The sequence below is a fragment of the Oncorhynchus mykiss genome, chromosome 19, assembly GCF_057628025.1.
Source record: "Oncorhynchus mykiss isolate SJ-2025 chromosome 19, ASM5762802v1, whole genome shotgun sequence".
In the NCBI taxonomy this organism is placed as follows: domain Eukaryota; kingdom Metazoa; phylum Chordata; class Actinopteri; order Salmoniformes; family Salmonidae; genus Oncorhynchus; species Oncorhynchus mykiss.
The window spans coordinates 55,282,926-55,427,104 of NC_143040.1; the positions used below are offsets into that span (position 1 = coordinate 55,282,926).

The 144,179-nt window shown below is 42.0% G+C and overlaps 3 protein-coding genes and 1 pseudogene across 10 annotated transcripts in view; 1 reads left to right on the top strand and 3 right to left on the bottom strand.

Moving 5' to 3' along the window:
- Window positions 1-13,875: 13,875 nt before the first annotated feature.
- On the bottom strand, window positions 13,876-15,044 carry LOC149975243 (uncharacterized; annotated as a pseudogene).
- A 7,844-nt stretch (window positions 15,045-22,888) lies between these two features.
- Window positions 22,889-102,110, bottom strand: LOC110498005 (low density lipoprotein receptor adapter protein 1-B). 7 transcript variants are annotated; one of them, XM_090211395.1, is made up of 11 exons: window positions 99,604-102,110; window positions 61,646-61,788; window positions 60,433-60,545; window positions 59,058-59,172; window positions 58,633-58,705; window positions 39,739-39,804; window positions 38,607-38,702; window positions 32,482-32,615; window positions 31,874-31,908; window positions 25,231-25,262; window positions 22,889-24,318 (listed from the first exon to the last, which is right to left on the bottom strand). In XM_090211395.1, exons 1-11 carry the CDS (start codon window positions 99,878-99,880, stop codon window positions 24,272-24,274), a joined length of 1,131 nt encoding a protein of 376 aa, XP_090067521.1. In that variant the 5' UTR covers window positions 99,881-102,110; the 3' UTR covers window positions 22,889-24,271. The 7 variants fall into 7 exon arrangements, with proteins under 7 accessions (XP_090067521.1, XP_090067523.1, XP_090067522.1 ...); XM_090211397.1 differs by lacking the exon at window positions 39,739-39,804 and adding an exon at window positions 24,697-24,740 and having other exon boundaries at window positions 99,604-99,957; XM_090211396.1 differs by lacking the exon at window positions 25,231-25,262 and adding an exon at window positions 94,702-94,847 and having other exon boundaries at window positions 99,604-99,883.
- A 2,976-nt stretch (window positions 102,111-105,086) lies between these two features.
- LOC110498006 (macoilin-1) lies at window positions 105,087-133,633 on the bottom strand. Its single transcript, XM_021574534.3, has 11 exons — window positions 133,228-133,633; window positions 129,413-129,554; window positions 128,455-128,581; window positions 122,732-122,858; window positions 121,949-122,127; window positions 121,331-121,838; window positions 109,328-109,486; window positions 108,114-108,296; window positions 107,915-108,035; window positions 107,301-107,475; window positions 105,087-107,165 (listed from the first exon to the last, which is right to left on the bottom strand). Exons 1-11 carry the CDS (start codon window positions 133,305-133,307, stop codon window positions 106,963-106,965), a joined length of 2,004 nt encoding a protein of 667 aa, XP_021430209.3. The 5' UTR covers window positions 133,308-133,633; the 3' UTR covers window positions 105,087-106,962.
- Window positions 133,634-141,769: 8,136 nt separating this feature from the next.
- Window positions 141,770-144,179, top strand: part of rhd (Rh blood group, D antigen) — a 3,960-nt gene continuing 1,550 nt past the window's right edge. Inside the window, exons 1-5 of one of the 2 annotated variants that reach the window (XM_021573120.3) lie at window positions 141,770-142,568; window positions 143,196-143,382; window positions 143,652-143,802; window positions 143,887-144,034; window positions 144,146-144,179. The exon at window positions 144,146-144,179 is cut by the window's right edge and continues 145 nt beyond it. In XM_021573120.3, the coding sequence (XP_021428795.3) occupies window positions 142,418-142,568; window positions 143,196-143,382; window positions 143,652-143,802; window positions 143,887-144,034; window positions 144,146-144,179 (671 nt within the window). In that variant the 5' untranslated portion in view covers window positions 141,770-142,417. 2 annotated transcript variants of the gene reach the window in all.

The window sequence follows — 144,179 nt, forward strand, 5'->3', positions numbered from 1 at the left end:
TATGGTTATATAAACCTCCCTATGGTTATATAGACCTCCCTATGGTTATCTAGATCTCACTCTAGTTATATAGATCTCCCTATGGTTATCTAGATCTCCCTATAGTTATCTAGATCTCCCTATGGTTATCTAGATCTCCCTATTGTTTTCTAGATCTCACTCTGGTTAAACTCCCTGAAACATCCTCTGAGAGATGTTTTCATTCGATCAAGGAATCCAGACAACACAAGGCTAATTTGGGAGGCCTATCTGACGCAAGGCGATGGCAATGACGTCAGAGCAGGATCAAAAGATTACTCAAGACCTTTGTGCGGCAGAATTCTCAACATATCTGGAGTATTAAAACTCGTTAGCTCTGACAGCAGAAAGAACAATGTAATTGATAAACAAAGTTGGTCTGTGCATACACACACCAAGAAACGTCTTATTCACCATTGATCATCTTAAATATAGAATTTTCCTTGAAAGTTTTTTTTTTTTTTTTACTGATTAGTGTATCCTTTCTCTTATCACCTACTTTTATTAGTGAGCATTCTAGAGAGGAGAAAGCAAATACGATTTAGGCAAGTCTTGTTAAGTTTATGGACTCACCTTTAAGAGGGACTTGACTCATGTGTATAGACTGGATGTATCTCTGAAGAAGGGCTAAACAGGCCTCTCCCATGTCAGCAATAACATCACTGAGTGGTACAGTGGAGCGTCTCACACACCAGCAGGCCATGAAGCACCTGGGAGAGTCACACCTGTCCACGTACTTCCCAACATTCTGAGCTGGGGGGCAACAATACTCAACAGACTTGATGCAGGGTGACTTTAAAAGGTGATGAACATTGTTAGGGTTTTTTGAGGGGTTTAAATACGTTTTATTTTATGAGTATCCTTGTTTATGAAAGACCTTTCTATGAAATGCCTGCCACCTCCAACTTGCCCTGAAAGTTGCCACTAGGGTGCCCAGGCCTAATCAAAGATTTGATCACAAGCTCCATATGTTGGTTCTAAACTTTGACCCCTTTAATTTAGTCCCATCTGACACCATCACTAGTTTCCAGCTTGACAGAAGGGCTTCTACCAAAGAGGAAGAGGCGAAGCGAGAGGGATTACTCCATCAAAATGTGTCTACGATAAGCAGACTAAAAGCAGACTGATAAGCATACCGATAAGCAGACTGCCTGCCCTCCCGCATTTGGGACCACAACTCCCATTGTTAGGGCGGAGACTAACCTAACGTAGCAGGCGTAAAGGAAACGCTTGCCCGGAGTTCCAACATCCGATTTTCAGTGGAAAATTAAGCTACGGTTGACGATAGCGCAATGGTTGAATTCATGTTGTTTCCAGGTGATTTCAATGAAACTAAGTTGAACCAACGTGGAATAGACGTTGAATTAACGTCTGTGCCCAGTGGGCCATACCCCTGAAAACCGGATGCATCTGCTAAGGGTGGGAGGAGACTAGTCCATCTCGTCTTTATATACAGTATCTCTGCTTCTACGGACTCATCTTCTTCACCGTGTGTGAGTCCACCCTTCCCACCCCATGTACTGTGTATCACAGACACAGACAGAAGTATTGTTGACATGCTGTATGAAGAGACTATAATGTGGAGATTCTCAATGGGCCTAACAACCTCCTCCACATCCCCATGAAGGGGACATCGCTGTGGTGAATGAGGTCATGTGTTTTAGGGCTGATTAAAAAAGCACTGCCTTAAATACCTAAATCTTCCATTTTCTTTGATAGGATGGAATGATAAAGGCCCAATTTGTTCCACATGTTTTCCATTTCGCCTTTCCCTGCCTCTTGTCCCGTGGGAAGGCTGCAGTATGGTGGTCTGTATACAACCGTTTGAAGTTGGTTTATGGGAAACATGCTAAGAGAAAAACTATAATTAGATTTCAGAGCACATTCCTAAGGGATGGGTGAACATAATGCTCAATGAAGAGCATGACAGATAAATGTGTACATACATTTTCCTCCATTATCATTATGTGGTTTCTAGAAATGCTACATATAAATATGATTTGAGATTATATTATTATGTTTTCAGGAAATGGTTTGAGAGTCTCAAGGGGAATTTAAATATAATTTCATTGTAGAAAATGTGTTCATGATACTTCTTTGCTTTCAATGTATTTCTATCACATTCTATGGTTGTCTTATAGCCTATATCCATTATTAAACAATCTTGTTAATTGTGAATATAGAGGAATAGAGAAATCTTAATATTTTAATATAATAATATCTTAATATTAGGAGGATGGGCTCATTGAAATTGCTTGAATGGAATGAAATGTGGTTTCCAGTCATTACAAAGAGCCTGTCCTCCTATAGCTCCTCCCACCAGCCTCCGCTGGTTTGTACAGTATCTCATGAATTACTCCAGCTCTGTTACGACTCATCATCTTCTGTGTCAGATTAGCCATTACTGAACTGTGACTGTTGACACATCAAACAGCCTTCCGCTACTCCCCACCTTCCTATCGCACACACACACAGACCTAGACCAACACACACACACAAAAACACTGAGGTAGCACACACTTATGCACGGCGCACGCACACACACGCACGTACTCATGCACACACACACTCTGAGGTAGCACACACAGACTAAGGTAGCACACAGTAATTCCAGCTGTACCCGTTGCGGTGCAGACAGTCCTCCCTGCAGGTGATTAACCTTGGCTGTGGGGGAGAGGCAGACTGTAATGACAGGCATAGCCCAGCAATGTGTACATGGGTTATAGAAGGAGGGAGCTGACTGATAACTAATACAATGGCAGGGTTTTGTCTTTCTCTCTCTCCTCACTTCCACCTTTAATGAGAAAGACGGGAGCAGAACTCAGCTTCCATTTCTCCAATAAACTGTGATTCATGTCAGGGACAAGAGCAGGCTTCAGGCAGAGAGGGAGGAGAGAGAAAAGAAAATGAGGGAGGGAGAACGAAAGGAATGAGAAGGAGAGGGCCAATTTGATTGATTAACACAGACATATGGATGTTCGGAGGACAAACTTGGTGTTCTGCTGCATTACCCAAAGCACTTCTCACAAAAGTTTCTGTGCTGAAGGTTCAAATCAAATCAAATCAAATGTATTTATATAGCCCTTCTTACATCAGCTGATATCTCAAAGTACTGTACAGAAACCCAGCCTAAAACCCCAAACAGCAAGCAATGTAGGTGTAGAAGCACGGTGGCTAGGAAAAACTCCCTAGAAAGGTCAAAACCTAGGAAGAAACCTAGAGAGGAACCAGGCTATGAGGGGTGGCCAGTCCTCTTCTGGCTGTGCCGGGTGGATATTATAACAGAACATGGCCAAGATGTTCAAATGTCCATAAATTACCAGCATGGTCAAATAATAATAATCACAGTAGTTGTCGAGGGTGCAGCAAGTCAGCACCTCAGGAGTAAATGTCAGTTGGCTTTTCATAGCCGATCATCAAGAGTATCTCTACCACTCCTGCTGTCTCTAGAGAGTTGAAAACACACGTCCGGTGAACAGGCCAGTGTTCCATAGCCGCAGGCAGAACAGTTGAAACTGGAGCAGCAGCACGGCCAGGTGGACTGGGGACAGCAAGGAGTCATCATGCCAAGTAGTTCTGAGGCATGGTCCTAGGGCTCAGGTCCTCCGAGAGAGAGAAAAAGAGAAAGAGAATTAGAGAGAGCATACTTAAATTCACACGGGACACCGGATAAGACAGAAGTACTCCAGATATGACAGACTGACCCTAGCCCTCCGACACATAAACTACATAAATACTGGAGGCTGAGACAGGAGGGGTCAGGAGACACTGTGGCCCCATCTGAAACAATGTGAACCCATGTGTCCTTAAGACTGCTGGTACTGATAGCTCATTGCAATCGATAGGCATCCGTCGACTCAGTAACGGATGATGATCATCTCCCTGGATGATTTCCTTTGAACTGGGTCCATGTCTGTTTTTAGTGTACCAGTACTACATCCCACAATGGCACACAGGAATAGCTTCTTTCTCATTCACCTACTTACTTGCAGAGTTGGGTATTTTACTGTCCGCATTGGATTTGGCAACTCTAAACTTTCAGTTATGTTGAGATTCATAGTCAGGACCAAACATAACCAATACAGTGCTCAAATATATATTTTAAAGTTGCTTGAAGTTCATTCTCAAAAAAAGTTATTGAATGAAGTGTACCTTAAGAACTTTTCACTATGGCACACCGTTTGCTCTATGTTGCCAATGTAAATAAAATCATAATGGCATTCCTGTTTCAATAATATTCACACATTTAGGGCTAATGTACTGTAAAGCATTTTTGTTATGTTGCCAAGTTGTGGTCCAACCATGCGGTTTCAGTTCTGCTTTGATGGATTATCTGCTTGACTTTCTCTGTGAGCCAACACATCCTGATGTCATAGTATACAGTGCCTTGCGAAAGTATTCGGCCCCCTTGAACTTTGTGACCTTTTGCCACATTTCAGGCTTCAAACATAAAGATATAAAACTGCTTTTTTTGTGAAGAATCAACAACAAGTGGGACACAATCATGAAGTGGAACGACATTTATTGGATATTTCAAACTTTTTTAACAAATCAAAAACTGAAAATTTGGGCGTGCAAAATTATTCAGCCCCCTTAAGTTAATACTTTGTAGCGCCACCCTTTGCTGCGATTACAGCTGTAAGTCGCTTGGGGTATGTCTCTATCAGTTTTGCACATCGAGAGACTGAATTTTTTTCCCATTCCTCCTTGCAAAACAGCTCGAGCTCAGTGAGGTTGGATGGAGAGCATTTGTGAACAGCAGTTTTCAGTTCTTTCCACAGATTCTCGATTGGATTCAGGTCTGGACTTTGACTTGGCCATTCTAACACCTGGATATGTTTATTTTTGAACCATTCCATTGTAGATTTTGCTTTATGTTTTGGATCATTGTCTTGTTGGAAGACAAATCTCCGTCCCAGTCTCAGGTCTTTTGCAGACTCCATCAGGTTTTCTTCCAGAATGGTCCTGTATTTGGCTCCATCCATCTTCCCTGTCCCTGCTGAAGAAAAGCAGGCCCAAACCATGATGCTGCCACCACCATGTTTGACAGTGGGGATGGTGTGTTCAGGGTGATGAGCTGTGTTGCTTTTACGCCAAACATAACATTTTGCATTGTTGCCAAAAAGTTCAATTTTGGTTTCATCTGACCAGAGCACCTTCTTCCACATGTTTGGTGTGTCTCCCAGGTGGCTTGTGGCAAACTTTAAACAACACTTTTTATGGATATCTTTAAGAAATGGCTTTCTTCTTGCCACTCTTCCATAAAGGCCAGATTTGTGCAATATACGACTGATTGTTGTCCTATGGACAGAGTCTCCCACCTCAGCTGTAGATCTCTGCAGTTCATCCAGAGTGATCATGGGCCTCTTGGCTGCATCTCTGATCAGTCTTCTCCTTGTATGAGCTGAAAGTTTAGAGGGACGGCCAGGTCTTGGTAGATTTGCAGTGGTCTGATACTCCTTCCATTTCAATATTATCGCTTGCACAGTGCTCCTTGGGATGTTTAAAGCTTGGGAAATATTTTTGTATCCAAATCCGGCATTAAACTTCTTCACAACAGTATCTCGGACCTGCCTGGTGTGTTCCTTGTTCTTCATGATGCTCTCTGCGCTTTTAACGGACCTCTGAGACTATCACAGTGCAGGTGCATTTATACGGAGACTTGATTACACACAGGTGGATTGTATTTATCCTCACTAGTCATTTAGGTCAACATTGGATCATTCAGAGATCCTCACTGAACTTCTGGAGAGAGTTTGCTGCACTGAAAGTAAAGGGGCTGAATCATTTTGCACGCCCAATTTTTCAGTTTTTGATTTGTTAAAACAGTTTTAAATACCCAATAAATGTTGTTCCACTTTATGATTGTGTCCCACTTGTTGTTGATTCTTCACAAAAAAAAATACAGTTTTATATCTTTATGTTTGAAGCCTGAAATGTGGCAAAAGGTCGCAAAGTTCAAGGGGGCCGAATACTTTCGCAAGGCACTGTATATACAGTGGGATTGATCAATCATCCATGCAAGGAGGCCAACAGCATCAAAATATAATATTATTTATATGGCCAACAGTTCTCTGCAACCTTGCCATATATGAACTGGTGTCTTTGGATCAAAGTCCCTTGGGAGATATACTCTTTAAAATAACTCAGCTGTCAGAGGTTTCTGATATGACTTGGTGACATTTTCATCCAGTATTCAGATGGGCCTGATCAAGCTTAGGGCCCAGCTGGGGCTTCTGGGGGGATAGGTAGCTTTTTTTAAGACTGTAAGAACTTAACGTTCCACTTCGATCTTGTGGTGGTAACCCACACATTTTATAATGCTGAAAAATGATGTTCGCTAAACAGATTTGTTTGGGATTGTTGATTTGCTCTCCTCGTAGGACAAAAACCAGGGGATGGGACTTGTTTCGTGAGGTTTAGTCCAATGATAATATCAGGCAAATGCAAAGAGATGTTATTCTAAGTTGTACATTTTGCAGAGCCAAAAGAAACTTAAAATGAAAAGCAATGATTTTAGGGTGTGGGACTCTTTACTTTTACTTTGGTACTTGCAAAAAATATTAAAAGCTTTATCAATGTCATCATGTTTATATTCCATGTATAAAATAAACAAGTAATTGCTTAGTGAGGGCTAGCATGGTTCAACTATTATGCACATGGTTACACAATTTCTATAATGAGGAATATGGTTAATGCTTAGGTTACTTCTGGATGGTTAATCAAATAAAAATGATTTAACATTTTCAAATAAAGTATGTTAGTTTTTCTCCTTTTCTCACATTAGTTTTTGAGGTCAAATACTACTGTACATCAAATGATTTTCTTCCACAATTCCAACCATGTAATTGAGAGGGATGAACTCAAGTTTAGTATTCATATCCACATATAGGTACTTCCTAGACATTAGCACCAGTGAGCCACATCTCCTCAGTCACTGACTGCACTTACATATGGTATTCTGACTGGGCTATACATTTATCATTTACAACAGGGTTTCAGGCAACTGCTGTTATTGTAGAGTTTAGAAACCAGTGCTAGAAACGTGCTGAGATTCACAATGTCACAGAAATCAATACCCGAACATAACAGAACCCTACAAATTGGCTTTTATCTCACTTAATTCCCACACTAGATTGTGTTTACAGCTGTCTCTCCAACACGAGCATCAATACAGGGCCAATCCCTATCTGCATCACATCGCAGCACAGAATAGGCTAGATCAGGGGTACTCAACTCTTATCCTACAAGGTCTAGAGCCTGCTCGTTTTCTGTTCTACCTGATAAATAATTTCACCCACCTGGTGTTCCAGGTCTAAATCAGTCCCTGATTAGAGGGGAACAATAAAAAATGCAGCGGAATTGGGTGACTGGGGTGTTTGAAAATGTTTTGGGCCTTCCTCTGACACCACCTAGTATATACAGTGCCTTGTGAAAGTATTCGGCCCCCTTGAACTTTGCGACCTTTTGCCACATTTCAGGCTTCAAACATAAAGATATAAAACTGTATTTTTTTGTGAAGAATCAACAACAAGTGGGACACAATCATGAAGTGGAACGACATTTATTGGATATTTCAAACTTTTTTAACAAATCAAAAACTGAAAAATTGGGCGTGCAAAATTATTCAGCCCCTTTACTTTCAGTGCAGCAAACTCTCTCCAGAAGTTCAGTGAGGATCTCTGAATGATCCAATGTTGACCTAAATGACTAATGATGATAAATACAATCCACATGTGTGTAATCAAGTCTCCGTATAAATGCACCTGCACTGTGATAGTCTCAGAGGTCCGTTAAAAGCGCAGAGAGCATCATGAAGAACAAGGAACACACCAGGCAGGTCCGAGATACTGTTGTGAAGAAGTTTAAAGCCGGATTTGGATACAAAAAGATTTCCCAAGCTTTAAACATCCCAAGGAGCACTGTGCAAGCGATAATATTGAAATGGAAGGAGTATCAGACCACTGCAAATCTACCAAGACCTGGCCGTCCCTCTAAACTTTCAGCTCATACAAGGAGAAGACTGATCAGAGATGCAGCCAAGAGGCCCATGATCACTATGGATGAACTGCAGAGATCTACAGCTGAGGTGGGAGACTCTGTCCATAGGACAACAATCAGTCGTATATTGCACAAATCTGGCCTTTATGGAAGAGTGGCAAGAAGAAAGCCATTTCTTAAAGATATCCATAAAAAGTGTTGTTTAAAGTTTGCCACAAGCCACCTGGGAGACACACCAAACATGTGGAAGAAGGTGCTCTGGTCAGATGAAACCATAATTGAACTTTTTGGCAACAATGCAAAACGTTATGTTTGGCGTAAAAGCAACACAGCTGAACACACCATCCCCACTGTCAAACATGGTGGTGGCAGCATCATGGTTTGGGCCTGCTTTTCTTCAGCAGGGACAGGGAAGATGGTTAAAATTGATGGGAAGATGGATGGAGCCAAATACAGGACCATTCTGGAAGAAAACCTGATGGAGTCTGCAAAAGACCTGAGACTGGGACGGAGATTTGTCTTCCAACAAGACAATGATCCAAAACATAAAGCAAAATCTACAATGGAATGGTTCAAAAATAAACATATCCAGGTGTTAGAATGGCCAAGTCAAAGTCCAGACCTGAATCCAATCGAGACTCTGTGGAAAGAACTGAAAACTGCTGTTCACAAATGCTCTCCATCCAACCTCACTGAGCTCGAGCTGTTTTGCAAGGAGGAATGGGAACAAAATGTCAGTCTCTCGATGTGCAAAACTGATAGAGACACACCCCAAGCGACTTACAGCTGTAATCGCAGCAAAAGGTGGCGCTACAAAGTATCAACTTAAGGGGGCTGAATAATTTTGCACGCCCAATTTTTCAGTTTTTGATTTGTTAAAAAAGTTTGAAATATCCAATAAATGTCGTTCCACTTCATGATTGTGTCCCACTTGTTGTTGATTCTTCACAAAATATATACAGTTTTATATCTTTATGTTTGAAGCCTGAAATGTGGCAAAAGGTCGCAAAGTTCAAGGGGGCCGAATACTTTCGCAAGGCACTGTACTGCAGGTCCTGGGTGGCACGCATACGCATTACCCTCTGTAGCGTCTTACGGTCCGATGCCAAGCAGTGGCCATACCAGGAGGTGATGCAAGCAATAAGGATGCTCTCGATGGTGCATCTGTGTAAGTTTTTGAGGATCTGGGGACCCATGCCAAATCTTTTCTTGGTGATGTGGACATGAAGGAACTTAAAACTCTCGACCCGCTCCACTACAGCCCCGTCAATGTGAATAGAGGCATGTTTGTCCTTCCTTTTCCTGTAGTCCATGATCAGCTCCTTTGCCTTGCTTACGTTGAGGGAGAAGTTGATGTCCTGGCACCACACTTCCAGGTCTCTAACCTCCTCCCTATAGGCTATCTCATCATTGTCGGTGATCAGGCTTGCCATTGTTGTGTCATCAGCAAACTTAATGATGGTGTTGGAGTTGTGCTTGGCCACACTGTCATAGGTGAACAAGGAGTACAAGAGGGGACTAAGCAAGCACCCCTGGGGGGCCCCCGTAATGAGGATCAGCATGGCAGATGTGTTGTTGCCTACCCTTACCACCTCTGGGCGGCCCGTCAGGAAGACCAGGATCCAGTTCTTGAGGGAGATGTTTAGTCCCAGGGTCCTTAGTTTAGTGAATAGCTTTGTGGGCACTAATGTGTTGAACGCTGAGCTGTAGTCAATAAATAGCATTCTCACATAGGTGTTCCTTTTGTCCAGGTGGGAAAGGGCAGTGTGGAGTGCGACTGAGATTGCGTCATCTGTGGATCTGTTGGGGCGGTATGTGAATTGGAGTGGATCTAGGGTTTCCAGGATGATGGTGTTGATGTGAGCCATGACCAGCCTTTCAAAGCACTTCATGGCTACCGACCTGAGTGCTACGGGGCAGTAATCATTTAGGCAGGTTACCTTCGCTTTCCTTGGCACAGGGACTATGGTGGTCTGCTTGAAACATGTTGGTATTACAGACTCGGTCAGTTGGTCCACGCATGCTCTGAGTACACGTCCTGGTAATCCGTCTGGCCCAGGCCACACAGACAGCTTCTGGATGGCTGGCTAGAGACAGACTATCAGAATATGTGTGGAGACGGGCTTACTTTAACTGCCTGCATTATTTCATGGAAGGAGGACATAATGACAGGGCCTACACGGGCTCACTCCTACCGCTCAAATAAATAGCTACACATACAACATTATAGTATACAATAAACGTTAGGAGAAACACCAAAAATGTACACAGACACAAGGCGAAACAAGCTGATGGTATGCCAGAGGCAACCACCCACAAACATAATTATAATCCAACTTTTGGGACTGAGACATTTTACCGGATTCTATAGAGATCCATTACAATACCAAATATTGTCACCACTTCGAAAGCAAACAAACAAACTCAAATGTTACATCAGCGCCTACTGTTCAGTGCTTCTCTACAATTATAAGCATCAACAGGCTTGTTCACAGAGAGACCTCTAGAGGTTTGTGGGCTGTACAGGACTATAAATGTTATACAAGTTAAAGGACTCTGGGCTTATATAACATAATAAATGACCCTCTTCCTTTCCTCCACATTGAACTGACACTTGGCATTTTAGACCATTTCACAGACCAAGTGTGATATCTGCAGCGAAGGCACCTGAACCACATTAACTGTAGCTACAACACGGTTTTAAAAAGGCGTTTCATTCCATTAGGAAGTTCTGGGAAGCAGTACAATGTCACCTGTAAGGCCGAAGGCAGGTGCTCACAAGTCACTGATTCAATCATCTTTAGGCAAGGTTGGCATACATAATTCAGGTGAAATTACTACCCTTTCCCTGAAAATACTCTCAATAAGTATGTCAAGGAGAACTGCTCACCTCCTGTGAATGGTGCTGGGAACCAGAGGGAGGAGTGTCATTAAAATGCCTGGGAAGGAGTCAGATAAGAGGTATCAAAGGTCACTGAACCAGTAGAAAAAAGCATGATATGAAAACTGTCACGTAAAGCCTAGAAAGGCTAGAGACTCATCAAAATTAAGCATAACATGGCCTCAGACAAAATTACCTTAAATTCTGACTAATGCTAATAAACAAATGACAGACCATCTGAGGCAGCAAGTGAAGAGCATGTCTGGACATGTACATATCATATCACACCAGAAATGCGATGGATCAAAAAAGTGATTACTGAAAACAAAAGAAAAACAAACAATGACTGCAATCTCTGGGCTTCAAGCCACACATATTAAATATTGATGCAAATGAATACATTTCAGATAAAAGATCCTTTGTTGCTTGGATTTACAGAACCAGACTTCTCTTGAAGATCTGTGGGACCTTGGCAAAGCACCGGGAGTTCATGTAGTTCTGATCTGAGGGGGACCTGCCTCTGCCTGCCGTTGAGGCTTGGTGCCTGGTCAGCCACATGGTTCATCAGGTTCAGCAGCTTGGTCATCACCCCTGGAGACAAACCTAACCTACCTACCTACACACACATTACAGGCTGAACAAGTTCAAATAAAATGAATAAGAATAAGATGCAGGACAGAAAGAAAGAATATACAATATCAATGGCATGAAAAACCTGGGAATTATCATTCCATTTGAGAGTCATTATGAGTGTCGTTCAGAAAGCGTGAATAAGTGGCTTTGGATAAAACCGTATGCTAAGTGGCTTATATACCATTACTTAATAATACTAATACTTATCAAACTACTATTATTATGATTATATATTATATTAAGCTCGTGTCCATTATCAGGGATGCAATAATTGTATTCGAGATAAAAATGGAAATTATCAACGTAGAAAAATCACATCTGAAACAAGTCTGCTCTAACACGTGGGAAACTCACCAAAAACCATGTGATGTCATAGCTCGCTGAGAAATGGAAATCCAAGAGAGCTTCCTATTGTTACATGTGCGCCACCTGAGGAGGAAGGGCTTGTGGTAATGGCTGGAGCGGAATTAGTGGAATGGTATCAAACACATCAAACACATGTGTTTGATACCATTCCATTTGCGCCGTTCCAGCCATTATTATGAGCCGTCCTCCCCTCAGCAGCCTCCACTGATGTGCGCATGTACTGGTATATGGCGATGGCTTAAGCACTGCACAGATTTGAAAGCAGCTTTAAGATCCCTAGGTAGGTTAGGATTCAAGTTTATTAATACTGGTATGAATTAAAGAGATTGAACAGGATCTTAAGCACTTACACATGTTTTACATATTGTATGAATTGGAATTTGTGACATGTACAAACTGCAAGAGATTTTTTTGCAGGACATAACATATGAAATGGATGATGCTGTACACCAATCCTCCGTGGTTGGCTTATGAGCCCTACTTTCAGAATTACTGCCTGAAGTTATACAAAACCTTTATAACGCATCTTTAAGTCTCACTCCAGACTGGGAGTTCACACACAACCCTGCAGGTCATTACAGCCAACCACGGAGGATTCACGACAACATAAGATAAGGACTTGGTAAACGGATAAACGCTACAAGGATTGTGTGTGTGTGGACTGGGGGGGGGGGGGGGGGAATAAATACAGACTTCAAGAGGAGAATGAGAGGCAAGGCAACAATCAAGAAATAGAGTATATCCTGCTTCCTTATAAGACCTCAGATATGACCTGACAGAGTTGAATAAGTTATGCTATATTGATGCTTTCACCCTTCCAGTCATGTGAAAGCATTGATTAAATAATGATGCATTTGTGAAGTGTTTGAGTGGGAAAATAACCAAACTGGCTGTCTACATTCAGAGTAGAATTTCAGAGAAATAAACCAGTCTCTGGAAATAACACTTGTCAGGTATGAAATGATCAAATTGCTCCCTCTAGAGGAAATAGAGAACTTCACAAGGACTCTTTAAAATGTTCCCTCCTGAAGATTCTTCTCTGGAGAAGATTCAAGCACAGACCTGGTCTCGGATCCTTTCTGCTCAGGCGGCGTTGAGGGTTTGCTGCTGTTGCTCTGTTGCACGCTGGGAACCACCAGTACTGACCTCACCTGGACACGGCAGAAGGTCTTAGAGCAATATGAACAGTGAAAACCACACATGCAGTCACAACCAAATCTTAACAGTTGATACAGGCAAAACAAATAAATAAATATGCATATGGACACAAAATACAGGAAACTTGTTTGTTAATGATGAAATATAGTTAGTTATATCTCACAGCTACATTAAGAGAAACAATATATTTGCATATTACAATGTGTCAGCTTTAGGGGTGTGAACATTTAAACCAAATTGGAATCCTTAACATTAAGAAAAATCCCCAAAGGAAAAACTATACAGCATTCCATTGCGGATAGTTAGGCCTAGTGCACGATTCGGCCTGGTTGCCAACTGCCTATACTGTGTCCCTCCTCTTCTCTCAGTCCCTGGCTAGCTCTCTATGAAAGACGCAAGTGTTCTTGGAAGTATGGCAACTAATCAGTCTCCTCCGTTCCAAAATACTGCATCTTAGGAGTCAATTCCTAGCAGAAGATGTATTTTCTTTCCACTAACAAACTTTCAAGAACTTTCTTTTAAGAGAGAGTGGTCTGCGTCCTGTTTGATTGACAGTTCTGGTAGCCTAGTAATGGACGTTAGACCTGCTTCAGAAGCGGCATTCAGAGACACTTTCAAGGGTATACGACTGCGGTAGATATAACATTATTGCCCGGCCCTAGCGGTCATATATACGTAATAGGACCATTGTTCTGCATTATGAATTGAAGTGGAATTTTATGATTTTACGTTTTAAAGGAAAACCAATTTAAAAATGGCTGTTTTAACGTTAAGCATAATTGTCCATTTGTCACATCTCTGGTCAGCTTAAGGACCTCTTACCTGGACTTGGAGAGGCTATGGAATGAATGAAGCCCCCCTTCCTCCTCCACCTCCAAGCCCTCATCTGCACCCTCCACTGGGACTAGAGGTGCCCCATATAACCCATAAGAAACAACCTCCAGAGTGAATGATTCGATCGGCTGGCAAACCACAGCCTGGCACTCATTAGGCTCAGGGAAACCTGGGGGATACGGTGGCTCCCCCTCCTCTGACGCAGCCACCTGCGGCCTCTGCAATCCTTCCCTTGACCAAAGGGCTGTACGAGATGTGGGGCTGCAGGGGCGTCACAACTTGCGACACATCCTTCCCTGCCCTCAGTGCTTATAGGTAGGACATGGAGAAATAACCCTCATCGCTTACTCTCTCCTCTTCCTCCTGTTGGTTTATCTTTTCCTTTCCCTCTTTTTCTTTCTCCTTCTCCCACCATCTTGTCTCCTTTTCCATCCTCCCCCTCTCCCACCTCATCATTTCCCTACCCTGTGTTGGACTGAGCCAAGAGAGGCTTAGTTTGCTGTTGTCTCCGTCACTGGGGTTACGGACACTGTCCTTGTCGTAAAAGCTGTTACAGCTTTCGACGAAGGCTTCAATGCCCTCATTAAATCCCCCTGTCGCTGTCAATGTGGCTCAGGCACACATCAACCACGTCAAAGTCAAAAACAGGCCTCAGTGTCATTAGATGCTGGGCTGCTTGGAGCCGCAACACCACCCTGTCTAGTGCCTGCTTCTCCTTCTTGCCCACTCTGGACATGATCAAAGTTTGACACACATACAGATTCTGGTGTACCTTTAACTTTATCTTTCACTGTATTTTCCACACTAGATGGAACTTCTTGGGTGTCAGTAGCAGGGGAGACAGTGACTTTATCTGGAAGGGGGTTGTATGAATCTACATCACAAGCCAGGTCTGGGGAGATTGTCTTTGGACTACAGGGCTTTTTGTAAGGAGTCTTGTTCCTGTCATCAATTCAGGAGCCATCTAATTGCCTCTTGTGACTTCTAGGAGTTTTGTTGTTCACAATCTCTATTTTCAAGTTGCAGAATGTCTGAATTGCGTGACTGGTTAGTGCTGCTAGGACTAACCCTACCACTTTTGCAAGTTATCATTCTGGAATACACAGAGTGGTCTCAAGTGGCCAAAAGTACAATTATCATTTACTTTATTCATGGTTTCTCCCTACTAAGCCTATGAAACCAAGCATGCCATGACAATGAAAATGATCCAGAATCACGCAAGGATCCACATTTTAATGTTATTTTTCTAAAGATTGAAATAAGAAAATCTAACATGAAACTAGCTTTACCTCTGTGCCGAACCAAGCCATATACCTACCAGCTCTTTAAAAAGTTGGGTAAACAATACTTTCCTGTGGATATTTTTGTCTCAAATTTAGAGCAGGACAAACAGTACAGCGACCGATAGAGTTTGCATGTAATTTTATTCAACACTCTGACTTGTAAGGAACATTTACACAGGTTCGCACACAAATGTCTCAGGCTGTATATACAGTGCATTCGGAAAATATTCAGACCAGCCCCTTCCCTTTTTCCACATTTTATTACTTTACAGCCTTATTCTAAAATTGATTAAATACATTTTTTCCTCATCAATCTACACATAATACCCCAAGATGACAAATTCAAAACAGGTTTTTTGAATTCTTTGCAAATTCATAAAAAAAACAAAAAACATAAGTATTCAGACCCTTTGCTATGAGACTTGAAATTGAGCTCAGCGCATCCTGTTTCCTCAATTGATTGGACATGATTTGGAAAGGCACACACCTGTCTATTTAAGGTCCCACAGTTGACAGTGCATGTCAGAGAAAAAAAACAAGCCATGAGGTCGAAGGAATTGTCTGTAAAGCTCCGAGACAGGATTGTGTCGAATGCACAGATCTAGGTAAGGGTACCAAAAAATGTCTACAGCATTGAAGGTCTCCAAGAACACAGTGACCTTTATCATTCTTAAATGGAATTAGTTTGGAACCACCAAGACTCTTCCTAGAGCTTGGTGGTTCCAGGACCTCGGCCAGGCACCACTCCAACACCATCATTAAGTTTGCTGATGACACAACAGTGGTAGGCCTGATCACTGACAATGATGAGACAGCCTATAGGGAGTAGGTCAGAGACCTGACCTTGTGGTGCAAGGACAAGAACCTCTCCCTCAACGTGATCAAGACAAATGTGATGGTTGTGGACTACAGGAAAAGGAGGACCGAACACGCCCCCATTCTCATCGACGGGGCTGTAGTGGAGCAGGTTGAGATCTTCAAGTTCCTTGGTGTCCACATCCCCAACAAACTAACACGGTCCAAGCACACCAAGACAGTCGTGAAAAGGGTATGACAAAACCTATTCCCCCTCAGGACACTGAAAAGATTGGGCACGGGTCTTCAGATCCTCAAACGGTTTTACAGCTGCATCATCAAGAGCATCCTGATGGGTTGCATCACTGCCTGGTATGGCAACTGCTCGACCACAAGGCACTACAGAGGGTAGTGCGTACGGACCAGCACATCACCGGGGCCAAGCTTTCTGCCATCCAGGACCTCTATACCAGGCGGTGTCAGAGGAAGGCCCTAAAAATTGTCAAAGACTCCATCCACCCTAGTCAAAGACTGTTCTAACTATAAGATTTCACCTTCCTTATAACTGTATACATCTTTGTATGTTTAATGTTAGAGAACATTTGCATATTTTCTAAAGGTCTCTCTTGATCAAATTGTCTGCCCTTTTAGATGTGCATGTCACAGAGCTCTAGCTTGGCTTCCTGAACTCATTAGGAACTCACCGTTCATCTCATATTAATATTGTCCATATTTGACAAACAAAGTGTTTTCTGTTTAAAGTCCATGAATTATTTTAGATTAATGGCTATGAATCGATCTCTGAACCATGATTAAGTCACTTTCTCCTGCTGCGCTATTATGTAATGATTGCAGTCATGTGCTTTGTCAGTGGCTGTGATGTTGAGTTCAGCCAGGAGTTGATGGACAGTCAGAAGAGTGAATGAAATGGTAGGAGGAACATCCCAGCTTCAAGTGGTTTCAGATTTCACATCATAAAAATATACTATTGTGTCCGTGGGAACCAGGGCTATCGCCCAATGCAAGCCATTTCGATCTACGGTATCCACAGATCAATTTATAAATGAAAATGTCGGTCGGAACCGGTACCAGAACCACACAGGTCCCCTTACATCTAAGAGGTCTTAACTAACAGGGTTTTAGTTTTTTACAAACGTTGATGGGAAAATGAGAGAAATGCTAACGTTTGTGGGCTAGCATAAAGCGGCTTGTCTGATGTTACTAGCTAGCTAGCTAACACATTTGCACTTATTTGCTTCCCTCCCCCATATCATATTTAAAGTATTTACCATTACAAAGAAGCACTGACCTGTATGGGTTTGTACAACTTGTTGGACTGTGTGAGTGAAGTGTCAAATTTAGCTTATGTTCATAAACCATTTCTATTTTGGATAAACCACCAATGGCACGGCAAAAGCTTGGCACCTTCATTTTACATTTGCACGCATGAAACTAGAGGTCAGTGAGTTCATATGACGTCTTCACATTATGGATTTAGCCAGATCTCCGAAGATCTACAATCAGAAATAGGCAAAGATGCATTCAAATATATCTTGCTACAAAATCCAAAATGTCATAATGACCAATCAAATATAACATACTGGTGCCAAACAATGTGATCCTATGACCAACAATGCCATGAACAATACTAATAGGTACCATCTATGACCAATATCCCAGATAATTGGCACAGTTCATAGTGTAAGTCTTCCGAGCTTTGTGGCCACTATTTAGTGAATACATATTACTCAAAAATTCAATGTGTTGGTGTCAGAAATTAGTTTCCATGAGAGTGACATAATCAGAGGTGCATGTGGAGGCACAAAAGGGTTTGAAGTTGAGGCAGGGGACTCGCTTCCCAAATGAGAGTAAGTATAATGATAGTGTGGCAATAACATAGTGTGTTCACTTTCAAAGTTGACTTCAATTCCACCTTTTGGAGCAAATTCACTGCATTGTCCTCAGTCTTGAAGTGCATTCAATGTGCTTCAACTACCAACACCTCTCAAGGCCTCACACTACAGTGGAGCAACATTGGGGTGATAGAGGGCCACAAAATTGTGAACCACTATAAAAAAAGTATTTTGAAAATACAAAATACCATTCTCTGAAGTATCTTGTTACAAATTAAATTGTGATTTTTCCAGGCCTTTGAAATACAAATGACTAATGTAAATCCTCAAAAGTAATTGAAATACGCATTTTAAATACATGTAACAGAAATACTGCCCATCTCTGCCTACAGTGACCTAAACAAACAAGACCTAACATTATTATCCTCATATAACATGAATTTATATTAATGTTTAATATCAATGGCATTAATTACTTGAAAATAACCACAGAGATAGCTATTATTTGATGACGGAGCAGAGCAGTGTGTATTATATACAGGACCAGTCAAAAGTTTGGACACACCTACTCCTTCAAGGGTTTTTCTTTATTTTTACTATTTTCTACATTGTAAAATAGTAGTGAAGACATCAAAACTATGAAATAACACATTTGGAATCATGTAGTAACCAAAAATATATTTTACATTTGAGATTCTTCAAAGTATTCACTTGATGACAGCTTTCAACACTCTTGGCATTCTCTCAACCAGCTTCACCTGGAATGCTTTTCCAACAGTCTTGAAGGAGTACCCACATATGCTGAGCACTTGTTGGCTGCTTTTCCTTCACTCTGCCGTCCAACTCATCCCAAACCATCTCAATTGGGTTGAGGTCGGGTGATCGTGGAGGCCAGGTATTTTGATGTAGCACTCCATCACTCTCCTTCTTGGTCAAATTGCCCGTACACAGCCTGGAGGTGTGTTGGGTCATTGTCCTGTTGAAAAACAAATGATAGTCCCACTAAGAGCAAACCAGATGGGATGGCTTATCGCTGCAGAATGCTGTGGTAGTCATGTTGGTTAAGTTTTCCTTGAATTTGAAATAAATCACTGTCACCAGCAATCGACCCCCACACCTTCTCCTCCATGCTTCATGGTGGGAACCACACATGCAGAGATTATCCGTTCACCTACTCTGCGTCTCACATAGACGAGGCGGTTGGAAACAAAAATCTCCAGTGGTCTAACGTCCATTGCCCGTGTTTCTTGGCCCAAGCAAGTCTCTTTTTATGATTGGTGTCCTTTTGTGGTTTCTTTGCAGCAATTCAACCATGAAGGCCTGATTCACGCAGTCTCCTCTAAACAGTTGATGTTGAGATGTGTCTGTTACATTTATTTGGGGTGTAATCTGAAGCTGGTAACTCTAATGAACTTACCCTCTGAGGCAGAGGTAACTCTGGATATTCCTTTCCCGTGGCGGTCCTCAGGAGAGCCAGTTATCATAGCTCTTGATGGTTTTTGCGAGTGAACTTTTAAAATTTTCCGCATTGACTGACCTCCATGAAAGAAATTCCACAAATTCACTTTTAACAAGGCACACCTGTTAATTGAAATGCATTCCAGGGGACTACCTCATGAAGCTGGTTGAGAGAATGCCAAGAGTGTGCAAAGCTGTCATCAAGGCAAAGAGTGGATACTTTGAAGAATCTCAAATATAAAATTATTTGTTTTGTTGAACACTTTTTTGGTTACTACATGATTCCATATGTGTTATTTTTTGTTTTGATGTCTTCACTATTACTATTCTTCTAATGTAGAAAATAGTACAAATAAAGAAAAACAGTGGAATGAGTAGGTGTCCAAACTTTTGACTGGTACAGTGTGTGTGTATATATATATATATACAGTCTATCACAAAAGTGAGTACACCCCTCACATTTTTGTAAATATTTGAGTATATCTTTTCATGTGACAACACTGAAGGAATGACACTTTGCTACAATGTAAAGTAGTGAGTGTACAGCTTGTATAACAGTGTAAATTTGCTGTCCCCTCAAAATAACTCAACACACAGCCATTATTGTCTAAACCGCTGGCAACAAAAGTGAGTACACCCCTATTCGAAAATGTCCAAATTGGGCCCATTTAGCCATTTTCCCTCCCCGGTGCCATGTGACTCGTTAGTGTTACAAGGTCTCAGGTGTGAATGGGGAGCAGGTGTGTTAAATTTGGTGTCATCGCTCTCACACTCCCTCATACTGACTGGTCACTGGAAGTTCAACATGGCACCTCATGGCAAAGAACTCCCTGAGGATCTGAAAAAAATTATTGTTGCTCTACATAAAGATGGCCTGGGCTATAAGAAGATTGCCAAGACCCTGAAACTGAGCTGCAGCACGGTGGCCAAGACCATACAGCGGTTTAACTGGACAGGTTCCACTCAGAACAGGCCGATCAAAGAAGTTGAGTGCATGTGCTCAGCGTCATATCCAGAGGTTGTCTTTGGGAAATAGACGTATGAGTGCTGCCAGCATTGCTGCAGAGGTTGAAGGGGTGGGGGGGTCAGCCTGTCAGTGCTCAGACCATACGCCGTACACTACATCAAATTGGTCTGCATGGCTGTCGTCACAGAAGGAAGCCTCTTCTAAAGATGATGCACAAGAAAGCCCGCAAACAGTTTGCTGAAGACAAGCAGACTAAGGACATGGATTACTGGAACCATGTCCTGTGGTCTGATGAGACCAAGATAAACTTATTTGGTTCAGATGGTGTCAAGCGTGTGTGGCGGCAACCAGGTGAGGAGTACAAAGACAAGTGTGTCTTGCCTACAGTCAAGCATGGTGGTGGGAGTGTCATGGTCTGGGGCTGCATGAGTGCTGCCGGCACTGGGGAGATACAATTCATTGAGGGAACCATGAATGCCAACATGTACTGCGACATACTGAAGCAGAGCATGATCCCCTCCCTGCGGAGACTGGGCCCCAGGGCAGTATTCCAACATGACAATGACCCCAAACACACCTAAACTCTATTGAACATCTGTGGGGCATCCTCAAACGGAAGGTGGAGGAGTGCAAGGTCTCTAACATCCACCAGCTTCGTGATGTCGTCATGGAGGAGTGGAAGAGGACTCCAGTGGCAACCTGTGAAGCTCTGGTGAACTCCATGCCCAAGAGGGTTAAGTCAGTGCTGGACAATGATGGTGGCCACACAAAATATTGACACTTTGGGCCCAATTTGGACATTTTCACTTAGGGGTGTACTCACTTTTGTTGCCAGCGGTTTAGACATTAATGGCTGTGTTGAGTTAATTTTAGGGGACAGCAAATTTACACTGTTATACAAGCTGTACACTCACTACTTTACATTGTAGCAAAGTGTCATTTCTTCAGTGTTGTCACATGAAAAGATATACTCATATTTACAAAAATGTGAGGGGTGTACTCACTTTTGTGATATATATATATATATATATAGTTGAAGTTGGAAGTTTACATACACATTAGCCAAATACATTTAAACTCAGTTTTTCACAATTCCTGACATGTAATCCTAGTAAAAATTCCCTGTCTTAGGTCAGTTAGGATCACCACTTTATTTTAAGAATGTGAAATGTCAGAATAATAGCTTTTATTTCTTTCATCACATTTCCAGTGGTTCAGAAGTTTACATACTCAATTAGTATTTGGTAGCATTGCCTTTAAATTATATAACTTTGGTCAAACATTTCCGGTAACCTTCCACAAGCTTCCCACAATAAGTTTGGTGAATTTTGGCCCATTCCTCCTGACAGAGCTGGTGTAACTGAGTAAGGTTTGTAGGCCTCCTTGCTCGCACATGCTTTTTCAGTTGTGCTCACAATTTTTCTATGGGATTGAGGTCAGGGTTTTGTGATGGCCACTCCAATACCTTGACTTTGTTGTCCTTAAGCCATTTTGCCACAACTTTGGAAGTATGCTTGGGGTCATTGTCCTGACTGATGTCTTGAGATGTTGCAGGTAGCCTAATGGTTAGAGTGTTGGACTTGCAGTTATCCACATAATTTTCCTTCCTCATGATGCCATCTATTTTGTGACGTGCACCAGTCCCAGCCTGCAGCAAAGCACCCCCAAAACATGATGCTGCCACCCCCGTGCTTCACGGTTGGGATGGTGTTCTTCGGCTTGCAAGCATCCCCCTTTTCCCTCCAAATATAACGATGGTCATTACGGCCAAACAGTTCTATTTTTGTTTCATTAGACCAGAGGACATTTCTCCAAAAAGTACGATCTTTGACCCCATGTGCAGTTGCAAAGCGGCTTTTTTATGGCGGTTTTGGAGCAGTGGCTTCTTCCTTGCTGAGCGGCCTTTCAGGTTATGTCAATATAGGACTCGTTTTACTGTGGATATAGATACTTTTGTACCTGCTTCCTCCAGCATCTTCACAAGGTCCTTTGCTGTTGTTCTGGGATTGATTTGCACTTTTCGCATCGAATTATGTTCATCTCTAGGAGACCGAACACGCCTCCTTCCTGAGCGCTATGACGGCTGTGTCGTCCCATGGTGTTTATATTTGCGTACTATTGTTCGTACAGATGAACGTGGCACCTTCAGGTGTTTGGAAATTGCTCCCTAGGATGAACCAGACTTGTGGAGGTCTACAATTTTTCTTCTGAGGTCTTGACTGATTTCTTTTGATTTTCCCCATGATGTCAAGCAGAGGCACTGCGTTAGAAGGTAGGCCTTGAAATACATCCACAGGTACACCTCCAATTGACTCAAATGATGTCAATTAGCCTATCAGAAGCTTCTAAAGCCATGACATAATTTTCTGGAATTTTCCAAGCTGTTTAAAGGCACAGTCAGCTTTGTGTATGTAAACTTCTGACCCACTGGAATTGTGATACAGTGAATTAATCTGTCTGTAAACAATTGTTGGAAAAAGGACTTGTGTCATGCACAAAGTAGATGTCCTAACCGACTTGCCAAAACTATAGTACATTTCTTTTTAATTTGTGGAGTGGTTGAAAAACAAGTTTTAATGACTCCAACCTAAGTGTATGAACACTTCCGACTGTATATAAATAAAATACAATAGCCTCACACTGATGCATACATTTTATTGAATTCAGAGGTAACATAATACCAGAAATTATAAAAATGTATTTCAAACTGTATCAAAAATGTCAGCGATATTAACACGGAGACTTGAACTTAACTCAAACCCTCATATGATATCTTCAAAATGAAATCTCCAAACTGTCAAGTAAACTATCAAAATGAGCACAAACCAGATTAGACAATATTACAGTGGTACATGTAAGAGCTAGATGGTTATTATAATAACAATCAATGACATGAAAGTATGTGCTTTGTAGAGGGATGAGTGGAGAGTGCAAAAATAGATTTTGCAATAGAATAAAAATAAGATTCTTTATACAAACACAACCCACATATTATGTATGCAAGTAACGCAGGAGGCCGGTGAAACCTTAATTGGGGAGGACAGGCTCATAGTAATGGCTAGAAGGGAATACATGGAATTGAAAACACATCAAACACACGGTTTCCATGTGTTTGATACCGTTCCATTCACTCCATTCCAGCCATTATGCGCCATCCTCCCCTCAGCAGCCTCCTGTGGCAAGTACATTTTGTTAAAGCCCGTTTGCCCAATTATTAGAGCCATTGAGCTCAGAGGTGATGGTCACCCTCACTCTTTATTCTTATATTTGGCATCATGGGCGAAGTTCACTCCAGCTGGTGGCTTTGACTACATCACCAGTAAGTTTCCCCTCTGAGTGAGTTACTCCTCCATCCACTTCTATTAACAAAATGAACATAACTGTGGCATTCACCCAGACTCAAACACTGACCATGGATGTGTTGACCTTAAATATACACATTATTTTCTGCCTCTAACGCTTAAATGTACCTTCACCAAATGCTCAATAAGTGATAAATTATAGCTCCGTTTGTGTCAGATTATGTATACTGTACATTACCCACACATACATACAGTAAAAACCTACCAGTCAGTAGAGACAGAGGCTAAATGAATAATGGGGTATTGAATGTAGCAATCACCAGATGACTGGATGTTTAAAATTAAATTAAAACAAAATGGTTGTATTGCTTTGGTCTTAGTTCTGGAGGCTCTAGACCCCAGTAGGTCCCTCCTGGTTGGTCAGTTAGACACGCTAACAGTCACATCCCTCAAGATGGCAAGACTGAGTGGACTTTCAGGGCGAATCATGTACAAACTCCACTAGGCCTGCTATTATTTCACAGACATCTCACAGTCACTGCCTCTCTACTGCTTTCACCCACATCCCTATCGCTTTCCTTCTCCATCTTTCGCTCTCCCCCTAGGTGCCTTGCTTCCGCAGTGGCTCCACCCTTAGAACCCTAACATATAGTCTTTTCCGGCGTCCTTTTTGTCCCAGTTAGCTGGGGACAGGCACTCTTCAGTGTTGAAGTCCTGAGGGTTTACCCCAATGTCCAGGACCTGGGGGTTATTGCGAGACTCAGCGAGTCTGGAGGGGAAGAAAAGACATTTCACTTATCACATTCATAAGGCAAAATATACCAAATATCAGATGGGATGTGAAAACTCAATACATTGAAATTAACAGACGTGGTAGCTTTAACATTTAAAAGCATTTAAATGACAAATGTGTGTATTGACATGATAGGAAAGATACTATACAAAAATGTGTCAAACTTGAGTAAGCAACTATAAAGACAGTGTGTTGGTCTCGAGTTACAGTATCCAGACCTAAACTGTAGAGGCATGTCTTTTTAAATGATCAAATAGTGAGGTATGGTTATCTAAGTACTTCACACAGCTACAACTCTCAGGCCTGACTCTCAACACCACTTCACTGCTACGACAGCAACACCACTTGGCTCACCATGTCATTTCTCATTCAGTGATGTTGCAATAACGGCAAAATGGCTGTAGATGTGAAGCAGAATAACACACAAATCCAAGACCATGTGGGCATGGACAAAATGAGAATAAATGACAACAATCAACATGTTAGCGGAGAACCCTGCCGTTCATACACAGCACAGCCTTCCCAAACTCTGTGCACTTTGCTGGTGTAATGTTGGAACCTGTAGTCCAAATTTACATCAGACGGGTAACTTCTCTGTCTTGGTTTGAGCCATACGTTTGCTCAGCGTGGTCTCAACATAAGGGAAGTCAATAGGACAGGGTTCTGAGCCATGGTAATGGGATGCTCCTATGGGGACATATGCAACTACAGGCGTTTGTAATGGCAGAATGCTACAGATCCACATCCATGCTCAGACAGATGGGCTGGGTACGGTGAGGATGGAGAGTGACAAAGGGGTCACAGTTGTGGTGAGGGTGGTGAATGGAGTGGGGGTGACTGGGGGAAGTGAGGGTGGGACACTGCACATCCAATGGATGACATCATTACCTGAGTATGATTCAAAGCTATCCAGACTGCGGCTGAGGGGTGCAAAGGAAATGTCAATTGTCAGACAGCTGTTTTACTATTCCCCTATATTTGTATTATGAAGTACACCAGAGCATTCCCAATGAACTTAAAAGTTGCATTAACTTCCTGCAGCCAGAAGATGGCACTGTAATCCTTCTTGAGTTACAGCGATCTTAGTGAGGTCAGTGTCAGTGTTGAGAGTTCCGACTCCTGGGCACAAACTTCCTTCATATCGATGTTTAAAGGAATTTACAAGGAGAGAAGGTTTAGGTGCCCATACAGCTAAACTAAATCACTCACACAGAGAATGAATGCAAGAAATGTCAACTCTGTCTCTTATTTTATAACTCACTAGTAAAAAAACGAAATAACAGGGATGGAGGATTGTCACTAAAACTGTTATTTGCTTCAGAAGAAGTCCCGAAGGAGGAAAACCATTCAGTCTAAAATGACAGGCATCCCTGCACTTCCAGAGTTCTGCTACCCCATTATACCACCCACAGCAAGTTGAGGGAGAAAAGCCCATCTGCCAATAAACTGCCTTTTACTAAGAGTTATTTCCTGAAACTCAGAGGAAAAGTCTGATCTCATTTCACCCCCTTCCCAGAGGTAAAATAAAGGAAAGAACAAGCATTAGCAACAACAACATACCCCTGACTGTCATTATGCAGGGAGTTTATAAACAACCCAGTCAAGAGAATGACTAAAGTCTCACAGACAGAAGCTTCTTTTCTGTCATCGCTGGTTTTGGTCTTTTTAGAAAGTCTATACTCAAAGTGCTCTTAGGAGCTTGTTGAAAATCTCCAGTTGCCACTTCAAAGTCTCCTCAAGTAACTAAAAACGATCCATACTCATATCATATATTGGCTACAGGCAGACAAGGAAAGCAAGTACTGACATCAGTCAGTTACTGAGATCAGTCATGTTTGGTCAGTCCAAGTGACAGTGAATCAGTTCAGCAGCCCTCATATGGAGATACAGAGTGACAGAACTTCCTCTCACTCTTCACCACAGCTCAACACCCACTACTTCAATAATAAGAGTGCAGCTCTGCAATCAGCGCTCTCTGATAGATAAAAGGCTTGAACCGGGGGGACTCATTTATCAATGGTGTGTGCGTAACAAAAATACTCTAAACCTTGGGTGTGCCAGTTTTCCTGCATAGTTGGTATTTATCCATTTTGAACATGGGAAAGTGTGTGTATCAAACAACAGCTCTCACCATGCATACACACAACTTCTAATGGTTGATCAATTGTATTGCAAGCAAATAACGTAATAAAACAGATACCTTTGCCATTGGTAAGGAGATCACAGCATAATGTTTTTGACTTAAGGCCTAAATCATACTATATTTTCTGACATGACTAGCTTATTCCCGCTAGACAACAAATATTAGGCTACCATTTATCCATTAATAATTCAATAGCCAATAAAGCCTGGAAGTATATAGACCAGTAGCCTATTTAAAATATTTGATAGTACGGGTAGGCTACAGTATTGCTGTGGGATAGGAGTGCGACGTCATACCCCATTTAATATTAGAGCCTATACCAAGGCAGGAGATAGAAACCCAATCATCTATTGATTAACAAAATATTGAACAACAATTTGACTTTTGCATAGAAGTGTGGGCTGTAGCATTTACATTTAAATAGTTTGAATAGACAATCAATCTTGCAGAATGCGCGGCCAGTGGTTGGCACTCGCTATAGTCGGCATGCATTTTTAGTTTGAAAAAGTCACTGCAAAATATAAAAAAATATTCTACCCACACCTTTTCAGAAATGTGATAAAATTTGCCATTGCACTTTCTTTTCGAAACAGACATGTCCCAGTTCCAAAATGTCCAAATAGTACAGCAAATGAGGGTGGTTTTGTTACTATGAAAGATTAACGGAAGGCATTTTCCCGACAGGGTTGTATCGCAACAGTTCGATAAATCCCCATAATTTGGAATTTACACTAGAATCTCCACTTAAGACAGAATTTAGTAAGAAATGTACACATGGTTGATAAATAAGGCCCCAAGTCCTCTGCCTACTAAATTTCCCTCAATTAAAGCAATCTCTGGTCAGACTGCCCATCACTACTCCACAGAGTCCCCTGTGGAGAAGTGATGGGCACAGCAGCATAGATTAACGGCCTAGTGAGTAATTACTGTGTGTGCAGACAAATAATTATCTGATAACAGCACTAGAATGGTCTCAATGCTTGATTACCGCCCCTCTGAAGCACACTGTCCCTACCGCCAGACAAAGACTGATAAACAGAGGAGAGGCCACCGTCACTTTCAAATGAAACAAAATGAAAAAAGCCCAGGGGGAAATGAAAGCACTGATAAGACTGGAATTAGACTATCTTAGTGGTAACATAAAAAATACATATTGGGAATTGTGATTCAGCATCCCTAAAGACCTCATCAGGACATGTCATTGAAACAAGATGGACTCCTTTGAGCTCTGCAGGAGGTGGGTTAGTTTAAAATGAGCCCTTGAGCAGGGCTGGGCAGTAACTGATTACAAAACAATCTGTAAATGTAATCAGTTACATTACCAGCCACAATGTTGTAATCAGATTAAAGATACTTTAAAAAAAACTAGATGATTACTTCTTGGATAACATTTACATTTAGAAATTATGTTTGTGACAAAATACATGATGACATCTTTCTGTTATCTCAATGAAATGAATCATTGAAAAAAGGTGCAAGTTTTAGTTTGTTCCACCTCAGAGAGTCAGAGACCGCTATGATGACACACCAAATGCATTTGATAGATCATTTTTGTGTTCTTCTAATGCCTCTTAAAATGAATATTCCACCCAAAAACAATATTTTGGGAAAATGTTTTGCATGTCAGCAATCAAGTTAAGATATATTACCTTCAAAATACAGAAATACCACCGGTATGATGCATTTTCAATCATATGATGCAAAATGCATCATACTGGCTGTATTTCTGTATTTTGAAAGTAATATATCTTGATAACTTAATTGCTGACATGCAAAACATTTTGGGACTATATCAACAATGGACTAATGAAACAAATACCAAAAGATAATTTTGGGGTGGAATTTTATTTTAAGGGGAAAGTAATCCAACTGTAACTAATCAGATTACATTACTGAGTTTGGGTAATCCAGAAGTTACATTACTGATTACAATTTTGGACAGGTAACTACAATAGTAACTAACGGATTACACTTAAAAAGTAACCTACCGAACCCTGCCTTTGAGGAATTCCAGTCTGTACAAGAACACAGAGAATACACTGAAGGATGTGTCCAGTTAACCTTGAACCTGCTAGTTGTAAGACCGAAAATCAATGCTCTGTGTATTTATCCCGCAACCACTGCCATTGAAGCTTGCAGAATACATTCTATCCAAAGTCCTCACTTAAAAACCTATTGTTAAATCACTGCTTGTGGGGCCTGGCCAGTAGAAAGGCAGGCTGAGAAAGCAGAAGATGAAGTTTCTTGGATATAAGTGAAGCGAGTGCCCAGCGGCGAGCCAGCAGGTGGGAATGGCAGTGTTTATAAGACAAGCCTTAACCTTTATGGGATAGGGGGCAGTATTTTCACTTTGGATGAATAGCATGCCCAGAGTGAACTGCCTCCTACTCTGTCCCAGATGCTAATATATGCATATTATTATTAGTAATGGATAGAAAACACTCTGAAGTTTCTAAAACTGTTTGAATGATGTCTGTGAGTATAACAGAACTAATATGGCAGGCGAAAACCTGAGAAAAATCCAACCAGGAAGTGGGACATCTGAGGTTTGTAGTTTTTCAAAGCTTGGCCTACCAAATTCACATTGAGATATGGATAAATTTGCACTTCCTATGGCTTCCACTAGATGTCAACCGTCTTTAGAAACTTGAATGAGGATTATACTATAAAGGAGGGGCTCATGAGACCCTGGCCTGGCAGAGTGCTTTGGTCTCATGACGCACGCTCCCGACAGAGTTACCTCTCGTTCCAGTGCTTTCTTCAGACATAGGAATTCTCCGGTTGGAACATTATTGATGTTTTATGTTAAAAACATCCTAAAGATTGATTCCATATATCGTTTGACATGTTTCTAAAGGACTGTAATGGAACTTTTCGAGTTTTTGTCTGGATGAAGTACCTGCGCCTCATGAAGATGGATTACTGGGCTGAATACGCTAACAACAAGTGGCTATTTCGACAAAAATGACGGACCATTTGGAACTTTATGGAACAAATCAGTCATTTATTGTCGACCTGGGATTCCTGGGAGTGCCTTCTGATGAAGATCAAAGGTACAGTGCCTTGCGAAAGTATTCGGCCCCCCTTGAACTTTGCAACCTTTTGCCAAATTTCAGGCTTCAAACATAAAGATATAAAACTTTATTTTTTTGTGAAGAATCAACAACAAGTGGGACACAATCATGAAGTGGAACAACATTTATTGGATATTTCAAACTTTTTTAACAAATCAAAAACTGAAAAATTGGGCGTGCAAAATTATTCAGCCCCCTTAAGTTAATACTTTGTAGCGCCACCTTTTGCTGCGATTACAGCTGTAAGTCGCTTGGGGTATGTCTCTATCAGTTTTGCACATCGAGAGACTGAAATTTTTTCCCATTCCTCCTTGCAAAACAGCTCGAGCTCAGTGAGGTTGGATTGAGAGCATTTGTGAACAGCAGTTTTCAGTTCTTTCCACAGATTCTCGATTGGATTCAGGTCTGGACTTTGACTTGGCCATTCTAACACCTGGATATGTTTATTTGTGAACCATTCCATTGTAGATTTTGCTTTATGTTTTGGATCATTGTCTTGTTGGAAGACAAATCTCCGTCCCAGTCTCAGGTCTTTTGCAGACTCCATCACGTTTTCTTCCAGAATGGTCCTGTATTTGGCTCCATCCATCTTCCCATCAATTTTAACCATCTTCCCTGTCCCTGCTGAAGAAAAGCAGGCCCAAACCATGATGCTGCCACCACCATGTTTGACAGTGAGGATGGTGTGTTCAGCTGTGTTGCTTTTACGCCAAACATAACGTTTTGCATTGTTGCAAAAAAGTTCAATTTTGGTTTCATCTGACCAGAGCACCTTCTTCCACATGTTTGGTGTGTCTCCCAGGTGGCTTGTGGCAAACTTTAAACGACACTTTTTATGGATATCTTTAAGAAATGGCTTTCTTCTTGCCACTCTTCCATAAAGGCCAGATTTGTGCAATATACAACTGATTGTTGTCCTATGGATAGAGTCTCCCACCTCAGCTGTAGATCTCTGCAGTTCATCCAGAGTGATCATGGGCCTCTTGGCTGCATCTCTGATCAGTCTTCTCCTTGTATGAGCTGAAGGTTTAGAGGGACGGCCAGGTCTTGGTAGATTTGCAGATGTCTGATACTCCTTCCATTTCAATATTATCGCTTGCACAGTTCTCCTTGGGATGTTTAAAGCTTGGGAAATCTTTTTGTATCCAAATCCGGCTTTAAACTTCTTCACAACAGTATCTCGGACCTGCCTGGTGTGCTTCTTGTTCTTCATGATGCTCTCTGCGCTTTTAATGGACCTCAGACTATCACAGTGCAGGTGCATTTATACGGAGACTTGATTACACACAGGTGGATTGTATTTATCATCATTAGTCATTTAGGTCAACATTGGATCATTCAGAGATCCTCACTGAACTTCTGGAGAGAGTTTGCTGCACTGAAAGTAAAGGGGCTGAATAATTTTGCACGCCCAATTTTTCAGTTTTTGATTTGTTAAAAAAGTTTGAAATATCCATTAAATGTCGTTCCACATCATGATTGTGTCCCACTTGTTGTTGATTCTTCACAAAAAAATACAGTTTTATATCTTTATGTTTGAAGCCTGAAATGTGGCAAAAGGTCGCAAAGTTCAAGGGGGCCGAATACTTTCGCAAGGCACTGTAAGTGAATATTTATGGTGTTGTTTATAACTTTTTTGTCTCCAAAATGGTGAATATTCCTCTGGCTGTTTTGGGTTCTAAGCGCCGTTCTCAGATTATGCTTTTTCCGTAAAGTTTTTTTGAAATCTGACACAGCGGTTGCATTAAGGAGAAGTCTATCTTTAATTCTGTGAATAACACTTGTATCTTTTATCAATGTTTATTATGAGTATTTCTGCACAATCACAGGATGTTTTGGAATCAAAACATTACTGCACGTAAGGTGCCAATGTAAACTGAGATTTTTGGATATAAATATGCACAGTATCGAAAAAAACATACATGTATTGTGTAACATGATGTCCTATGAGTGTCATCTGATGAAGATCATCAAAGGTTAGTCATTCATTTTATGACTCCTATCTTTGGCTGGAAAAATGTCTGTTTTTTCGACTTGGCTATGACCGAACATAATCATATGTGGTGCTTTCGGTGTAAAGCATTTTTGAAATCGGAAACGATGGGTAGATTAACAAGATGTTTATCTTTAATTTGCTGTATTGGACTTGTTAATGTGTGAAAATTACATATTTCTAAAAAATATTTTTGAATTTCGCGTGCTGCCTTTTCAGCGGAATTTTGTCGAGGGGTTCCCGCTAGAAAGGTTAACCACCGGCTATTGTGTGTGTGTGGTAATGCAGAGGGACTGGACAGGGCACAGTAAAATCACACACCTTGAGAAAGCTTCATCCAGACCATCCTCAAGCTCCTGCCAGACAAAAACACACATATAGACAAGGTCAGGGAAAGAAGACCATATCAAAATAATTGAAATACTGTTTAAAAAAATAGATTTGTTTCAGAAAGGTTTACAGTAGGTAAACTACAGGAAGTGATGGCATCATGAATGGCTCTTTTGCCTTTACAACTATAAATGGAACGTTTGGATTCTGAGCAGCTAAAGGAAACACACACCTCTATCCAAACGTTCCCTGTAATATAAGTATATGATTGCAGAATAACAGCTCCACACCCTCCCCTGCTATGGGGACCATCTGATAAGTCTTGTTCTATTCAATGCACCATTGTCCTGAGCTAAACTCAACCCATAATCTTACTCTATAATAAAGACACTGCCTTTGAATCAAGTATGTATGCTAGGAGCTACTGTCAATACTGTATTATTTCAATCTTACCCTTACAGTATACTGGTAGCCATTCTATGTCCATTTGATGTAACCATACAGCTCTCCAAGCCTTCATTCTCTCATCCATAAAGCATCGCCCCTCTTATTAAGCATGTGTAGCTACAGTGGTTCTATTCTAGCCCCCATTCTCTTACCCATACAGTATTGTTGTTCTCTGTGGTGTGGTTGTGCGTCATGAATGGGTCTGGTTCGCTCTCCTTTGTCCCCGAGCGCAGCAGCGCCACGTTTGCTCCCTCTGCCAAGTCTAGAAGGTTCCCTGTGGCCACTTCTGTAACACAGAGAAAACAAACATACTAGATTAATCTCAGAGGGAAGAACCGTACTTTCAATATCAACAGCATTGCAGGACTTCTGTACAGACATCTATTACATATCTTATTGTCACATACCGGCACCAAAACCCCACGCACAATTATGACCATCATGTGAAAACATAACAGCAACATGAATCATGCAGACAAAGGCCATTATGGGAATCATTACGACCATTACGACCCTCATAATGTGTGTCATCAACATGGAAGGTTTGGGGCGGCAGGTAGCCTAGTGGTTAGAGCATCGGGCCAGTAACCGAAAGGCTGCTAACTCGAATCCCTGAGCTGACAAAGTACAAATCTGTCGTTCTGCCCCTGAACAAGGCAGTTTAACTCACTGTACCTAGGCCGTCACTGTAAATAAGAATTAGAGGTTGACCGATTAATCGGAATGGCCGATTAATTAGGGCCGATTTCAAGTTTTCATAACAATCAGTAATCTGCATTTTTGGACACCGATCATGGCCGATTACATTGTACTCCACGAGGAGACTGCGTGGCAGGCTGACTACCTGTTATGCGAGTGCAGCAAGGAGCCATGGTAAGGTGCTAGCTAGCATTAAACTTATCTTATAAAAAACAATCAATCTTCACATAATCACTAGTTAAATACACATGGTTGATGATATTACTAGTTTATCTAGCTTGCCCTGCATTGCATATACTCGATGCGGTGCACGTTAATTTATCATTGAATCATAGCCTACTTCACCAAACGGGTGATTTAACAAGCTCATTCACGAAAAAAGCACTGTCATTGCACCAATGTGTACCTAACCATAAACACAACGCCTTTCTTAAAATCAATACATAAGTATATATTTTTTAAACCTGCATATTTAGTTAATATTGCCTGCTAACATTAACTTCTTTTAACTAGGGAAATTGTGTCATTTCTCTTGCGTTCTGTGCAACAGAGTCAGGGTATATGCAGCCGTTTGGGCCACCTGACTCGTTGCGAACTGTGAAGACTATTTCTTCCTAACAAAGACAGCCAACTTCGCCAAACGGGGGATGATTTAACAAAAGCGCATTTGCGAAAAGAGCATAATCGTTGCATTATTATTAAAATCAATACATAGAAGTATTTATTTTTAAACTAGCATATTTAGTTAAAAGATATTCATGTTAGCAGGCAATATTAAACTGGGGAAATTGTCACTTCTCTTGCGTTCATTGCACGCAGAGTCAGGGTATATGCAACAGTTTGGGCCGCCTGGCTCGTTGCTAACTAATTTGCCAGAATTTTACGTAATTATGACATAACATTGAAGGTTGTGCAATGTAACAGGAATATTTAGACTCATGGATGCCACCCGTTAGATAAAATACGGAGCGGTTCCGTATTTCACTGAAAGAATAAACGTTTTATTTTCGAAATGATAGTTTCCGGATTTGACCATATGAATGACCTTAAGCTCGGATTTCAATGTGTTATTATGTTATAATTAAGTCTATGATTTTATATTCGATAGAGCAGTCTGACTGAGCAGTGGTAGGCAGCATTCATTCAAACAGCACTTTCGTGCGCTGTTTATGACTTCAAGCCTATCAACTCCCGGGATTAGGCTGGTGTAACCGATGTGAAATCGGAAATCGGAAATGGCTAGCTAGTTAGCGGGGTGCGCTCTAATAGCGTTTCAAACTTCACTTGCTCTGAGACTTGGAGTAGTTGTTCCCCTTGCTCTGCAAGGGCCGCGGCTTTTGTGGAGCGATGGGTAACGATGCTTCGAGGATGCCTGTTGTTGATGTGTTCCTGGTTCGAGCCCAGGGACGGAAGCTATACTTTTACACTGCAAAATACTAAACTGCCTATAAGAACATCCAATAGTCAAAGGTATATGAAATACAAATGGTAGAGAGAGAAATAGTCCTATAATTCCTATAAACCTCAACCTAAAACTTCTTACCTGGGAATATTGAAGACTCATGTTAAAAGGAACCACCAGCTTTCATATGTTCTCATGTTCTAGGCAAGGAACTTAAACGTTAGCTTTTTTACATGGCACATATTGCACTTTTACTTTCTTCTCCAACACTTTTTTTTGCATTATTTAAACCAAATTGAACATGTTTCATTATTTATTTGAGGATAAATTGATTTGATTGATTTATTATATTAAGTTAAAATAAAAGTGTTCATTCAGTATTGTTGTAATTGTCATTATTACAAATAAATAAATAAATAAATAAATGTTTTTTTAAAAATGGTTGATTAATCGGTATTGGCTTTTTTTGGTCCTTTTTTTTGGTAGGCATTGAAAAATCATAATCAGTCGGCCTCTAATAAGAATTTGTTCCCAACTGACTTGCCTTGTTAAATAAAGGTTAAATAAAAAAATATATAAAAACATGCCCGTCTGTTGTTTGTCACTTATTGTCTTATTGATAAGTGGGCACGGAATAATCCCCCGACACACACACCTCACCATGATGACTGTGCTGTAAGGGGATTGTCTCCAATGACTGCTGTGGACGCAACTGTTTAATAGGGTTGGGAATCGTGTGTGTGTGTGTGTGTGTGTGTCTGCGCCATGTGTGCTTATTGATTCCCTGGTCAGACAGACGGTGTCAGTCCCCTGAGAAGAGAAGGTCAAATCTCAGTAGGTTCTCCAAATCTGTCTCAAAGTTGTACTTGGGTCTATTAATAACCTCATATACTTCCTCCTCTTTTCTCTGCATAAGAGGAGGCCCCCAAAAGAGGAAGGCTCATAAATGATCAACTCAGCCATTGCAGCAGTTCCCCTCCACTGGTTCCCTCCATCCACGACCTCTGACATTTACTGCATCTTCCCTATCACTAAGAAAGCCATTATTAGCAGGTGATTATTCATTGTATCGGTCTGTCTGGGATGGTGAAGGATGCAGAGGGGAACCACAGCACTGTTCATCACCACATTGGGTCTGGGGCTGTGTGCGGGGGGCTTAGGTTGAGAGTGGGATGGGTGTGGGGGCTTGGAACGGGTCTGGGCACCGTCTGGCAGTCTGGCCACAGGGAGTGAGTGGCAGATTGAGTCAGGAATATAATTTTAAAGGCCTCTCAGGAACTACATCTCCAAGTAGAGGACACAGGAGCATGTGCCCACACCCGCGCACACACACCAGTTTGTGTGGCAAGCAGAAAACTGGCAGAGAGGGAAGATGGGAGGTAAGTATCATGTCTCCTGAATAAAGCTGAATAGTCTCCAGCAACACTCCTTCCTGAGGTGAATAGGAGGAGGTAAATACTTACTGTAAGCACTTTGCGTCTCAGTCAAAACAACTTCCTTATGGGTCTAACCCACACATCCCTCTATGGGACTATGAATCATAGCTCAAGGACAGCCAAAAGATGAAAGGGACAGGGCTGCAATCCCCTTACACCAAGCCTCTCTGTTACAAAAATACAATTTCTGGGTCAAGGGTTTTGCTCTCCTTTCTAGAGATGATCTATAAACCACTGAACCCAAACGGGCCTGATCCTATTGTAATCGCGAGCTGATCCAGTCCCATCACATGTTAACAGTATCAGATGAGATTTAGATGGATCCCACTCTGGCAGGCTGGGGTCCACCTGGCCAGACTAAGGGGACGCATGGCCAAGCAGATGTTTTAAGTCTGCTCTCTCTGTCACGCCCTGGCCTTAGAGAGGCTTATATTCTCCATTTTGGTTAGGTCAGGGTGTGACTAGGGTGGACCTTCTAGTTTCTTTATTTCTAAGTTTTCTGTTTCTATGTTTTGGCCGGGTATGGTTCTCAATCAGGGACAGCTGTCTATCGCGGTCTCTGATTGGGAATCATACTTAGGCAGCCGATTTTTCCACCTTAGTTGTGGGTAGTTGACTTTGTTAGTGGCCTGTATAGCCCTAGGAAGCTGCACGGTCGTGTTTGTTGCTTCTTGTTTTTGTTGGCGACATTCATAATAAAAAGAAATGTACGCTCACCACGCTGCGCCTTGGTACGGTCATTTCCCTGACGACGATCACGACAGAACTACCCACCACAAACGGACCAAGCGGCGTGGCCGGGAGGAGCAGCCTTTTCTGGAGGAATGGACATGGGAGGAGATCTTGGAAGGCAAGGGACCCTGGGCAAAGGCGGGAGAGTATCGGCATCCAAGGGAGGAGATAGAGGCGGCGAAAGCAGAGTGGCGACAATAAGAGGAGTTGGCACGAAGCCTCCAGCGATGATCCATGGCCCGGAGCCTCCAGCGATGATCCATGGCCCGGAGCCTCCAGCGATGATCCATGGCCCGGAGCCTCCAGCGATGATCCATGGCCCGGAGCCTCCAGCGATGATCCATGGCCCGGAGCCTCCAGCGATGATCCATGGCCCGGAGCCTCCAGCGATGATCCATGGCACGGAGCCTCCAGCGATGATCCATGGCACGGAGCCTCCAGCGACAGGGTCCATGGCACGGAGCCTCCAGCGACAGGGTCCATGGCACGGAGCCTGCAGCGACAGGATCCATGGCACGGAGCCTGCAGCGACAGGATCCATGGCACGGAGCCTGCAGCGACAGGATCCATGGCACGGAGCCTGCAGCGACAGAATCCATGGCACGGAGCCTCCTGCAGCGACAGGATCCATGGCACGGAGCCTCCTGCAGCGACAGGATCCATGGCACGGAGCCTCCTGCAGCGACAGGATCCATGGCACGGAGCCTCCTGCAGCGACAGGATCCATGGCACGGAGCCTCCTGCAGCGACAGGATCCATGGCACGGAGCATCCTGCAGCGACAGGATCCATGGCACGGAGCCTCCTGCAGCGACAGGATCCATGGCACGGAGCCTCCTGCAGCGACAGGATCCATGGCACAGAGCCTCCTGCAGCAAGGGTCCCCAGTCCGGGGCCTGCAGCGAGGTTCCCCAGTACAGAGGCGCCACCAAAGTGGGGGGAGCCAGAGGTGGAGCGGGGTCTTCGTCCCGCACCAGAGCCGTCACCGAAGTAAATGCTCACCCGGACCCTCCCCTATAGAGTCAGGTTTTGCGGCCGGAGACCGCATCTTCGGGGTGGGGTACTGTCACGCCCTGGCCATAGAGGCTTTTATTCTCTATTTTGGTTAGGCCAGGGTGTGACTAGGGTGACTAGCTTCTTTATTTCTATGTTTTCTCTTTCTGTTTTGGCCCGGTATGGTTCTCAATCAGGGATAGCTGTCTATCGTTGTCTCTGATTGGGAATCATACTTGGGCAGCCTGTTTTTCCACCTTAGTTGTTGGTAGTTGACTTTGTTAGTGGCCTGTATAGCCCTAGTAAGCTTCATGTTCGTTTGGTTGTTTCTTGTTTTTGTTGGCGATATTCACAATAAAAAGAAATGTACGCTCACAGCGCTGCACCTTGGTCCGGTCATTTCCCTGACACTCTCTGCGTCACACAGTGACTGACCCCTGTGATCCCCTCACAGGGGAGGGAGGGTGAGCGTCATCCTCTCTCACGCTCTGGATCAGGACTGCAGCACTTCAGTGCCTAAAACTGCACAGGCCTCACCAGCAGGATTTGAGGAAACGGTCACAGAGACTAGAATCTCTCTGCTTACAGAATTCTACAGAAGAGGAAGCTAATAGCCACAAAGAATGTAGATCCCTCACGCTTTTCAAACAAACAGTGTTTCCTGCTGTTTGGACTTCTCACGTGTCCATGGCAGAAGTCACTGATCTCCTTAACATTCCACAGTGCAAAATATATTTGAAAAACAAATAGCTCAAATAAGAGAGACAAGATCCAGAGAAAAACAGATCACCATTACTTCCTACTGAAGTGTTGATCATGTCTACGTGAGTATCTTCAGGAGAATTAAGACTGTAACCAGCGTGAAGGAAGGATGGTGGATAGAGCTGTAGACAGAGGAGGCTTATCAAGCACCAGATTGACATAGTCACCTGCCCTGGGCTATATGAATAGCCTGCCCATTAAATATCATCCCATCCCTGAGGCCCTCAGGCTGAGACTTCAGGCCGGTGACTCACCTCCTCCCTTCAGACTGCCCAGTCTGGACGAGCTCTCCGACTGGCTACTACTTGCTCCTTCCCCATCTGACCCAGACTTCGCATGTTTCTCCTTCTCTGTGGGGGAGAGAGAGAGAGGGGGGGGGGGCGTCAGCAAAATACAGGAGAACATTTACATCTAGCTGATCATGTTTGTGATGTCTGTAAATCATAGTTGATCATTCTCAGCAGATATCAGGCACTTGACCAAACACTCTAATACTGTATTTAGACAAGATGCCACAAAGACCACAAGCTCTGTAGTAGCTACACTTACACATGTCAGTCAGTAGCCACTGGCAAGGAGTTTTAAATAGGGCAGAACCAAACACTGGTCATGTCTGTAGCTTCAGGACCCAGTCAGTCAGGCAGGCAGTTCCTCCTTTGCCTTAATAAGGAGCATCTGGGTCACATGGATAAGGCCTGTCTCCTCTCCTAACATTCTCACCTGCTGGGAGCAGGGCTTATGCTGAGCATAGACCCAAAGAGCTTTCCTGGGATTTCCTGGATAATCTGAATGTTTTTCTCTGAATTTCAGTCTCAGTCTACACAGTACGGTTTATATACCAAGAGAAGCATCTCTACAGGATGTATAGTCCTATAAAATGCACACACAAACATACACATGTATGGACACAGTGCATTCGGAAAGTATTCAGACCCCTTGAATTTATCCAAATTTTGATACGTTACAGCATCAATCTAAAATTAATTAAATTGTTGTTTTTCTCATCAATCTACACACAATATCCCGTAACAAAGCAAAAACAGGTTTTTAGAAATGTTTGCAAATGTATTAAAAGTTAAAAAACTGAAATACAGTGCCTTGCAAACGTATTCACCCCCCTTGGCGTTTTTCCTATTTTGTTGCATTACAACCTGTAATTTAAATGGATTTTTATTTGTATTTCATGTAATGGACATACACAAAATTGTCCAAATTGGTCAAGTGAAATTAAAAAAATAACTTGTTTCAGAAAATAAAAAAATAAAAAAACAATGAAAAGTGGTAAGATCTGGTGCAACCAATTACCTTCAGAAGTCACATAATTAGTTAAATAAAGTCCACCTGTGTGCAATATAAGTGTTACATGATCTCAATATATATACACACCTGTTCTGAAAGGCCCCAGAGTCTGCAACACCACTAAGCAAGGGGCACCATGAAGACCAAGGAGCTCTCCAAACAGGTCAGGGACAAAGTTGTGGAGAAGTACAGATTAGGGTCGGGTTATAAAAAAATATCAGAAACTTTGAACATTCCACAGAGCACCATTAAATCCATTATTAAAAAATGGAAAGAATATGGCACCACAACAAACCTGCAAAGAGAGTTCCGCCCACCAAAACTCACAGACCAGGCAAGGAGGGCATTAACCAGAGAGGAAACTAAGAGACCAAAGATAACCCTGAAGGAGCTGCAACGCTCCACAGCGGAGATTGGAGTATCTGTCCATAGGACCACTTTAAACCGTACACTACACAGAGCTAGGATTTATGGAAGAGTAGCCAGAAAAAAAGCCAAAATCCTTCACACTTTTCAAACAAACAGTGTTTCCTGCTGTTGGACTTCTCACGTGTCCATGGCAGAAGTCACTGATCTCCTTAACATTCCACAGTGCAAAATATATTTGAAAAACAAATAGCTCAAATAAGAGAGACAAGATCCAGAGAAAAACAGATCACCATTACTTCCTACTGAAGTGTTGATAATGTCTACGTGAGTATCTTCAGGAGATTAAAGACTGTAACCAGCGTGAGGGAAGGATGGTGGATAGAGCTGTAGACAGAGGAGGCTTATCAAGCACCAGATTGACATAGTCACCTGCCCTGGGCTATATGAATAGCCTGCCCATTAAATATCATCCCATCCCTGAGGGCCTCAGGGATGGGATGATTGCTTAAAGAAAAAAAATAAGCAAACACGTTTGGTGTTTGCCAAAAGGCATGTGGGAGATCTCCCAAACATATAGATGAAGGTACTCTGGTCAGATGAGACTAAAATTGAGCTTTTGGCCATCAAGGAAAATGCTGTCTGGTGCAAACTCAACACCTCTCATTACCCTGAGAACACCATCCCCAGCATGGAAGCATGGTGGTGGCAGCATCATGCTGTGGGGATGTTTTTCCATTGGCAGGGACTGGGAAACTGGTCAGAATTTAAGTAATGATGGATGGCGCTAAATACAGGCAAATTCTTGAGGGAAACCTGTTTCAGTCTTCCAGAGATTTGAGACTGGGACAGAGGTTCACCTTCCAGCAGGACAATGACCCTAAGCGTACTGCTAAAGCAACACTCAAGTGGTTTAAGGGGAATCATTTAAATGTCTTGGAATGGCCTAGTCAAAGCCCAGACCTCAATCCAACTGAGAATCCGTAGTATGACTTAACGATTGCTGTACACCAGCAGGAACTCATCCAGCTTGAAGGAGCTGGAGCAGTTTGCCTTGAAGAATGGGCAAAAATCCCAGCGGATAGATGTGCCAAGCTTATAGAGACATATCCCAAAAGACTTGCTGCAAAAGGTGGCTCTACTTTTTTTTTGGGGGGGGGGGGGGGGTGAATAGTTATGCACGCTCAAGTTCTGTTTTTTTGTCTTTCTTTCACAATAAAAAAATATTTTGCATCTTCAAAGTGGTAGGCATGTTAAGTAAATCAAATGATACAAACCCCCCAAAAATAGATTTTAATTCCGGGTTGTAAGGCAACAAAATAGGAAAATCCTAAGGGGCATGAATACTTTCGCAAGGCACTTTATCACATTTACATAAGTATTTCAGACCATTTACAGCGATTACAAATAAAATCAAATCTATTTATATAGCCCTTCGTACATCAGCTGATATCTCAAAGTGCTGTACAGAAACCCAGCCTAAAACCCCAAACAGCAAGCAATGCAGGTGTAGAAGCAGTCTTCTTGGGTATGATGCTACAAGCTGGGCACACCTGTATTTGGTGAGTTTCTCCCATTCTTCTCTGCAGATCCTCTCAAGCTCTGTCAGGTTGGATGGGAAGCGTCGCTGCACAGCTATTTAAGTCTCTCCAGACATGTTAGATGGGTTCAAGTCTGGGCTCCTACTGGGCCACTCAAGGACATTCAGAGACTTGTCTCGAAGCCACTCTTGGGTTGTCTTGGCTGTGTGATCAGGCTCATTGTCCTGTTGGAAGGTGAACCTTGACCCCAGTCTGAGGTCCTGAGCACTCTGGAGCATGTTTTCATCAAGGATCTCTCTGTACTTTGCTCCGTTCATCTTTCCCTCGATCCTGACTAGTCTCCCAGTCCCTGTTGCTGAAAAACATCCCCACAGCAGGATGCTGCCATCACCATGCTTCACTGTAAGGATGGTGCCAGGTTTCCTCCAGACATAACGCTTGGCATTCAGGCCAAAAAGTTCAATCTTGGTTTCATCAGACCATCTTGTTTCTCATGGTCTGAGAGTCCTTTAGGTGCCGTTTGGCAAATTCCAAGTGGGCGGTCATTTGCCTTTTACCGAGTGGCTTATATAAAGTCCTGATTGGTAGAGTGCTGCAGAGATGGTTGTCCTTCCGGAAGGTTCTCCCAGAGAAATGTACTTCTGTTTTTTATTTGTAATAAAATGTGCAAAATTTTCCAAATCCTATTTTCGCTTTGTCATTATGGGGAATTGTGTGTGTGTAGATTGATGAGGGGAAAAGATTATCTAATCAATTTTAGAATAAGGCTGTAACATACCAAATGTGTAAAAAGGGAAGGGGTCTGAATACTTTCTGAATGCACCGAACATATCCACTATGGGTATGCATTGCATGCATGTCTCCATTCCCCTATGATAAATGGTGAGTTATTTTCTTGACGCACAAACACATACTTGTTATGCACTCTAGAAAACTAAAACACAGTATCTGAGCAGGCTTGGTCATTCTTAAAAGGCCTGGCTGCTGACCTACTGTACCTAATGCTTCCATTACCGTCAGTGGAGATTAAAAGCACATCTCAGCCTGTCCCTCAAGGGCATTGGTTACATTAAAGCCTTTTTAGGATTCCTTAGCCATCGTCCAGCTGAAGCATAAAAAAAACATAGCCCCCCCTTCTGTGAATCCCATTCTCCAGGAGAGCCAAGGTGTCTGAGTGGTGACTGGGTTCTAAACCATTCCCTGGGTGACTGCACGCTTATTTCCACTGAACTGGATAGACCCCAGATAGGGTGTGAGAGAGAGTGTCAAGCATTGAAACAATTCAAAATAATATTGAGAGGCAAAATCAAAGCTATGTGTTTACTGTAAAATACACTTCAAATCACTATTTCTCATGCAGAGAGATGAGAGCTTATAAAGATTTGGGTCAGGGATGCAGTTTACAGAAATATGGCGGGGTGGGGGTGCAATGATGTTCAGCAAAGAGACAACCACCCTGATGTTCCTACCCACAATCCTCTAGGGCCATGTAACTCATGGAGCAGTCTCAAAGCTTTTTAGAACTAAAAACTATCTCCTTCTGCCACAAGAGAACACAACTACTTCCTTTGATATCTCCCCAAAGCCCCACTCCTTTCTACTCCTCTCCCTCATCAGCCACATTGTGTAGAACAAGACAAGACACAGCCCAGCACATCAGAGGGGTTAGCACTCCTGATGGCTTGGAGTCTGAGCAAACTCTGACAAGGGACAAGGGGGGTGAGATTGAGAGGACGAGGAGAGAGCGCAAGGGGAGAAAAGTCTGCACTCCTAATTTGCAGCTTTAATATTCATTTTTGAAATGCAGAGTGGAACACAGAAGCGGGGAAACTAAACAGTCCTCTGCTGCCTTGATCTCTGAAAAATAATGAAATAAAATGGAAATGCATCCAAATTAAAACACTATCAAAAGGCTCTGTGGTAAACACAACCTTCTCCTGTCCAAAACCACTAAAAAGGGGGGAGTAAATGAAAGGCTAGGGGGTGTAAAGGGATGAATAATTAACCTCTTCTTCACTCTCTGAGACAGGATCAACTGCACAGGCACCCAGCTGTCACAGACAGGACTGAACTGCCATTGTCACATACTCCCCCCCTCCCTCACCCCCTCATCTCGGACAGTGACAAACAGAATGAGGGGTTTAGACAAGAAAAACAGGAACTTCACAAGGATCTAGGTAGATGTTTGAGCGGGATGGAGTTCTACATCCACTCCCACTAAAACCTGCAGCTTTTCATACCACACCTGTCCACTCCCGCTGGTTTTCAGTTATTAGACTAGATATAGTTTCAAGGGAGCAGAGTTGGAGAGAGAGCAGACGCTTGCACTTTCTCTTGAACTAAGTTTTGCAAATACGTAGCCTATCTTTTAGGAGTGGGAAAATTTGTAGGCAAAGACAATTAAGTGGGTAATAAATATTTATTGAAAAGGAAAAATGTGCAACGCTCACTCACCATGGTCCGCACGTTGCAATTTTTTGATAGCACCTCAACTCACGTTGGTTGAGTGCCCTCTACTTCTCTGCATTATCAATATTTATTTACAGACACTGTAGTAAACTACAACCTAATCATATTTAAGTTCATTTCCTTGGAAAGATAACTGCCACATGATTCTCAGTCCATGCATATGCAGCCTACTCTATTTCATTGAGACCACACATTTAGCCTAATGTAGGACGCACTTGATCTCGCACGCCAAACTACTGTAGGAGAGGTAGGCTACTGAAATTGAAGAAGCAAATTCTGAGTGTGTGTGAATAATGCGTCAAAGGCTACAAACGCATTCAAAGCATTAAAACGACCGTTTCCAAAAAATATGAGGGACAAAAGTAAAATGTCATCCCAAAGTTGTCTGACCACCCGAAAATGCAGAGCGAGCCCGCAATGATCTCTGTCGGGACCCGCAGGTCTATGCAGCCCTCTAGATCCAGTTGCCAGACTAGATACACAGTCCCAAAATACATTTTGAAACAAAATATAACTGTATGCTTGTTGCAACTGAATCTTGATAAGATTAATCATTTTATAATCAAACAAGAAGAATGGACCTCTGATTCTAAGGCACTATGTTCAGAAGACAACATAGTAAGAGAGGGCGTGCTATATGGAGGTGTGAATAGGGCTGTGGCGGTCAAGAAATTGTCAGCTGGTAATTGTCTCTCAAAAATATCTGCCAGTCTCACAGTAATTGATCGTTAATTAATATATATATTATATATTATATCATAGACTTAATTATAATATTACACAGAAATATGAGTCTTAGGTCATTAATATGGTCAAATCCGGAAACGATCATTTCGAAAACATTGCACAACCTTCAATGTTATGTGATAATTATGTAAAATTCTGGCAAATTAATTACGGTCTTTGTTAGGAAGAAATGGTCTTCACACATTTCGCAATGAGTCAGGCGGCCCAAACTTCTGCATATACCCTGACTCTGCTTGCACAGAGTGACAATTTCCCTAGTTAAAAGAAATTAATGTTAGCAGGCAATATTAACTAAATATGCAGGTTTAAAAATATATACTTGTGTATTGATTTTAAGAAAGGCGTTGGTGTTTATGGTTAGGTACACATTGGTGCAACAACAGTGCTTTTTTCGTGAATGCGCTTGTTAAGTCACCCGTTTGGCGAAATAGGCTGTGATTCAATGACAAATTAACAGGCACCGCATCGATTATACGCAACGCAGGTCAAGTTAGATAAACTAGTAATATCAACCATGTGTATTTAACTAGTGATTATGTGAAGATTGATTGTTTTTTATAAGATAAGTTTAATGCTAGCTAGCACCTTACCATGGCTCCTTGCTGCAGTCGCATAACAGGTAGTCAGCCTGCCACGCAGTCTCCTTGTGGAGTGCAATGTAATCGGCCTTAATCGGTGTCCCAAAATGCCGATTACTGATTGCTATGAAAACTTGAAATCGGCCCTAATTAATTTGGCCACTCCGATTAATCAGTCGACCTCAACACTAGTTCCTTTGTGACTTGTTTCAGGAAACTAGGCAACCTTCACGCTAGCCATGATTAGCTGAGATAATGAGTGTGCTGGACATGCCAACAGATGAGTTCAGATTGGTCTGCCATTTAGCATGCTTCTGTCTATAACATGAGCTGGTCAGTATGTGTAGGTAATCCTTTCTAACACGGCTTTATTGAAAGATATCATGTTGTAGAACTGCATAAGAGTTGCTCTCCATTTTCTGGAGGACCGAGTTTTGAAATCAGTGGAATTAGAGTATGATAGCTAAGGAGATGGAGAAAAGTCTGCCGTTTGATTGCAAATACGCAGACGGAGTCAAAACGAGAACACACAGAAGGCTGTTATATAACTTCTTCGGGATAGGGGGCAGTATTCGGAAGTTCGGATGACTGAGGTGCCCAAAGTAAACTGCCTATTACTCAGGCCCAGATGCTAGGATATGCATATAATTGGTAGTTTTGAATAGAAAACACTCAGAAGTTTCTAAAACTGTTAAAATAATGTCCGAGTATAACAGAACCTATATGACAGGCTTAAACCCAAGGAGAATCCATACGGATTTTTTGTTTTTGAGGTGTCTGCCCATTCAAATGCTTGTTTATGGGAAAATAAAAGGAATACCTCCCAGATTGCAGTTCCTAGGGCTTCCACTAGATGTCAGTCTTTAGAAAGAGTTTCAGGCTTGTTTTTTGAAAAATGAGCTAGAATTTGTAGTTTTTCTAGGTGGTTCTCATTTTGACTGATGTCTTGTGGCGTGCGTGGATGAGGGCACACGGTAATGAACATACTGTTCTCCATCTTAAATTGTATAGTTTATTTACATATTAGGGTACCTGAGGATTGATTAGAAATGTTGTTTGACTTGTTTGGATGAAGTCTATTGCAATCCCAAGGGTCCCAGCTACATAACAAATGGTTGTTTTGTTTGATAAAATCCTTCTTTATATCCCAAAAAGTCAGTTTAGTTGGCGTGCTTGATTCAGTAATCCACCTGTTCCCCTTGTTCAAAATGCATACAAAGGAATCCCAAAAGTGTACAGTTAGCTAGCTAACGTCAGCTGGCTGGCTCGCTAGCTAACATTACGTGTATGATTTGTGTAGTTATATTATTTGTATATCAGAGACATTTGCATTGCTAGTTATAGCCTAATGTTAGCTAGCTAACATTGAACCTGGTTGGTTAGCTTCTTGCAGATTCATGTAGGGTAGTAACATTATGAGTTGGAATTATGGATCACTATTTAGCTAGCTAGCTACATGTCTAAACAAAAGACATGTAACAAGTAACCGTTTCAATAGTACGTTCAAGATGTCACTGGACAACTGTCGACAGACGTAGCTGGTAAAGTCGCTCTGGCTATCTACTCCGATTTCAGAGCACTCTCGTTTGAGTGTGCTAGAGCGCAGAATAACTGATGAATTTACTAACACTCAACACCCCTTGAATATGACCGTGTCAGTAAACGTTGGCAAAAAAGCGTAATTAAATTGTTGCCAGCAGCACAGTTGCAGTCACCAATGCTCTGGATAACATAAAAATAGCCTAACCAGCTCTGCTAGGGCAAGTAAAATGGTCAGAGTGAGCTGTTCTCTGTAAGTAGTTAGTAAGCTAGCCAACATTAGCCAGTTAGCGTGGGTGCTTGACTGCTGTTAGGGCAGAATGCTCGGATCAACCCTACTCCCCGGCCAGAGCGTCCAGTGTGCGCTCTGAACGCTTCGAAAACTAAATGCTCTGAATTTACCAACGAACAATCTGACAAGTTTATGAATGCCCAGAGCACACTCTGGCACTCCAGATTAAATGTACGTACACACCCGTAGTATAAACCAGCCTTTAGTCTTGAAATCTTTGGTTGTTTAGTACATGGCCTCATGTGAATCCTTGTAGAGATGGGTGAGGCTAAGGCTTTAGAGGGTGTGAACGATGCTGAATGGATGTAGACAAAGAGCCCTCCAGTAGGTGTACCAAAACATTCAATGGCCATTTTCTCAAAAGTGAGGTTACATGTTTATCAACTTTCAAAGCAGAATTACTTTCCCATTGTTCTTCAACTGTAGTGTATGATTATAACATTTTCTAGCTCAGAGTCTCTACTTTTATCCAATATAAAAACAATTTCAAATTTTGCCAAAGACCAAATCGAGCAGGTTGGTCACATTTAGCAGACAAGATTTGCTTAGAATTCCATATTTTATAGTATGAAGAATACAATTGAAAATAGCTGAATAAAATATAAAGGATATTTTCTCCAAAAGATTTGAGGGAGTGAGCACATGCGGCTATTCTGTGTTAACGGTTAACAAAGAAACAGGTCTTCCTATATGCTTTATTTAGAGTTATTTATGCAACTTCAGCCCAACATTTGCATTTTTAATACATTCTATGTCTGCATGATGCGACACTAATGACAATTTGAAAAAAGTTGCAGGAAAGGCATGAGCGCTGCATGTTATTTGCGCAGGCTGGACACATTTCATCAGTCTCTCATTCACAATTTGACAAGCACAAGATAATGGCCTCGAATTTGCGTTCCCTTTGTGTGGCAGTTAGGCTCTACACCTGTTGTAAAGCGGATTCATAATCTTAATTTTAAGAATTTATTTTGCCACTTTCGTTGCGATACAAACCTTATCAAAACATATAGGCCTATGGGCTAGGCTAGTGTACATGAAAATTAGCATGCACCTGTCTCGAAACGGGCAGGGGGGAAAAATCCATGTCATCTCTCACAAAGCGACTTATGCTGAAACTACACTTCCAAAACCTATCGCTCGTTCACCCATCAGCAGACTTGTATCTGGGACACCAACACCAACTGCTGGTGGGGGGGGGTCCCGAGAAACAAAGGGGGGGGAATACAGGCCCAGACCCATTATGAGCCTCTACATGCAACACTGTACGAGGCTGCCCGATCAGGAATCAAATCAAATCTTGTAAACTTTCCCATGAGAACAAAGAGGAGCGGACAAGCCCCTCGACAGGGATAACTTTAGACTGCACCTTGAGATATCACTGAGGTGTCCCACACAGGCTTTCCACCACCCACAAAAAAATGGTAACGTGTTCCGGTAGGATAACATTACGCAAGCAATTGGTAGAGTAGCTGGTCCCCTTGGGTACCAATGCCAGCAACAGTCAGTCCAGCCACAATCAGTAAGAATTCAAATTGCCCTTGATAACAGATGAGGTAGTAGTCACTCAGATTGCAACACATGGAAGGGAATCTCCAAAACACTCTTCTGATCATTAACACACATGCCGCTAATAAATAGAACCCTCCATTCAGGAGGAAAGTTATTAGAATTCATGTACCATGATCACACCAAGTAAGACTGGTTCAGTTGTTATAGAGTACTTCCGCCGTGAGGTTAGTTCCTCTGTGAATAATGTCGCTATGAAATAAACTCCTTCATACCCATCGCCACTACAATGGTTGTGGCAAAACATCTACAGGCCCCCTCTTGGCATATGGCTTGAGGTCAGCACAGATTCTTACTGACACACTGTTATTTTTTTATTTTTTTGAATTTTACCCCTTTTTCTCCCCAATTTCGTGGTATCCAATTGTTGTAGTAGCTACTATCTTGTCTCATTGCTACAACTCCCGTACGGGCTCGAGAGAGACGAAGGCTGAATGTCATGCGTCCTCCGATACACAACCCAACCAGCCGTACTGCTTCTTAACACAGCTGCGCATCCAACCCGGAAGCCAGCCGCACCAATGTGTCGGAGGCTACACCGTGCACCTGGCAACCTTGGCTAGCGCGCACTGCGCCCGGCCCGCCACAGGAGTCGCTGGTGCGCGATGAGACAAGGAGATCCCTACCGACCAATCCCTCCCTAACCCGGACGACGCTAGGCCACCCGGTCGCGGCCGGTTACGACAGAGCCTGGGCGCGAACCCAGCGATTCTGATGGCACAGCTGGCGTTGCAGTACAGCGCCCTTAACCACTGATGTATATAGAATATAGTCCAACTAGATGATTAAGGTGTGGTAAATATATAGTTTGTATATTTTTTGTTTGTGTTTTTATACATTTTTATTTCATTTTCTTTGAGTGATAGCGTTACAAACAAGTTCCCCATACGACCACCAGTTAGTGCCACAACGACGCTCATTTGGGGAAGAAATGTAATGATGTATTTTGTGAGTGTTGTGTGTTATTAACTTCTTCGATATAGGGGGCGCTCTTTTAATTTTTGGATAAAAAAACTTTCCCGTTTTAAACAAGATATTTTGTCACGAAAAGATGCTCGACTATGCATATAATAAGAAAACACTCTGACGTTTCCAAAACTGCAAAGATATTATCTGTGAGTGACAAAGAACTGATGCTACAGGCGAAACCAAGATGCAATTTCAAACAGGAAATGCCCCAGATTTTGAATGTGCTGTGTTCCAATGTCTCCTTATATGGCTGTGAATGCGCAAGGAATGAGCCTACACTTTGTGTCGTTTCCCCAAGGTGTCTGCAGCATTGTGACGTATTTGTAGGCATATCATTAGAAGATTGACCATAAGAGACTACATTTACCAGGTGCTCGCTTGGTGTCCTCCGTTGCAATTATTGCGTAATCTCCAGCTGCGTGCATTTTTCCATTTGCTTCAGAGGAGAAACTCAATGCCACGAATGACTTATCATCGAATAGATATGTGAAAAACACCTTGAGGATTGATTCTAAACAACGTTTGCCATGTTTCTGTCGATATTATGGAGTTAATTTGGAAAAAAGTTCGGCGTTGTAATGACTGAATTTTCTGGGTTTTTTCTTAGCCAAACGTGATGAACAAAACGGAGCGATTTCTCCTACACAAATAATATTTTTGGAAAAACGGAACATTTGCTATCTAACTGAGAGTCTCCTCATTGAAAACATCCGAAGTTCTTCAAAGGTAAATTATTTTATTTGAATGCTTTTCTTGTTTTTGTGAAAATGTTGCCTGCTGAATGCTAGGCTTAATGCTATGCTAGCTATCAATACTCTTACACAAATGCTTGTGTAGCTATGGTTGAAAAGCATATTTTGAAAATCTGAGATGACAGTGTTGTTAACAAAAGGCTAAGCTTGTGAGCCAATATATTTATTTCATTTCATTTGCGATTTTCATGAATAGTTAACGTTGCGTTATGCTAATGAGCTTGAGGCTATGATTACGCTCCCGGATACGGGATTGCTCGACGCAAGAAGTTAACGTATGTCTAAGTTACTGCCTAGATCCACCAGCCTGGACAACCAGACGACGGGTCTGGAAAGAAGATCCACAACCATGGCCATTCTTGTAGTGGTCTGCTGCTTGCAGAAATCCTACCAGGTTGCAACTTGCCAAATCCTTCCAAGGAGGGGGACTGTCATGACTGTCCAGTAAAGATCCAAATAGGTCAGATCAGCTTCGCAATAAATTACTTTGGCCAGACACCCTTTCACCTACAGGTGGGAGAAGGGAGCTGGTGGGGGGTTGACAGCTCACACCCTGTAGTAAATTAAGGACAAGAAAATGCAGCCATCTCCCTCTCCAAATTCACACAGGAATGTACCTTTGTTTCACAGAAAAGTTCCCACCGAAACTCTAACACATTCTAAAGTGAATACTGTAACAACATTTCTATCATAGAAGTGGGGAATGGTCAGAGGCGATCTAAAGAATGTCATTTTGGTTATTAATTTGAGATGTCATTAAAAATGTTAAAGGAAATATTGTAACTTGAAAAGTACACACACTATGTGTGAAGTGTCCATCCTCTACGTTGTGCATGAAATATGAAAAATGATTAAAGTGTTTTTGTTAAGAGAGGAATGTGATTTTAGAAACTATAAAAGGAAATTGTTTCTATAACTTTGAACAAGTATGTAGCCCCCTGAGTGAGGTCAGAGAGCGTGTCAGCCTGGTGAAACCGCTCCTTTTGAATGAACTGTATAAAGTGATGGGATAAGAATTAACATCAGACCAGAAAGACATTGAGCTACAGCTCACATTTAAAGTGGTTGGAACTCTTAATCTCAACACGAGGTAGAGACGATAGTCACCTCCTGGACAATCACTGGTACGGCTGATTAGCTGTTCTAAGTATCAAGAAAAGTAAAATAAAGTGGGACCATTCTACTACTCTTCTCAAATCACTGTAGTACGCTACTCTCATCACCCCACAGAGAATCATTGACACGGCTGTCTAGCCTATCTTCAAAGAATAATCTTCCAGAGCGAGTGGAAGTAGAGTGAGCTCTGTAGTTCTGTTCAGGACTACACGACAGGTCGCCGGATGCCGGGCGATTGCAAAGGAGAGCAACAGTCAGCCCCTCCAGGATTCTGTGATTGCATAATTCAATGCAAAACCAACCAATCAGCGCATATTATGCTAGAGTGAGCTAATTTTGACCAATCAAGGTGAGTGGCATTTTACTCAAACTTGTACTCCGCTAACCTTGACTTTAGTAGGGTGGTCGGCACTCTACTCTCCCCAGTCTGTCTATGGAGACGCTGCTCAAAGCACGGAGTGCAATTTGTCAGCTTTGCTGTTTTAAACTCTCTAAAACTTATGGTACCACAACCAATGACTCCGCAGTGGAGCAACTGATATGGAGGAGGATGAAATGGACGATTACATTAAGATATAGGCCTAGATGAGCTAGGCCCTTGGTCAATCTGCAATTAAGACATATTATATCTCAAGTTCATCTTCCATGAAAACACTTAGAGACAAAGTGCTCTTTTGGGCTGTTTCTTTTTTTGAATAAACACAGCTCTTTCTGAACAAAACGAGAGGTGGGGGGTGACCAAGGGCCTAGCTCATCTAGGTCTATATCTTTATGTAATCGTCCATTTCATCCTCCTCCATATCAGTTGCACATATAGTGTGTGTACTTATGTTGAAACTCTGAGCTAGCTTCCACACCTTTTTTGTTAAAAAAAATACCTATTTGTTCAGGAAAATAAACACTTTAAATGTTTCTAATTGTTTTTGTGTTATGTATTATGCTTAAAATTGTCCTAAAACTGAGCACATATTACATTTTATTGCTTTATATGAAAAGAAAAAGCATCGCAAAATGTATCCCAGAATTTCAGAAAAAAGCTGCCGCAAAATCAAGCATTTTTGGAACCAGAAATTACAAAAAATGTGGCAAATTCCTGGTGGGACTGAACAGTAAGAGACGGGTGGGGACCCCTTTTGGACAATCAGGGCCTTACAAGCGTGTCGCAAAAAGGCCCAACAACCTTTCTTCCAAGAAGGCCTGGTTCTGACAGAAATACATGAAAAACAAAGACATTTACATGTAAATACATTCATGTGTTCTTACTCCAAATGTGTGGCAGTTTGTGTGCAAAGAAAATGATTACTGTGAGAGTAGTTTCTAAATGTACCAAAGTATTTTGTCTCTAATTAAACCAATTTGTGTAGTACTGAATCATAAGTAAGGCTGGGGTTTTTGCAGAGGCAGGAGGTTACAACTGTTCAGAATTATATGATAAAGGTTATGATTAATAAGTTGACTGTTTATAGATGTGATAAGTTAAGACCTTTAGAGTTTAATTCGGGAGATGGTAACTCTTTAACTTCTTGGCGCACCCATCCCTTTATTTGGATCATGTTCGTCAAATTCAAATTAAATTACTTCAAATATTTAATTTTCATGAAATCACAAGTGCAATATAGCAAAACACAGCGTAGCTTGTTGTTAACCCACCTGGTGTGTCAGATTTCAAAAAAGCTTTACAGAAAAAGCTATCCAAGCGTTTATGTTAGGACATCTCTCTCAGCAGACAAAACATTACAAACAGCTAGCAGCAAAGTAGATGGTCACAAAAGTCAGAAAAGTCTGAATTGCTTACCTTTGATGATCTTCGGATGTTTGCACTCGCGAGACTTCCAGTTACACAATAAATGTTCCTTTTGTTCGATAAAGATTATTTTTATATCCAAAATACCTCCATTTGGTTGGTGCGTCTTGTTCAGAAATCCACAGGCTCGAGCGGTCACGACGGGGCAGACGAAAATTCCAAAAAGTATCCGTAAAGTTCGTAGAAACATGTCAAACGTTTTTTATAAATCAATCCTCAGGTTGTTTTTACAATAAATTATTGATAATATTTCAACCGGACCATAGCTTTTTCAATAGGAGAGAGAGAGAAAATGTCTGCTCCAAGCTGTTGACACGATGTGATCGTTCTCGCTAACATTTCAGAATAAAAGCCTGAAACTATGTCTAAAGACTGTTCACAGCATGTGGAAGCCATAGAGAAAGGAATCTGGTTGATATCCTTTTAAATAGATGGAAGGCATGCAATGGAACTGAGGTTTGAGGAAAAACAGCACTTCCTGGTTGGATTTTCCCCAGGTTTTCACCTGCAATATCAGTTCTGTTATACTCACAGACAATATTTTGACAGTTTTTGAAACTTTACAGTGTTTTCTATCCTAATCTGACAATTAAATGCATATTCTAGATTCTGGGCCTGAGAAATAGGTAGTTTCATTTGGATATGTTTTTCATCCAAACATCAAAATACTGCCCCCTACACTCAAGAGGTTAAAGAACTGCTCTCGTGGTGCCCCAATTCATAATGAGTTAATTGTTACCCGATTAACTATTTTAAAAAGATAAAAGATAAAAAAGAAAATCGGGTACCAATTAAACATACAGTGGCAAGAGAAAGTATGTGAACCCTTTAGAATTACCTGGATTTCTGTATAAATTGGTCATAAAATTTGATCTGATCTTCATCTAAGTCACAACAATAGACAAACACAGTCTCCTTAAACTAATAACACACAAACAATTCTACATTTTCATGTCTATTGAACACACCGTGTAAACATTCACAGTGTAATGTGGAAAAAGTATGTGAACCCTTGGATTTAAGAACTGCTTGATCCTCCTTTGGCAGCAATAACCTCAACCAAACATTTTCTGTAGTTGCGGTTCAAACCTGCACAACCGTCAGGAGGAATTATGGACCATTCATCTTTACAAAACTGTTTCAGTTCAGGAGGAATTATGGACCATTCATCTTTACAAAACTGTTTCAGTTCAGGAGGAATTATGGACCATTCATCTTTACAAAACTGTTTCAGTTCAGCAATATTCTTAGGATGTCTGGAGTGATCCGCTCTCGAGGTCATGCCATAGCATTTTAAAAATCGGGTTGAGGTCAGGACTCTGACTGGGCCACTCCAGACTGTATATTTTCTTCTGTTGAAGCCATTCTGTTGTTGATTTACTTCTGTGTTTTGGGTCATTGTCCTGTTGCATCACCCAACTTCTGTTGAGCTTCAATTGGCGGACAAATAGCCTTAATTAATTATTCCGTCGATGATAGAAAGCTTTCCAGGCCCTGAGGCAGCTCCAAACCATGACGTTACTACCATACCATACTTTACAGTTGGGATGAGGTTGATGTTGGTATGCTGTGCTTTTTTTCTCCATACATAGTGTTGTGTGTTCCTTCCAAACAACTCAACTGTAGCTTCATCAGTCCACAGAATATTTTGCAGAAGAGCTGTGGAACAGGTGCTCTTTTTCCAGGTGCTCTTAGCGAACTTCAGACGTGCAGCAATGTTTTTTTGGACAGCAGTGGCTTCTTCCGTGGTGTCCTCCCATGAACACCATTCTTGTTTAGTGTTTTACGTATCGTAGACCCGTCAACAGAGATGTTAGCATGTTCCAGAGATTTCTGATAGCATTTAGCTGACACTAGAGTTCTTCATAACCTCATAAAAGCACTCCGCACTGTGCTCTTGCAATCATCTTTGCAGGACGGCCACTCCTAGGGAGAGTAGCAATGGTGCTGAACTTTCTCCATTTACAGACAATTGGTCCTACCGTGGACTGATGAACATCATGGCTTTTAGAGATACATTTCTAACCCTTTCCAGCTTAATGCAAGTCAACAATTCTTAATCTTAGGTCTTCTGAGATTTCTTTTGTTCGAGGCATGGTACACATCAGGTAATGCTTCTTGTGAATAGCAAACTCACATTTTGTGAGTGTTTTTTGGAGGGCAGGGCAGCTCTAACCAACATCTACAGTGTCATCTTATTGATTAGACTCCAGGTTAGCTGACTCCTGACTCCAATTAGCTTTTGGAAAAGTCATTAGCCTAGGGGTTCACATACTTATTCCAACCTACACTGTGAATGTTTAAATGCTGTATTCAATATAGACAAGAAAAATACAAACATTTTGTGTTACTAGTTTAAGCATACTGTGTTTGTCTATTGTGGTGACTAAGATGAAGAACAGATGAAATGTTATGATAAATGTATGCAGAAAACCAGGTAATTCCAAAGGGTTCACATACTTTTTCTTGCCACTGTAGTTAGTTGATTAGATAACCGTCATCAGATGAATGAAAGTAAAGTCACGCCGGTGTGGCGGTAATACAGTGGTGAAGAGGGAGAAATACTGACACATGTAGAGAATACCCCCAGGAGTTCTCATTTACATAGAAGTCATTCATGCAGTAAATGACATACATGTTCTGCTGATCTGTGAAAACCATGCATGGGTGTTTGACACCTTCCTAAAACAGCACTTTCAATGTGCACACACACACACACACGTTTAGCCTGGTACATGCTCAAAGTCAAAAATACTTATATTAAACAACATACCTAGTAAATAATTGATGTACTAGAAACAAATATTTCCACTCGGTTTGAAGGAGTAGGCCTCACTATCTCATTGGTGACTTCCATCTCTCCCACTTCTGCCTCATGTTCTCACAGCCCACAGTGAAAACACAGGAAACAGGGCAGATTGACTCAAACCAACCTAGGCTACGACTCGCTGAACTCCTGTCATTAAACATAACAAATCAAATTTGTCACATACGCAGAATACAACCTTACAAGCCCTTAACCAACAATGCAGTTAAGAAAAATAGCTAAAGAAAATAAGAAATAAAAGTAACAAATAATTAAAGAGCAGCAGAAAATAACAACAGCGAGGCTATATACAGGGGGTACCGGTACAGAGTCAATGTCCACGAGCACTGGTTAGTTGAGGTAAGATGTACATGTAAGGGGGGAGGGGGCAATGCAAATAGTTTGGGTAGCCATTTAACTAGATGTTCAGGAGTCTTATGGCTTGGGGGTAGAAGCTGTTTAGAAGCCTCTTGGATCTAGACTTGGCGATCCGGTACTGCTTGCCATGCGGTAGCAGAGAGAACAGTCTATGACTAGGGTGGCTGGAGTCTTTGACAATTTTTTGGGGCCTTCCTCTGACAGCCCCCAGTATAGAGGTCATGGATGGCAGGAAGCTTGGCCCCAGTGATGTACTGGGCGGTAGCACTACCCTCTGTAGTGCCTTGCGGTTGGAGGCTGAGCAGTTGCCATACCAGGCAGTGATGCAACTCATCAGGATGCTCTCGATGGTGCAGCTGTAGAAAGTTGAGGATCTGAGGACCTTTTCAAATCTTTTCAGTCTTCTGAAGGGCAATAGGTTTTGTCGTGCCCACTTCACCACTGTTTGTGTGCTTGAACCATTTTAGTTTGTTGGTGATGTGGACACCAAGGAGCTCTAAATCTGCTCCACTACAGCCCGTCGATGAGAATGGGGGTATGCTCGGTCCTCCTTTTCCTGTAGTCCACAATCATATCCTTTGTCTTGATCAGGAGAGGTTGTTGTTTATGCGCCACACGGTCAGGTCTCCGACCTCCTCCCTATAGGCTGTCTCGTCGTTGATCAAGCCTACCACTGTTGTGTCATCTGCAAACTTAATGTTGGTGTTGGAGTCGTGCCTGGCCGTGCAGTCATGAGTGAACTGGCAGTAGAAGAGGGGACTGAGCATGCACCCAAGGGGCCCCAGTGTTGAGGATCAGCGTGGCCGATGTGTTGTTACCTACCCTTACCACCTGGGGACGGCCCGTCAGGAAGTCCAGGATCCAGTTGCAGAGGGAGGTGTTTAGTCCCAGGGTCCTTAGCTTAGTGATGAGCTTTGAGGGCACTATGGTGTTGAAAGCTGAACTGTAGTCAATGAATAGCATTCTCACATAGGTGTTCCTTTTGTCCAGGTGTGAAAGGGCAGTGTGGAGTGCAATAGAGATCGTATCATCTGTGGATCTGTTAGGGCGGTATGCAAATCGGAGTGGGTTTCTGGGATAATGGTGCTGATGTGAGCCATGACCAGCCTTTCAAAGCATTTCATGGCTACAGACGTGAGTGCTACGGGTCTGTAGTCATTTAGGCAGGTTACCTTAGTGTTCTTGGGCACAGGGACTATGGTGGTGTGCTTGAACCATGTTGGTATTACAGACTCAGACAGAGAGAGGTTGAAAATGTCAGTGAAGACCCTTGCCAGTACACATCCTGGTTATCCGTCTGGCCCTGCTGCCTTGTGAATGTTGACCCGTTTAAAAGGTCTTCAATGCCATCGGAAGAATCCCGGAACATATTCCAGTCTGTGCTAGCAAAACAGTCCTGTTATTTAGCATCTACTTCATCTGACCACTTTTTATTGACCGAGTCACTGGTGCTTCCTGCTTTAATTTTTTATTGTAAGCAGGAATCAGGAGGTTAGAATTATGGTCAGATTTGCCAAATGGAGGGCGAGGGAGAGCTTTGTACGCGTCTCTGTGTGTGGAGTAAAGGTGGTTGAGAGTTTTTTCCCTCTGGTTGCACATTTAACATAACAGCCTTTAACCAGAGTAATCTGCCCTTAATATAGTGGGTTTACTGAACTAAGCCAGGTTCTCATTTCTGGCCTGGTTGTGCCAACAGAGGCAATGTTTTAATCAAATGTGGACCTTCCTGTTGGGGAGATAACTATTTCACACGCCTCTGAGTGGTCAGGGCCACGTACTATGTGGCAATTAATGTTGCCACATAGTACAGGAGCTATGGTGGGATTGAGAAACTCCACTTGATTGTCTCTCATGCAGCTGTTGCAGAGAATAGCTACATGCATTGCATGTGAACAGGAGAGAATGAAATGTGTACTGAAAGAGAAGGGGCAACATGGTGAAAGAATGAAAGAGTAGGGGGGAAGGAAAGGGAGAGAGGAGGATAAGAACGGTTACGCTCAAAGAATATCAGTCAGCCGTCACACTTCTCTAGTCGTCCGGGGTGACCATGCCTACCTTCTTTGGCAGCCTGCCAGAACTCAAACGCCACTCTGAAGGCCTGGGCCACTGTTAACGTCACTGCCTGGGCCTGGGGGGGGAAGAGAGAGAGAGAGAGGCAGGGGGAAATAAACACAATAAGTATGACAAACAAGATGTTGGCTAAGTGTTTTAAGAGGGGGGAAGAAAATCCATTGATGACGGATGCGAGCAGAACTAGGGCCTACTTGACGAAGGAACATTAACCTAGGTGTCGTTCCCTACTGTGCAGTCCAACTTCTCCTTTTCATTACAAGTTGTTTCATGCAGCTGGGAGGAAGTGTGGCCTTTGGACCAGAGCTCAATTAACAAGGGGAAGGAAAGAGGGAGTGGCACAATCATTCACAACCCCCCCTTGGAGGGAGACTATTTGAAAGAGGGCCCACAGGCACGCACGGACTCACCACCTTCCTCTTGGTGCAGAGGTAGGCGTGGCACTCCAGAGTTTCGTTCTGTTGGCTCTGGGCGATGTAGGCAAACACTTTGTCGTGCATCTTGTCTGCTGTGCAGTAGGATATCCTGAGGCGGGGATCACAGAGAGACAAACTAGTTTGAATAAAAACCAAAAAATCTAAGAGTCACCGCGGATCAGACAAGGCTATCACACAACTTCATCTTCACTGAGCCTTTAAGCACACTACAATCAGATTTAGACCCTTAAATCTTTAATTTCCACATCAAATAAACCCAACACATTCCAGACAGATTCCGCCCACACACTATAGCGTGCGGGTGGAGAGCCACTCAAAAGATCCAGGCGAAGAGTTTTAACTTGAGGACATTATCTGTAGTTGATCCACAGCGTACCACGGCTCCATCCGTGTCAGCCATAAAGACTGATGCCTGCTGTGTCCGCCCAGCCCACCTGGGCCTGTGGTGTTTTAGCATTATTGGATTGGACCTGGACTCTTAACTACAGTTCTGCTCTTTCTCTAACGCTGGCCCCTGGAACATGCTCTGTTCTGCAGATGTTCAGAGAAATGACATCATTGGTGATATCGTCACCCCAAGACCTGATTGACAGGTGGTTTGGCCAGTCGGATGGGGACCAAGAGAAGAGGGATGACGGGCATAATGAATGACCATCTGCCCTCCCTGTTCTTTTCCACACCAGTACACTGCTGCTCAAACTGTCAACATCACTGCAGAGATCAAATGTCTAGTTTACTAGTAACTCAGTGATATAAAAATGCAACGTGTAAAGAATTCTCCTATAAAAGCCGAATAGTTGGATAGTTAGTGCTTCAGTATGATGGAGAGTTGAGCGATGTAGTTGTGATTCTGCCAACCCCTCTGTCACTGAGAGCGTAATCCAAGTTCTGGCCTTGAGACCCAGTTAAAACTCCACTTCTCATAAATGTGGAATGTTAGACAAGTGATTGAAGTTTGACCTAAGCAGTTACAAGTCACACTCTGTTTTTGAAAGGAGAAATTGAGGGTGTGTGTTGTGCTTGCGCACGTGTGCTATCGTGTGTGCCCATTTGTCAGTATTCACACCCCAGGTGAGGGCTCAGACACACAGATGTTGTAGAGGCCTCTTGAGGGACAGGAGATCGCCGCAAATCCCAACACTTTTAGGCTCAACGTGATAGATGAGATGGTCTTGGAAGGGAAGGGAGATTCTGGTGGGGGAAAAAAACTAGTTTTTTTGCAAGTAAAAAAAATTCTGAACTTGGCCTGACAGAATTTCACATTTCAGCTGCTCACAACCAGAGCATGAGTATATCTTCTTCTCTGTCAGTGAAAAGCAGAGAGAGAGAGAGAAACATGAGCACTAACCTGTATATGGAGATGTTCTCAATCAGCTGGTTAGAGGCGTAGTCGTAGAGAATGATTCCTCGAGGGGACACCTTTAATGTCACTTTCTGGAGTTTCTTGCCACTGGCTTTGGCCTAGAAAGACAGACAATATTAAATATTTAAAATCAACTCATGCAATCACAAACATTTGAGACACTTGCCAGTGTGCAAATCTGTGCTAAAGGTACATATCTAGATTGTCTATTTACATTTCTGCTACCTCCTCCAGTGCTGACACAGAACTTGTCCAAACCTTGACAACAGCAGGCATTAATCAAACCTACACGCCCTAGTCTAAACACACTTCCCTCAGAGAAACAAAACACATGATTCAGAAAACCCTGGGGGACGATAACAGCTTTCTAGTTACAATGAATCATTATACTGGAGAAACAGATCTATTAGACAACTTCATACTATAGTCTGAAGGGATGCATCCAGACCCCTCAGCTGCTAATGATATCCCTAACACACAGAGTCAAGACAAGCAGCTTGTTAGAGTTCTATAACACACAAACACCACTCAGGTGCTTAACAATGTCGACAGAGAGCCTTGGGCAGAGCAATCAACAACAGAGCTTGTTTACACCCGGAAAGGAGAAGGACAGCAGTAGAAAGACTCAAGGCAGTCATCTAAGCCATTCTCTAAAATCCTGCTTTCAACCAGTCAATACAATAAGTATTGGGTCCAAAACAACACTACCTAGTGTATTAACTGTCAGGACCTTGTTAGTCTGGTCAGGGTGGCGACAGAGAGCAGAGTGAGTCACCTATGAGACTCTGTCCTGTGTGCCCTGGGCCTGATCAGCGTTCCCTAATTCAATTAGCGTGGAGCTGACAGATTTATTAACAATAAGCCTTTCTCTTACTGTAGAATAACCCTGGCCAAAGCAACACACAGATGCATCAGTACTAATTGCATCTGGTTCAAATGAAGGCTACAACTTAATGGGAAAATAAATGGGACTGTTATATACTGTGGTGGTACGGGTATTAAAATATAAGGAGTAGATCACAATCCACTGTATGTTTGGGAAAATTGTCAAAAGGGCCTTTAAAGGTCAGGGAATCTATATAGAATGGAGTTTGCATTTTGAGGGGTTGGTGTGCACAACTCCTTGGGAGAGGATGAGTGGGAGTATCGAAGGTCAAGTGTGTGTGTGTGTGTGTGTGTGTGTGTGTGTGTTGCTGACCGTGGCAACAATCCTCTTGACGGCGGCTGCGGAGAGCTCCTCTCCTTTGGGCTGCTCCACCAGCGTGACGCCCAGGTACTTGAGCTGGAACACCATGCCCTCCAGCAGGGTCTCCCGTGTGTCTGTCCAGTTCTCTGGCAGCTCTATGGAGAGGAAAGAGGACACAGGTGAGAAGAGACAGGTACAGGGGACATACAGGTGACAGGTCAGACTGATGGCCCAGCGTTCTTCCATCTAGAAACAGACGATAGGCATATTTCTGACATTAGTTTATGATTACTTTAGGTCATTTAATTTGCTTCACCAGTTTCTGTGTAACATCCTCCAAGGCCATTGAACTGTACTCTGGTTGTGTGTGACCATTCCTTAGATTGGGGGGGGGGGGGGGTAAAGGAGCAGACTTTCTCAGACCAAGGTTTATCATACTAACCACGTTTCCATCCTCAGTTTATATGCGAGTAAAGTCATACCAATTTTATAAATGCCGACAGAATTTGTTCGTTTGACATGGTGGGATCTTTTAGTGTCGGTAAAATGAATTATGAGATAAATGTTAGTGAAAACACCTTTATGCGCAAATATTGATATAATAACCATCATATCGCAATGATATGGTGTGCGGTCCTCCCACTCGGGAAACCATGTTGTTTATTAGGCTACAGAATAAATAAGTTATGTTCTTATACAACAGGTGGTTTGGAATTCCCATTTTTAGAGCCTATCCTTACCAAGCAATGCACTACCACAACTAGCCTTAGCACCTGTAACTCGTCATGGATGATTTTAAAGTTACTTTAGATTTGTTTTATCCACTAACATTTGAAGAATGGTGCCAACAAGAAGGAAGAAATGAAACAAGAAGAAGAGCAAGTGGACCAGAAACCTGAGCCTAACATTAACATTAGACATGCAGAAATCAGTAGGGCAGTGAAGTTTTTTCTGGAATGGCTGTCAGAAAAGGGGATTAACTGGTAACCCGTTGTATAAAAGCAATAAAACACCAGAGTCCATGTCAAAACACCCTCGTGCATTATTGCTGAAATGAACTCCACAGGGTGGTGAAAGTGCACTGTGATGAGCGTGATGCTCCTTTCCAATAAATAGAGGGTCTTATTCTGTTGACATGATAATCTAATAAAAATATTCTCGCTCTTATACATAATAATCTTATCATGTAAACTAGCCTACCCACACTATCTGCGAGCTGTTGGCTACAGCGCACATGCCAAGACTGGAGTAGGCACATTTTAGGGCCAGTATACCAGTATCGCAATATTTTTTTTATGGCAAATATGAAAACACGAAGCAGACCACACTCTTTGGTCCTTTAAAAACCTGCTGTATGTTAAATATTATGTGCTATAGACTTGAAATAAATAAAATGTGACTCTGGATGACAACACTGTGGATTTTCAACATTAAGGCTGTTTTTATAAATAAGTAAAACCTGCTTTGTGTTTTGTTTCCTTGCCATGATGCTAACAGACCAAGCACATTGGCTATTTAACGCAACAGCTTTTGTGATAAAACTATTGGTAGAGTTGAAAATGCGATGGAAACACTTATGGAACATTCGAGTTTTATTCTGTACATGATAACTTAAGCGAAAAAGTACATTGTGTGCACTAGTCGTCATGCACTGATCTGTATCCGCAACAAGTCAATTTGGTGGAATCACCACTGTTGGGAAAATGCACATATTTTCTTAATGCAGATTCTTGAATATTTATATGTTCAAGAATGCATGAAAATCTGTCACCAATTCAATGGAAACCTAGCTTCAGCCTTTGGACAGTCACCTTAAAATGTGAAAATCTGCCAAACCAGGCATCTATCCAGCAGGACAAACGTTGGTACATGCAGGGAAGGGATTGGCACATCAAGAGCTTTTGTGTCTGCTCTATTAAAAACGTTATCAAAACAGTAAGAATCAGATACATTTTGTCAGAATGCTGCTCTCCCTACATAACCGTTCCTTCAAAAAGTTCATTTGAAATTCTATTAGTGTTCCTTGTTATTGTAGGTTCCCCTCCGGCCTATGAAACAATGACATTCAATTAATCTAATATTGTAATATTATGAGATGAATAGGAGCCCTGCCATTTCATTTCTTGAGCCTTTTAACTCCAGAATACGCTGTGAGCAGCTCAAGGGCTCTCTCCCTCGATCTCTGTATAAGGCCAGATTGACTAAATGCCTCAGGCTTAGGACAGAACAACAGTTAGAGCTGAGCAAAGCAGAGGACTACTATTACCTATAGCCAACTACCCCTCTCACATGAGACCTCAGTCTCAGCCAAGGCCATGAGGGATCACTGCATATATTAAGTTATTCAATTCTTGTACCTCAGCTCCTAGAGTGTGCGGCTCTCCTTTAATTTCAGGGATCACTGCAATAGAGGAACACAAACGAATATGCACAGACATGCACACAATCCTCTACATAGCTGCGATTGACATATCAGGCTTCTTATTCAGAGTGCCTTAAGCACCATGTTTAAATACACTGACTTAATGATTTGTGTTACAGGCTTAGATCTGAAAGGCTGGCCAGTACACTGAAATAGCCTAATTCATGTTTCAGAGACAAAAGACGAATGACAAAGGTTGTTTTGGACTGTTTTCATTATAAAAACAAATGTTTAATCTTCATACTGCACTTCCTTCCTGAAAACAGAAAACAGAAAAAAGGTCTGTATCAAAAAAGAAAATGGTAGAAACTTACACTCGATAGTGACACAGGAATTTGGAAGGGAAGAGATGACATACACACAGCTAGGATTACAACAGCTAGGATCTCCAAGGACTGGGATGCTCCCCCACACACACCCTCCAACACTTCAAACCTTTTATTGACTCGTTGCTCTTAAGAGGAGCATTCACAAGCATCAGGGTGCTCATTTCTGTTAGACCACCATGAGACATGGCCACCTGCCCCCTTGCCACTGCTCATTTCTTGGGAGGTCTCTGGTGGTCAGTGATATATGTTGACCTCAGGGTCATCTAGATGGAAGATCCTGTCTTCACAGCAGCCGTGGTCTTACAGAGACATTTAGCCAAATGCAACGGTTACTACTGTAGGTTAAAATCATGCTGGGAGCATCAAAGGTAAACCCATGGATTGGATTCCATGTAGGCTATTCTTCACTGCAAAAGGTTCAGATTCTTATGCTTTCACCCTATGGAGCCACAGTCATATTCTACCAATGTAAAATGCCTGAGGTCTAGCTTGCTACTTTGCTTGCGTTTCAGAAACAAAATCAAAAACAAAAAACACAGGCTTTGTCCATTCCAACCTCCTCAATCCATCCATCCTTCTCCATTTTATACTAAGTAGTACTGTGCACCTCCCATAGTCTTTTCTTGACTTGGTGACTGTGAAGAAACCTCTGGTGGCATATGCATGGGTGTCCAAGCTGTGTGCTAGTAGCTTCTTAGGGCTGAGTTCCCGCTAACGGGATCGATACGACAACAGCCAGTGAAAGTGCAGGGCGCCAAATTCAAAACAACAGAAATCCCATAATTAAAATTCCTCAAACATAGAAGTATTTCACACCATTTTAAAGATACACTTCTTGTTAATCCCACCACAGTGTCCGATTTCAAATAGGCTTTACGGAGAAAGCACCACGAACGATTATGTTAGGTCAAAGCCAAGTCACAGAAAAACACAGCTATTTTTCCAGCCAAAGAGTCACAAAAATCAGAAATAGCGATATAATTAATCCCTAACTTTTGATGATCATCAGATGACACTCATGTTACACAATACATTTATGTTTTGTTCAATAAAGTTCATATTTATATCAAAAAATCTCAGTATACATTGGTGCATTGTTCAGTAGTTCCAAAAACATCCAATGATTTTGCAGAGAGCCATATCAATTTACAGAAATTCTCATAATAAATGTTGATGAAAATACAAGTGTTATGCATAGAACTCTTTGTGGCACCTGACCACACAACTGAACAGTAGCACAGGTGTGACAAAACTAGGGCCTGTAGGACCTGCCTTGTTGATAGTGTTGTTAAAAAGGCAGATCAGCGCTTAGCTACTGTTGAATCAATATGTTTTGACCATGACAGTTTACAAACCAGGGTTACTCCAAGCAGTTCAGTCACCTCAACCTGCTCAACTTCCAAATTATTTATTACCACATTTAGTTGAGGTTTAGGGTCCCAAATACAATGCTTTTAGTTTGAAATATTTACAGTGCATTCGGAAAGTACTCAGACCCCTTCCCTTTCTCCACATTTTGTTACAGCCTTATTCTAAAATGGATTAAATGCACATGGTTTCCTCCTCAATCTACACACAATATCCATAATGACAACGCGAAAACAAGTAAAAAAATATTTTGCAAATTTAAAAAAACAAATATCTTATTTACATAAGAATTCAGACCCTTTGCTATGAGACTTGAAATTGAGCTCAGGTGCATCCTGCTTCCATTGATCATCCTTAAGATGTTTCTACAACTTGACTGGAGTCCACTTGTGGTAAATTCAATTGATTGGACATGATTTGGAAAGGCACACACCTGTCTATATAAAGTCCCACAGTTGACAGTGAAAAAACCAAGCCATGGGGTCAAAGGAGTTCCGAGACAGGATTGTGTCAAGGCACAGATCTGGCGAAGGGTGCCAAAAAAATTCTGCAGCATTACCGGTCCCCAAGAACACAGTGGCCTCCATCATTCTTAAATGGAAGAAGTTTGGAACCACCAAGACTCTTCCTAGAGCTGGCTGCCCAGCCAAACTGAATAAACAGGGGAGAAGCGCCTTGGTCAGGGAGGTTGACCAAGAACCCGATGGTCACTCTGACAGCGCTCCTCTGTGGAGATGGGAGAACCTTCCAGAAGGACAACCAGCTCTGCAGCACTCCACCAACCAGGCCTTTATGGTAGAGTGGCCAGACGGAAGCCAGTCCTCAGTAAAATGCACAACATCCAGCTTGGAGTTTGCCAAAGTCACCTAAAAGGACTCAGACCATGAGAAAAAATATTTTCTGGTTTGATGAAACCAAGATTGAACTCTTTGGCCTGAATGCCAAGCATCACATCTGGAGGAAACCTGGCACCTTCACTACGGTGAAGCATGGTGTTGGCAGCATCATGCTGTGGGGATGTTTTTCCAGTGGCAGGGACTGGGAGACTAGGATCGAGGGAAAGATGAATGGAACAAAGTACAGAGTGAACCTTGATGAAAACATGCTCCAGAGCGCTCAGGACGTTAGACTGGGGGGGGAAGGTTCGCCTTCCAACAGGACAACGACCCTAGGCACACAGCCAAGACAACACAGGAGTGGCTTCGGGACAAGTCTCTGAAGTGGCCCAGCCAAAGCCCAGAATTGAACCCGATCGAACATCTCTGGAGAGACCGGAAAATAGCTGTGCGGCAACACTCCCCATGCAAGCTTGAGAAGAATGGAAGAAACTCCCCAAATACAGATGTGCCAAGCTTATAGCATCATACCCAAAACAAGGCTGTAATCGCTGCCAAAAGGTGCTTCAACAAAATACTGAGTAAGGGGTCTGAAAACTTATGTAATTATGATTATTTTTATTTGTAATAAAATTGCAAAAACGCCCCAAAAAACAGTTTTTGGTTTGTCATTATGGGTTATTGTGTGATGAGGAAAAAACTATTTAATCAATTTTAGAGTTAGGCTGTAACATAACAAAATGTGTAAAAGGTCAAGGGTTCTGAATACTTTCCGAATGCACTAGAACTTATTCCTTGCCACCCATTCTGAAACTAACTGCATTTCTTTGTTAAGTGTTGCAGTGATTTCACTCGCTGTAGTAGCTGACGTGTATAGTGTTGAGTCATCCGCATGCATAGACACACTGGCTTTACTCAAGGCCAGTGGCATGTCATTAGTAAAGATTGAAAAAAAAAGTAAGGGGGCTAGACAGCTGCCCTGGGGCATTCCTGATTCTACCTGGACTATGCTGGAGAGGCTTCCATTAAAATAATGCCCTCTGTATTCTGTTAGACAGGTAACTCTTTATCCACAATACAGCAGGGGGTGTAAAGCCATAACACATAGGTTTTTCCAGCAGCAGACTACATCAAAAGCCACACTGAAGTCTAACAAAACAGCTCCCACAATCTTTTCATCCCCAATTTCTCTCAGCCAATCAATCATTTGTGGAAGTGCCGTGCTTGTTGAATGTCCTTCCCTAGAAGCGTGCTGAAAGTCTTTTCAATTTGTTTACATTAAAATAGCATTATACCTTGATCGGACCACAAAGGTCTTAAAAGCTATAGTACCCGAAAGGGCATCAAGCCGTCTGAAATTACAAGCATCTGCATACATTAGACACTTTACTTTTCCCTCCAGGGGCATTTCCTCCATTCTTTTATCTCAACACACGTGTACTGCGTGGTTCACTGAGACCAATCCCTACTAGAGGCTGTGGGGTTGACAACAGTTCACTCTAAATACAGAGGCTCAGTGTAATCCTTTCTCCTTGTCCCCTCCCCCCTCCCGCTCTCTCAGAACCATAAATATACATGGCTGTGCTCTTTCGCTTCTTCCGTCCCTCCCCTCGCTCTTCCCTCACACTCTCTCCTTACTTCTTAAAGAAAACCACAGGAGTGGCTGAGATAAGCAGGGCAAGAGATAATATACTCCAGCAAAATTATATACCATATACATTTTCATGCTATTTTCATGCCCAAAAGCAATTTAGTGATGGAGGGAGGGCCAATTCTCCACATGCCAATTACTCCTGAAATAGTTACATTAAAGTACATTCACCCTTTGAAGCCAAACTCAAATGTCTATAAGAGAGGGGTAGCCTATTCTAAGAGTGCTGCTTCGTATGGATAATAATCCATTTCCATATTGTAACAGAGCGCCACATTCTCATTCTTCTCTTCTTGCTGCCCAGGAGAGGTTATTAGCTCACACTTCAAAGGCTGCCTATGCTGGCTGGACCACATCGCTGCCTGTAACTGAGTGCTGGACGCTGGAACACTGCTGCACACACGGCCCAGGCCGTTTGGCAGCGACAGAGGACCACAGCTGCTCCCAGAACAGGGGGCGGGGCGTGAGTATGGTCGACCCAGCCCGTGATCTTCAAAGCCAAGCCTGGATAATGAAATGGTAGAGGTGTGTGTGTGTGTGTGTGTGGAGGCGACTCTGGAGGGCACTGGAGGGACAGGTGTCTACTTCTGCTGCCATGGGACGACATTAAGAACAGACCATCTCACACCAAACCCAGCTTCTGCACAGTGCACACAAATTAATTGACCAAAGCATGTTCACTCCGCATGGTGAAATGGGCAGAGTGGAGGAAAACCCAGTGAACAGGCAAAACAAACACACACACACACACACACACACACACGTGTGGACTGAAATTGAATCAAGGCCAAAGTAGGGAAAAAGAAAAGAGATTCCCCTAAAGTGGCCCACATACAGTGGGGCAAAAAAGTATTTAGTCAGCCACCAATTGTGCAAGTTCTCCCACTTAAAAAGATGAGAGGCCTGTAATTTTCATCATATGTACACTTCAACTATGACAGACAAAATGAGAAAAAAAAATCCAGAAAAATCACATTGTAGGATTTTTTATGAATTTATTTGCAAATTATGGTGGAAAATAAGTGTTTGGTCAATAACAAAAGTTTCTGAATACTTTGTTATATACCCTTTGTTGGCAATGACAGAGGTCAAACGTTTTCTGTAAGTCTTCACAAGGTTTTCACACACTGTTGCTAGTATTTTGGCCCATTCCTCCATGCAGGTCTCCTCTAGAGCAGTGATGTTTTGGGGCTGTTGCTGGGCAACACAGACTTTCAACTCCCTCCAAAGATTTTCTATGGGGCTGAGATCTGGAGACTGGCTAGGCCACTCCAGGACCTTGAAATGCTTCTTACGAAGCCACTCCTTCGTTGCCTGGGCAGTGTGTTTGGGATCATTGTCATGCTGAAAGACCCAGCCACGTTTCATCTTCAATGCCCTTGCTGATGGAAGGAGGTTTTCACTCAAAATCTCACGATACATGGCCCCATTCATTCTTTCCTTTACACGGATCAGTCGTCCTGGTCCCTTTGCAGAAAAACAGCCCCAAAGCATGATGTTTCCACCCCCATGCTTCACAGTAGGTATGGTGTTCTTTGGATGCAACTCAGCATTCTTTGTCCCCCAAACACAACGAGTTGAGTTTTTACCAAAAAGTTATATTTTGGTTTCATCTGACCATATTACATTCTCCCAATCTTCTTCTGGATCATCCAAATGCTCTCTAGCAAACTTCAGACAGGCTTGGACATGTATTTGCTTAAGCAGGGGGACACGTCTGGCACTGCAGGATTTGAGTCCCTGGCGGCGTAGTGTGTTACTGATGGTAGGCTTTGTTACTTTGGTCCCAGCTCTCTGCAGGTCATTCACTAGGTCCTCTCGTGTGGTTCTGGGATTTTTGCTCACCGTTCTTGTGATCATTTTGACCCCACGGGGTGAGATCTTGCGTGGAGCCCCAGATCGAGGGAGATTATCAGTGGTCTTGTATGTCTTCCATTTCCTAATAATTGCTCCCACAGTTGATTTCTTCAAACCAAGCTGCTTACCTATTGCAGGTCCAGTCTTCCCAGCCTGGTGCAGGTCTACAATTTTGTTTCTGGTGTCCTTTGACAGCTCTTTGGTCTTGGCCATAGTGGAGTTTGGAGTGTGACTGTTTGAGGTTGTGGACAGGTGTCTTTTATACTGATAACAAGTTCAAACAGGTGCCATTAATACAGGTAACGAGTGGAGGACAGATGAGTCTCTTAAAGAAGAAGTTACAGGTCTGTGAGAGCCAAAAATCTTGCTTGTTTGTAGGTGAGCAAATACTTATTTTCCACCATAATTTGCAAATAAATTCATTAAAAATCCTACAATGTGATTTCCTGGATTTTTTTCCTCATTTTGTCTGTCATAGTTGAAGTGTACCTATGATGAAAATTACAGGCCTCTCTCATCTTTTTAAGTGGGAGAACATGCACAATTGGTGGCTGACTAAATACTTTTTTGCCCCACTGTACATTCCTGTAGGTATATTTCTGTTTGAGGTAATACAACATATGCCCCTCTATAAATAAAAGACAAGCCCCCTTTTAAAAATCCCATTATGAGGCACCACCATCATGAATTAACAATGAGACAGTTACAGGAATACAGAATCCCCTTTAATGTATAGACATTCTCCAAACAGTAGACTATACACCACAGTCAGTCTGTCATAGCTGTGAGAAGTGTGATCCAATTCCAGTGTCTTCAGTCACAGCAGATAGAATGGTGCTTCCCTCAGAGCTGTGGCAGTGAGAGGTGTCAGACTAATCCTGCAGAGAGACAGAGAGCAGTCTGCTCCACAGCCCTCTAATCAAACAAGCTGTGAGGAGCCCACTGACACACTGCCGTGCTGATACACCACCACCAGTCCTCTGCTTCTCCTCTCCTCCTCGATCAGACCAGTCTTAACACATCAGTCACGAAGGGAGGGAGGGAGGGGGGGGAAACAAATAAACCCTACTACCTTCCTCCTCCCTTCTTTCTCTCCATCCGTCAGTGTTCTACCTCATCTGAACCCAGAATAGTTTCAGGGGACTGTGCCTAGTGAAAATGACCTTATTTGGCCCCCACTGTCTTGTTGTGTCTTATGGTGAAGTGGAGCTTGTCTGGTAGCTGTATCGTGGGAAGATGGCAGCAGTGAGATAAAACCAGTGATCGGCTCTGAATATCAAACAGATGTGCCAGCGGCTACAAACTGTCTCCTAGACTACTGGTAGGCAAGAGTGTTAGCCGGTAATTGATTGACAGTGAATGGACATTCTGCCCATCTGAGGTCTCTCAGTACTAGTGGGAAGCAGGGTTCATTTGGTCAAAAATAACTCCCTATTTTTCCTGACTAAAACTATGACAATAAGGAGACACCTTTGAAAAAAATGATAACTATTACAAATGACTTTTAATTTTAGTCTATGAAATTTTTACAAAACAAGAACATTCGACATGAAGCTCCTTTTCATCGGTTTAGTCCAATCAATCCATACAAACCTCTTTTTGTCAGAATTGAAAATGTTCAGTTCTGTGGTTGATTGAGCTGAACTGCCCAGCTCTCCCACACAGCTCCCAGGCGGTCACTTCCGTCACTCGTCAGGACACTTGACTTGTACCTAACCTCAACTAGAAACAATGTTTAACCTTCTCTTACTTTCATCTAGGCTATCTTTTCTTTGATTACGTCAGAATCTCTATTTTCCCATGTGCACTGTTATTCATTCAGCTGTGTCGCTGCTCTGGCAACGTGGTCCGCAAATGCGAGTTGTGGCTGCTTTTTATCATATGGGGAAAATAAATGAATATTAGGAGTACAGTAATACTTCTGGCATTTTTGTAAAGCTCAAATTCTCCCCTTTTCAAGGAAACCACTGTTATTCAAAGAACACCCTCTTACCTGTCTAACAGAATACACTCTTTATCCACAATATAGCAGGGGGTGTAAAGCCATAACACATAGTCTGCTGCTGGAAGAACATATGATCGATAATGTCAAAAGTCACACTGAAGTCTAAGAAAACCGCTCCCACAATGCTTTTATCAATTTCTCTCAGAAAATCTGTAATTTGTGTAAATGCCGTGCTTGTTGAATATCCTTCTGTATAAGTGTGCTGAAAGTCTGTCAAATATCATTGTATCTGGTAAAACACAGTTAAGAACATTAAGAACATAAAGCCTCAATTATATTAACTCTTGAAAAAATAAAAAAATATTTTATTTAGTATGGGACAGACTATCAACCTCTCCTGGTACAATGAGCAGTGGAGATGCCAACATTTCTGATCAGGGGGATTGGAATCAAAGGGACTGCAGGCCTGACACCATGGAGAGGAGAGACAGAGGGTAAGCAGATACTGCAGGGTGCTGTGCCAAGAGGAAGTGAGGCTGGAGATTAAGAGGTGGGGAGACAGAGGGTCACATCAGATCACTGATGTCTCCACCATCAACAACCGCAGTTACCGCAGATAGAGGACAGGAATCCAGCCCGCTCATCTAAGTATAGGCTACCCTCTGCCCTGGAACTAAAGACAAGAGGGGGACTGGGAGGGTGAAAGACAGTGAGGGAAAGACAGACAAGGAGAGAGAGAACAAATGAGAGTCAAACAGAGCAAGACGAAATAAAGAGGTGCACACACACTCTCAACCAGAAGGAGACATCCCACAGCCAGTCTGACAGGCCATTACACGTTATTCAGATATGTGGGACATGCAACAGTCTTTAATCACCGTGGAAACAGGCAGCAACTCTCAGAGAATGCAGCCCGAGCAGACAGCGATAGGGAGGCTCAGAGCGACTGAAGGAGAAAGGCATTCAATGATACCGACTATGAAAACACAAATCATGGCTGTGCATTTCCACCTTGTGACAGCCTAGGGTGTTCATGGTTTCTAGCCATGGTGTTAAGAATCTCAAGACAGGCTATTCACTAGTTGACAAGGGAATGCTGATGGCCCCTTAATAGCATCAACAAAAGGAAAGACACAAACAAACCCACCCCTCTCAGAGATCCACCTATTTTACACAACACCATATAGGCTGTGGTGATAAGCCAGATCAGGTTGCCAGGTCTTCAGTGAGTGGAGTAAAGTGGTAGCTGACGTGGGCTAACCCACTCACCTTACACATGGGCAGAAAAAAGGCACTTACTGTCTCTCAAGTACTCCCTCTCTAGTATCATCGCAACGGCAGCCCAAATCAAGTCACTGTAAAGCCACACAGACATGAGAAACTAAAACTATTAAGAAATGAGTTACTAAGTCAGTCAGTTACACAACAAGAATTTGTTCTTAACTGACTTGCCTAGCTAAATAAAAATAAAAAAATGTTTTAATATATATAAATATATATATTTTTTAATGTAGCGGTAAAAAAAAAAAATAATAATAATAATAATAATAGGTGGGTAAACTGATTGCCGGTCACGCTGAAAAAGGTAATGCTTCCTATACTTAATGCATTTCCTGCAAAGGGTGAGTAAACAGTTGGGCAAATTAAAAAAGGTGGGAAAAATGGTGTTACCCTCCACTACACCACTGCTCTCTAACCTTTGGCCTTCCTCCTTCCACTGGCAGGCTGAATGACTTGTGCCTGAGCCAGTGGGAGGGAAGGGGTCTGCTGCTCTACTCTGCTGTGCTGTTCTACTCTGCTGCTCCAGGTTACATACAAACACAAACAAGACTTTCAGGTCAATTAACAAGCCCCGCAGCTCCAGAAAGTCAAGCCTGCTGTATCAAAAGTTTTGCCTTTGTAGAGCCTGAACAAGTTTCCGACAGTTGAGCGCTCCCTGCATGGGTTTGGTGTTGAGCAGAGCTGAATGCTGCCTGCCTGGCTAAATGAATGAGCCTGCAAATAGCTCCTGGTCCATGAAGTAACTAAGCACTCTGATCCCCAGCAGAATGCAGGCCTGTCAAAGAGGCATTGTTTAGACTAGAGCAGGCCCAACGCTCCGCTCTGCCCACCTGCATATGACCTACTGTACTCCCACCACATACAAAAAGAGTAGGGATTCATTTTCAACGGTCCTCTAATTCTTGCACTCATATGCACGTAAACTCTCTTTCGGTCATATAGCCACACAGAACTTCAATTGTCGGCTGGTGGGGAGTAAATGTCATGGCTTGCACTGGGATGTGCATATTGAAGATGGCAGTGGCCCAGTCAGCAGTGTGGCTGTTAACCAGGGACAGAGTTAACACACAACTAGCCACCCTGTGTATGTGTGAGCCCCATTGATCTGTGAGTACAGTAGGGAATCTGGGACGGACACACACAACCTACCCACCAGGTCTGACAGTGACTATCTTTATGAGTGTGTGCACATGTATTTGCCAACATGTGGACACTTTCAAACACAAACAAGAGGTGATCCAGGGAGAACAGCCTTCGCGTCAGTGACAGAATGGACTGTGCTGTTTGGGGACAGAATTCAGTTTGGAAGCACACAGCCTAAAAACAAACAGGACTGAGATGTGTATTGATCTCATAGTCTGTTACAACAATGCTAGAGATATACAGTGCCTTGCGAAAGTATTCGGCCCCCTTGAACTTTGCGACCTTTTGCCACATTTCAGGCTTCAAACATAAAGATATAAAACTATTTTTTTGTGAAGAATCAACAACAAGTGGGACACAATCATGAAGTGGAACGACATTTATTGGATATTCCAAACTTTTTTAACAAATCAAAAACTGAAAAATTGGGCGTGCAAAATTATTCAGTCCCTTTACTTTCAGTGCAGCAAACTCTCTCCAGAAGTTCAGTGAGGATCTCTGAATGATCCAATGTTGACCTAAATGACTAATGATGATAAATACAATCCACCTGTGTGTAATCAAGTCTCCGTATAAATGCACCTGCACTGTGATAGTCTCAGAGGTCCGTTAAAAGCGCAGAGAGCATCATGAAGAACAAGGAACACACCAGGCAGGTCCGAGATACTGTTGTGAAGAAGTTTAAAGCCGGATTTGGATACAAAAAGATTTCCCAAGCTTTAAACATCCCAAGGAGAACTGTGCAAGCGATAATATTGAAATGGAAGGAGTATCAGACCACTGCAAATCTACCAAGACCTGGCCGTCCCTCTAAACTTTCAGCTCATACAAGGAGAATACTGATCAGAGATGCAGCCAAGAGGCCCATGATCACTCTGGATGAACTGCAGAGATCTACAGCTGAGGTGGGAGACTCTGTCCATAGGACAACAATCAGTCGTATATTGCACAAATCTGGCCTTTATGGAAGAGTGGCAAGAAGAAAGCCATTTCTTAAAGATATCCATAAAAAGTGTCGGTTAAAGTTTGCCACAAGCCACCTGGGAGACACCAAACATGTGGAAGAAGGTGCTCTGGTCAGATGAAACCAAAATTGAACTTTTTGGCAACAATGCAAAACGTTATGTTTGGCGTAAAAGCAACACCCTAAACACACCATCCCCACTGTCAAACATGGTGATGACAGCATCATGGTTTGGGCCTGCTTTTCTTCAGCAGGGACAGGGAAGATGGTTAAAATTGATGGGTAGATGGATGGAGCCAAATACAGGACCATTCTGGAAGAAAACCTGATGGAGTCTGCAAAAGACCTGAGACTGTTACGGAGATTTGTCTTCCAACAAGACAATGATCCAAAACAAAGCAAAATCTACAATGGAATGGTTCAAAAATAAACATATCCAGGTGTTAGAATGGCCAAGTCAAAGTCCAGACCTGAATCCAATCGAGAATCTGTGGAAAGAACTGAAAACTGCTGTTCACAAATGCTCTCCATCCAACCTCACTGAGCTCGAGCTGTTTTGCAAGGAGGAATGGGAAAAAATTTCAGTCTCTCGATGTGCAAAACTGATAGACATACCCCAAGCGACTTACAGCTGTAATCGCAGCAAAAGGTGGCGCTACAAAGTATTAACTTAAGGGGGCTGAATAATTTTGCACGCCCAATTTCTCAGTTTTTGATTTGTTAAAAAAGTTTGAAATATCCAATAAATGTCGTTCCACTTCATGATTGTGTCCCACTTGTTGTTAATTCATCACAAAAAAATACAGTTTTATATCTTTATGTTTGAAGCCTGAAATGTGGCAAAAGGTCGCAAAGTTCAAGGGGGCCGAATACTTTCGCAAGGCACTGTAGCTCCATGTCCACCAATCACTGTGCTGAACTCCAGAGTAGTGCTGTCGGACAGAGCAGAGTCTAATTTAAGGGCTCATCTGACCTATCTCTCCCCTCACCTCCTAGTGAAGAGTCATCTGATTCCAATCAGGGTACTTAGTGCTCATTGAGTAACCTGCAGACTCAGACCTGGAGAGAGCTCTGGGGAGCAGGAGAGATTCACTCGTGGTGAGATTCACTTCACTTGTTTTCACAGGTAAAAAGAGTGATTTAAACCACAGGAGATACATGATTTACTTCACATACAGTATGCTTGGCACAGTAGTGAGTAAGAACTCCTGTATGTCACATTATGCATTTAAACCCACTCAACCCTGTCTTGCGCCTACTAGCCTATGTGCAGAGCAGTGCCTGACACCAACTCCAGCTCCTCCCAGAGACAGAGAAGTGGCTGCTGTGGAGGCAGTGGACTGAAAGGAGGCTTTGTGAGACAGGCTGGGGGACAGTATGGAAAGGTTGATGAGGCCAGTGGAGACTGGAGAGTAAGGAGGTGTGCAGCTGTGACAGACTTCTTCTGCCTGGTACAGAGTGGTACACACTATTGCTGCTGCCTTCAACTCAGCTACTGAGGGGAGAGTTGAGATGTTTACATTTCGTCAGAGGCTTAGAGCAATATTATACACTTTCACATATAAAACATGGACCAATGTACTCTATAGTACATGTCAAGTGTTTACTTTACAGCTGGAATATTCTCCAAGTCTGTCCAAGCAATTAAGAAAAGTGCACAGTGCACTTCTATGAGGACCAGACCTGCCGTAATTAGAATTAAATAAATGCACACAATTTAAAATGAGCAAAGAAATACAAAAATAATGACTAAAATTAATACATTCTATACATATATGTTTTTTCTTATTTATGTATTATCCAATTATTCAAACGTTTCATTTTATTAATTTATTTACACTGCACAAAAATATAACATATCAAAAATAAAATGTTATTTGTCACATACACATGGTTAGCAGATGTTAATGCTTGTGCTTCTAGTTCCGACCATGCAGAAATATCTAACAAGCAATCTAACCTAACAATTTCAAAACAACTAACTTATACACACACAAGTTTAAAGGAATGAATAAGAATATGTACATAAAAATATATGAATGAGTGATGGCCGAACGGCATAGGCAAGATGCAGTAGATGCTATAGAGTAGAGTATATACATATGAGGAGTAATGTAGGGTATGTAAACATTATATAAAGTGGCATTGTTTAAAGTGGCTAGTGATACATTTATTACATCAATTTTTCCATTATCAAAGTGGCTAGAGTTGAGTCAGTATGTTGGCAGCAGCCACTCAATGTTAGTGATGGCTGTTTAACAGTCTGATGGCCTTGAGATAGAAGCTGTTTTTCAGTCTCTCGGTCCCCGCTTTGATGCACCTGTACTGACCTCGCCTTCTGGATGATAGCGGGGTGAACAGGCAGTGGCCCAGGTGGTTGTTTTGTATTGATTTTAAGAAAGGCATTGATGTTTATGGTTAGGTACACGTTGGTGCAACGACAGTCCTTTTCCGCGAATGCGCACCGCATCGATTATATGCAACGCCAGAGTATTTATTGAAAATGAATATTGTTGTTAATTTACATGTGTATATATATATATATATATATATATATAAACTAGTAATATCATCAACCATGTGTAGTTAACTAGTGATTATGATTGATTGATTTTTTTTATTTTTATAAGATAAGTTGAATGCTAGCTAGCAACTTACCTTGGCTTCTTACTGCATTCACATAACAGGCAGTCTCCTCGTGGAGTGCAATGAGAAGCAGGTGGTTAGAGCGTTGGACTAGTTAACTGTAAGGTTGCAAGATTGAATCCTCGAGTTGACAAGGTAAAAATCTGTCCTTCTGCCCATGAACAAGACAGTTAACCCACCATTCCTAGGCTGTCATTGAAAATAAGAACGTGTTCTTAACTGACTTGCCTAGTTAAATAAAGTTTTGTTGACATTGAGTGTGAGGTTATTTTCCCGACACCACACTCCAAGGGCCCTCACCTCCTCCCTGTAGGACGTCTCGTCGTTGTTGGTAATCAAGCCTACCACTAGTGGCATCTGCAAACTTGTTGATTGAGTTGGAGGCGTGCATGACAACGCAGTCATAGGTGAACAGGGAGTACAGGAGAGGGCTGAGAACACACCCATGTGAGGCCCCAGTGTTGAGGATCAGTGGGGTGGAGATGTTACCTACCCTCACCACCTGGGGACGGCCCGTCAGGAAGTCCAGGACCCAGTTGCACAGGGTGGGGTAGAGACCCAGGGTCGAGTTTAATGGCGAGTTTGGAGGGTACTATGGTGTTAAATGCTGAGCTGTAGTCGATGAACAGCATTCTTACATAGGTATTCCTCTTATCTAGATGGGTTAGGGCAGTGTGCCGTGTGATTGCGTCGTCTGTGGACCTATTGGGGCGGGTCTACACGCAACAACTTCAAAGATTTTACTGAGTTACAGTTCATATAAGGAAATTAGTCAAATGAAATAAATTCACAAGGCCCTAATCACATGACTGGGAATACAGATATGCATCCGTTGGTCACAGATAGGGGCGTGGATCAGAAAACCAGTGAGTATTTGGTGTGACCACCATTTGCCTCATGCAGCGTGACACATCTCCTTCACATAGAGTTGATCATGGATGTTGTCCCACTTCTCTTCAATGGCTGTGATAAGTTGCTGGATATTGGCGGGAACTGAAACATGCTGTCATACACGTCAATCCAGTGCATCTCAAACATTGGGTTTCAGAATCTCATCACAGCATCTCTGTGAATTCAAATTTGCATCGATAAAATGCTATTGTGTTTGTTGTCTGTAGCTCAAGCCTGCCCATAACCCCACCATGGGGCACTGTTCACAACAATGACATCAGCAAACCACTCGCCCACACTGCCATCTGCCCAGGTACAGTTGAAACCGGGATTCATCTGTGAAGAGCATACTTCTCCAGCATGCCACTGGCCATCGAAGGTGAACATTTGCCCACTAAAGTCAGTTACGACGCCAAACTACAGAGAACAACGAGCACGCAGATGAGCTTCCCGGAGACATTTTCTGATAGTTTGTGCAGAAATTCTTTGGTTTTGCAAACCCAGTTTCATCCAACCCAAAAGGTGAAGAAGCCGGATGTGGAGGTCCTGTTATTGGGACCACGGTTATATACCCTCTTGACTGTTATGATGGGGAGAAAATCAGAGCTGTAAAATGATTGACCAGTCGCCATGGGGTTATAGCCTATATGGTTAATTATGGCTGGCATTGGTTACAATCTGCCTCAATATCAATGTTGCCAGCTAATGTATACGAGGGATAGTAGGCTTATACTGGACCAGGCTATCTGAATGTCCACATGATGGTGAGGAGGAAACCTAAATATTCATTATTTATTAGGAAAGAAAATGCATTAACTGTGTGACTAAAATGGCTGTGACTAAAACTAAACGTTTTTTAGTCGACTGATAACTAAAACTAACGAAGGATGCAATTACTAAAATGTGACTAAGACTAAAATGTGACTAAGACTAAAATGTATTAAGACAAACTCAAATGTAAAATATACTGAACAAAAAAAATGTATGGAACATGTAGTTTTAGTTCCATGTTTCAAGAGCTGAAATAAAAGATCCCAGAAATATTCCATAAGCACAAAAACTTTATTTTGCTCAAATTGTGCACAAATTTGTTTACATCCCTGTTAGTGAGAATTTCTCCTTTGTCAAGATAATCCATGACCAGTGTGGTATATCAAGAAGCTGATTAACATGGCACAATTATTACACAGGTGCACCTTGTGCTGGGGACAATAAAGACACTCTAAAATGTGCAGTTGTGTCACAACACAATGCCACAGATGTCTCAAGTTGAGAGTGCATGCAATTGGCATACTGACAGCAGGAATGTTACCAGAGCTGAGACCAGCCACCCAGACAGCTGATGAAACTGAGGAGTATTTCTGTCTGTAGTAAAGCCCTTTTGTGGGGAAAAACTTATTCTGAATAGCTGGACCTGGCTCCCCAGTAAAATCCATAGATTAGGACATAATTGATGTCAATTGACAGATTTCCATATATGAGCTGTAACTCTGTAAAATCATTGAAATTGTAGCATGTTGGGTTTATATTTTGGTTCAGCATAGATAATGGTTTATGATAATTGCAGTTTAGTTCATTATCTAGCTAGCTATTTGTAAAACTGAGAGTCTGGCTGTAAAACGCAGCCTCAGACTGTTGTAGCCAAGCTAGCTAGCTTGATGCTCACTGTAACCATACTTGTCTGGCCAAATGGACAGTCCTCTCGCCCATCCCGGTCAAATCCTTGCCTACTCCAGTCGTCTTATTCTCGGTTCAAAACTATATGACTGTAGTCCGGTGCCTTATTGTCATAAGCAACACACTCAAAACAAAGCCACCTGGTCAATGGCTCAATGTTTCTAAACTGTTCACCTGTTTCTACATCAAGCAAGGTCAATGTTGCATCTGTTACTTTTGTGTTTTTACCGTGCGGTACAGCAACATATAGATTTTACCTCAGATTTCCCTCAAAAAGGTGACATACAGTGCCTTGCGAAAGTATTCAGCCCCCTTGAACTTTGCGACCTTTTGCCACATTTCAGGCTTCAGACAAAGATATAAAACTGTATTTTTTTGTGAAGAATCAACAACAAGTGGGACACAATCATGAAGTGGAACGACATTTATTGGATATTTCAAACTTTTTTAACAAATCAAAACTGAAAAATTGGGCGTGCAAAATTATTCAGCCCCTTTACTTTCAGTGCAGCAAACTCTCTCCAGAAGTTCAGTGAAGATCTCTGAATGATCCAATGTTGACCTAAATGACTAATGATGATAAATACAATCCACCTGTGTGTAATCAAGTCTCCGTATAAATGCACCTGCACTGTGATAGTCTCAGAGGTCCGTTAAAAGCGCAGAGAGCATCATGAAGAACAAGGAACACACCAGGCAGGTCCGAGATACTGTTGTGAAGAAGTTTAAAGCCGGATTTGGATACAAAAAGATTTCCCAAGCTTTAAACATCCCAAGGAGAACTGTGCAAGCGATAATATTGAAATGGAAGGAGTATCAGACCACTGCAAATCTACCAAGACCTGGCCGTCCCTCTAAACTTTCAGCTCATACAAGGAGAAGACTGATCAGAGATGCAGCCAAGAGGCCCATGATCACTCTGGATGAACTGCAGAGATCTACAGCTGAGGTGGGAGACTCTGTCCATAGGACAACAATCAGTCGTATATTGCACAAATCTGGCCTTTATGGAAGAGTGGCAAGAAGAAAGACATTTCTTAAAGATATCCATAAAAAGTGTCGTTTAAAGTTTGCCACAAGCCACCTGGGAGACACACCAAACATGTGGAAGAAGGTGCTCTGGTCAGATTAAACCAAAATTGAACTTTTTGGCAACAATGCAAGACGTTATGTTTGGCGTAAAAGCTACACAGCTCATCAACCTGAACACACCATCCCCAATGTCAAACATGGTGGTGGCAGCATCATGGTTTGGGCCTGCTTTTCTTCAGCAGGGACAGGGAAGATGGTTAAAATTGATGGGAAGATGGATGGAGCCAAATACACGACCATTCTGGAAGAAAACCTGATGGAGTCTGCAAAAGACCTGAGACTGGGACAGAGATTTGTCTTCCAACAAGACAATGATCCAAAACATAAAGCAAAATCTACAATGGAATGGTTCAAAAATAAACATATCCAGGTGTTAGAATGGCCAAGTCAAAGTCCAGACCTGAATCCAATCGAGAATATGTGGAAAGAACTGAAAACTGCTGTTCACAAATGCTCTCCATCCAACCTCACTGAGCTCGAGCTGTTTTGCAAGGAGGAATGGGAAAACATTTCAGTCTCTCGATGTGCAAAACTGATAGAGACATACCCCAAGCGACTTACAGCTGTAATCGCAGCAAAAGGTGGCGCTACAAAGTATTAACTTAAGGGGGCTGAATAATTTTGCACGCCCAATTTTTCAGTTTTTGATTTGTTAAAAAAAGTTTGAAATATCCAATAAATGTCGTTCCACTTCATGAATGTGTCCCACTTGTTGTTGATTCATCACAAAAAAATAGTTTTATATCTTTATGTTTGAAGCCTGAAATGTGGCAAAAGATCGCAAAGTTCAAGGGGGCCGAATACTTTCGCAAGGCACTGTATATTGATACATAGCTATATGCACTACACATTGTTTGGGGGATGCTAATGTGAAACATGGCCTTTAAACACCATTGTTTCATACTGAACGCAGCATAGGCAAATCGAGCAACGCACAGTGGCATTGACCTAGGGTGGGTTAGATACCCCCTCATCATATTGGGAGGAAGAAATTCAGAAACAAATTGAAAGTGGGATTCATTATTTATATTTGTGTACATTCATCCATCCATCCATTTACTTATTTATTGATGAGTGCATTTAATTATGAATCTATTTATATGTGCATTTATGTATTAATTCATTTATTTCTAATTACGTCAGGTTTGATCAATATGCTTTCAGAAATTAATGTCAGCCCAATAAAATCATTATGGCAACAGCAGCAGTCACAGACATACAGCTGGTACAGGAGAAACTGCATAACAGAGTAGTTATCAGCGTTTGATTTGGGGTGTGTCCAAAACAATTCCAGCTGACTGAAGGGATTTACAGATCAGATACGAATCTTATCGCAGGCCTGTAAGTCCCAACAGTGAGACAGGTGCTTCTGTGCAGAACTGATCAAAGGAGGAGAACTGTCCTGTCAGTTCGGGATTAAACCAGTGGTCAGCTAGGGCCTGTGCTGTTTACATGTGCTGAAAGAATTAACTTGCCGCTGGTTAAATATACAGTAGACATCACAGGGGCTGTCCAGGCATAGGTCGTCATGGTTGGGGCCAGGAGTTTTTCCCTGATCAAGTGACCATGAATACCTCCAGGACCTAGTCATGAGGCCTAGGGGGTATTAATGCTTCAGCCTCAGCACAAATAGAACATCCTATCCTAATACCAGAATATGAGTGCAGCAACGTCTTACCGCTATGCAAAACAACATGAGGTCAATAGCAGAGACTCACTCAAACTGTCAGAAACATTCTTACCTGAATTACATGCACAGTGTATGTGGGACAGGCAATATGTGCAGCATCAGCAGCATGATGTCTCATACCTGCCTGCCAAAATGCCCTGAGAGATCTCTGGATTGCCTTTATGGCCCTCCTGACAGGTTAGACAACATGAATAGCATTAAGGGCCAGCCATGAGAATGTCCAGTGAGTCCAGAGGCTCATAATTATGCATATGGCCCTTCACACATCGTTCTCAGATTCCTTGTCATCCCCCAGAAGACAGAGAAAAGACGATAAATAACGTCCCAGAGTTCCACAGCTGGGACAGCTTGTTCAGGAGGCCACATCAATAAAAGCATACTTTAAAATGGCATTTGTTGGCCTTCAATTTTCTGTAAATAGCCTCAGGTGGCATGTATTTATGCAGCAGACCCCATCCAACAATGCACTGGTTTTTAGCTCTGAAATCTAAAATAATGCCTACTGTACAGCCCAAAACTTGCTTAACCATACTGGTATAATAAGCTGACAGAATGATCTGACATTTCCCTAAACATTAGAGTGACCCTTCAAACAGATGTAGGTCTAATCTCTTCAAAGACAATAAGGGCATTTCCATCTAAAAGGATCCATGAGCACTAACATGTGAAGTTGATAGGAGCATATCAAATTGGGTGCCAAATGAAAGCTCTATAATTTGGGGAAATGAAGGCATCGATACATTTTTCAACCATTTTGCAAAAAAAAAAAAAAAAAAAAAGGCATAAGTACAGGCTTTTATTTTTGGATAAACTGATAGAAAAGGAGTCTTTGTAAACATCTGCCAGAAAAAAGTATCAGAAATACATCAAAACAATGTTGACAAAAAGACCCATGCCAACAAATACTGTATTAACACATTTTGTTTTGAAGAAATTGTTTACCTTCTGTAAGTTTAAGAAACATTGCCTTGTAATTCCGTTACCAAAAACCCACATATCTTTCAGATATTTTAAAATGTTTCTCCCTCATGAGAGGATAATGAAAGTTCACAGAAGTAACAAGTAAAAGGTAGACCTACCAATTAGTTTGTGATTTTACTGATATTAATATTGTTTGTTTATGAAGTGATTAAAACTCAATTACCAACAACAACAAAAACAACAGGAAAACTGGATTGGCTATAACGGGAATCATAATAGTCACAAACCACAGTTGGGCCACTTGTTACGGTCCTCCCGTCAACTGGCATACTGTGAACTTCAGCTCATAACTTTTCTTTGTCTTTTGGTTGTCTGGTGGTCAAACCAAGAGTTAAAATAATCAGAGTCTGGACAACCCCTCCCTCTCTAGTTAACGTCACCTCTCCCAGCTCCAGCCATGAGCCCCCTCGCTTTCCATTTACTGTAACCAGCATCCGCACCCACTGAGCACGGCCGACACCGGATGTCCACGGACATTGAAAAGTAGTTTAACGTTGGCCAGTCCACCCTGGCCTTGATGTTAACCCTATCTACGCTAAGACCCCAGCCAAAATGGGCATTTCATTTATATGCATGTCCAGGCCTTATATTTAGCCTCACAATTCTTCTCAGGACAACCAGGGCTACAAGTAGAACACACAACTATTTGACAAACAGTTGCATTTATGAGTTTTACTGACCAACGTCTAAAAAAATAATAATCTGCAAAAGCAAAAATCTGATAAGTCATTCATATGAATGCTGTAAGCACAAAAATGGTTTGCTCACTGGGAAATGAATATATTGGTCAGTGACAACTGTGTGGAGTTTACATTACATGTGCTTGTTCATGAGAGACTCAGCTTTTTATAGATTGGTTTGAGCTACAAACTACTAAAAGCATTCAGACTCGACAGACCATTTGGGATCCGCCTTTGTCTCACAAACACCGCTCTGGTTCAGCCCCCATTAATCACACAGACTAAATGGTTGGTATATACGGATGCAGAAGAAATAGAATCCCAACGGTACAACCCAGAAGTCTGTAGCTCCAATGCACAATGTATAAAAGGCGTTAGAAGTCCAAAACGCGCCAGCGTTACGGTGGGACTCAATGAATTAAACGTCCACAGACTGACCGAAATGGACCAAATCTGAACCCATCATAGACGTATGTTTCACAAGTTTGGCTAGCACAGTACAGTACAATACTGTAAGTAAACAGAAAAGTACAAACCAATACAATATTATAGTACAATACAGTTAAGAGAAGTATAGTATATGCCACTTGAGGCTACGTACAGTACATTGAAGGCCTACAAATCCCATTAAAGTATTAGTTAATTTATGTGGCCACCTGGACAACTGGCCCAGGCATGGAACTCTGGGACGTCATTTATTGTCCTCTCTCTAAATCTCTCTACTTTACTGAACTCTACGGCATTGTACTGCACACCTCTACCCTACTCTGCTGAATTGTACTCTAATGTGCTCTGCTGTCCAAACTTGTGAAACATGAGAATGACATTCGTATCCATAAATGACTAATTTCTGTGCCGTACAGATCAGGGACCCATGATGTAACTCAGTAACCGTAATTCCATTACCAGGTGTAATGCCACTTCACTTACTGTAGTTCAATAACCAAAATAGATGTGTTCAAACTCAAGGTGCATTGCCGTAGTTGACACACAATTCCTTCTGCAGACAACTTTGAATCTTTAATTCGGCGCAGATATTTAACACATTTTCCAAAAACTGTGGTGGCATAAAAATCTGAGGGAGATTTTGCAGTGATTCAGTTTGCATCTGCACAGTTCTTTCACTAAATTCATTTTTTGTATATTTTTCCAGTGAAATTTTGTAAAAGTATTGTGTATGGTTTGTTAAATTTTGAAATCACTGTTTGTTTGGCATACATTTAAAATGAGTCAAAGCAGAATTGCATTACTGTGGAATTTCTCATAACAAAAAATTATTTTCAAGTTGTCCTATACAGAAATCGCTCCGCCATTTCGTGGTTGCTAAAACTAACAGTTAGCCTCATTTCAGTTTAGGTGACAAAATAAACTAGCGTAGTGTCATAGTACCATCTTACACCACTGTGAAATATAGTTCCCATAACCAAAAATAACCAAAGCTGGTGTATAAAACCAAAAGTAAAAGACAAAAAAAATTATAATAATGATGAACGGGAAGCATAGAAATAGCTCACATAGAACAGCTCTACCACCTCAGACTTGCTTTCAAGTACAATCATAGATCTATCACTCACATTTCTACGTTAATTTGGTCAAGTCACCCCAAAGGTTACATATTGTCAATCTAAAAAAAAAACTGTGACAAAGCATGATTGTTCAGTTCCATCCCATCCACACAGTGACACACGCATGTGTGGCTCCAAACACATACTGGAGATGTAACAGGGCAATACATCACTGGGGACTTTACAACTCCATAAAGGAATCATGCAGGAAGCAATCTCCATTACAACCTGGCAGTGGATTTTGGATGACTTTGTCTCTGGCCCACTGCACGGGCCAGAGGCAGCAGGCAAAAACTAGCCAGGACAGAGCAGAGAGTAAACTACAGCTCCAGTATGGCATGTCTGTTTTAGAAGACTGCCCACGAACCAGTAGTAGGGCACCAGAAAAGTAGAGCCTAGACAGAGTTTTACTCTTCCATGGCTCGATCTTTCCCCGATCATGGTTACACAGGCCACAATAACCAGTTGGCCACACTAGTCAACATAACACCAGGAAGTTACCGCAACAACAACCAACAGGGGAAACACGATTATAATCCAATCACATTTTATTTGTCACATGTGAAAACAGCAGAGAAAGGGAATACCTAGTCAGTTGTACAACTGAATGAGTCTTCTGCATTTCATCCAACCCCTCTGAATCAGAGGTGCAGGGGGCTGCTATAGTCGACATCCATATCTTCAGCACCCGGGGAACATTTGGGTTAACTGCCTTGCTCAGGGGCAGAACGACCGATTTTTACCTCGCTGGATCAAATCCCGAAGCCAACAACATTTTGGTTACTGGCCCAATGCCCTAACCACTAGGCTACCTGCTGTAGACCTTACCGCGAAATGCTTACTTACAAGCCCTTAACCAACAATGCAGCTCAAGAAAGAGTTACTAAATAAACAAAAACAAACCAAAAATGTAAGAAGAAAATTACATAACAATAACGAAGCTATACAGGGGATACCAGTACCGAGTCAATGTGTGGGGGTACAAGTTAGTCGAGGTAAATAGTCTGGGTGGACAATTGATTAATTGTTCAGCAGTCTTATGGCTTGGGGGTAGAAGCTGTTAAGGAGCCTATTGCTCCTAGACTTGGCGCTCCGGTACCGCTTGCCGTGCAGTAGCAGAGAGAACAGTCTATGACTTGGGTGACTCGAGTCTGACCATTTTTGGGGCCTTCCTCCAACACTGCATAGTATATAGATCCTGGATGTCAAGGAGCTTGTCCCTAGTGATGTACTGGGCCGCCTGCACCACCCTCTGTAGTACCTTATGGTCAGAGGTCGAGCAGATGCCATACCAGGTGATGATGTAACCAGTATGGTGCAGCTTTAGAACTAGAAGGATCTGGGGACCCATACAAAATATGTTCAGTCTCCTGAGGGGGAAAAGGTGTTGTTGTGCCCTCTTCACAACATTCTTTGTGTATTTGGACCATGATGATGATGTGGACGTCAAGGAACTTGAAACTCTCGACCCGCTTCACTACAGCCACGTCAATGGGGCATGTTCAGCCCTGCTTTTTCTATAGTACACGATCAACTCCTTTGTCTTGCTCACATTGAGGGACCACCTCCCTATAGGCCGTCTCATCGTTGTCGGTGGTCAGGCCTACCACTGTTGTGTCAGCAGCTAACTTGGTGTTGATGGTGTTAGAGTCGTGCTTGGCCACGCAGTCATGGGTGAACAGGCAGTACAGGAGGGGACTAAGCATGCACCCGAGGGGCCACAGTGTTGAGGATCAGCATGGCAGATGAGTTGTTGCCTACCCTTACCACCTGGGGGCAGCCCATCAAGAAATTCAGGATCCAGTTCCAGATGGAGTTGTTTAGTCACAGGGTCCTTAACTTAGTGATGAGCTTTGAGGGCACTATGGTGTTGAACACTGAGCTGTAGTCAATGAACAGCATTCTCATATAGGTGTTCCTTTTGTCCAGGTGTGAAAGGGCAGTGTGGAGTGCATTAGAGATTGGCGTCATCTGTGGATCTGTTGGGGTGGTATGTGAATTTGAGTGGGTTTAGGGTTTCCGGCATGATGGTGTTGATGTGAGCCATTTCTGTCCATTTCCAAGCCTTTATAACTTGATCCTGGAACATGAGAAGAATACATGAACAAGTTCCACAAGCAACATTAAAACTAAAAGGACCCCAACATTTCAAAAGCATTTCATGGCTACCGACGTGAGTGCTACAGGGCGGTAATAATTTATGCAGGTTACCTTCACGTTCTTGGGCACAGGAACTATGGTAGTCTGCTTGAAACAGGTAGGTATTACAGACTCGGTCAGGGAGAGGTTGAAAATGTCAGTGAAGACACTTGCCAGTTGATCTGCGTAAGCCTTGAGTACACGCCCTGGTAATCCGCTTTGCGAATGTTGACACATTTAAAAAAGGTCTTGCTCAAGACGGCTACGGAGAGTGTGATCACACAGTCGCCCGGAACAGCTGGTGCTCTCATGCAGGCTTCTGTGTTGCTTGCTTAGAAGCGAGCATAAAAAAGGAATTTAGCTCATATGGTAGGCTCGCGTTACTCGGCAGCTCGCATATGGGTTTTCCAAGCCCTGCCACATCCAACGAGTATCAACACCGGTGTAGTAGGATTCAATCTTAGTCCTGTATTGAGGCTTTGCCTGTTTGATGGTTCGTTTGAGGGCATAGCGGGATTTCTTATAAACGTCCGGATTAGTGTCCCGCTCCTTGAAAGCGGCAGCTCTACCCTTTAGCTCGGTGCGGATGTTGCCTGTAACCCATGGCTTCTGGTTGGGAAAAATACATTCAGTCAACTTGGGGACGATGTCGTCGATGTACTTATTGATGAAGTTGGTGACTTGAGTTGGTATACTCCTCAATGCCATTGGATGAACCCCGGAACATATTATATACTGGTACTTCCTGCTTTAGTTTTTGCTTGCAAGCAGGAATCAGGAGGATAGAATTATGGTCAGATTTTCCAAATGGAGGGCAGGGGAGCTTTGTATGCATCTCTGTGTGTGGAGTAAAGGTGGTCTAGAGTTTTTTTTCCTCTGGCTGCACATGTGACATGCTGGTAGAAATTATGTAAAACTGATTTTTTGTTTGCCTGCATTAAAGTCCCTGGCCTGTAGAGGGCCGCTTCAAGAGGAGCATTATCATGTTTGCTTATGGCCTTATAGAGCTCGTTGAGTGCGGTCCTAGTGCCAGCATTTGTTTGTGGTGGTAAATAGACAGCTACAAATAATATAGATGAGAGATCTTGGTAGATAGTGTAGTCTACAGCTTATGAGGTAGAATACCTCAGGCGTGCATTATCTTGAGACTTCTTTAATATTAGACATCGGGCACCAGCAGTTATTGACAAATTGACACAACCCCACCCTTCTTACAAGACGTAGCTGCTCTGTCCTGCAGATGCATGGAGAAGCCAGCCAGCTATGATCTGTGTTGGCGTTTAGCCACGTCCCGGTGAAACATAAGATATTATAGTTTTTAATATCCCTTTGGTAGGATAGTCTCAATCATAGATCGTCCAGTTTACCTTCTCGTCTGCGATTCTTACAAGGCACCCTGTCTTTTCTTCATGCTGAAGACAGAGTTGGGCCTTATCTTGACAAAGCAGTATATCCTTCACGTCGGACTCATTAAAGAAATAAAAAAAATCTATATCCAGTTCTAGGTGAGTAATCGCTGTTCTGATTTCCAGAAGCTCTTTCCGTCATAGGAGACGGTAGCAGCAGCATTATGTACAGAATGAGTTACAAACAATGCAAAAAAATGAAACAAAATAGCACAGTTGCTTAGGAGTCTAAAAACAGCAGCCATCTCCTCCGGTGCCATTATATTGGTAGATAAACCAAAACATTGAGTGGTTAAAATCCAGTCTTTCCAGTGTAGAAAGGGCTCCAGGCAGGTAACAGTGACAGTTCCTAGGCCAGCACTAAGGCACTGTTTGAAGCGCAGACAGAGGCATACAGACATAACATGGGGAATTGTAGAGGAAAGGAAGTAGAAACAAATTAACCTCGTCTCAGGCCATAACATTTGGTTTAAGGTTGATGTCAGAGAACATTTTTCAGACAAACTAAAGCGAATCAGATAAAGGCTTACTGTGCACAGCTATTATAGGCAGCACTGCCAAAATCACGAGAGCCGTTTGTTGTCAGCAGGAAATGGCACACAGTGTAGGAGTCTCACTCTATTATATGCTGAAGTCAGGCAGGGGATGGAAAACAGAGACAGAAATGATCCTTCACTAAGCTCCGCCCCAGAATGTGGGACAACCAATCGCAGCACTCCAATGGATCGCAACCATTCGAGTCCGACACCTCGGACAGGCTTACGTTTAAAAACACATGAAAGCCATTGAGGGCATTGCAAAACAGTTTATCCAAAAACAAAATTGTTTGACCTGTTGGTGTTAGGGGGCAGTATTTTCATTTTTGGAAAAAAAACGTTCCCGTTTTAAAACGGGATATTTTGTCAGGAAAAGATGCTAGAATATGCATATAATTGACAGCTTTGGATAGAAAACACTAACGTTTCCCAAACGTTAAAGATATTGTCTGTGAGTATAACAGAACTGATGTTGCAAGCGAAAGCCTGAGAAAAATCCAATCCAGAAGTGCCCCAGGTTTTGAAAGCGCTGTGTTCCAATGACTCCCTATTCGGCTGTGAATGTACCATCAACGAGCTTACGCTTTCTATGTATTCCCCAAGGTGTCTACAGCATTGACATAGTTTTACGCATTTCTGTTGAAGAATAGCCGTATGGAGGCACATTTCGTAAGTGGTCACATGGTGGCTCCGAGATAGTTTCTTGCGTAAAGTGCAGAGGTAGCCATTACTCCAATCGGTCCTAGAGAAAAAGGAATTGTCCCGACTGATATATTATCGAATAGATTTTAGAAAAACACCTTGAGGATGGATTCTAAACAACTTTTGCCATGTTTCTGTCGATATTATGGAGCTAATTTTGAAAAAAATTCAGCATTGTGGTGACTGCAATTTCCGGGCGATTTTTCAGCCAAACGCGAAGAACAAACAGAGCTGTTTCACCTACAAAAATAATATTTTGGGAAAAAAATGAACTTTGGCTATCTACCTGGGAGTCTCGTGAGTGAAAACATCCGAAGTTCAAAAGGTAAACGATTTAATTTGATTGCTTTTCTGATTTCCGTGACAAGGTTGCTTGCTGCTAGCAAGGCATAATGCTATGCTAGGCTATTATAAACTTAAATGCTTGTCTAGCGTCTTCTGTAAAGCATATTTTGAAAATCTGAGATGACAGGGTGATTAACAAAAGGCTAAGCTGTGTTCCAATATATTTCACTTGTGATTTTCATGAATAGGAATATTTTCAAGGAATATTTATGTCCGTTGCGTTATGCTAATTAGTGTAAGATGATGAAAACGATCCCGTTCACGGGATGGGGTGTCACTAGAGGTTAAAATGGCTAAAGTGTTGCACCATGTCATTTCAGCAAGCCACAACACTCACCATCTCTTGTTCTGAACATTTTTCTATAGTTAGAAACTATAGTTAGAAACATGTTATCGCTGACAAATTACGCTAATTGATTGCACCCAAATTGTCCATTTTAGTTCACCCAAATTGCACAATTACATATTGGTTTTCTTACCCTGTAAGGAGTCTGTGGACCAGGTATGATGACAGCAATCCATGCTTTGGTTTTGTTTACTTGGCCACTGTTTCAAATGCTAATTCTTTTTGCATTTGTGGCACAACTTTTTAGATACTTTAGCATGAAAATGCTAATTTGTTCAGATTTCCCCCCCCACCCCACTTATATCAATATAATTATTTTATTGTTACTATGCATGAAGTTTAAAATGCATTCTATCATTACTAAATGTGTAATGTGAAAATGTGATACATTTTAACATTACTATACTGAAAAAAATATATAAAACGCAACATGTAAAGTGTTGGTCCCATGTTTCATGAGCTTTTGACCATTTCTTTGAAATACTAATGACTAACTCATTGGTAGAAAGAATGTTTGATCCAAATCGGATGTTAGGCACCATCTTTCCGATTTGGTCCTGCCGTACATACCTACAGCCACTACGGTCGATTTTGCCAGTGGTTCGTATGGGGAAATGGTCTTGGCAGGAAAATGTTGTCCAAGGTCAACAAGAATAACCAAGGGGGCGGGGCTTAGGGGAGGGTCAATTGACTTGTGGTTGTAGAGGATGCTAGCTTGACTGCGCCATCTTCTTCTATGGTATATTGGCGATCGCACAATTTAATATGCATCACGCCACCTACTGTGCGGAATGGAATCAAGATTCCCAAAATCAGAACAAACTACCAACATTTATAAATAAACTAAATTAAACAACTTTTCTGTTAAAAAATAAAAACAGATCTGCTCCCTACACAGGCTCAGGGGGAACCTTGGAGGGCGGGTCTTCCGGCACAAGAAAGCCCTTGCAAGTCTTCAGATGTAAAATCCATAAGTCCCAAAAACATTTCTGCCACAGCCACAATAAATGTTGTTTTCAGTCTCTTGGAATTCTTAGAGACTAGTGCAGTACAGTCTATAACTGTGGCAATGAACACGACAAAATCCAACTTTTTAACACACAGGGCATCTTTTGACTGGCAGCAAGCCGTACCATATCTTCACTAGCATCACTTGTTTTCTCAATTATTTTAATAGCATTCGCATAGAAGATTCGATTGACCACTAACTTTTGCCACCTCAATCTCTGTCACTCTTAAAGGGCACTCCAGGAACTCGGGATTATGATCCCCACCGCAAATTGCAACACAGTCGTCCTTCTATACACCGTTCTTCAGTACACTCTGTCCGCCTGCACACACTTGAAACATGGCCAAATCCTTTACAATTCTTACACTGCAATGGTTCGGGGACGAAAGCGTTTACCTACATTTGTGAAGCTTGGTTGTGTATTTGCTCTTTATCAAAAGACAGGACCGACTTTATTTCTCGATTCACCCAGCAGTTCAGACGCCGGGCACCAACCACATCAGGGATTCTCTTCAGGTATTGAACCTGAACATCCATCGTCACCCCTGAGATGACGTCTTTGACAGGTGCTCTACTCCGAAGTTCAAAACTCACTGCAATCTTCCTCTGTTCTTCAGAAATACATTTCATCAAAATATGCAGTCCTGGTAACTGACAGGCTCCATTTTCCACACCTCAAAACAGGTCTCCCACATATGCATTCTTACTCAAACACGTCCCTAAAAGAAGTGATTCATTATCATTCATAAACTTATCCTCCACTCCAATTTCAGACAATTTCCTTTGTTCCAGTTTTCAATACTACTGTTGTCCATTTAAAATATTTGTCTTCACCAATTTGCATGACGCGCTGCTTGATTCAAACTCAGTATCCTCTTCCGCCATCTTTCCCTCCTTCCTGACCAAGTCGTCTATGACGGAATGTGCTTTAGACATCCATTATAGAAGGCATTCTTCAACACTGTTACAGAAGATTTTTTTGTTCTTACGATCTGGAATACCTCCTTCAAAATGTTGACCCCTTTACATCCCGAGACCCTGGATCATTGCTACTCTCCCTTCCAGGACGGCTACAAGACCATCCCCAAATCAGATCACACCTCCATTCTTCTCCTCCCTACCTATAGCCAGAAACTTAAACAGGAAGCTACCGTGGTAAGGACTGTTCAATGTTGGTCTGTCCAATCGGAATCTGTTCTTCAAGATTGTTTTGATCACGCAGACTGGAAAATGTTTAGGGTCGCCTCTGAGAATAGTATTGACTTGTAAAGTGCTTAGAGGATGTTGTTCCGACTGCAACGATTATGTCTTATCCAAACCAAAATCCATAGATACTACAGGTACAAAGTGGAGTCTCAATTCAACGGCTCAGACACAAGACGTATGGGACTAGAACTCCAGACAATCACAGGTCGCATTCACCAACACCTCTCTCCCGGACAAGCTAAACATCTTCACCCGCTTCAAGGAAAACATTGAGGCGCTAACGCAGGCCACCAACACTCACAAAGACTGTGTTCGCGTGTTCTCTGTGTCCAACGTGAGTAAGTAATTTAAGTGTGTTAACCTTTGCAAGGCTGCCAGCCCAGATGTCATTCCAAGCCACGTCCTCAGAGCATATGCAGGCCAGCTGGCTGGAGTGTTAACGGACATATTCACTCTCCATATCCCAGTCTGTTGTCCCCACTTGCTTGAAGATGTCCACCATTGTCCCTGTATCCAAGAAAGTGAAGGTAACTGAACTAAATTACTATCGTCACGTAGCACTCACTTGTCATTATAAAGTGCTTTGAGAGGCTAGTTAAAGACCATAATCACCATACCAAACACACTAGACCCACTACAATTCGCACATCGTCCCAACAGATCCACGGATGATGCAATAATAATTGCACTGCACACTGCGCTATACCACCTGGACAAGTTAAACAATTTAAAGGCAATGCTACCAAATACTAAATGAGTGTATGTAAACTTCTGACCCACTGGGAATGTGATGAAAGAAAGAACTCAATCAATCAATCAATCATTCTCTCTACTATTATTCTGACATTTCATTCTTAAAATAAAGTGGTAATCCTAACAGACCTAAAACAGGGAATTTTTACTTAGATTAAATGTCAAGTATTGTGAAAAACTGCATTTAAATGTAGTTTGCTAAGGTGTATATAAACTTCCGACTTCAACTGTATATTACTTTAAAAATATGAAAACGTTGGTTTTTAGTTCACTCAATGGTCATGCTGCAGATGGCCATTCCAACCCACCCCCTCAGTCTTTACTCTCCCTCCACCCAAATGAACATTTATTTATTCATCACTGCCACAGTTATGTATATAGTGCTATTTATTTGTATACCGTTTTTTTTATTACCATTTTCATAATTTGAATGTTGAAGCTCAAAGCCTAAGTTTTTCACTGTACACTGCAATCGCACCTGCAACCTTGTACATGTGACTATTAAAACTCTGAATTGGAATACATGGAAAGCGACAATACACAGCTAAGGATTATGCTCACAAATCTGACTGTACTTTAGCCAGAGAGAGGGAGTACTAGTACCAGTATGTATTTGCTTTTTGTGAAGTTGCAATAGTTGTGTGTCTGATGGCAGTGTGTTCCAGACATGGGAAGCTCTAACAGAGAAAGCAGTTTGACAAAATGTGCTTTTCCTTAAGGGAACTATACAGTTACCTCTCATGGCAGACTTTGTGAATCTGCTGCCATGGGTTTGGGTTTCTGTTTGACAAAAGCACTAAGTGGAGGGGGAGCCAGGCCATTTAGGATCTTGAATACAAGACATTGCAAAAGATTATCCCAACTCAGGAGCTTATGCATTCTGAGGATGTAACAGTGGTGATGGCTATCGGGCTTTCTATCAAGAACATTGAGAGCCTGATTGTAGACAGACCAAATGGGTTTTAATGTTGTACAGCAAACTTGGGCCCAACTAGTCAAGCAGTCTGTTAAGTGGGGGAGAATCATAGCTGTGAATGCCTTGAATTATGCTCTGCAGACTTGAGTGGTCTCTCTTGAAAACACTTCAAATCTCAATGGGATAAATAAATTAGGAACAAATAAAGGCATGGTTAAAAAGAGACTGGGGCGGGAGGGGGCTCTGTGCATAGATGCCAAAACAAAATAGGCATGCATGTACAAGGCCTAGCCCAAAGCATAAGCACCAAGAGTTACTTTATTTGGGACTCAAACATTCTATCATGTAGGGGTGGAGGACACCAACATTGAATCCAGGTGTGTTTGGACTTGGAGGTACCTTGCATGGACTCCAGACATCTCAATAACAAGACCCTGAATACTTCTGTTTTTTGGTCTCAGCATTGAAAGCAGCATGCATCACTTGCCCACAACAAAACACAGACTATCTTACAGCAGTGGTATGCTTCCAGTTATGACAAGATGAAACATGTTACTTTCTATCAACAGCAGCTACCAGTGCACTCTACATTAGCCATGATGTATTGAAATAATCAGTTAAATCAGTGTTTTGGCCATACACACTACCCGACCTTGCTAGGAATAGGCAGCGTGTGGGTGAGAGGAAATGCAGGTCTAGACCAGAAGCTATCACAGGCCAGGGCCCACATGACCTGCATTAGGAGGTCAACAACATAAAAGATGAAGATGTAACGCTGCCTTGATAAATCTGTAACCATGATTATATATGGGCATTATCAGCTTCCACCAACCCTGGCTGTTGGCCATGCATCGTCCCTGCCGGGAGAGACTGGGGACAGGAAGTAGACCTTTAGAAAGCCTCATTATTCACCCAGAGAAAGTGGACCAAAACAAAGCATTGATTGCACAGCATGGCACGTGTGGCATCATGCTACCAAGTCTGCCCACGACCCACCGTCTATGAAGAAAAGAAAGGCGAGACAAGGAGAGGGGGTGTTGTTCCCTCTGTGAAACCAAAAAAAAAAAAAGGTTTTACCAAGAAGCTACACCGCTCTTTGAAAAACCATACTACACAGTAGTGTGATCATATGCACCCACTCGCGTGTCTGCACATCATATGGCTGTGTGTGGCAAACCACTGAAGACAGAGATCAAAGCCATTGTGAGAATCATGCAGCTCCACAGCCAATGGTAGTGCATGAAGATATAAAAAATATATAACCTTTATTTAACTTGGCTAGTCAGTTAAAAACAAATTCTTATTTACAATGACGGTCTACCAGGGAACAGTGCCTTGTTCAGGGGCAAAACGACAGATTTTTACCTTGTCAGCTCAGGGATTCGATCCAGCAACCTTTCAGTTACGCCCAACGCTCTAACCACTAGGCTACCTGCCGACATGGAGAATTTATGAAGATGATTTATCTATACTGAATAATAATATAAAACGCAACATGGACAGTGTTGCTCCCATGGTCCATGACCTGAAATAAAAATATCAGCAAAAACAATACGAATTCATACACAAACTGCTTATTTAGCTTCAATTGTGGGCACACATTAGTTTATATCCCTGTTTGTGACCATTTCTCTTTCCCCAAGATAATCCATCCACCTGACAGGTGTGGCAAATCAAGAAGTTGATTAAACAGCATGATCCTTACCCAGGTGCACCTTGTGCTGGGGACAATAAAAGGTCACTTTAAAATGTGCAGTTTTGTCACACAATACAGACGTCTCAACTTTTGAAGGAGTGTGCAATTGGCATGCTGACTGAAGGAATGTCCACCAGAGCTGTTGCCAGAGAATCAAATGTTAGCTTGTGGTAGAGAAATTGTCTCCAACAATGTTTTAGAGAATTTGGCAGTACGTCCAACTGGCCTCACAACCGCAGACCACGTGTAACCACTCCAGCCCAGGACCTCTGGGGGCCTGTGCCATCCCTGGCACGTGAAATCCATAGATTAGGGCCTAATGAATTTATTTAGATTAAATTATTTCCTTATATGAACTGTAACTATAAAAATCTATGAAATTGTTGCATTTCTATTTTTGTTCAGTGTAATAAAATAAGTAAAGAAATCTGTTTTAAAGCCAATTTCCCAAGTGTTGATCATGTGTTTGAAAGGTGTTTACAGCTTGTTGGTTTTTAGGCTACATGTTAACCAAAACAAACTAAATCGAGCCCCCTCTAAGACCTCTCTGCTAACACTCCTTTACATTTTTTTGTGAAGCAAAATGTGTAGACAATTTGTTTTTTGAGCCATATGTCGTGCCGGTTCCGCAGTGTCTTAATCTAAACAGGAAGCCTGTCCGAACCTAGTCCTTGATCATGACTCAGTTCCATTACAATACACATAAGAGTCATTGGATGAAGGCGTTTTCTGTAGCGTGGAATTTTGTTAGGAGCTGCGACGCTTCGTCTGAACATTAACTGGCATCGCTTGCGGTACGGTTTTTGAAGCATAAGGACCTTATCTTTCATATCGGTGAGAAATTATTTCCAAAAAACAAAATGGTTAAACTGATACACACCTTTATAGGGTAAAGGTTCCCACACGGCCATATTTCCATGTTATAGCATTTGTTTATGGAAAACAGTGTGCTAATTAGCCATCTGTTTCTGAACACCTGTGTGTAAACTGAACACAGACGCCAAAAACGTCACCTGCAACAGTGTTAAGACAGTAAGTGTATTTGGCATTTGTGAAATTATTTTGATGTGATTTTTAAATTGAGGGATTTATGTTTCTAAAACTATACCGGAATTGAGATTCGATTCACGTTTAGATGGAGTAGGCTATTTGGCCGTTTTGGCTTCCAGGGCCAATTCTCTTTAAACTGAACATGCAAGTTCCTTGGACTAAGGAGTAACTTTAGGCTCCTTTAGTCCAATATTGGGCTAGTCCGAACCCCGTAAACAAGAGTATGGTCAGAATATATTCTGGCTAGACGCTTCCTGGGGGAAACCTGGTATGATAGCCAAACAATCTTCCTAGCACGTTTTAGCTTTAATGAGCTATCGGCAATCACATAAATGTTTACAAGTATTTGTCTCACGCGCCGAATATAACGGGTGTGTAGACTTGATCAGGAAATGCTTGCTTACATCCCTTCAACGATGCAGTTAAAATAATTACAAAAAAGTAACAATAGGAATAAGATACAAGAATGTAGGAATATACAGGGAGTACTAGTACCACATAAATGGGTATGAGGTATGTACATAAAATCAGGGTGAAGTGACTAGGCATCAGGATAGATAATATGTTTAGGAATAAAGAACGAACGGAGTAGCAGCTGCATATGAGTGTGAATGTGTGTCGGTGTGTGTGAGTGAGCATAAATACTTTCAGTCTAGGTAAGATCTTTACTTTAAGTAAACTTTACTCTAGCTACAGAGGAACAAATTGGGGAATACAGCAGGTAGCAGTAACCTTCCGTACCCAGCGTTTAAATAACTACATAGGAAAGACTAGATAAGAAACATTTTCGTTTACCTTTTACTAGAATCCACATGCTAACTAGTCAGCTTGCTACCAATACTACTTACTTTTGTGTCTGCCCACACCCCATGACTGTTTAGCGAGACTGGGGCTCCGAATTATTGCCCTTCCAGCCGACTTCAAAGCGTCCATGTCGTAATCCAAAATTGGGGCAAAAAGCCCAGAGTTTCGATTCTTGTCTCTCGAAGAGCTTGGTTTGTCACACTCTCCCAAACTTTTCCAGCGGTTCCCCCCCGCTGTTTCAAAGACAGCCCAGAATAGAAACATTATCATATTCGTCCCACTGGGCGGTGTTATGTAGCTAGCTATGTAAATTAACCGCATAATGTACGTGACGTATATTTGTGGAATATTTAACAGAGATTTGGATATAATGACGAGATGCTTATGTCTCCACTCTAACAATGGGATTCGTTGTCCACAGAGCGGAATGGCGGGCTGTCAAGCTCCCGCCTATTCCTCTCTTTGGATTGGTGGAAACATCTCCTTATTTAAACTACGTTTTTAATATTCGATGGGGGTGCCGTTTACCGACTGTATTCAATGGAGACGCTTGCTAGGCTCATGAATATGCATAAACAGTCTCGAACGCCCACAGGGGACAACTCCGATATGGTGGGGTTTTTTCACAGTTGCCCGGATGTCACGTGCATTACACTTATATCAGTACACTCATAACAACATAAGCGTTAATAATCTTATAATATACCAATTTATGTTTATCTCGACTAAATCCGACACTCATTGCCCCCCCCCCCTCACAAAAACTACTCACCTGCTTAATAATTAAGGACCTATTCAACGTGGACAGATTGGACAGATTTGGGCTCTCTTTCTACTATATCGCACGAGCAGCTCTTTCCGGGCCCTTGTTACTCGAGTAGGTGGTGCCTTCACTGTGACTGATTTTCCTATTCTTTTGAATAGTGAAGTTTATCAGAATATCAACAAAATAGACATAAATTACTGATTGATGTGTTAATAAGATGTTCATAAACTAATGTGGCTAAATAATTATTATGGACATGGTGAATATGTAAATCAATTAATACTGTTGCCATATATCATATCATATCATATCATATATATCTGACAGGACTCCTGTCATGGGCTACAATATTTGTCATCATGATGATGTGCACTGAACAGATGTTGGATTTCCTCTCAAATTACACATTCATTTGATAAATATTTCAACATTTTAGATTTTCTCTCAAGTTACACATTTCATATACATTTAAACCCGAGTGAGTACCCCCCTCCCCCTGTGTAACCCAAGCCCCAATCTCCCTTGGTGCCATGACAGCCAGGCCATCATATAAATGGCCAGACAGCTGCTGGTGAAAAAACAAAGCCAAGCCAGTTCCAGTGAGCCTTTGCTCCATCACCATAGACCCCAGCTCTCAGCAAGTCCCTCCAGACTACACTGTTTCTGGCACACTCTGTGTGACATGATCACCTGTCTGAAGACAGAACTGTGTTGAAAGGACTCCCTATGGGACTCTTGGGTGTCATACACCCTCCCGGGCCATAACAAAAGCTCTTCTCCCCTAGATGGTTGTTTTTTGTCAATATAAATATTTTGAGTTGGCTCTGATTGAATCTGAATAATGAAACTGTTCCACACATGAGTTATGACCATCTCCACTTTGCATTTTTCAAATATCTTTCGTGAACCAACATCCATGATACACCGAACAAAAAAGTAAACACAACATGGTCCCATGTTTCATGAGCTGAAATAAAATATCTCAAATGTTCCATATACACAAATATCTTATTTCTCTCTTTTGTGCACAAATATCTTTAAATCCCTGTTAGTGACCATTTCTCCTTTGCCAAGATAATCCCTCTACCTGACAGGTGTGGCATATCAAGAAGCTGATTAAACAGCATTATCATTAAACAGGTGCACCTTGTGCTGGGGACAATATAATGCCATTGTAAAATCTGCAGTTTTGTCACACAATCTCACAGATGTCTCAAGTTTTGAGGGAGCATGCAATTGGCATGCTGACTCCAGGAGTGTCCGTCCACCAGAGCTGTTGCCAGATGAGAAATTAACATTAAATTACCTTAAGCCGCCTCCCTCGTTTTAGAGAATTTGTCAGTATGTCCAACTGGCCTCACAACCGCAGATCATGTGTATGGTGTCGTGTGCGAGAGCGGTTTTGAATCTAAACGTTGTGAACAGAGTTCCTCATGGTGCGGTTATGTTATGGGCAGGCATAAGCTACGGACAACGAACACAATTGCATTTTAACGATGTCAATTTGAATGCACAGAATTACCGTGACGAGATCCTGAGGCCTATTTTTTAAGCTACCTGCGACCAACATGTGCATATCTGTATTCCCATGTGTATTCCCATGTGAAATCCATAGATCATTTGTTTTAATTGACTGATCCTCATATCAAATCAAACTTTATTTGCCACATGCCATGAAAACAAGTTTAGACTTTACAGTGAAATGCTTACTTACAAACCATTAACCAACAGTGCAGTTTAAGAAGAAGAAAATATTTACCAAGTAGGCTAAAATAAAAAGTAACAACATAAGAATAACAATAACAAGGATATATACAGGACACGCCGGTACTGAGTCAGTGTGCAGGGGTACAGGCCAGTTGAGGTAATCTGTACATGTAGGTGGGGGCGAAGTGACTATTCATAGGTAACAAAAAAACAGCAAGTAGCAGCAGTGTACAAGAGGGGTGGTGTCAATGTAGATTGACCGGTGGCGATTTTTATGAATTGTTCAGCAGTCTAATGGCTTGGGGGTAGAAGCTGTTCAGGAGCCTTTTGGTCCTGGACTTGGCGCTCCGGAACCGCTTGCCGTGCAGTAGCAGAGAAAAGTCTAGAACTTCGGTGACTGGAGTCTCTGACAATTTTTATGGGCTTTCCTCTGACTCCGCCTATTATATAGGTCCTGGATGGCAGGAAGCTTGGCCCCAGCAATGTACTGGGCCATTCGCACTACCCTCTGTAGCGCCTTACCGAGCAGTTGCCATACCAGGCGGTGATGCAACCGGTCAGGATGCTCTCGATGGTGCATCTGTAGAACCTTTTGAGGATATGGGGGCCCATGCCAAATCTTTTCAGCCTCCTGAGGGGGAAAAGGTTTTGTCGTGCCCTCTTCACGACTGTCTTGGTATGTTTGGACCATGATAGTTTGTTGGTGATGTGGACACCAAGGAACTTGAAACTCTCGACCCGCTCCACTACAGCCCCGTCGATGTTAACGGGGGCCTTTTCAGCCCTTCTTTTCCTGTAGTCCACAATCAGCTCATTTGTCTTGCTCACATTGAGGGAGAGGTTTTTGTCCTGGTACCACTGCCAGTTCTCTGACCTCCTCCCTTTAGGCCGTCTCATCGTTGTCGGTGATCACTACCACTGTTGTGTCGTCAGCAAACTTAATGATGGTGTTGGATTCGTGTTTGGTCACACAGTCGTGGGAATACAGAAGGGGACTAAGTACACACCCCTGAGGGGCCCCAGTGTTAAGGATCAGCGTGGCAGACGTGTTGTCTACTCTTACCACCTGGGGGCGGCCCGTCAGGAAGTCCAGGATCCAGTTGCAGAGGGAGGTGTTTAGTCCCAAAGTCCTTAGCTTAGTGGTGAGCTTAAGATTGTGGAGTGCGATTGAGATTGCGTCATCTGTGGATCTGTTGGGGCGGTATGCGAATTGGGGTGGGTCTATTGTGTCCGGGAGGATGCTGTTGATGTGAGCTGTATGAACTGTAACTCAGTAAAATATTTGACATTGCTGCATGTTGCGTTTTTATATTTTTGTTCAGAATAGATAAGATCCTTATGTTGTACCCCAGCAAAAGGTGCACTTTCCACATTTAATTTCCTTGAGTTAACACCAGTCATCACCTATTCACATTGTGCACTCAGGGGTTTGGAATTCAAAATATCCAGCAGTTCCAGATTTCAAAGGAGATGACATGCCACAGATAAAGAAATAGTTCTACAATGTAGTGTTCCCAGGTGCATTAGCATAACTTGGTTTGAAATAGTACAAATGACAGTATCCTAGACTTTAAAGCAAAAAGATGAATGGTATTTATATTTTTCATTATCAATTCATTCAGCATTGGAGGAAAGAAAGTGATCCAAGACAGGTTCAAGTGAGTAGGTCAATTTTAGATGTGTGCATTGTTAGATATTACTGCACTGTTGGAGCTAGAATTACAAGCATTTCTCTACAGCGGCAATAACATCTGCTAAATATGTGTATGCGACCAATAACATTTGATTTGACGTAGGCAGCCGCTGAAGGCACATATTTGATATGAAAATGCAGCCAACTCTTGCTCTGCTGGCAGGGGGAACATGTGTGAAATAATTATTCATGTATAATGAATGTACTACCTAACTATAATTCATGCACATCATGTTTGTTTGACAGTTTGATAATATCAATCTTGGCCAGTCTTAAAAATCAGTTGTGGTGAGCGAGTGTCTATCCACAGGAGTACTGATTGTCCCCCACGTAATTCACACCAATGGCCTCCTATATTACATCCCCATTGCCAGCACAGTAGATATCTATTTAATAGCAGACAATAGAAATAAATCAAAATGCTGAGCTAAATTTGCATTGCATAATGGCTTCATGATTTGTTTACTGTATACTTTGCCAGATTCAGATTGCTTGAAAAGACCCATTTTAATCTGTCAAATCTGAATGGTCGATGTGCCAAATTGAGACGTTAATTTGGAACAAAGCACTCAGGATTAAATGTATGCAATTAATTATTTTTCTGCAGATTTATGCCTGATAGGGCGCCTCTGTGAAATTGCCAAATATGCGTGGTTTGGGGGGCCTCTACGCCTTGCAGTGTGGAATGCCCATGCAACTCAGCTGAGTGGGTGCAACAATCTCCAAAACCGGATCCATGTGTTTGTCAGCGTATTTGGATACAAAGCATTTGAGGGAATTCTTTGTCAAAGCCATACTTCATCTTAAAAGGGTTAATTGAGAGCAACATCTTGAAGAACCTGAAATACAAAAATCGAAGTGAACAAACAGGCAGCCCCTATTGTTTCCATTTACAGTTCCGTTATTTAGAAATCGTTGGCCGAGAGGTCATTCTATTTCTAAAAGGCTCTAGTGATTATTTCACTGTGGCGCTCAGACAGCCAAAGATGTGGATAGAGAATACAGAGGGTTCAGTGATAGAAGAAAACAGGGCAGCGGGTTTAAGTGCTCAGACTGGTCTGGGGATTAAGGTAATCAATATATGGCGACCTCTGCCATTTACCATCTTATGTGTCCCAGGCTTGGCTGAACAGCGGCAGCTAGTTCATTAGCTGTGATTGGATTTCATTTTAGAGTGAACCCCCACAACAACAAAAAAGCTGAGGACCAGAGGCTTTGTAGAACTGAAGAGATGGATACTGCCTCCTAGTGGGAGTGAGATGACCGTAACATTTAATTGCTCTTTCTGACTTAACTCTACTGCCTGATGATGTTTAAGAATTATGTCATAAAGGACAAGGAAAGGAACTCCCGACTGAACATCTGCAAGAAAATAATTTATTCCTTGTAAACCTCAGTGTTCGAGCCTAGCCGAGGTCAGACTTGGGGAGAAACAGAGCAATGACTGGGCATAATTAAAAATAAATACATGTTTTTATACTTTCAACATCAGTTGAAGGACCAATTGACTAAACTAATCTGTAGAAAAAGTTTCCATATACAGTAGGTTATAACCACACAAATTACCATTTCAGATGACAGCAAACCACATCAGGCTCAAGCTATTCCTCCATGCAGGGAAGGAAAATGACGGGAATGATGAAGGTTAAATCAAATGTAAAAAACAATACCAAAGAAATTGTTGACTGTTCTTAACACCTATGTCCCAGGCAGTAGCCAATACTGTAACATTTACAAAGCTTTCAACTACGTAAACAGTCTACTACAAACAGGTGAGCAGTTTTCCCACCTGCTTGACATACTTTAGACAAGTCAGAGGAGAATGAATGTCAAACACGTCAACCAATGTCTTTGCAGTATATTCCTAGAAAACAATCAATCCTTTCTTGGCAAATGGGCTGAAGTTGAGTATTCTGCAATAAAAGGAGATTTATCATGCAGAATTCTGTGAAAAAAAGTAACGTTCATTTCCAGAGCCTTATTTCTTGTTTCTTGTAACTTACACACACACAGGTCAGAGAGACACACAACATCCATCAACGGTGGAATTTTAACCGTGCAATTAAGTCAAAACAATAAAAACATAAGTAGGGACAATAGTTAAACAGGAGTTTCCAGTAGAGAGATGTGTTATAGTTGGATGCAGTAGACTCCCATGCTGGGAGCCTGTTTGGAGTAGACTTCGTAGTAACGTTACCATATTAGACCATGAGTGGCCATATTGTCAGAACTGTTGAGATTGTAGGTGGGCTATCTTTTCTGAACCTATAGTTAGGGTCCAGGTTATAATTGTATGTGGTTGGAAAGCCCTGTACTTCAGTCCTTTCTAGCATAGCAGGCTACTAACTCCCACCACTGAGGTTCTGAATCAAGGCCCTGTGATCATGACAAGTTGCGAAAGACTATTGAGCTTAAAGAGAAGGCATATCATTAATTCTCTTAATACAGCCTTTGCTTAACACTTTTGGAAAGTATTGTAGAAATTAGGGTGCTTTTTGGGAAATACATTTAATTTTGTAGATGATACTCAACATTTGGAGTTGTTGAGGATGGTTTACGTTGACAGTAGTTTATCCCTTGTTATTCTAACATAACATCTTGGTACAGCTCTATTCTCATCCCAGTGATTTTTTTTATTCAACTTTGTGGTAAGATCAACAAGTAAATAGGAGACCACACAATCCACTTTCAAACATAATAGAACCAATACCACAAAACCCCAAGAACAGCCAATGGAACGTTCAATTTGGTCTGATATTCACGACTGAAAAATACCATTGACAAAACAGGGCTAGAGTCCATACCAATGTACAGATTGTAGAGTCCTACCATATAAACAAAAGGGTATCCGCCCTCAGCAATCAGAACTTCCAACATGGAAATATGGGTGAGCACTCCTGCTAGCAGAGATCCACATCACAGATTTTAAATTAATAAAACCAACACCAGAATTAACCAAGACCAGAGACCAAGTAACAGGTGGAGTAGAAGGGGGAACTGAAACATCCTACATAAGCCCAATTCTGTAAGGTTTCACTAGACATTTACCAAAATAAAAAACTGGTTTACATGTGATGTCCCTTAGTCTTCTAAAATAAAAACTACAATAAATAGTCACAATACAACATATTTCGGATCTGACAAGGAAAAACAAGTCCCAGACCCCTTCCAAGCAGATCTGGAGGTCGGCTTAAAAAAAAGAAAAAAAAAAAGAGAATGACGGGTTGGAGGAAGCGTTCACTTTTTGAGTGGCTGGTAGATGGAGGCATTAGGGTCCATGCCAGAGGGACTTGTGTCCATGAACTTGGAGGAGTAGTGGGGGGCCATGGGAGTCATGTTGCTGCTGTCAGATGTGTAGGAGATGCTGGGCATGACAGCCATCACCTCAGCTATCTTCTGCTTCAGGTCCTTGATCTCCTGGTCCTTCTGCAGGATCTGACCTGAGACAGACGCACACAAAATGTCAGATAAGACATTCATGTCATGCAATCTATTCTACATCAATCACATACAGTAGGAAATAGGTGTGACTGAGGCAGTACTGCAGAGAGGCTAGACCCAAGCTAGACACTGACCTTGTGCGATCTCCAGCTGTCTCTTGGCATCACCCAGTGCTGAGAACAGGTCCAGTTTGATGCGGGTCTCTGCAGACAGGCTGTTCTCCAGGTGCTGGGTCTTTTCCTGCATGGCCGACAGCGCTGACATCAGCACTTCTGTGTCCTTCTCATTCTCCTTGTACTTCTGGAGCTCCTGAGGGGGAAGAACACATCACTCACTATAAGTGACATTGTCTGTGTGCCAGTGTACAGCAGGTGTGAATGAGTCATTTTACAGAGTTACAGTTCATAGAAGGAAATCAGGCATTTGAAATAAATTCATTAGGCCACAATATGGATTTCACATGACTGGGCAGGGCCATGGGTGGGCATAGGTTCACCCACTTGGGAGCCAGGTCCACCCAAATCAGAATTAGTTTTTACCCCATAAAAAGGGCTTTATTGCAGACAGAAATTCTCCTCAGTATTTCTGGACCAGGACATGTCACACACTATGGAATGCCCTTAGACCTAGTCTTCTTAAATAATTAGGGCTAATATTGGGCTAGAGTCAACATTTTAGCTACCTTAACCAAACATGTTCTTGACATCCTGTTTTCAACAAAACATACCCCATCTCAACTGAACCTCACCTGCACGGTCATCTCCAGCTCTCTGAGCTGGTCTTCTTTGAGCTTGATGTCCATGGTTAGTTTCTTACACTCCGTCTCCAGCTCCGTGACCCGCCTCCTCATTGTATCTGTGCACTCCCCCCTGTGGAGCAGACAGAGAGAACTCAACTAAACGCAGATGTATTTATGAAATAGTTGTGAATATCTCTGGAGCCTATACCTGGATGCGGCTGCTAGTGCGACGGTTCTGGCTGCGGTGGCATCCTCCAGCTTCTTGCGTTTCTTCTCATCTGCAAGTTGTTTCTCTGCGTTGGCGTGGCCCTCCTGCTCAACTTTCAGCCTCTTTTCCAGCTGGCCCATGGTCTGCTTGTCCTTCTGCTTGGCCTGGATGGTGTTATGGAGTCTGCACACACACATCAGCCACAGACCATGCAGCACCATGCTAGCCAGCAGCCAGTGAGATTCCATTCCACCCCCAATGTGTGCATGCGCACTCTTAACAGTACTAAAAGGTAGTCATTTTCATCATGAGTGTAAGTTAACCGTGTGTGGAGATGGTGAGAGGGCAGGATGGCTGAGTTTGGTAACCAAGTAAACTTTAAATAATATCTTTGCACTTTCGTAATCCTTAGCCTAGCATCCTTTGCCTAGCTTTGAGCATAGCCAACAGAGCTATGTGCACCAGTCTCCACCAACAGACAGAACGAGTGAAACAGACTCTCTTGAGCGGCAATAGGAAAACGCTGGTGGTTAGGGGCAGGCTGGGAGGGCCTACATGTCACCTTTTAATTGCACAGGATAATTAACACCCATAACCACCGAGTTTGTGTCTGTATGTACATGCTAACTACCATATTAGGGTGGTCTTATGTAATGCTCCTTATCAAGGACACCCGGGAGTCCCCAGCTGGTCAGTGATTACTTAATTGGCCAATTAAAGCAGATGCATTAGTGCTCTCTCTGCTGCCGTGATATGAAGCAGACAGGATCCCATCTATAAACTTCACTATGACCAGTCCTCACACCAGAATTATTTGTATTTCAGACTAGCATTTTGACATGGACATTCCAAGTTCAGTCCTGGGTTTTCAAGCAGTGATAACCTTTAGGTCTGAACTAGGTCCCCTGAGTTTTTCCTCACTGCATTACCCCGACTAGGAAAAACCTCAAGTGCTATTGGAAGTATGGAGTAGGAAATTCACTTCAATGACCAAGTTGGACCATTGTGTGTTACCCGAGTTGCGACATTTCACATTTTCAACCAGAAGATGGCATCCTTTTTTGACAATTACAAACTTATCAATGGGAATAATGTAGAATGTTTGACCATATTGTCAAAATTAAGCAAGCTACCTAACTTTATTAGCAGCGCTAGCCCCACTGGTCCCAGCAGGTGATCAGATCCAGTGGTCAATTCCTAACCTGCCCACTCACTTGTTCTGCAGCAGCTCGTTCTCCTGGCGCAGCTGGCCCAGCTCAGAGCGGATGGAGCGCTCAGCGCTGCCAAGGGAGCCGATCTGACTGCGCAGGTCCTGCTCCACCTGTCTGCTGGCCTGAAGGTCTGCCTTCAGCTTCTTCACATCCTGCTCCAGCCTGCAGTGGTAGAGGGGGAAAGAAAAGAAAATGAGGAAGGGATGAATAGAGAAGGATGAGAAAGAATTTGATAAAGATTCAGTGTATGCGTTATGCAGAAACTATAGGTTTTGGATCATCCACAATTCCTTTCTCCAGGCTTTGGTAAAGGTTTATATTTGTTTCATCTGCTCATAAGACTGTTTTAGGGCCATCTTTGTACTCAACTCTTTTCTGTGGAGTGCTGCTGCGTAGAGGTTTGTATTTGGCTGTGGCCTAAGTATTACGGCTGTCAAAGCCTCCTGCTGATGGCATATTCGCCTTCAGCCCTCCATTCTGGCCTTTGGCCTGTCCCTGACAGTTGTTTTAGTGTTTGTCTGTCGTCAGTTGTTTTCCTTAGCCAATCAGGTCATTGCCGATTGATATAGTCAGCGTTTTGATATTCCAAATTGTTGATTAAGCTGTAACCATTTAATTATGTGTGGTTCTGAATTGATGAAATGTCTCCTCTTTGCACTTTAAAATTACTTATTTTTCTTTCATACTAGACACAGCTTTTGTCTTTACAAGTGTACAATCAATTCAACACTAACCAGTAAGAAAACACCCTTCAGCCAAAAGTGTATACAGCAAAAATTTCAACTAAGCCTATAGGCTACTGTCTAGGGCTGGGACTATACCAGTATGGCGATACTTGTTTCCTTGCCACGATACTAACAAAACAAAGCTGATTTAACTTTTAGGAAAACGGCCCTAATGTTGGAAACAAACATATTATCCAGTCACATTTATTTTCCAAGCTATAGAACACATTTGATATACACAGCAGGTTATTGAAAGAGCAAAGAGTTAGGTCTGCTTTGCGGTTCCATTTTTGCCATGGAAAAAATATTGCAATACTGGTATCGTCACAGCCCTACTACTGTCCAAATAATGTAGGCAGGGAAGCCCCAAGTCTGAGTGTGGCAAAAGCAGGGCACACATGTTACCATGACAACTTGCCACAAACACCATCATTCATTTGACTTTCTGCTGATTTCACCAACAACCTTACACCCCCACTCACACCAATGTGTCTGTACAGCACCATCACACACCCAGTTGTACAACTAAAGAGCCAAAAAAGTCAGACATACAACTCAATGTTCTCATTTTCAGCCAGCATAAGTTTGTGGCAAACCATAGATTGTAATAGTCCAACTTTCTTACAACCCAGTCCAATGATATCACAGCTGAAACAGCTCTACTTAACGCCTATCTATGTGCAGCATGGTCCGTTTGAGGTCAGGGACTGTGGGATCTGATAAAAGGGAGGAACCCTTCATGCACCAGCAAGTTACTGATACTTTGGCCTGAAAATGTGAGAACTGTGACATCCAGGCAGGAGTTACTCCTGTTAATACATTAGTGTTGTCACAATACCAGTATCGCAACACTAGGAAGTAAGGAAGCAAAGGCAACAAAAACATTTAGCAATTTCATGAGGAAAATGTTGGGGGAAAATAGCCTTGTCACCCAGAATCAAATGTGTTTATTTTGCAAGCTATAGCTCACATTATTTTAGAAAAGTAGGTTTTAGAAGGACCAGAGTTTACTCTGCTTCGTATTTCCTTTTTTGCCAAGGGTTTAAGATAAAAAGAAACAGAATAGGGCTAAGACAGGCAAAATCCTAAAAGAAAACCTGGTTCAGTCTGCTTTCCAGACACTGGGAGGCAAATTCACCTTTCAGCAGGACAATAACCTAAAAAACAAAGAAAAATATAGAGAGTGGTACTTAGTATTTGCCCCAAACATAACACTTTGTAATCAGAACAAAAGGTTTAATTGCCTTGCCACATTTTTGCCATATTACTTTAGTGCCTTGTTGCAAAAAGGATGCATGTTTTGGAGAAGAAAAAAAACAATTCTGTAAAGGTTTCCTTCTTTTCACTGTCAATTGGGTTAGTATTGTGGAGTAACTCAAATGTTGGGCCGTCCTTAGTTTCCTCCCATCACAACCATTAAACTCTGTTTTAAAGTCATCATTGGCTTCATGGTGAAATACCTGAACTGTTTCCTTCCTCTCCGGAAAATGAGTTAGGAAATCTTCGTAGTGACTTGGTGTATTGATACACCATCCAGAGTGTAATGACTAACTACACCATACCCAAAGGGATATTCAATGTCTGCATTTTACCCATCTACCAATAGTTTCCATTCTTTGTGAGGCATTGAAAAACCTCCCTGATCTTTGTAGTTGAATCGCACTGTTTGAAATGTACTGCTCGACTGAGGAACCTGACAGACAATTGTATGGGTGGGATACAAAACTTAGGTAGTCATTAAAAAATCATGGGTAACACTTATTTCACAGAGTCCGTGCAACTTATTGTGTGACCTGTTAAGCAAATGTTTACTACTGAACCCATTTAGGCTTGCCATAACAAAGGGGTTGAATACATTGTCTTAAAACATCTTTCATTTTTAATTAATTGGTCAAAACTTTAAAAAAATAAAAAAAAATAAACATCATTACACTTTGACATTATGGGGTATTAGGTGTAGGCCAGTGACAAAATCTCAATTTAATCCATTTTAAATTTAGGCTAACACCAATGTGGAAAGGGGTGTGAATACTTTCTGAAGGCACTGTAACTGATTAATGCTTAATATATGATAACGACAACTTATACTGGTACTGGCAAGGACAGACAAATGTCACACGATTTTGGACAAATCCGTCAAGACACCAACCATGAGAATGGGTTAAACATAGGCTTTAAATCAACTGGTGAATTTAATTGAATATAGCTATGATCCCCCATTATATCTTAACTTCTCTAGGGTAGGGGGCAGCATTTGGAATTTTGGATGAAAAGCATGCCCAAATTAAACTGCCTTCTGCTCAGGCCCAGAAGATAGGATATGCATATAATTAGTAGATTTGGATAGAAAACACTAAAGTTTCCAAAACTGTTCAAATAATGTCTGTGAGTATCACATAACTGAGTTGGCAGGCGAAAACCTGAGAAATCCATTCAGGAAGTTGGATTTTTTTTGTGTCGTTTTCTATTCAATGCCATTACAGTATCCATTGACTTAGGACTCAAATGCAGTTCCTATGCCTTCCACTAGATGTCAAGTCTTTTAGAAATTGTTTCAGGCTTGTATTCTGAAAAATGAGGGAGTAAGAGCAGCCGTGTCAGAGCTTTTTCATGCGCGACCGAGAGAGTGCCTTTCTTGTTTACCTTTTATATTGACAACGTTATTGTCCGGTTGAAATATTATCGATTTATTTAGGCTAAAAACAACCTGAGGATTGAATATAAACATCGTTTGACATGTTTCTATGAACTTTACAGATACAATTTTGATTTTTTTGTCTGCTTGTTGTAACTATGTTTGAGCCTGTGGATTACTGAAGAAAACGCAAACAAAACGTAGGGAAAAAAAACATTTTTTCTTTTTGTATCATCTTTAAAATGAACGATAAAACAAAAATTCAGATAGGATGATGGGGACCATTTCAGTGAAAAATATAAGAGGGCAACAGTATATGTGCAAAGTTTCAGAATGATAACTTCCAAAATGTGTGCTACATGACATTTATCATGAAGTCACCCAGGTGTCCCACACAAGTAGCCCAAATGTACCCAAGTGGCCAAATTGGTGAAGGTATACATTTTGAAACAAATAACTATATACAAAATGCCAAAATGGTATTCTAACACACCACCCCCCCAAAAAAATGAAAAAAAATAAAATAAAAAATGAAAAAAAAATAGATACACATTTACAAAATAACATGGGTAACTATTTACACACTTTCAATATTTGGATGACCCTCAGTCCTCTATCAAATCAAATCTATTTATATAGCCCCAGCCTAAAACCCCAAACAGCAAGCAATGCAGGTGTAGAAGCACGGTGGCTAGGAAAAACTCCCTAGAGAGGCAAAAACCTAGGAAGAAACCTAGAGAGGAACCAGGCTATGAGGGGTGACCAGTCCTCTTCTGGCTGTGCCGGGTGGAGAGCACAGTGGTTGTAGAGGGTGCAACAGGACAGCACCTCAAGAGTAAAAATGAACAGTTTAGGGTTCCATAGCCGCAGGCAGAACAGTTGAAACTGGAATAGCGGCAAGGCCAGGTGGACTGGGGACAGCAAGGAGTCATCATGCCAGGTAGTCCTGATGCATGGTCCTATGGCTCAGGTCCTCCGAGAGAGAGAAAGAGAGAATTAGAGAGAGCATACTTAAATTCACACAGGACACCGGATAAGACTCCCATTCGGAGTCAGTGTCACTGTGAAAGAAAATGTTCAGTTAGAATAGTTTCACATATGAGCCCTGTATCAACAGGTATAATGAACAGATATATAGAGAGTTGAAGGTTGAATATATTATTATTACCTGCTAGATCTACTGTCTCTTTTATATTATGACATTTCAGCTAGATCTACTGTCTCTATTATATTATGACAGACCAGCTAGATCTGTCTTTATTATATTACTGTCTTTATTATATTACAACAGACCAGCTGTATCTACCATTTCCATTTCACTTTGGCTATTGATGTGGTCCTGCACTCTCCTCAACAGCCTCAAATAGGCTATTTCATGTGGGTTGGGGTGGGGCGGCAGACACACGTGTCGGCGTCGGCAATCCGCCGACAGAGATGGCCGCCTCGCTTTGCGTTCCTAGGAAACTATGCAGTTTTTTGTTTTTTTACGTGTTATTTCTTACATTGGTACCCCAGGTCATCTTAGGTTTCATTACATACAGTCGAGAAGAACTACTGAATATAAGAGCAGCGTCAACTCACCATCAGTACGACCAAGAATATGACTTTCGCGAAGCGGATCCTGTGTTCTGCCTTTCACCCAGGACAACGGAATGGATCCCAGAAAAACCCCAAAAAAACGACTTTGTAAAAGAGGGAAACGAAGCGGTCTTCTGGTCAGACTCCGGAGACGGGCACATCGCACACCACTCCCTAGCATACTTCTCGCCAATGTCCAGTCTCTTGACAACAAGGTTGATGAAATCAGAGCACGGGTAGCATTCCAGAGGGACATCAGAGACTGTAACGTTCTTTTCTTCAGGGAAACATGGCTCACTGGAGAGACGCTATCGGAGTCAGTGCAGCCAGCTGGTTTCTCCACGCATCGCGCCGACAGAAACAAACATCTTTCTGGTAAGAAGAGGGGCGGGGGCGTATGCTTTATGGTTAACGAGACGTGGTGTGGTCACAACAACATACAGGAACTCAAGTCCTTCTGTTCACCCGATTTAGAATTCCTCACAATCAAATGTCGACCGCATTATCTACAAAGGGAATTCTCTTCGATTATAATCACAGCCGTATGTATTCCCCCCCAAGCAGACACATCGATGGCTCTGAACGAACTTTATTTGACTCTTTGCAAACTGGAATCCACATATCCTGAGGCTGCATTCATTGTAGCTGGGGATTTAAACAAGGCTAATCTGAAAACAAGACTCCCTAAATTGTATCAGCATATCGATTGCGCAACCAGGGCTGGCAAAACCTTGGATCATTGCTATTCTAACTTCCGCGACGCATATAAGGCCCTCTCCCGCTCTCCTTTCAGAAAAGCTGACCACGACTCCATTTTGTTGCTCCCTGCCTACAAACAGAAACTAAAACAAGAAGCTCCCGCTCTGAGGTCTGTTCAACACTGGTCCGACCAATCTGATTCCACACTCCAAGACTGCTTCCATCACGTGGGCTGGGATATGTTTCGTATTGCGTCAGACAACAACATTGATGAATACGCTGATTCGGTGAGCGAGTTCATTAGAACGTGAGTTGAATATGTCGTTCCCATAGCAACGATTAAAACATTCCCAAACCAGAAACCGTGGATTGATGGCAGCATTTGCGTGAAACTGAAAGCGCAAACCACTGCTTTTAAATCAGGGCAAGGTGACCGGAAACATGACCGAATTCAAACAGTGTAGCTATTCCCTCCGCAAGGCAATCAAACAAGCTAAGCGTCAAAATAGAGACAAAGTAGAATCGCAATTCAATGGCTCAGACACATGAGGTATGTGGCAGGGTCTACAGTCAATCACGGATTACAAAAAGAAAACCAGCCCAGTCACGGACCAGGATGCCTTGCTCCCAGGCAGACTAAATAACTTTTTTGCCCGCTTTGAGGACAATACCGTGGCACTGACACGGCCCGCAACCAAAACATGCGGACTCTCCTTCACTGCAGCCGACGTGAGTAAAACATTTAAACGTGTTAACCCTCGCAAGGCTGCAGGCCCAGACGGCATCCCCAGCCACGCCCTCAGAGCATGCGCAGACCAGCTGGCTGCTGTGTTTACGGACATATTCAATCAATCCCTATCCCAGTCTGCTGTTCCCACATGCTTCAAGAGGGCCACCATTGTTCCTGTTCCCAAGAAAGCTAAGGTAACTGAGCTAAACGACTACCGCCCCGTAGCACTCACTTCCGTCATCATGAAGTGCTTTGAGAGACTAGTCAAGGACCATATCACCTCCACCCTACCTGACACCCTAGACCCACTCCAATTTGCTTACCGCCCAAATAGGTCCACAGACGATGCAATCTCAACCACACTGCCCTAACCCATCTGGACAAGAGGAATACCTATGTGAGAATGCTGTTCATCGACTACAGCTCAGCATTTAACACCATAGTACCCTCCAAACTCGTCATCAAGCTCGAGACCCTGGGTCTCGACCCCGCCCTGTGCAACTGGGTACTGGACTTCCTGACGGGCCGCCCCCAGGTGGTGAGGGTAGGTAACAACATCTCCACCCCGCTGATCCTCAACACTGGGGCCCCACAAGGGTGCGTTCTGAGCCCTCTCCTGTACTCCCTGTTCACCCACGACTAGGTGGCCACGCACGCCTCCAACTCAATCATCAAGTTTGCGGACGACACAACAGTGGTAGGCTTGATTACCAAAAACGACGAGACGGCCTACAGGGAGGAGGTGAGGGCCCTCTGAGTGTGGTGTCAGGTAAATAACCTCACACTCAACAAAACTAAGGAGATGATTGTGGACTTCAGGAAACAGCAGAAGGAACACCCCCCTATCCACATCGATGGAACAGCAGTGGAGAGGGTAGTAAGTTTTAAGTTCCTCGGCGTACACATCACAGACAAACTGAATTGGTCCACCCACACAGACAGCATCGTGAAGAAGGCGCAGCAGCGCCTCTTCAACCTCAGGAGGCTGAAGAAATTCGCCTTGTCACCAAAAGCACTCACAAACTTCTACAGATGCACAATCGAGAGCATCCTGTCGGGCAGTATCACCGCCTGGTACGGCAACTGCTCCGCCCACAACCGTAAGGCTCTCCAGAGGGTAGTGAGGTCCGCACAACGCATCACCGGGGGCAAACTACCTGCCCTCCAGGACACCTACACCACCCAATGTCACAGGAAGGCCATAAAGATAATCAAGGACAACCACCCGAGCCACTGCCTGTTCACCCCGCTATCATCCAGAAGGCGAGGTCAGTACAGGTGCATCAAAGCTGGGACCGTTGTCAAAACAGCTTCTATCTCAAGGCCATCAGACTGTTAAACAGCCACCACTAACATTGAGTGGCTGCTGCCAACACACTGACAATGACACTGACTCAACTCCAGCCACTTTAATAATGGGAATTGATGTAAAATATATCACTAGTCACTTTAAACAATGCTACTTAATATAATGTTTACATACCCTACATTATTCATCTCATATGTCTACGTATATACTGTACTCTATCATCTACTGCATCTTTATGTAATACATGTATCACTAGCCACTTTGTTTACATACTCATATGTACGGTGCCTTGCGAAAGTATTCGGCCCCCTTGAACTTTGCAACCTTTTGCCACATTTCAGGCTTCAAACATAAAGATATAAAACTGTATTTTTTTGTTTAGATTCAACAACAAGTGGGACACAATCATGAAGTGGAACGACATGTATTGGATATTTCAAACTTTAACAAATCAAAAACGGATAAATTGGGCGTGCAAAATTATTCAGCCCCTTTACTTTCAGTGCAGCAAACTCTCTCCAGAAGTTCAGTGAGGATCTCTGAATGATCCAATGTTGACCTAAATGACTAATGATGATAAATACAATCCACCTGTGTGTAATCAAGTCTCCGTATAAATGCACCTGCACTGTGATAGTCTCAGAGGTCCGTTAAAAGCGCAGAGAGCATCATGAAGAACAAGGAACACACCAGGCAGGTCCGAGATACTGTTGTGAAGAAGTTTAAAGCCGGATTTGGATACAAAAAGATTTCCCAAGCTTTAAACATCCCAAGGAGAACTGTGCAAGCGATAATATTGAAATGGAAGGAGTATCAGACCACTGCAAATCTACCAAGACCTGGCCGTCCCTCTAAACTTTCAGCTCATACAAGGAGAAGACTGATCAGAGATGCAGCCAAGAGGCCCATGATCACTCTGGATTAACTGCAGAGATCTACAGCTGAGGTGGGAGACTCTGTCCATAGGACAACAATCAGTTGTATATTGCACAAATCTGGCCTTTATGGAAGAGTGGCAAGAAGAAAGCCATTTCTTAAAGATGGAACTTGGAAAATTGAACTTTTTGGCAACAATGCAAAACGTTATGTTTGGCGTAAAAGCAACACAGCTGAACACACCATCCCCACTGTCAAACATGGTGGTGGCAGCATCATGGTTTGGACCTGCTTTTCTTCAGCAGGGACAGGGAAGATGGTTAAAATTGATGGGAAGATGGATGGAGCCAAATACACGACCATTCTGGAAGAAAACCTGATGGAGTCTGCAAAAGACCTGAGACTGGGACGGAGATTTGTCTTCCAACAAGACAATGATCCAAAACATAAAGCAAAATCTACAATGGAATGGTTCAAAAATAAACATATCCAGGTGTTAGAATGGCCAAGTCAAAGTCCAGACCTGAATCCAATCGAGAATCTGTGGAAAGAACTGAAAACTGCTGTTCACAAATGCTCTCCATCCAGCCTCACTGAGCTCGAGCTGTTTTGCAAGGAGGAATGGGAAAAAATGTCAGTCTCTCGATGTGCAAAACTGATAGAGACATACCCCAAGCGACTTACAGCTGTAATCGCAGCAAAAGGTGGCGCTACAAAGTATTAACTTAAGGGGGCTGAATAATTTTGCACGCCCAATTTTTCAGTTTTTGATTTGTTAAAAAAGTTTGAAATATCCAATAAATGTCGTTCCACTTCATGATTGTGTCCCACTTGTTGTTGATTCTTCACAAAAAAATACAGTTTTATATCTTTATGTTTGAAGCCTGAAATGTGGCAAAAGGTCGCAAAGTTCAAGGGGGCCGAATACTTTCACAAGGCACTGTATATACTGCACTCAATACCATCTACTGTATCTTGCCTATACCGTTCTGTACCATCACTCATTCACATATCTTTATGTACATATTCTTTATCCCTTTACACTTGTGTGTATAAGGTAGTAGTTTTGGAATTGTTAGTTAGATTACTCGTTGGTTATTACTGCATTGTCGGAAATAGAAGCACAAGCATTTCGCTACACTCGCATTAACATCTGCTAACCATGTGTATATGTGACAAATAAAATTTGATTTTATTTAAATGTTTATATATTGCTTCTAAAATAAATTTTAAAAAATCACAAATAATATTTTATATTATTAATTTCAAACAAGGGCATTAGCATGATAAGAACTTACCAGTCCAAAACGATGTCCTCTCCCGTTCAAAAAATATTCCTCCACAATCGCTAAATGAAGCATCCTACAACAATCTCTGTCTCACCTTCCCAATCAATTTATTCTAAAGTTGTGTGTACATCTGTATATCTAGACTTAGATTTAGCTTTCCCTGACTTAGTCGCCATAATGATTGATATATAAACAGCTGAATCTGGGCATTCACCAAACAAAACAGTGCGTAAATGCGTAGCTTCTTCCGGTAAGAAAATTCAATAGCGCATGACTCTCTTTACGCTGGAGCTTACTAGAGGGGTTGGTCTTACAACACATAAACATGGCATATTGCCGTTTAGCTCAGCTCATTGGCCATCTACCCAGCTAGATTTCAAGACGATCAGTAGTCATTGGGTTAAAAGACAGTCAATCAACGAAACAGCGGGCAAATCATTGGTGCACAATGATGTCATTACTTGTTGTCTTCAAATCAGTTTCTTTCAGTCAATACGTCCCGCGAAATGGCCCATCACGTTTGATTGTGTTACAAACAAACCAGTTGATTGCAGTGAAACCCAACATGACTGGAATAGTCACGTTCTGTGTGGGTTATTTACCTAGAATGTGTCAAATGGAATGAGACGGAATTCACGACACAAGCGGTTCACAAAATGTTTCGTGTTAGGCTATAAAAACAGATTTTATCAAACAAAAGATCATTCATTGTGTTACAATGAGCATTGGGATTGCAAACAGAGGAAGATCGTCAAAGGTAAACAATTTATTTTATTGCAGTTTGATTTTGTTACACCTGTGCTGGTTAAATAGTTGTTTTGTATGGGGCTCTATCCTCAGATAATCGCATCGTATTCTTTCGCAGTAAATCCTTTTTTGAATCTGACAACGCAGTTGGATTAGAAAGATTCTAGGCTTTCGATACAGGTGAGACACTTGTATTTTCATGAATGTTTAATATGACTATTTATGTAGCGACCACCGTATGTTGTGGAATTTCAGCCCGCTAGCGGGTTCCGTGCGCAGAGAGGTTAAACCTATATAAAATAGTTGTATCTTTTATGAATTTTTAATCTCACTGGATGTTGGCCAGGTGGGACGCTAGCATCCCACATACCCTAGAGAGGTTAACCTGTAGTGACACCCCATCCCGTGAACGGGACCGTTGTCATCATCCGACACTAATTAGCATAATGCAACGGACATAAATCTTCCTAGAAAATATTCCTATTCATGAAAATCAGAAGTGAAATATATTGGAACACAGCCTTTTGTTAATCACCCTGTCATCTCAAAATATGCTTTACAGCCAACGCTAGACAAGCATTTGTGTAAGTTTATCATAGCCTAGCATAGCATTATGCCTTGCTAGCAGCAGGCAACCTTGTCACGGAAATCAGAAAAGCAATCAAATTAAATCGTTTACCTTTGATGAACTTCAGATGTTTTTACTCACGAGACTTCCAGGTATACAGCCAAAGTTCATTTTTTCCCAAAATAGTATTTTTTGTAGACGAAATAGCTCCGTTTGTTCTTCACGTTTGGCTGAGAAATCGCCCGGAAATTGCAGTCACCACAACGCCGAAAAATATTCCAAATTAGCTCCATAATATCGACAGAAACATGGCAAACGTTGTTTAGAATCCATCCTCAAGGTTTTTTCTAATATCTATTCGATAATATATCCGTCGGGACAATTATTTTTTCACTAGGACCGATTGGAATAATGGCTACCTCTGTTTTCGCGAGAATCTCTCTCGGAGCCACCATATGACCACTTACGCAATGTGGCCGCCTACGGCTATTCTTCAACAGAAAGCAGCGCTTCCAAAACCTGGGGCACTTCCGTATTGGATTTTCTCAGGCTTTTGCCTGCAACATCAGTTCTGTTATACTCACAAACAATATCTTTACAGTTTTGGAAACGTTAGTGTTTTCTATCCAAAGCTGTCAATTATATGCATATTCTAGCATCTTTTCCTGACAAAATATCCCGTTTAAAACGGGAACGTTTTTTTTCCAAAAATGAAAATATTGCCCCCTAACACCAAGAGGTTAATGTAGTGTAAAAAAAAAATGGCAGATCAATGACTTAACAGCTGAAACAATTAGTCCAGTATTGGAAATCCTCAATGGTACTCTATTTTATAGAAAGACCCTCTTACCGTACAATCGCCTCAGGCTTGCTTAGCTGATTGTTAGGGATGCAGTTGTCTGTTGGATCCCTGTGAGAGCCTACTGCTGGACCCTTACCCACTGCACACTTCTGCTTCTTCCCCCAGGAAAAGGAGGAAGGGGCTGATAGGACACTGCCGTTGGTGGCGCAGTGTCTGCAGGGCAAGGAGTTGACTGCCGCGTTTCTGCTGGAGTTCTTGTAGTTTTTCGAGGATGAGGAGTTCTCCTCCTTCAGCAGCAGGTTCTCTGTGCTGCCCACCAGCTCTGTGGTGAGTCTCTTATTGTTCATATGGTTCTCCATGTACTCCATCTCCTGGAGTTTAGAGTCTACCGATGACGGCTGGATGCTGTTGTGTTGCTTTTTGGCCTCGCGGCCCTCTTTCCCTTTATCTCTGTACTCCAGCTCCGCCAGCATAGCTGCCATTTTTTTACTGGCGGGGGCGCCATTCTGTGAGACTGGGATGGAGTCTATCTCAGATATCCCTTTAGCTAATGCAGCTGAATGGAAGGTGGAAGTAAGAAAGGAGAGAATGGAAGTGAGATTAAACACATATTTGACCAACATCACTTGGACTGTGTCTGGAGCATCAGTTGTGTGCATCTCTCACCTTCCTCTGCCTCCCTTTCCTGTCTCTGGAGCATCTGTTGCTCTGGTGGCAGGGCCTGCAGCAAGAGCTGCATGTAGAACTCGTTCTCCTTCTGCACCACCTCCTGCCTTCTTAAGCGCATCTTATAGCTGACGTAGCTGTTGAATCCAAAGCCCAGCGTCACCACTGGGTAGCCAATGCTACAGAGAAATGGAAAGAGTTCAGGGGGGTAAGTAAGTTCAGACAACACATCACCAAGACAATGATTCACAAGTTGAAAAGCATAGGTGCTATGAAAAAAGCCTTGAGATGAAGATCACTCCGGAAAGTAAAGCTGGAAGAATGACTTGCCCTAATATCCTGCATTACTACATAACAGCTCAATTACAGTACATTATACAGGCTCAAATCTAAATCCACTCAAATGTCTTAAAAAATAGTATTTAGACTATAAATGTAGGTATTTTCAACCAAACAGTGGTGTATGACCTTGTAGAAATATTCCTTAAGCCATCTTAGAATATGTATGCTTTTTAATAATGCTACAGACTGAAACCAGCATGCACTCTCTGTCTCTCTTTGTGGAAAGTGGTGTCTGAGCTTGGGGGATATACAGACATCATTACTTGTATATTATGCTTAACAAGCGGAAATAATGTTATTTTCCGAGAGTCAAATGGGGCAGAACACTTCCCTCCTTGGCCTGTGGGTCTGAGACAGAATCTTAGTCCATCTTCCTCACAGATCCACACATGTAGCCTAGACAAAGATCCTGCCAGGGCTTGGACAAAACACTTAACTTACCAATGTGAAGCGAATGGGCGACACAAGTCGACATGGAAGAAGTTCTTCAGGTCTTTGAATCTGATGGCTGCCTCTATGTACACAAAGAGTATCCAAAGGGACACTGTGGGGAGACAGACCCCCCTCTCTGTAGAAGAAAAATATGTTTTAGAACAGAAAACTTATTTTTTAAATTATTATATGTGCAGATTTACTTCCTCTGAACATGAAACCAGAGGCTTACAGGGTGGTCAGTACAGCAGCCTCCCTCACCAGACAAAGAACAAACATCACAACAGCAGCAGAGTAGATCAGCTTTTGAGTGACGAAATGAGAGACACAGCCACAAAAGGGCAGCTTTTCAGTAGTGATAAGGAGAGGGGGATAGCTGTTACATTCTCCAGCAAGAAAAACAAAAGTTGCCGATCAAATAGAAGGGGGAACTAACAAAGAGTAACTGAAATCAACCAAAACAGGTGCGGTTTTAGGAGGGGTTCTGAAAGACAATCATGGGGTTGACTAGCAACAACAACTGGGACCCAAGACACCCACCAAGAGCGCCCACTACATTTGCCCAAGAAGAGGCAAACAAGATAAAAACCCACATCAAACTTAGACACAACAACTTAAAGGTGTTAACCCTCCACACCTCTCAAGACAACTGGAACACTGGGCCAGCCAAATTATTTCTGACTAACGAGATGACAAGCCAGCACAGGTGTAAAACATACTGCCTAGCGAGGTGACACCAATTGGTGCGCCCAACATGCAACCTCAAAATATAAATGGAAAAACCAAAGCCTGTAACAAATCAATATTATTGTTGGACAATAGAGGAAAAAAAATAATGTAGTATGAATTAAACTGAAAGAGTGGCTTAACCCTCCTGCTGGGTTCCAGTGAAATAGGACCCATTTACAAGTTCTCTCTGAAAGTTCATTTAATCTGATTGTCATAAGGTTCCATGACTGTCCACACAAAATACATTTAGATCATTTTCATAACATTTTGGGTGTTTTTATTTAACTTCTGTACACCTGTTGTGTTCCCGGTCAAAATGACCGGTCACTAGAAATTAATGGGTTAGACTACAATTAGTGTATACAATTGAGTTCAGGCACATGCCCATTCATCAGATGGAAAAACTTCCTCTCCCAGATCCCACATGCATGTGTGTTTGAGCGCACACACACACACACACACACACCTCACTGCCCTTCTTGGCTTCCATGGCAACCCCCACGGGAACCTTTCCCCAATAGAATCTTTCCCCCACGGGAACCACACCTGTTGGCATTCTCACAAACAAACAATCGCAACATTGTTTCAATAATATATAGAACTTTTCTAACAGCTCTGGTATATAAAGCTTTTTTGAGGCCTTGCTCACAATTCATTCTGTGACAGCACAATGACCAAATGATATACTGTATGTGAGGCTCTTGATCATATCTTTGATCATGACATTGGAGATGAGGAGAGAGGCCAGGAAACTGACAGTGAAGATGCATTAGAGGAGGAAGTGTCAGAAGTTGAAGACAACGCAGAATATGATCCAGACCAAGAGACAACCGATGTGGAACAATCCTGGAATGACGAAGAAGGCCCTGCTGAGGTTGTTACATTCCGGTCAAAGAATGGGAATTTGTCCTGGTCGTCATCCCCACCTGAGAGGAGAGGTCGGCTGAAAATGTTATCAGGATGATCCCAGGGCCCACGAGATACTCCATATCCCGGGTTGAATACATAAAATCCTGCCACTATTTAAAAAGGTGAAAGGGTTTCAAAACAAATGTCCTTGTTAAACTTTGACACAAAGTAGTCTGTGATAAATAGCACAATGTTTAATTTGAGTATTTATTATAGTCAACATAATCCATACATTATGTTTTTTTTTTACTCAAAAACGAGTTGTATGAGCTCAGGTCAATGTTTTTTTTTATTTCACCTTTATTTAACCAGGTAGGCCAGTTGAGAACAAGTTCTAATTTACAAACGCGACCTGCCCAAGATAAAGCAAAGCAGTGCGACACAAACACAGAGTTACACATGGAATAAACAAACGTTCAGTCAATAACACAATAGAAAGGTACAGTGTGTGCAAATGAGGTAGGATAAGGGAGGTAAGGCAATAAATAGGACGTAGTGGCAAAATAATTACAACTTAGCCGAATGTGCCAGTAGAGATACTGGGGTGCAAAGGAGCAAATAATAATAATAATAATAATAATAATAATAATATGGGATGAGGTAGTTGGATGGGCTATTTACATATGTGCTATGTATAGGTGCAATGATTGGATGGGCTATTTACATATGTGCTATGTATAGGTGCAATGATCTGTAAGCTGCTCTGATAGCTGATGCTTAAAGGTAGCGAGGGAGATATGAGTCTCCAACTTCAGTGAGTTTTTGCAATTCGTTCCAGTCATTGGAACAGAGAACTGGAAGGAAAGGCGGCCAAAGTAGGAATTGGCTTTGGGGGTGACCAGTGAAATATACCTGCTGGAGTGTGTGCTACAGGTGGGTGCTGCTGTTGTGAGCTGAGAGAAGATGGGGCTTAAAACTAGCAAAGACTTATAGATGACCTGGAGCCAGTGAGTTTGGCAACGAATTTAAAGCGAGGGCCAGCCAACGAGAGCATACAGGTCGCAGTGGTGGGTAGTATATTGGGCTTTGGTGACAAAACAGATAGACTGCATCCAATTTACTGAGTAGAGTGTTGGAGGCTATTTTGTAAATTACATCGCCGAAGTCAAGGATCGGTAGCATAGTCAGATTTACGAGGGTACGTTTGGCAGCATGAGTGAAGGATGCTTTGTTGGGAAAATAGGAAGCCGATTCTAGATTTAATGTTGGATTGGAGATGCTTAATATGAGTCTGGAAGGAGAGTTTACAGTCTAACCAGACACCTAGGCATTTGTAGTTGTCCACATATTCTAAGTCAGAACCGTTCAGAGTAGTGACGCTAGTCGGGCGGGCAGGTGTGGGCAGTGATCGGTTGAAGAGCATCCATTTAGTTTTACTTGTATTTAAGAGCAGTTGGAGGCCACGGAAGGGTGGATCAGAGAATCACCAGCAGCAAGAGCGACAATATTGATGTATACAGAGAAAAGAGTCGGCCCGAGAATTTAACCCTGTGGTATCCCCATAGAGACTGCCAGAGGTCCGGACAACAGGCCCTCCAATTTGACACACTGAACTCTTACCTGAGAAGTAGTTGGTGAACCAGGCGAGGCAGTCATTTGAGAAACCAAGGCTGTTGAGTCTGCCGATAAGAATGCGTTGATTGACAGAGTCGAAAGCCTTGGCCAGGTCGATGAATACGGCTGCACAGTATTGTCAATGAGGCCTAAAGGCCATGATTAGCAAATAGAAGTTTAAAACTTGTAATGTTCACAAGAACTTAAGTTGATAAAAAGATCTAACACAGCATTAGGTGATAATATATGTATTATTATGGATATATAACCAGCTATAAATGCGGTGGTCATTTTGGACCGGGAACACAGAATGAATTAACAGGAAACGAACACAACAGGAGGGTTAATAAGCCAAGTCATATCAAATGGAGACAATAGAACATTTGGGCTTCTATAACAATAAGACACCAGAGTGTCCTCTATAGACTTCAGCTATTGGCCCAGATCATCCACATTTTTTAAATGTTATTCTGACCGGACATTTTGCGCTGCTTTGGTGAGACTCTTAAGTCTGTCTACATTGTTCTCTTGCTTTGTGCAAATAACATTTATTGAAATGAGCAAAAGCAAAATATTGAATGAGCAAATTCTGATTGGAGTAATTGTTTGATTGTGATTTTTCACTTATCCTATTCAGACAATTAATCTATATTCTGGTTGTCTGCCTTTTTATTTTTTTTTACTTGCCCTGGACAAGCATTAATGTCAAAGCCTGATGTTGTGGTGTGTGCAGCAGGCGTTTGGGGTCTCTGCTCTACTGTGGCATTTGGTCTCGTCAGGAGTTCAATTTTACACCGAAGCCCAACATGTCCTGGTCAACAGGGGCTACTGCTAAATCGCACTGACACCTGTTACAGACATCCACAATCGCTTACGGACGCTGCACGGGATTCTGAGAAGTAAGCCGGCTCGTTGTAAACATAACACGCAGCATGGGAACGTGGAAGAAATCTGGTAACGCATGCTTCACACCCACTGCAGAGAAACACACACCTGTGTGTGTTCAGAGGATACTAGGAGAGCTTGTCAATGTAGGTCACTCAAGTTGAGTGTATTCGGAAAGTATTCAGACCCCTAAACTTTTTCCACATTTTGTTACGTTACGGCCTTATTCTAAATTGGATTAAATAGTTATTTTTCCTCAATCTACACACAATACCCCATTATGACAAATCAAAAACAGGTTGACATTTTTGCACATTTATTCAATTAAAAAAATAAACTGATATTACATTTACTTAAGTATTCAGACATTTTGCTCAGTATTTTGTTGAAACACCTTTGACAGCAATTACAGCCTTGAGTCTTCTTGGGTATGACACTACAAGCTAGGCACACCTGTATTTGGGGAGTTACTCCCATTCTCTGCAGATCCTCTCAAGCTCGGTCAGGTCTCTCCAAAGATGTTCGATTAGGTTCAAGTCCGAGCTCTGGCTGGGTCACTCAAGGACATTCAGAGACTTCTCCTGAAGCCACTCCTGCATTGTCTTGGCTATGTGCTTCGGGTTGTTGTCCTGTTGGAAGGTGAAACTTTGCCCCAGTCTGATGTCCTGAGCAGGTTTTCATCAAGGATCTCTCTGTACTTTGCTACGTTCATCTTTCCCTTGATCCTGACTAATCTCCCAGTCCCTGCTGCTGAAAATCATCCCCACAGCATGATACTGCCACCACCATGTTTCACCGTAGGAATGGTGCCAGGTTTCTTCCAGACTGACGCCTGGCATTCAGGCCAATCTTGTTTCTCATGGTCAGAGTCCTTTAGATGCCCTTTGGCAAACTGGCAGGCTGTCATGTGCATTTTACTGAGGAGTGGCTTTCATCTCGCCACTCTACCATAAAGGCCTGATTGATGTTGTGCTGCAGAGATGGTTGTCCTTCTGGAAGGTTCTACCATCTCCACAGAGGAACTCTGTCAGAGTGACCATGGGGTTCTGGGTCACCTCCCTGACCAAGGCCCTTCTCCCCCGATTGCTCAATTTGGCCAGGCAGCCAGCTCTAAGTAGAGTCTTAGTTGTTCCAAACTTCTTCCATTTAAGAATGATGGAGGCCACAGTGTTCTTAGAGACCTTCAATGCTGCAGAAATGTTTGTACCGTTTTTGCTCTGACATGCACTGTAAACTGTGGGACCTTCTATTGACAGGTGTGTGCCTTTCCAAATCATGTCCAATCAATTGAATTTACCGCAGGTGAACTCCAATCAAGTTGTAGAAACATCTCAATGGAAACAGGATGCACCTGAGCTCAATTTCGAGTCTCATAGCAAAAGGTTTGAATACGTATGTAAATATGGTATTTCTTATTGATTTTTGTACTTGTACTAAAATGTAGAAAGGGACGGGGTCTGAATACTTTCCAACTGCACTGTATGTGCTCTGTGTATAATATAGCTGGTGCCTCACTCCAGGAAATAGTATTGTGAGATTTGATCCTGTGAACCTCCTGTCACTACTCCCATTTCTTTACAGCTAGGCTTAAATAGTTCAATACAGTGACCATAGTCTTTATACCCACACACTAATTCACTAAGAAGAAGGCTTACCTGTGTGCCACACGTACTGCACCCACACATAGGTACTGGCAGCGAAGAACAGCCATTGTACTGGGATGAAGAGCAGGCATATGGTGTCAGAGGTAAACGCCACACACACAAAGAACACTGAGAATGCCTAGAAGAGAGGAGATGTGAGGGGGGTAAGTAGGAGATCTGCCAAAAAGCAGAAAAACACATTGCTACCAACAATGAGAGATGTGGGTCACATATTATCCACATCAACATGTACTGCTTGATGATTAAATCACAAGTTAAATACAACAAATCTGACATCAATGCCTCCACTTGAATTGACTACGCTACTTAAAAAAAAAAAAAATGTACAAAAAAAGTCAGCCGAGCCCTCCCGCTAGAATGAACAACATGCATCTTCAAGTGATCTATTGACAGGACAGGCACCTGTCAGTCAAAGTGAGCGATGACAGGGAAACCTTGCTGGTTTGACAGTCTGCTGTCTCTCTCGCCTCCCGGTACCTGGGTGTTTTGTGTTGTGCACTCTGTGGTTGCAGTCAAATGTCTTTACACGGAGGGAGAGAGAATGACACTCCATCGTCTATGTGAGTCAATTTGCACGTCCCATATAAAATGTGGTAATGATGAGTGAAATCCCCTTAGACTATTGTTTTCTGGCACATTCATTAATTTTCTTTCACTTGTTTCATATGTGGCCACAAAGTTCTGGCGTATAGGCTTACTGTGATTTGATTGACAAACAGCAAGCTTTTTCTACTTTGCTAGCTACTCCATGTGCTTGTGAAAAACACTGGTTGGGGTAGCAGGGGGTGGAAAAACAAGGCAGCGCTAGAGAAGGGCTTGGGCTAGATGGAGCTTCTGGAGAACAACATAGGCCTGCTCTTTAAACCACAAATCTAGTTAAATAAAAGGTTAACTAAATAAAACAAATAAAGATCAGTCAGGCCCACCCAGGAGACAGCCAGACACTCACCAGCCCCTGGTATCTGAAGGAGTCGTACACACTTCTGATGAAGAGCCAGAAAGGCCACAGGTACTCAAATCTGAACTCGAGCACAAAGTCTGCCAACAGCACCAGAGCCCACACCACAAGGAACTTCAGGTACAGGAAGGTACTGGATATATATATATATATATATATGAGAGAGAGAGAGAGAGAGACATTTATGAGTTTGTGTGTCCAACACCACAACCATTTTTCAATAAGATTGTATTGTGTCAAGGTGTGGGCTTTAAAAAGCACCTGATCAAAAACTCAAGGATTAGCTACTCCACCTCTAACCTATTCCCAGATGTCAACTACCTTAAGCGCCTACTGACGATAGTATTTTCTGGCTGGGGGAGTTTTGCTAAGAGCCCCGACACACATTCTGAACATTAAGATGCAGTGCTTGTGGTATGGTTTCAAAAAAATTATGAACATATCTTTCATATCAGCAATTACTACACACCTTTTAATGCAGTTAGTATTCAAGGCTTGACATTCAGGTAAATTTGCCAGTGGCACACCAGCCCAATACAAAGAGAAAACTACTGGTCAAAATGAGAAAATTACTGGTCAGGGCCAAGATCACAGGAAAGCAAGTCATGCACGCAGAATTTCAATCATGGGTGACTTCATGTTTCATTTGCAGTCTGGGAAAGTATCAATAGCCAACCATACAATCTGATATTTAAACTGATTTTGGTTTTATAAAATGTTTCTATACAATCTCAATGATGACAATAGCCTTAACATATGAAATGGTTTCAAATGTAATATTGCCCTCCAGAAATGAGCCCAATAACATTCATGAAAAGTAAAATGTTTAGGTAGTGTACATGCTTCATATTGTAAGCCTGTGTGCTATTTTAGCATTAAGCATCATCAACTGTATCCTGATGCAGCATCGTGGCTAGACTGGCTACATGGCTGAAGCATGGGGTTGCTCATCTGCATTGTTTACCCCAATAGTTGAATCATTATCTAGAGCAGACTAAATATTATCTTGTTGCTTGTTTAATCTCCTAAATAAAAACTCACACTAGCCTAATAAAAATTGTAGATTTTTTTGACCGTTTATAAATAACGTAATTGTGTGAATATAGGCCTACCATTTATACACTCCAATGGCCATGAGGTGCTTCAGCTGTAACGTTTTTTGTCATGCCAGACACTCATTATAAAACACCACCAATTTACCAAAAAATGTATGTTGAGAAAAAAAATCTAACAGCACCGGAATACTGGGATCTCGCTCTTCAATAATTGCCATCAAAATGGTTGCCTTTTCTCCAAGATTGCATTTATTAATGTTGTGAAGTGACTGGTTTTATTAGAACACATTTATTTCCACAGAGAGCAGGAGTTGCACAGTCTTGCCAGCTGACAGTTCATATTCCGCTGATAAATAACAAATTTGGGAATTAATGTGTTTTTTTAAACAATTATAGACTTCAGAATAGCATTATTACAATGACAAATGAAGTGTAAATAATTGTCATGTCTTGACAAGCAAGCAGCTACACTGAACAAAAAAAAATAAACACAACTTGTAAAGTATTGGTCCCATGTTTCATGAGCTGATATAAAAGATCCCAGAAATGTTCCATATGCACAGTGTATTTCTTAGATTTTGAGCACAAATTTGTTTACATCCTTGTTAGTGAGCATTTCTGCTTTGTCAAGATGATCCATCCACCTGACATGGGTGGCATATCAAGAAGCTGATTAAACAGAAATATTGTTACAATAGTTTACCTTGTGCTGGGGGACAATAAAAGGCCACTAAAATGTGCAGTTCTCTCACACAACGCCACAGATGTCTCAAGTTGAAGGCGCATGCAATTGGCATACTGACTGCAGGAATGTCCATCAGAGCTGTTGTCAGAGAATAGAATGTTCAACGTAATTTTAGAGAATTATGCAGTTCACACGCATCCAACCGTGGGCGAAATTAACTGCTGACTACCCTACGGAGAAGGGTTTGAGAGCTATTCCACCTCAACAGATTACTAGCTGCAGGTGTCACATGGAGCTTGCTGTCACAGGTAGAAACAGGGCAGATGCATGCAGACTAAGCTTTTTTATGTAACTAGTGTAGGCCTAAATTATCATTTGTAGCCTACAATTTAAGACACGGGAATTGAACGTAAGAAGCTTTTAAATTAGGTAGTCTTATTTAGATGCACGTTGACATTTCTGCTGGCTGAATTACAGTGTGTTCAATTCTGAATGATAGGGTGCAATAAAGACAAAGTTATTTTGACCAACTGAGTTTGCAAATAAGCTGGAAGAGGGGTGGTTTACTGCTACAAACATCCTTTTCATATGCAGACCCAAACCACTAACTTAGTTTGTTTTTTATACCTGCTTTTTGTATATTTGAAAGGAGTACGGGGTAGAACATGGAAAAATAAGCCACCTAAAGTCTTTGTCATGATTCTTGCATTTTCACAGACCCTGTAACCAAAATACAGGTATCGGGTTGGCGTGAATGGTTCTCTTTTTTTGCAGGTAAATTCATTAACACAGGGGTGTCAAATTTATTCCACGGAGGGAATGTCCTCTGTTGTGTACCCTTTTTCTCTCCTATAAACGTTCAAATACAACTACCGAAATGAATTTGACTCGTGACAAAATTAAGGAAATTAGGTGGGAGTATTTGGCAAGGCCATTTTCTTGCCTGCCCCTTCTAATTTCCTTAATTTTGTCACGAGTCAAATTATTTCGGTAGTTGTATTTGATTAAAAGTTTAAATCAAATAACGGGGGGATTATGGCAGGCAAGAAAATGGCTGGCCGAAATACTCTCCCCTTCTAATTTCCTTAATTTTGTGAGTCAAATACTTTGTGGCACACAGACCTTCCCAGGTAGTAGTAGCCTGCCTAGCTCACAAACTAGCATCAGGGCGCCCACTCCGACAAGGTTAATTGTCCCACACCGTGACTGATATCATTGACGTGACGTGCAAATAAACGATAGAAAACCGGTCGCGCAAATGTCATCATTCTGAATTATGAAAAAATTAAAATTGTGCGGGCGCCCCATGCCGCCCCCGGCGGTTGCCCATGTAGCCTTTACCTAAATCCGCCGATTAACGTGTATAGAACACGTTTGGATTTCAACAAACAAAGGCACGCAACAAGACAACAAACTTAGGTGGGCGTTTCATTATATATATTTAAGTATTTATCCAATCAGAGAACTCGATTCCAAAGCCTGGCCTCTGATCCACTCAGTTGGTGAAGTTCATCAAAATTCCTTCACCACGGAGTTTAGTTCGCTAACACCCTTCCCAATTTGCCAGTTTCCCACTTACGTATAAAAGGGTTATACCTGCAAATAAGGAGCTGTTTAAAAATGTTGATTACCCTTTTCATAGGTAACATAACAGCTCCTGTCTGAAATGGGTATAACTGTTCCATACCCCAGCTAGGGGGCTGTCTTAGTAGGGTGAATTTAGCTAGTTACTGCAGACAATATGGGAATACATAGTTAATTGAAGCAGGGGTGTTTAAAACAGCCCCAGGCTATGGCTTGGGGCCTATCAATTGGTAGTAGCCTAACGTTACTCCAAATATAATTTACACCTCTCCATTTAGCTATGCTAATCTGCCCACAAATATACTAGTTACCTACTTGATATCTAGCCAATTTCACTTGACTGCGAGTGTCAGTGACATTTTACATTTAGGAGAGACACAGTAGCTAGCTAACGAGATACTCGCACACAACTCAGCCAAGCAATGAAGGAGTCTTACAAACCCCCTTACGGACGTGAGAACCCATCGCTTTGCTTCATATACCTGCCGTATATGCCCTCGGTGATTCGGTTCCGTTTTAACGGCCGTCGGAGTTTGCTGCAGTCCGCATTGCGCCGCTTCATCCTCCTCTCCTTCGCTTTAGTTTTTGATTTCCTACTGTAATCTTATCCAGTTTTCTTGCATGAGAAGACAAATACAATAAATTTGGTCCCTGTGAAATATCGCTGTAATTATTTTTCATAAACATAAATAAAACTCTCTTTAAGAACCTCCTCTTTTCTCCCAGCGCAAGCTTGCGCTATAATTTACGTCTGTCAGGTTATGAAACAGACGATTTATCAAATCACTTTATTTGCCAACGCCTCTTATTTTGATTTAGGCAAAGATGAGCCATTTATATTGCTTGTGCCTACCAAAGACGAGCGAACAAGGAGGGGCCGTGTTCGATGAGGATTAAACTGTAATGTATCAAGGGTAAATTGTGACTGACTGACTGATCAACAAATAATGAGTAGTTATTTATAATAAAATGTTTCTTGTAGATCAGTCAGTCGGCCGTCGTCTGTATTGTCGGCTGCAACGTCGAACAAGCCCAGGGTGTTCTATTAACCTGAGCAGCTGTGCATGTGTGTTGTGAACAACATTTAGCGTGAGCAACAATAGTGGAATTGGCATGAAAACATGCCACAATTGTACTAGGTAATGCTAAACCAGGTTGGGAATGTTATTATATAAATTCAACAAAGATCATTAGGCCTATCAGTTGAAATCGCATTGTGGATGTATTTAAATGCAGAATTGCATTGGGGGCATGCGTACAGCCTGACCTATGGATGGGGTATCGGCCTACTCAGTGACACCCACAGAACACAATTCTAAGGACTTTACACACATATTAGCACTATAGTTCTTATTGCAGGATTTTGACTCTGGGAAATCACCATCCCAGTCTATTGTGTGTATTAGACATTCAAAGTGCACTGTACAGCCTAACCAATTTATTGTGCACCAGTGGCGGTCGGAGACGTTTATTACAGCATATTGGATGACTGTCATTCATATTCCATTCATCCAGTTTGGTATAACAGCGATAGGTTTAGGCTACTACGTGATACTCAAATTTTCACTATACCCATCATGAAGTTGCTACAACCTAGCCTACAACGTGGGTGCACACAGGTCGAGAGAACATTTTGAGGTGACAGACTGACACATGGACAGACAGTGGCACATTACATTTCACCTTGAAACCGTTTGCTTCTATTTAAGAAATGTTTTTAAACAGAATCAATGGATGGTGTAACAATACATCCAGTCACTACAAAGATACAGGCGTCTTCCTAACTCAGTTGCCGGAGAGTAAGGAAACGGGGAGTTCTCCATGAGGCCAATGGTGATTTGAAACAGTTACAAAGTTGTATGGCTGTGATAGGAGAAAACTGAGGATGGTACCACTCTCCATATTTTCAAGCATAGTGGTGGCTGCATCATGTTATGGGTATGCTTGTAATCATTAAGGACGGGGGAGTTCTTCAGGATAAAAAATAAACAGAATGGAGCTAAGCATAGGCAAAATCCTAGAGGAAAACCTGGTTCAGTCTGCTTTCCGACAGAAACTGGGAGATTAATTCCCCTTTCAGCAGGACAGTAACCTAAAAAGCAAGGACAAATCTACACTAGTTTCTTACCAAGAAGACAGTGAATATTTCTGATTGGCCGAGTTACAGGTTTAACTTAAATCTGCTTGAAAATCTATGGCAAGAGTTGAAAACGGCTGTCTAGCAATGATCAACAACCAATTTGACAGAGCTTGAATAATTTTGAAAAGAATAATGGGCAAATATTGTACAAACAAGATGTGCAAAGCTCTTAGAGACTTACCCAGAAAGACTCACAGCTGTAATCGTTGCCAAATGTTATTCTAACATGTATTGACTCAGGGGTGTGAATAGTTATGTAAATTTGATATTTATGTATTTCATTTTAAATGCATTTGCAAACATTTCTAAGAACATGTTTTCATTTTGTCATTATGGGGTATTGTGTGTAGCTGGGTGAGAAATAAAATCTGTTTAATCCATTTCGAATTCAGGCTGTAACACAACAGAATGTGGAATAAGTCTAGGGGTATGACTACTTTCTGAAGGCACTGTATGTATAAAGTGACTGATAGTAAACAGTAGCAGCCGCGTATATGAGTAGTCAAAAAAGGGTCTATGCAGATAGTTAAATAGTTAACCAAATATCTATCTGGACTAACTAATTATCAGTCTTATGTTTTGGGGGTAGGAGCTATTTAGGGTGCTGTTTGTTCCAGACTTCCAGACGTTCCAGCATTATTACTGCTTGCCATGCGGTAGCAGAGAGAACAGTCCATGACTTGGGTGTCTGGAGGTCCTGGATGGCAGAGAGCTTGGCCCCAGTGATGTACTGGGCCATACGCATTACCCTCTGTAGTGCCAAGCAACTGCCATACCAAGCGGTAATGCAACCAGTCAAGATGCTCTCAATGGTGCAGCTGTAGAATATTGATCTTTTACCAAATCTTCTGTATACCACCACTACCTTGTCACAACAAAATGGATTGTCTCAAATGCATTAAGAAGATAATAAATTCCACAAATTAACTTTTAATAAGGCACACCTGTTAATTGAAATGCATTCCATGTGAGTACCATATGATGCTGGTTGAGAAAATGCCAAGAGTGTGGAAAGCTGTCATCAAGGCAAAGGGTGGCTACTTTGAAGATTCTAAAATACAAATACAAACACTTTTTTGGTTACTACATGATTCCAAATGTGTTATTTCGTAGTTTTGATGTCTTCATTATTATTGTACAATGTATAAAATAGTAAAACTAAAGAAAAACCCTGGAATGAGTAGGTGTGTTCAAACTTTTGACTGGCACTGTATGTAAATGTTATATTTCATTTTTTTGTATTTTTAATACATTTGCAGAAATTTCTAAAAACGTATTTTATCTTTGTCATTATGGGGTATTGTATGTAGATTGATGAGGGGAAAAAATAATTTAATCTATTTTAGAATAAGGCTGTAGCATAACAAAATGTGGAGAAAGTCAATGGGTCTGATTACTTTCCGAATGCACTGTACATTGTTCGAGTTGACAGAAAACAATCTCTCATTCCTTTGTCACAAAATGTATTAATGCTTTGCCCTGAAATGACTGGTTTGGAAAACAAACATACATACACTGAAGAAAAATATAAACACAATGTTTCATGAGCTGAAATTAAAGATCCCAGAAATATTCCATACGCACAAAAAGCTTATTTCTCTCAAATTTTGTGCACACATTTGTTACATACCTGTTAGTGAGCATTTCTCCTTTGCCAAGATAATCCATCCATCTGACAGTTGTGACATATCAAGAAGTGGATTAAACAGCATTATCATTACAAAGGTACAGCTTGTGCTGGGGACAATAAAAGGCCACTGTAAAATCTGCAATTTTGTCACACAACACAATGCCACAGATGTCTCAAGTTTTGAGGGAGTGTGCAATTGGCATGTTGCCAGATAATTGATTGTTCAGTTCTCTACCATAAGCCGCCTCGCAACAGGAGACCACATATATGTCATTGTGTGGGGAACGATTTTCTGATGTCAACATTGTGATCAGAGTGCCCCATTGTGGCGATGGGGTAATGGTATGGGCAGGCATAAACTACAGACAATGAACACACAATTACATTTTATCGATGACAATTTGGGTGCACAGAGATACTGTGATGAGATCCTGAGGCCCATTGTCGTGCCATTCATCCGCCACCATAACCTCATGTTTCAGAATGATAATGCACAGCCCCATGTCACATAGTCACAGACTGTTCTCTCTGCTACCGCATGGCAAGCGGTACCGGAGCGCCAAGTCTAGGTCCAAGAGGCTTCTAAACAGCTTCTAACCCCAAGCCATAAGACTCCTGAACATCTAGTCAAATGGCTACCCAGGCTATTTGCATTGACTCCGCACATTGACTCTGTACCGGCACACCCCTGTAAATATTGTCTTTTTTTTAATACTGCTGCTCTTTAATTACTTGTTGCTTTTATCTCTTATTCTTATCCGTATTTTTTTAAACTGCAATGTTGGTTAGGGGCTCATAAGTAAGCATTTCACCTGTTGTATTCGGCACTTGACTAATAAAATTTGATTTGATCTGTATGTTTGGGAAGCTCTGGATCGATGTGTTTCATAGCATGTTCCATTTCCCGCCAATATCCAGCAACTTCACACAGCCATTGAAGAGGTTAGTGGGACAACATTTCACCGGCTACAATCAACAGCTTGATAAACACGATGCGAAGGAGATGTGTCAAACTGCATGAGGCAAATGTTGGTCACACTAGGAACTGACTGGTTTTCTGATCCACACGCCTACCTTTTTTTTAAAGGTATCTGTGTCCAACAGATGCATATCTGTATTCCCAGTCATGTGAAATCGATAGATTAGGGTCTCATTTATTTATTTTAACCGACTGATTTCCTTATCAGAACTGTAACTCAGTAAAATCTTTGAAAATTGCATGTTGCGTTTATATTTTGTTCAGTATAGACACTTCAACTGCCGCCATCTGACTGTTTTTTAAAAATATATTTAGGGCATCGATGCCAGAATTCATAATCAAGGACAATATCCATCACAACTTTATTGAATGCCTAGCATTACACAGCAAGGTATTTTTGCAACCAGTACATAGTACCCTTGATCTCCATTTTGTATTGCTGTAAAAGGAGTCCATTATTCCACAAGGTAATGTTTTTACTCACTCTCTGCTCCATGTCAATTGCTATGGCTACCCAATGTGATGACCTGACATTGTTACTACGCCTAACTCAGAATGCCACCAACTGAACTTTGCTATGTGTTGAACTCTTGAGAATTGTGTTCTGTGGGTGTCACTGAGTAGGCTGATACCCCATTTCATGGGTGCACAATCCATAGGTTTGGCTGTACACTGCATATAAGTATGCCCCCAATGCAATTCTGAAGATACATCCAGTGTGATTTCAACAGATTTGTAAGTTTTCGGATAAATGAACTAATAATCGTCTTTTGTTGAATTTATAAAACAACATTCCACCCTTGTTTAGCATGATCTAGTCCAATTGTGGAATGTTTCCACTAATTGTATCGGTTTTCTTTTTTTTGAAGCTAACTGCCAATTCCACTATTGTTGCTTACTCTGTTGTTCACAAAACACTGGTAGCTGCGGTGCACACCGTTCTATGGCCCGTGGCCCATTACGTGAACTGGCAAAAGCAGGGAGGAGAGCCCTTCTCAAATGAACAGCAGTAGGCTACTGTTTCTTTCAAGATGACTGGTGCCGCATATAAAACATCTGGGAACAGTGATCTCAGACTCTGAAATCTTCAGTGCGTTCAAGACAACTGGGAGACAAGATGGCGCCGATAGACATGGCAGCTATGTTTCTGGCTCCTAAGCAACTTTGCAGTATTTTGTTTTTTTTGTGTTATTTCTTACATTATTAGCTCAGAACGTTTTTTTTGCATTAGTACATACAGCATAACTTTTGGATTTTGACCCCCAAAAATCTGGGAACTGATTAAACAGCATTATAATTACAAAGGTACACCTTGTGCTGGGGACAATAAAAGGCCACTCTAAAATGTGCAGTTTTGTCACACAACACAGTGCCACAGATGTCTCAAATTTTGAGGGAGCATGCAATTGCCATGCTGACTGAAGGAATGTCCACCAGAACTGTTCCCAGATAATTTAATGTTAATTTCTCTACCATAAGCCGCGTTTGTCATTTTAGATAATTTGGCAGTATGTCCAGCCCGCCTCTTAAACGCAGACCTCGTGTAACCAAGCCAGCCCAGGACCTACACATCCGGCTTCTTCACCTGCGGGATCGCCTGAAACCAGCCACCTGGACAGCTGATGAAACTGAGGACTATTTACAGTGCCTTGCGAAAGTATTCGGCCCCCTTGAACTTTGCGACCTTTTGCCACATTTCAGGCTTCAAACATAAAGATATAAAACTGTATTTTTTGTGAAGAATCATCAACAAGTGGGACACAATCATGAAGTGGAACGACATTTATTGGATATTTCAAACTTTTTTAACAAATCAAAAACTGAAAAATTGGGCGTGCAAAATTATTCAGCCCCTTTAAGTTAATACTTTGTAGCGCCACCTTTTGCTGCGATTACAGCTGTAAGTCGCTTGGGGTATGTCTCTATCAGTTTTGCACATCGAGAGACTGAAATGTTTTCCCATTCCTCCTTGCAAAACAGCTCGAGCTCAGTGAGGTTGGATGGAGAGCATTTGTGAACAGCAGTTTTCAATTCTTTCCACAGATTCTCGATTGGATTCAGGTCTGGACTTTGACTTGGCCATTCTAACACCTGGATATGTTTATTTGTGAACCATTCCATTGTAGATTTTGCTTTATGTTTTGGATCATTGTCTTGTTGGAAGACAAATCTCCGTCCCAGTCTCAGGTCTTTTGCAGACTCCATCAGGATTTCTTCCAGAATGGTCCTGTACTTGGCTCCATCCATCTTCCCATCAATTTTAACCATCTTCCCTGTCCCTGCTGAAGAAAAGCAGGCCCAAACCATGATGCTGCCACCACCATGTTTGACAGTGGGGATGGTGTGTTCAGCTGTGTTGCTTTTACGCCAAACATAACATTTTGCATTGTTGCCAAAAAGTTCAATTTTGGTTTCATCTGACCAGAGCACCTTCTTCCACATGTTTGGTGTGTCTCCCAGGTGGCTTGTGGCAAACTTTAAACAACACTTTTTATGGATATCTTTAAGAAATTGCTTTCTTCTTGCCACTCTTCCATAAAGGCCAGATTTGTGCAATATACGACTGATTGTTGTCCTATGGACAGAGTCTCCCACCTCAGCTGTAGATCTCTGCAGTTCATCCAGAGTGATCATGGGCCTCTTGGCTGCATCTCTGATCAGTCTTCTCCTTGTATGAGCTGAAAGTTTAGAGGGACAGCCAGGTCTTGGTAGAGTTGCAGTGGTCTGATACTCCTTCAATTTCAATATTATCGCTTGCACAGTGCTCCTTGGGATGTTTAAAGCTTGGGAAATCTTTTTGTATCCAAATCCGGCTTTAAACTTCTTCACAACAGTATCTTGGACCTGCCTGGTGTGTTCCTTGTTCTTCATGATGCTCTCTGCGCTTTTAACGGACCTCTGAGACTATCACAGTGCAGGTGCATTTATACGGAGACTTGATTACACACAGGTGGATTGTATTTATCATCATTAGTCATTTAGGTCAACATTGGATCATTCAGAGATCCTCACTGAACTTCTGGAGAGAGTTTGCTGCACTGAAAGTAAAGGGGCTGAATAATTTTGCACGCCCAATTTTTCAGTTTTTGATTTGTTAAAAAAGTTTGAAATATCCAATAAATGTCGTTCCACTTCATGATTGTGTCCCACTTGTTGTTGATTCTTCACAAAAAATACAGTTTTAGATCTTTATGTTTGAAGCCTGAAATGTGGCAAAAGGTCGCAAAGTTCAAGGGGGCCGAATACTTTCGCAAGGCACTGTATATCTGTAATAAACCCTCTTTGTGGGGAAAAACGAATTCCCATGGCTGTGCCCCTGCACAATTTTATTTATTTATTTATTTAAATTGACTGATTTCATTATAGGAATTGTAGCTCTGTAAAATCATTGAAATTGTTGCATGTTGCACTTATATGTTTGTTCAGTATAATAAAAACTGTATTTACATGTTGCTTATGAGTGTATTTCACACTACTTTTGGATTATAATTGGATTTTAAGGCTTGTTTGAATGCCCTGCTTCATTTAATGTTCGTGTCATCATAGCAAATCAACTGCATTATACTAAAACACTTCAACTTCAACCAGTAAAATGTCTCTTTGGCTAGCTTTGCAGTGGTGTAAAAAGTACCCAATTGTCACACTTGAGTAAAAGTAAAGATACCTTAATAGAAAATGACTCAAGTAAAAGTGAAAGTCATCAAGTAAAATACAAATGTCAAATTCCTTATATTAAGCAAACCAGACAATACAATTTTCAGACATAATTTACAAACAATGCATTTGTGTTTAGTGAGTCCCCCGGATAAGAGGCAATGGAGTAGAATGACAAGGGATGTTCTCTTGATAAGTGTGTGAATTGGACCATTTTCCTGTCCTGCTAAGCATTCAAAATGTAACGAGTACTTTTGGGTGTCAGGGACAATGTATGGCTTAAAAAGTACATTATTTTCTTTAGGAATGTAGTTAAGTCAAAAAAAGTCCAAAATATAAATAGTAAAGATACCCCAAAAAAACGACTCTAGTACTTCAAAGTATTTTTACTTAAGTACTTTACACCACTGAGCTTCTGCTACAGCCTATGTCAATGAGCATTAGCATTCTAGCTAGCAACTGCTGCATCCAAAATAGTTATTTTGCAAATGACAGCCAAATATAATCTTAGCGACTGTTCAAGCAAGAATCAAAACATCATTGTAAGCGTATGAGAACCTAAAAAAGTTGTTTTTTTTGGAAGTAATATTGTAGTAATGCTGAATGTGTGCAGATGGTGATGGCTTTCTTATTGCGAGAGTCGCGCCATCTGTGCATGACGTTAGGATAAATTATATATTATTCAGACGCAACCACTCACCCTGGAGCAATTTGCACAACCTGTGCACGGGTTTTCAAAACATTTAATAATCCAGATCAAAATTATTGTTGTGTTAATATCTGAGTCAAAGGCCAATACACATGCTATGGGTGCTAAATATGTTGCCTATGTTGAGTATCTAGCTCCTTAATTAGGACAAAAGCCACATTACATAGGGTTTATATATGAAACGTTTTTGATAAATGTAGGCTACAGTAGGCTCCTGCAGACGATTTTCTACCGGGATTATGCCTACTAGCATATTTTTTCACTTTCAAATGCGGTTTAAAGTAAACTGATATTATTTATCTAAAATGAAAACACCATGTCTTCAAAACCGAACCAATGTGTAACGGCATCTACTCTACGTGCACATCGATACAAAATAGAGATTGCCCAAACACCTGCAGCAGCGTCGACATTTTGACTTGTAAACATAAACAGATAAAACAGAGGGTAAAGTAGCTGCTCTTCCTTGCCCAATGGGACATTCCGGTTTCGCGTAGAAGGGGTTGCGCGCAGAAAATTCTGTTTTGGAACCATTTGGTAATTTTTGGTTAGAAGCGCCGATGGCTCCCCAATACGCACAGAGTCTTCGCTTTCGTCTGCCGCCTCTGCTCTTTTTCCTGCAGACGGGATTCATCGTAGTATTTATTGTTTATGTTGACATTGAACAAAATGTACAAACTAAACAACATGCATTCAACAACTATTACTCAGGTGAGTTAAAATAACAATTGTAATGTGCTTTTTTGGAGAGGTGGTGTACAGAGGTATACTTCAAGATCATTATTAATATTGTTGTTATGATACACAAAAAGTTTCTTACTAAAGCATGCTCTGGGAATATATTAGCTAAATGTAATCAGCATTTCAAACAACAAAGCCATCTCTCCACGACAGCTGAGTGATGAGACTGGAGGATGGGACTGGAGAAATATAACCACTCAAATTAATAGACAAACAATGGGTACAAGGACGGCTCATCCATGGGATCAAAATGATAGTTTTCACATTGTTTTGAGGCTATAGCCTACAGTGTTTGTTTACAGACAGAGAGAGAGAGAGAACAGAAAAATGAGCAGGGGCTGCCAACACTGGTTATGAGTGATAAGTGCTTAATCTGGTGGGGCCAGCAAGAGTTGCAGCTGGACTTGTTGGGGTGGATATGGCCTCCCAAAGCTTTCCCACATAACAGCTAGCTGCATTGTGCAGTTTCAGTGATACACAATATTTGTGTGGGGCAACACAAAACAATTCAACTCTATCCTCTTACAGGCTTACACGACTAGTGATACAATGTCTTTCCCATCTGTGACGTATTAAGTGTTCCCTCTTTCCTCACAGAATTTCAGGATGTTCATGTGATGGTGATTCTGGGTTTTGGCTTTCTGGCCACATTCCTGGTGCGGTACAGCTTCAGTGGAGCAGGATTTACCCTCCTAGTGGTAGCCATGGCTGTCCAGTGGGCAGTTATCCTGAACGGTGTTGAGTCTATGTATCACAGAGGAAATATCTTGATAAATATGAGAAGGTACTGAGAAATAAGTTGAGGTGTATGGGTTAGGCATTTTCTTATTTCATTATTTTTAGATGGTGCACATCTTTCTTATTCATTCAGCATTGAGGCAAAGGGTAATTGGATCGAAACTTCAGATTTGATGGGAGATTTGGAAACATTACAAAATGTTAGATCTCAGATTTTTTTACCTGCCAATTTGATTATAGCTAATACCTGTATTTAGTTATCTGTTGGAAGCATATATCATAAATATTGAACCCCTTTTCCTGTGTTTGGACCAGCTTGGTTGTTGCAGAGATGTGCACAGCTTCCTCCCTCATTGCCATAGGTGCTGTCCTTGGGAAGACCAATCCTGTCCATCTCCTTCTTATTGCCCTGTTGGAGATATCTGGATTTGTGCTGAATGGCTGGCTACTCCAGACATTCGTAAAGGTAAGCCGATAAAGTGATGAATCTGATGACAATGTGACAATTTTAGACTGTATACTGATGATTGGGTGGTCTGTTTACACACAGGTGCAGTTTCTGAATACCATCATGCTGCTCCACATCTTTGGGGCCTTCTTTGGGCTGATGTTATCATGGGTCCTGTACAGACAGGGATCCGAGCAACAGCATGAGAAAGAGAAAATTGACCGCAAGACCGGTCTGTTCTCTGTAATGGGTACATGGAAATGCTAGTGCTCCACTAATAATGTTTGTTGTTTGACTATCCTGTGTTTGCAATAATACAAGTGTTAACTTCTGGTGGGTACGTGCATCTCTTCCTCTCCAGGGACTCTGTTCCTGTGGATGTTCTGGCCCAGTTT

What these genes read in the sequence shown, in the direction of transcription:
- LOC110498005 (XM_090211394.1), bottom strand. Translation starts at nt 99,880, where the DNA reads ATGCGGTTAATTTACATAGCTAGCTACATAACACCGCCCAGTGGGACG. An exon ending in GGGTGTGGGCAGACACAAAA is followed by an intron (nt 61,789 to 99,603) that starts GTAAGTAGTATT and finishes TCCTCTCCATAG; the next exon opens with AGCTGCCAGAGAACTGGACA. An exon ending in CTGGCAGGCTGCCAAAGAAG is followed by an intron (nt 39,805 to 58,632) that starts GTAGGCATGGTC and finishes ACCTGTTTGGAG; the next exon opens with AGCTCCTTGGTCTTCATGGT.
- LOC110498006 (XM_021574534.3), bottom strand. Translation starts at nt 133,307, where the DNA reads ATGAAGCGGCGCAATGCGGACTGCAGCAAACTCCGACGGCCGTTAAAA. An exon ending in ACCGAGGGCATATACGGCAG is followed by an intron (nt 129,555 to 133,227) that starts GTATATGAAGCA and finishes ATATATATCCAG; the next exon opens with TACCTTCCTGTACCTGAAGT. An exon ending in CCTTCAGATACCAGGGGCTG is followed by an intron (nt 128,582 to 129,412) that starts GTGAGTGTCTGG and finishes CCTCTCTTCTAG; the next exon opens with GCATTCTCAGTGTTCTTTGT.